General features: G+C 34.8%; 10 protein-coding genes across 12 annotated transcripts; 6 read left to right on the top strand and 4 right to left on the bottom strand.

Annotated features, from left to right (window-relative positions):
- Positions 1-22,048: 22,048 nt before the first annotated feature.
- Positions 22,049-27,705, top strand: LOC117927379 (ras-related protein RABB1c). Its single transcript, XM_034846883.1, has 6 exons — positions 22,049-22,252; positions 23,082-23,221; positions 24,403-24,485; positions 26,012-26,216; positions 26,337-26,405; positions 27,388-27,705. The coding sequence occupies exons 1-6, from the start codon at positions 22,207-22,209 to the stop codon at positions 27,478-27,480; spliced, it is 636 nt and encodes a 211-aa protein (XP_034702774.1). The 5' UTR covers positions 22,049-22,206; the 3' UTR covers positions 27,481-27,705.
- Positions 27,706-29,802: 2,097 nt separating this feature from the next.
- Positions 29,803-33,865, top strand: LOC117926543 (glucose-1-phosphate adenylyltransferase small subunit, chloroplastic). The gene is made up of 9 exons (XM_034845667.1): positions 29,803-30,309; positions 30,406-30,702; positions 31,172-31,441; positions 31,572-31,751; positions 32,248-32,351; positions 32,474-32,585; positions 32,718-32,816; positions 33,268-33,387; positions 33,506-33,865. Exons 1-9 carry the CDS (start codon positions 30,079-30,081, stop codon positions 33,620-33,622), a joined length of 1,530 nt encoding a protein of 509 aa, XP_034701558.1. The 5' UTR covers positions 29,803-30,078; the 3' UTR covers positions 33,623-33,865.
- On the bottom strand, positions 33,760-38,293 carry LOC117926542. Of its 2 annotated transcripts, XM_034845666.1 has the most exons (5): positions 38,162-38,293; positions 35,795-37,128; positions 35,610-35,682; positions 34,649-34,808; positions 33,760-34,262 (listed from the first exon to the last, which is right to left on the bottom strand). In XM_034845666.1, the coding sequence occupies exons 1-4, from the start codon at positions 38,246-38,248 to the stop codon at positions 34,662-34,664; spliced, it is 1,641 nt and encodes a 546-aa protein (XP_034701557.1). In that variant the 5' UTR covers positions 38,249-38,293; the 3' UTR covers positions 33,760-34,262; positions 34,649-34,661. The 2 variants fall into 2 exon arrangements, with proteins under 2 accessions (XP_034701557.1, XP_034701556.1); XM_034845665.1 differs by having other exon boundaries at positions 33,880-34,808; positions 38,162-38,292.
- A 9,688-nt stretch (positions 38,294-47,981) lies between these two features.
- Positions 47,982-55,267, top strand: LOC117926459 (vacuolar cation/proton exchanger 3-like). Its single transcript, XM_034845552.1, has 13 exons — positions 47,982-48,214; positions 48,291-48,475; positions 48,599-48,859; positions 48,954-49,021; positions 49,346-49,374; positions 49,885-50,081; positions 50,215-50,427; positions 51,187-51,315; positions 51,578-51,694; positions 51,785-51,838; positions 54,241-54,357; positions 54,649-54,745; positions 54,826-55,267. Exons 2-13 carry the CDS (start codon positions 48,428-48,430, stop codon positions 54,846-54,848), a joined length of 1,353 nt encoding a protein of 450 aa, XP_034701443.1. The 5' UTR covers positions 47,982-48,214; positions 48,291-48,427; the 3' UTR covers positions 54,849-55,267.
- Positions 55,268-55,943: 676 nt separating this feature from the next.
- Positions 55,944-70,856, top strand: LOC117925887 (flowering time control protein FPA). The gene is made up of 4 exons (XM_034844997.1): positions 55,944-56,074; positions 56,206-56,517; positions 67,710-68,956; positions 69,387-70,856. Exons 1-4 carry the CDS (start codon positions 56,072-56,074, stop codon positions 70,627-70,629), a joined length of 2,805 nt encoding a protein of 934 aa, XP_034700888.1. The 5' UTR covers positions 55,944-56,071; the 3' UTR covers positions 70,630-70,856.
- Positions 70,857-71,664: 808 nt separating this feature from the next.
- LOC117925886 lies at positions 71,665-86,256 on the bottom strand. 2 transcript variants are annotated; one of them, XM_034844995.1, is made up of 22 exons: positions 86,034-86,256; positions 85,184-85,729; positions 84,774-85,042; positions 84,595-84,675; positions 84,324-84,458; positions 84,078-84,196; positions 83,505-83,675; positions 83,067-83,172; positions 82,489-82,594; positions 82,274-82,384; positions 81,431-81,594; positions 81,221-81,338; positions 75,816-76,040; positions 75,521-75,711; positions 74,916-75,083; positions 74,679-74,784; positions 74,376-74,513; positions 73,984-74,142; positions 73,374-73,580; positions 72,595-72,789; positions 72,249-72,320; positions 71,665-72,000 (listed from the first exon to the last, which is right to left on the bottom strand). In XM_034844995.1, the coding sequence occupies exons 1-22, from the start codon at positions 86,079-86,081 to the stop codon at positions 71,842-71,844; spliced, it is 3,594 nt and encodes a 1,197-aa protein (XP_034700886.1). In that variant the 5' UTR covers positions 86,082-86,256; the 3' UTR covers positions 71,665-71,841. The 2 variants fall into 2 exon arrangements, with proteins under 2 accessions (XP_034700886.1, XP_034700887.1); XM_034844996.1 differs by having other exon boundaries at positions 84,774-85,036.
- A 28,565-nt stretch (positions 86,257-114,821) lies between these two features.
- On the top strand, positions 114,822-118,389 carry LOC117925981 (protein PHR1-LIKE 3-like). Its single transcript, XM_034845076.1, has 6 exons — positions 114,822-115,086; positions 116,289-116,365; positions 116,642-116,699; positions 117,264-117,318; positions 117,457-117,514; positions 117,618-118,389. The coding sequence occupies exons 1-6, from the start codon at positions 114,822-114,824 to the stop codon at positions 118,083-118,085; spliced, it is 981 nt and encodes a 326-aa protein (XP_034700967.1). The 3' UTR covers positions 118,086-118,389.
- Positions 118,390-119,290: 901 nt separating this feature from the next.
- On the bottom strand, positions 119,291-122,148 carry LOC117926733 (transmembrane 9 superfamily member 12). Its single transcript, XM_034845992.1, has 2 exons — positions 122,007-122,148; positions 119,291-121,747 (listed from the first exon to the last, which is right to left on the bottom strand). Exon 2 carries the CDS (start codon positions 121,686-121,688, stop codon positions 119,682-119,684), a length of 2,007 nt encoding a protein of 668 aa, XP_034701883.1. The 5' UTR covers positions 121,689-121,747; positions 122,007-122,148; the 3' UTR covers positions 119,291-119,681.
- Positions 122,149-123,605: 1,457 nt separating this feature from the next.
- Positions 123,606-133,936, top strand: LOC117927224 (ultraviolet-B receptor UVR8). Its single transcript, XM_034846674.1, has 4 exons — positions 123,606-124,014; positions 132,524-132,740; positions 132,908-133,211; positions 133,283-133,936. Exons 1-4 carry the CDS (start codon positions 123,722-123,724, stop codon positions 133,765-133,767), a joined length of 1,299 nt encoding a protein of 432 aa, XP_034702565.1. The 5' UTR covers positions 123,606-123,721; the 3' UTR covers positions 133,768-133,936.
- A 1,997-nt stretch (positions 133,937-135,933) lies between these two features.
- On the bottom strand, positions 135,934-136,796 carry LOC117927043. The gene is made up of 3 exons (XM_034846412.1): positions 136,477-136,796; positions 136,238-136,396; positions 135,934-136,148 (listed from the first exon to the last, which is right to left on the bottom strand). The coding sequence occupies exons 1-3, from the start codon at positions 136,738-136,740 to the stop codon at positions 136,086-136,088; spliced, it is 486 nt and encodes a 161-aa protein (XP_034702303.1). The 5' UTR covers positions 136,741-136,796; the 3' UTR covers positions 135,934-136,085.
- Positions 136,797-138,560: the final 1,764 nt, after the last annotated feature.

Below are 138,560 nucleotides of genomic sequence, written 5' to 3'. Positions count from 1 at the left end.
ATGGTAGATGGGGAGGTTGGGTTTGCTCCGAATCCAAACATGTGCACCCACCACTGGGGATGCTATCAACTTTTCATAATTTTGTTTCTTTTGTATTATTGACTTGGTCCGTGCCCTCATTAATTTATTTAGACTTTTAGCGTTTCAGTTCATGGGCAACAAAGATCATATAGATTCACGTGTGCTCTCTCCCTTCAACATTCTAGCTAGCTACTTTACTTTGGAGAATGGGCAAGGACTGAAAATAAAGTAAGAGTGTAAGACCAGTTACCTTTTGAGGATTTTTTTTATAAATGTACGGTTTTTTTATATATCATTTTTTAAAATACCATAAATTAGAAAATAATGTCAATTCTACTGTGCTTTTGTACATGGAATGCAAAGGTGATTTTTTTTTTTTTTTTTTATGCAAACTCATTTATCATGTCTTTTGAATTTGATTTTATATCCAAAATATTTTTAGACATTTTCTATAATTTCATAAAATCCAATATATATTAAAGGTATCTCTTTGAAGAAAAATATTTCATAATTTTATAAATTTTAATTTATATTATAAATGTCTTTTTAATTTGATTTTCTATAAAAAGTATTTATTGAAAAAACACTTTTTATAATTTTAAAAAAAATTGAATTTATACTAAAAGTGTTTTTTGAAAAATCATCTACAATTTCACAAAATTCAATATATACTAAAGGTATCTAATAAGATAAGGGTCTGTTTTTTATTACCGACACTACAAGTGTCTTTTCAATTTGACTTTATATTTAAGAGACACCTTTTACAATAAAAAAAAAAAAAAGGATTTATACACAATTCCACAAACTCCAATGTATATTAGAAGAGTTTCTTTAAAAGACATCTTTCATAATTTTACAAATTTTAATTTATACTATAAGTGTCTATTGAATTTGATTTCATATTGAAAGAGTTTTTCAAGAGTCATCTTTTATAATTTCAAAAAAAATTGATTTATATTAAAAGTGTCTTTTCAATACATCTTTCATAATTTCACAAAATCCAATATATACTTAAAGTGTCTCTAAAAATTATATTTCTTTTATATAAAATTAAATTCAACAAACATTTATAATATAAATTAAAATTTTTAAAATTGTGGAAGATAGAAATTAAAATTCAAGACACTTTTAGTATATATTGGATTTTTTAGAATTATAAAAAAAAAACTTTTTAAGAGATACTTTTAATTTAAATCTAATTTTCTAGAATTATAAAAGATGTTTTGAAGAGACCGTTTTAGTTTAAATTCATTTTTTTTAAATGTATATCATGAATTTGAAAATTATGAAAGATATATCTTCAATAGACACCTTCAATACGACAAAAAACATCATAAATCTATTAATATTTTTCCAAGTAACATTTTTTAAAAGTTTTTTTTAAAGTTAGTGTATAAGTTAAAAAGCCACCACCTTCTTCATTTTGAAACTGGGTGATTTAGAGTTGTTCAGAGATAATAAGGGTAGGATTTTGTTTGTGATGATGAGAGTAATGGTGGTGGGGGTGAGGAATTTTATGGGACTTGTTCATCACAGTAGCAGTCACATACTGATCCATGGAAAATTACTTCAATGGTGGTGAGGCCTACACATGTGATATTTTTCATTAGAGTTCCAAATTAACAGAGAAACCAAACATTTTATATTAAAAATGTAACTTGAATCAAATAACAAAGCTATAATGGTTGATGCCACTCAGCTGAGTAGGGAAAAGAGGAAGAGGTTCAAGGCAGCTTTCTTTGACCAAAATCGTTGCTGAGAAACTCCTTTTTGAATTAAAGGAGAGAGAGAGAGAGAGAGAGAGAGAGAGAGAGAGAGATGTACTCATTTATCTTGATGCTTCCCTGATTCATGATCCAGGGTTGTGATTTTATATATATAGGTACATATAGTATAGTCCAAGCTATAAAATAGCTGTCGTCTTCTCATGCGTACTCATGATCACATGGACAGGTCATTGAGATAGTAGTGTAAGTTGAAGCGATTGAGAGGGGTTTGATTTTGTTGGAGGGAAATGATTTAAAGGAGGATTATGTTGTGGGGTTGAAAGGCATGCAGTGAAGAGGGGGAAGCTGTCATCCATCAACAACCAAACCCGGCAGGCAAAGTGGGAAGGTTGGGTTCTACAGCTTGTTTGTGGCCACTGATTTGACATTGGCTTTTGTATGGGAGATGGGGGTGTGTGTCAAAAAGGAAACAAGAAAAAGAAAGGGGAAGAAGGACTTGAATGTCTTTGGCTTTGATTCCACCCTAGTCAAAGCACATTTCGCAATATATTCTTCTTGGGTTCCTCAAAATTATTAGTTCCAAGGGACCATTTCCCTCTGCCTTGTGCCTTCCAGTTACTCTTAGTCTCCTACTCTTACCATGTGACATATATATATATATATATATATATATATATATATATGTACGCATACATATATCTTAATTAATTAACAGAGTTGATGAAAATATTGACTGTGGTTGGAGGTGATCGGGAGGGTTGGGACAAGTCTGAGATTCTGCAAACCCATCTTGCACTCCTTACTCCTATACTTAATTTCCCTTGAGATGGGACATGCATTCTAAAGTCTGTCTCTTTCTCTCTCACATCTCGCACCCACACACACGACACATAGACGAAGACATGCAGCACATCGTTCGAGATAGCACGAGGAGGTGTCAGTTGGACCAAGCTCTTGTATTATCTTTAAATGTTTGACTCCATTCTTCTCCACCATTTCTGATCACGACAAGCAAAAGTTGAATCCCTCTGCGCGGCAAAAGGCAAAAGGTAGAAGGCATAAGACCCCATCCCATCCCATGCCCCCTTCAACTTATCACTCACTCATCACAGTACCACTTTGGTATCCAATTCAATTCAAAGCCAACTCTTCCCATACCCCTGTTATTAATTTTCTTTTGTTGTTTCCGGACAGACACGGAGAAAGAAAAAGCTGATCATCCCCATGTATATATAAATGAGAAAACCAAAAGAAAAAAAAAAAATGGAGGGGGAGACACCCACTCGTGCATCACACGCAATGGCCCTTTTCTACTTGGAATCTTGTGGGAGTGAGTATTTACTTTATAGAATATAAGCCTAGTTGCTAGCTTGGTCAAATCCATTTTGGTACAATTTTTACGTACCATATCACCAGTCAAGCTTCACTGATTTGAACTACTTCCATGTACATTTCACCCAAGATGCATGCCTGCATGCATGCCTACTTATATATATGTATATATTTCTCAATGTATCACCTAATTTCTGATGTACGTCCCTGCAACCAACAAAAAGTCGTCTATATTTCACATGTCTATTACGTACCATCACAGCTATTGTCGATTATATAGTTTCTCTTGGACATGAACATCACTATTTTTATTTTTGACATCGAAAATTGTTACCCTTACTTGTTGAATTAGTTTATACCAAACTTTAAATCTCAATCCTTGTAAGTGCTGGACTAAATTTCAATTATTGAAAAAGATAGAAAAAATAAGCTAGACTAATAACAAACAATGAAACAATTAAAATTTAAAAACTTTGTTTTAGGATAAAAAGCATGCATTTTGGATTGAAAAGAATGACTTTGTTTGAAAATTGTTCTTACAAATAGGTTTTTTTGTATGTTCTTTAAAATAGAAAATTTTAGTTAATTTAAAAAATAAATTAATTATTGCACCTTTGTTAAAAAAAAATTATACTATAAAACTCTTTGTTTTTAAAACAAATTTTAGATATTTTTAATTAGTTTTTATATAATATTTAAAATATTAGGTGAGAATACGAAGAATATTTCGAAAACTTAGAAAACTTTTACTTACGACAATACTTTAATCTAAAATAAGTCTAAAAACTTTATTTCATATTTGAGTTTTTAATAAAATTTTATTTTAAAAATAAATGAGAAATATTTTTAACAACTAATTTCAAAAAGGAACCGTGGAATTGGAGCCTACAATTTTAGCCTTGCTTATACAAGGTGCAAAAACTAAAAAACTACAGCTATGGTGAAAATTTTCTTCATTTCCTCTATAAGACACATTCAACTGCTGTAATATTTTATATCGGATAGGGGGGAAAGTTTTTGATGCTATATAAGTATGAACTCAGTTTAATCCTATAAATACGTTTTAAAACCATGAGGACCCTTTTTGATTTAAAACAAACAATATCTACACAGTTGAAATTGAGTTATTACAAATAGTATCAGAGTCGATCATCGACTTCGATGTGGGGGTTTGACTCCATAGAGGGTATTTATCTGTTTGACTGATCTACAATCTCGTGGAACACAATAAGCACATTGTATTTGTATGAGGGGTGGGTTTGTGATATCTTGTATCGAATAAAAAGAAAAAGTTCCTAACACTATATAAGTAAAAGCTCTTTTTAACCAAATAGACGTTTTTTTAAATTGTGAGAGTTTGTTTAGCTTTGTAGGAGATGTTTATTCCTTTAGTCTCGTAATCCCATGAGACACAATGATGACATTGTATTTGTAAGGGGGAAGAGAGAGAGATAGAGAGGAGGGAGGTTGTGATGTTCTACATTGGATATAGGAGAAAACTTCTAACACTATATATGTAGAGACCACTCTTAATATTATATATGCATTTTAAAGTCATGAAAACTCATTTGGATTCAAAGTAGACAATATCTATACAATTAGATGCAGATCATTACAATTATAAATTGTCATGTCATTCTCAGGATGAGATATTCTTAAGATATTCCTACATCGGATAGAAAGAAAAAGTTTCTAATACTATATAAGTAAAAGTCCCTTTTAACCAAATAGACATTTTTTATATATATATTTTAAAGGTTTGTTTGGTCTTGTAACGGGTGTTTGTTTATTTGGTCTTGTAATCCCATGAACACAATGATGACATTGTGTTTGTATGGAGAGAAGGGTTTGTGATATCCCACATCGGATATAGGAGAAAATTTTTAATACTATATATGGAGAAATTCATCTTAATCTTATAGATGCATTTTGAAATCGTGAAGACTCATTTTGATCCAAACTATACGATTAGATGCAAATCATTATAACTATAAACTATCATGTCATTCTCAGGATGAGATATTCCTTTGATTCCCCGCACTCAACTCTAGGTTCAAATGTATGGTATAAGGTGCAGATCATTTACAACTATAGCCTTTCATGCCATTCTCGAGATGAGATATTCTTGAGATATTCCTTTGTTTCTCGCACTCAACTCTAGGTTCAAATATATGGGATAAAACGAAAATAAAAAAAAATGAAAAAAAGGGAAAAAGTATTTTGAGCTCAAACCAAGCAACATTATCCAAATCTTTAAACCAACTACATTTCATGAAGATTTTGCCTTCTGCAAAGTTGTATACCAGCTTAGTAGAAAAAGATTAGTCTAGAGACTTGACCGGGCATTTCATGACATGGCATCATATCTTGGATGGAAATTAATTTTTACGTAGTAATCACTTCCAAAATTACTTTTGACAATAGCTTTTTAATTTTTGAAACAAGTAATACTTTATATATATATAACTTGAAAACGTGTTTGTTGAATTTTTTTATTAAAAAATGTTTTAAAGAGTTTGTTTTAAAAATGACATGATTTCGTAAAATGAATTTGAAGTATTTTTAACAATTAAACACAGGGAGCATAAATGAGGAACTTTTGTATTTTATATAATATACATGATTTTATAATAAAAAAGTAAATGAAGAAAGCTATTTTTCATATTTCAATCCTCAATCAGGATTTGGTCTTTAAAATGATTAAAAACTATTATAAAAATAATTTTTAAAAACATCATCCAAATCTTAAAGTAGGAATTAAGTCGGCGCCTCCTCCCCTAGGCCCTCCTGTTAATAGGACCACTAGGACTCAGCTCAATGCAAGGGCTATACCCACATGGGCGCATCCAGGTACATGCAGCTCTGCCCTATCTATTAAAGCCCAGAAGATCAAAATGAATGCTAATTACTACCCGGGTGCGCTCTTCTAGAAATTCAACATTATCTTTCATTGTTTGTGTGCTACTATATCAAATTATCCGCTCTCATATTTGTTTAATAACAGTCAACTTCAATTGACCAACTAAATATATATATTTGCTGCAAAGAATTACTCTTGCAGGGCCTGGGTCAAGGAGAGTTTGGGTTCCACATGCTTTTTTACGGTAGTCAACATCACTATTATTTGAGTTATCTATCATTAAGTTTAATGGCGATAATGTTATGTCCAATAATTCCTCCTTCAACATGATACTAATTTATTAATTATTAGATTGAACGTTGATTATCTCATATAAATATCAATTGTTATTTAGTAAAGACACAGGTCAAGTCTCCTATAATATTCAACATCATCATTATTTGAGTAATCCATCCTTGGGCTTATGAGTAGTATTAAGTATCCAACATCTTTCGACTATTCTAGTCATGATATGTGCCATGGTTCAAAGTCGCGGTATTAGTCATCGACTCAAAGGGTCTCGAGGCGTATCGGTCTCGGTCGATTGACGTGGTATCGGACGATACGTAAAATAAGCTAATTAGAAAATTCAAAAAATTATAAAAATATTACGTAAATCATTAGAAAAATATGTATAATTAAATAAGCTCAAAAAATTAATAAAATAAAATTGTCTCACATTTAACATTATTTAAATAGTTATAAAAGTATCCGCTCAAAGTTATTTTTACTAATAAATATACAATACAATAATCAATTCCATGTTGAATGACAAGGGGGTTCAAAATCATCATTAGTCCTACGACAAATATACAAATTGGGATGGTAATTCCTGTAGTGAGGATATGGTTGAAAGAGTTGTTCATAATTCGAATATGTTGGCTAAGATGATTGGCTTGATGATCCATAATCAGGAAAATATGGTTTCAAAGGCTGTTTGGGATCAACACCATATTAATAGTATACAAAACCTCGATAAGCAATGCTACTGCTACTAGAAGATTGATCATATCCATAGGAATCATTAGCTCGTGTTCTAGTATTTGAATATCCTTTTAGATGCATCATTGGAAATCAATCAAAATCATTTCTACTAAAAGTACTGGAAGAGCCATCACGGCCTCTAAAGTTGTGATATGATCTATCATCTACTCCTATGAAATATGACCTTGATCCTATAAACAAATTTTGTAAGTGCTCATCATGAATATGGTGATAATTTGATCTATGATAATCATGTCCACTAGAATAATCATCATTGTTGGGAAATGTAGTTAGTCTTTCCAAATGCTTTCATTGTTCTCATTTCCCTAGTCGATATCTATGATCTATATCTTGTGTGGCATAGTAATCTTCATCTCCTTGTGCCCATGACATGCCAGGATCTACTTGACTAACATAACCACCACCAATGCTACCATCTCCTCCAATACCCTCACTAGTGCCACCAACTCCTCTATTGCCCCCACTAGTGCCACCACCCCGCCTACTACCCCCATTATCACCATCATCACTACTAAAACTTGAAAAAATTGTTCTAGGAGCCTTACCTTTATGACGAGAATCAATATCTCTTTCTTGTGTAGCATTACTTGTACACCTACTAACTCTACGATTTGTGGCACCATCATCTTCATGAACTGTTTCTCTACCTTCTTTATTAGGAGGAAGACCTTTATCCAACCAATCCAAATTATCAGATGATAAAATAGGCTCCTCTCTTTTTTGTATCCGCTCATATAATATATCATCATCACTAAAGATATGATTCAGATCAATTGGATTGTATAAATCTTCATTGTTTCGCTCTTACATCAAATTCTTAACTCGATGTCACATATTGTAGTGCACATAAACTAACTTATGCAACTTTTTCATTGCCAAATGGTTGTGCAACTTTGTGTGAATCAATGACCATGTGCTCCAATTTCTTTCACAACTTGATGAAGAACAAGTTTGGCTTAAAATTTTAACAACAATATTTTGTAGATGTGGACTTTCGTCGCCATAGTTGTTCCACCATTTAGTTATAATAAAGAAAAAGCATACTTATTAATCACTATGATTTATTTAACAAAAAATGATGATAATTTCTTATTTGTAATAGACATAAATGTATTGAGTACCTGAAAAAATATTGATGTATTGCTTTCTTTGTAAGTGCACTTCTAAATTCTCCTTGTCCGTCAACAAATAATTTCATCTACATCATTAACATTTGTTTTTTTGTTAATGCACATTACATATACAAAATGTATTATATAAAGGTCACAAACTATTATTATACCTCTTTAATATCTTTTGCTTGTCTATCCAAATCCGGCTCTAATCTCTTGATAACCTCATTTAATCCAATTTTAATTTCCGAATGGTTGGAGAAATACTTTGAATATTGGAACATTGGATTTAAAAAATATGTTGCCATAAGTTAAATAATGATTAGTTTATAATAATTTGTACTTGAAAAAAATTAAAAATATATATATAAAGAACTTTTTCAAATGTCTGTGCAATTGACCTTCTCATATTCTATCAATGACTGCCCAATACTTTTCCCATTGCTTGACCGATGCCTTGATAGTCAATTTAACTTTATCCATTGCTTCATAAATGATTGATAGTGTGAGATTTTTATCTTGATAAACCAATTTCAATACTTTGACGAGAGGTTCCATGATGGTTTGAACTTCCGCTGCCTTTTTCCAAAATCGATCAATTAAGATAAGGTTGGATACTTTATCTCTTAGACTTTTTCTTCTCCTATCTTTATTGAATTCACGCCACTCATTTGTTGTGCACATTCTCTTCAAATTAGCCTCAACGTATAAGACTCTCAAGTGAAATGAATTCAGTGACAAAACGGGTTATTCCTAGCCTTAATAGATCTCTATCCTTGGTGAACACTTTCATCAAATTCACTACTTTCAAGCTATTATAAATAAATTTTGTGATCATCTTTGCTTGATCTAATGTTTCCTTAATCTACTTCATACTTGCAATATCTTCAAGCATTAAATCAATACTATGGGTTGCACAAGGAGACCAAAACAAATACTTCCGCTTCTTCATCAACAACATACTTGTTAGCCCAAGGGTTCTTCTAATCGGGTTTTGATGATAACAAACCATGGTTAAGTGACTAATTGGTTTAATGGTTAAGAATCTCAGGTATAAACTCGAAAATTCATCAAATGACCAAATGGATACAAGATCGAGACACTTGGAAGACTTGTGATCATAGGAAACTAATGTAAGATGAATGCATGAGTGCACTTAGGATTTTCACACGTTTCATGCATCTTTGAAAACTCGGTTTATTCTTTAAAACGTCGATTTCATTAAAACCCGAGTTTCTAACTAATGTACCTTAGGCAAAATGTTTTATAATTGGCTTAATAATTTACCTAAAGACCTTGCCTAAGTGTTAAAAAGAAAGGAATTAAAAAAAAAAGGTTTTCATGGCCAAAAAGGCTTAACCAGTCGAGGTTATGGCCAACTGGCTCAACCGGTTGAGGAATCGATCGACCGGTTGTGCTCGTTTGGTCGAAGACCGGTCAAGGATGCACCAAAACCTTCTCTCTCTCCCAGTGGCCTTCTCTTCCCAGTCGAGGTGATTCTCTTATCGGTCGAGGTTCGGTTAAGGCTATAGTAACCTGTCATGCATTAAATGCTCCAACGGCCAGTGAACCGGTCAACCCCTAGCTCGATCGGACGAGGCTACCTTTTGCTGTTTTTGATCCCTGAGCTTAAAAACCTATAAATTGAGAGCTCCACTTCATTCATTGACAAGAGAACACTTTCATTCAATAGCCTACCTACCTATTCTTGATCAAAAAGCTCTCATTTCTTTCATAGTGCATTAAATCACCACTTGCATATCCTTTAGTGCACTCTTGTGTGTCATCCTAGCTTTATCTTGTATTTGACCTATCCTTAAGCTAGGTTGAGGTATCTTGTAAAAATTTGAGTGTTAAAGCTTTCAAGAGGTTTCAATCTTGAAGAGGTTGTGTAAGAGCCCATTGGAGCCGGAATCCAAGTGTAAGAAGATTGGAAGTTTGGTTGAAGCTTCAAGTTAGTGGAACCCTCACTCGATTAGGAGGTTGAGGAGAGTGGACGTAGGTAAGGAAGTGTCGAACCACTATAAACCCGAGTTTGAATTCTCTAAACTCTATATCTTTACTTTGCTTATATTGTGTTTGAATTTATTGTGATTGAAAAGATTTTAAAAAACCCAATTCACCCCCCCCCCCCCCCCCCCCCCCACCTCTTTTGGGTGTTTTTCTTAACTAAGCATAACATTTGTTTTCTCAATATTGATTGTCTTAAAACTTGCCTCATTATCAATGACTACTTAAACAACATTTTCCTCCCCAAACTCCTCCACAACTATATCCATAAGGGAAAATATGTAGTCTGTTGTCTTAGGTATGTTGGTAGTGTCAAATGAAGAATGATATATCATACTTCTATCACAATAAATCATGAAATTGATGATAGGCTTTCTAATCCTAGAACTCCAACCATCACACATGATTGTGCACCCATATATATGTCATTTACCTTTCAATGTTGTTATACATACCTCAAGCTCTTGCACCTCATCTTCCAAATATGTATTTCCAATTTGGTATCCTATGGGACCTTTGATGCCTGGACTTGCTTCTGCTATGGTATCAATCATGAATTGATAGTAAGGCCCATCGTCAGCTGCATTAAAGGGTATTACATTAAAGAGAAATAATTTAGAAATAGTTTTACCCACTTTCTTTACGCATTCAATAGAAAATAAACTTTTTATTGATTTCTGCTTTAATGGGAACATGTAGGGATCAATTCCTTTTGGAGGTATGCTAACTCCTTCTCTTACATTGAAGTTACGCGTCGGTGTGCGCTTAATCCTAGAATTAGAAGGTTGTGAGGAACTAACACCCTTCTGATGTTCTTGTCTACCTTCTTAAAAAATTCAACGGCTTTCTTTCATTGCTTGTTTCATTTGTCTTCTTTCAAAATCACTCCTATCAACTTTCTCAATTTCATTATTAGAATCACCCTCATCAATTTCATATAAATTTTCTTTATTTAAGGAACTCAAAAGTCGTTCATTTTTTTCTTTAACTGTGTTTTTTCTTTTGAAGTATCAGACATATGTTGTATAACACTATGTGACACTTCTATCAGCACACATGGACATCATTCCACTTGTCCGGATATATGTGCGATATATTGTTTTAATCTTGTTATACCATCATATATAACTGTCCCATAATATTTAAACTTCATGGTTCTTCTACTACCACCAACAGGTTTTGCATGCTCCCAGCCAATATCATGTTTTGAAGTCATTTTGAAATTTTACTCTAACCATGTATAAAAGGAAAACAACTTGTTTTCAAATTAAATATATATAAACACATTTATATAAGAATTATAATATTCAACTTTCCACTCGCTTATATGTTTCATATTGTTACCATATAAAAATAAATTCTACTTAAAAGGCAATAAACACGATCTCGCCTAAGTTCACCATCTTTTATTTTTCCACTTATTTATATGTTTTTTTAATTAAAATAAATAATAGTTAAATAAATGAATATTTTTATATAAAAAATTCTTTTAAAAAAGTTTGTCTTGATAATTATTGATTTTCTATTGTAATTTAATTGTAGAATGTTATAAAATAAAAAATTTACATGATATAATAAAGTAAAATTGATTTAAATATAAATGTAATTTCTCTATACCATGTAAATGCATACGTTTCAATTTGTATTATTAAATCATTACTTTTTAGTTATGACTATTCGAGAAAAAAAAATGTTTTAAATAATTATTAATTTTCTAATGTAATTTAATTTTGCAATATTATAAGATAAAAACATAAATTAAAAATACAATATCTATACCATATAAAGTTTACCATATAAATGTATTTTATATTAAGAAATATAATTTTTATACCATACAAAAATAATTTAGTGAACCAATTTATTGTTTTGATAATTATTGATTTCCTATTGTAATTTAATTGTAGAATATTATAAAATAAAAAATCTATATGATATAATGAAGTAAAATTGATTCAAATATAAATGTAATTTCTCTATACCATGTAAATGCATATCCTTCAATCTGTATTATTAAATCATTACTTTTATAGTTATGATTATTTGAAAAAGAAAAATTGCTTTAAATAATAATTAATTTTCTAATGTAATTTAATTTTGCAATATTATAAGATAAAAACATAAATTAAAAATACAATATCTATACCGTATAAAGTTTACCATATAAATGTATTTTATATTAAGAAATATAATTTCAATACCATACAAAAATAATTTAGTGAACCAATTTAATATTATAAGATAAAAAAATTACATAATTTAATAAATTAAAAATATAATCTCTATATAAAATAAAAACATTACATATAAATATATTTAATATCATCATAATATTATCATTATGAATTTTCCAATTTCATATAAACATTACTTTTCAATTCTTCAATTTGATAACATTACATCTAAACATTACTTTACACTACATATATGAATTTTCTAATTTTACCAATTTAAATACATGTAAATCAATTTAATATTATAAAGTAAAAAAAAATTACATAATTTAATAAATTAAAAATATAATCTCAACATAATAAGGTAAATCAAATTTGAAATATGTTTTTAATTGATCCAAATTATGTAATTTTTTTAATCTAATCTCAAATTATGAATCAAATTAGCCAACAAAATATAATTTACCAATTTATATAATTTGATTTAATAAATTAAAAATATAATCTCAACGTGGTGTGACTATGTGTGGCAATGTGGGTGTGTTGGTTTAAATAAGGTAAATCAAATTTTACCTTTACCAATATAACTTAAATTTCCTTTTTGCTAGCTTGTCTTCCCCAAGGACCCAACACACCACGATTTGCTGGCTATCTTCCCCAACACATCACGTTATGCAGACTATCGGACCTTTCCCAACACACCTATACTACCACACACAGTCACATGTTTGTAGCAATCATGACACCACAATCGGAGGGAGGATTGCCTTGCCAGCATCCAGTCACCGTTGCAACACCGACGGCGCACTAAAGATCTATACTCCGACAATGGTAGATTTAGGGTCAAGTAAGTAAATCTTCAACTGTGTCTCATCATTTGTTGATTTTTCCCTTTTTAAAGGCTTTTGAAAGAGTCACTGGTTTGTTTCAAACTTGTTTTTTTCTTATTGTTGTTTGATGTTGTGGTTGAAAGATTGGGTTCGTGAATCACAGATTCACAGGTGTTTTCTTTTGTAGAGGAATCTTTGATTTCTATGAAAATCTTTGATTCTTATTATGATGGAAAATGAGAAGGAATCTCTTGATTAGGTTTTTTTTTTTTTTTAACTAAGTCAATCGAGTTAACTCAGAATATCAACCAAGTCATCCAAGTCCAACCAATTTAAGGCCAAGTTTGGGTATAAATTTGTATCTGGTATCTGACTTGTCACGACCAGCGTCGAGGCGGATATGACTCAGCTAAGTCGTACCAAACTCGACCGATTTTTTTAACCCTAATATGTGCAGGTATTAACAACCAGTAAATATGGGTTATTGGGAAAAACAAATCAAGGCCTCGAGCACTTGCACAATGGGTTAGTAATGAGTTGAACACTCTTTGAGATAGATAGGAGAGTAGTAACTAAACAAAACATGCGAGCAAGGGGCACCACATGCAATGAATCCCCTTACAAAGCATCCAAGGAGATAGTTCAACAAGGAACATTTAGTAGGTCCACCTAAGTTGACCTTAAGCATGTAAAGTGCGAGTACTAAGTATTGTCTTATCCATGGATGCATATGAGGAACAGATCCCAAAGCAAATTACTTGTCCCATAAATAGAAAACACCCTTGAGAATCTACCATGTATCGCCTAACATGTGTCAAATTAACCAATGATGAGCCTAATGAAGTTCTTGAGGTTTGACTCACAATTGACCACTTCCTAAAGAGGGTTTTGACCCATGCCCCTACTAATTTAGAGTTTAGTTAAGGAAAACTATGAAGGCAAACATTGGATTGTAAAGGAATGCATGAAAAAAAGGGACTCAAAGAGAATTTGAGCAAAATCCTCCACCCTTTGTCTTTGATTCTAGAGGGTACTAAGAGGCTTGTGATAGTCACCATTCCATAATGCTAAACCTTGGGATTATGCCTCTATAATTGTTAGGCAATAATAAAGGATTAGAAAATGAGCAGTTTGAATCCCTTGGAGGTCTAACACCAACAATATATTTTGTTTTAGGAAACTAATTAAAAAAAACAAAAAATAAATTTGTTTTGTTTATCATGAAAAATATGATAGAAATTAAATATAATTAAAATTAGTTAAAATATTTATTAATGTTGATGGAAAATACATTTTTAAATTATGTAATAGAACAAAATTAGTTAAATAAATTTTAAAAAAACATATAAAAATATTTATTAATATTAAAAAATTCCTTTTTTTTCTTTATTTTTATTTTTTTTCTCACATTTTTCACCAAATCTTCTAAAAACTAAACATGACATTAGGGTTTATACAAGTAAATTGACATGGATGATTCCGAAATCAAACCCAAAAAAACTAATAAACACTTAATTTCACTAATATTTGGATAATTTTATAGAATTACTTTCTACTTCTAAAAGTATAAAAATAAAGACAAAATTGTTCCTGGTAAAAGCTCTTATTAATTATTTATGTTGATAAAACCATAAACAAAAATATCGAGATATATCGTGTATCTGAGGGTTTCAACATGATATTTCTTGTGGATTTATCGAGGAGGCAAAAAATCGGGAACTATCATCAAAATATTGACGATATATATTCTCATAGTGATAAATCGACAATTTTCTCAATTAATCGTTGTTCACATGGAAAAATTGTCGAAATATTGGTGATAAATCGTCAATTTTTGAAGAAAATTGCCTTCCTTTTGAGCGTGATCTGGGCCAGTCCAACAGTCATGGTGGCAGTCCATCCAACACCTTAGATTGAATTTGGGTTTGATCCAATGACTAGGATGATCTTCCAATGGTTATTTCACAATCCAATGGTCAAATTTCATCCAAATTTTGATCTAACAACCAAAACTGTTTTTCAACGGTAAAATCATCTTTCAACAGTAATTATGGCTCAAAATTTTCCTATAAATAGCTCATTTTGCATTCATTTAATCCACATTTGATTTATTCTTCACTTGATATCTCATTGCTCGTAATTTTTCTAAGGTTGCTCAATTATTCAATTATTTTAAGGTAAGTTTGTTTTAAATTGTAATTAATTTTGTTTTCAATTGTAATTAATTAATGTATGTTCAATTAATTAGTATATTTGCAATATGGATGATTTAATGTTATTTTAAAATTCAATTTTAATTACTTTTTTATATTTTCATTGAATTGACTTAATTAATTTGATTATTTAATTATAGATGGATATATTTATTTTAGATAATTATTTAATTTTATTTTCACATTAAATCTAATTAAAATTAGATTCAACTAGTTTATTTTCACATTTAATTATATGATTATTGTAATTTATTTTCACATTCAATTATAGTTAATTTGTATGTTTAGTAAATTTTTCATAGATTTAGATTTAGATTCAAAAAATTAACTTAGCTAAATTATTTAGTTAATTTGATTAATATGAACTAGTATATTTGGAATATCAAATATGTTCATTTTTTATGATTATTGTAATTGCTTTTCACATTCAATTATAATTAATTTGTATATTTAGTAATTTTTTCATAGATTTAGATTTAGATTCAATAAATTAACATAGCTAAATTATTTAATTAACATGAACTAGTATATTTTGAATATCAAATATGTTCATTTTTTTTTTATGATTATTGTAATTTATTTTACCATTCAATTATAGTTAATTTGTATATTTAGAAAATTTTTCATAGATTTAGATTTGGATTCAATAAATTAACTGAGTTAAATTATTTAATTAATTTAATTAACATGAACTAGTATATTTGGAATATCAAATATGAACATTTTTTTATGATTATTGTAATTTATTTTACCATTCAATTATAGTTAATGTGTATATTTGGTAAATTTTTCACAGATTTAGATTTATATTCAATAAATTAACTTAGCTAAATTATTTAATTAATTTAACTAACATGAACCAGTATATTTGGAATATCAAATATGAAATTTTTTATGTTTATTGTAATTTATTTTCACATTCAATTATAGTTAATTGGTATATTTAGTAAAATTTTCATATATTTGATAAAGTTTCCATATTAAATGATTATTTAATTTTATTTTCACATTCAATTATAATTAATTAGTATATTTGTAGATTTATCATAGATTTAGATTTAGTAAACTAACTTAACTAAATTATTTAATTAATTTAGCTATTAGCATAAATTAGTATATTTGGAATATATTCATTTTACATGATTATTTAATTTTATTTTCACATTCAATTACAACATGTTAAATTTAAATGTTTTCTTAATTTTTGTTTATATTGAAATCACATTCAAGTGTTTTTTTTTTTTTTTTTTTTTTTTTTTTTTTTTTTTTTTGCAATAGATTAGCATGACTAGTGGAAGTAGAGGTGGTCCTCTCATGCTAAGGCGAGATCCAACTTGGAAGTATTGTTCACCAATATAGGAGAATATAAATGGGATAATTTGTAATTTATGTGGTTTGTTGTAGAAAAGTGGAGGCATTATGCGATTCAAGTTCCATTTAACGCATAACAACCTGCATAAAAACACCAAAAAGTGTCCTAGAGTGCCTCCCGAAGTGAAAGAAGATATACAATTGATGGTCCATGACAAAATTAAAGCAAAAACAGAGAAAGCTGCAGATATTCAAGAAATTCGTGCTCAATTACGTGGCACAATGGGGGCTAGTGATACACATCTGAGAGACGAAGATGATAATGATGATGATGAAGATGTTGAGGATCAAGATGTGTATATGTATCCAACAGATATTCACCCGAATGAGCATGATGCATATAGATTTGCAGTTCGTGCTTCGAAAGCGACAAAATGAGAGCATCAACAATATGAGAACATCGTATGAAGCAAATGTAAAACAAGGGAGTCTTTATAGCCTACAAGTACATCGATGATGATGTGAAAATCACAAAGTATGCGACATTCGAACCAATCACCCCTTATTGTCCCTTCGCTCTACAAGTCTTCTATAACAAAACAAAAAAATATCAAAGATATATTTAAGGGTGGTTCAATTAAAGAAATGATGAGACGCTTAATAAGCAAATTCTTCATTTATGAGAGTGTCGCACCCAAAAAACAAACTCTCATCACTTTAAGAATATGATTATTGGTGCACAACAAGCAAATAATTACTAATTTTTGAATTGTTATATTGTTTCAGACTTTTAGTAAGAATAGTCTTTTGTGACATGTTTTAAATATTTGTAATATATGAATTGTAGGAATGGGAATCGAACTTCCATCTCCATATGAAATAAAGAACAAGTACTTGGAAATGGAGTACTAAGAAATGGAAGCTTATGTGAACCAGTAAAGAGAAAAATGGAAGACACATGGTGCACAATAATGTCAGATGGATGGACAAGGCCCACGAAATTAAGTATTATTAATTTCATTGTTTATTCAAAAGGGACCACAATGTTCCTTAAGTTAGTTGATGCATCAAACAATATCAAAGACCACAAGTATATATACGAGCTATTGAAGACTGATATCAAAGAAGTCGGTCAAGAAAATGTGGTCTAAATTGTCACAGATAACGGGTCGGCGTTCATGAAAGTAGGGAAACTATTGATGAAGAAATTTAACTTATATTGGACTCCGTGTGCGGCGCACTACATCAACTTAATCTTTGAAGACATTGGCAAAAGACCTAGTGTTACATATGTGATAAACAATGTTCGCAAGATAACCAACTTCATCTACAACCATGATTGGTTACTTGCACAAATGAGAAAGTATTGTGGTGGAGACATTGTTCAACCAGGAGTTACAAGGTTTGCTACCAATTATATTGTTCTTGACAATCTTCTTAAAAAAAGAACCGATTTGAAAAGGTTGTTTATGAGTGATGAATGGGCACAACACAAGCTCAGTCAGACAAAAATTGGACGAGATTTAGAGCAATTAATGTTTGACCATACGTATTAGGACAAAGTGACAGATATAATTTCATTATATGAGTCATTATACGTGGTGCTTCGACTTATGGATTTTGAAGTTGTTCCCACAATGTCGTTTGTGTACGTGCTTATGCACATGATGAAAGAGAACCTTATTCATCAAGGAATTGGAGATTGGATCTTCAAAATAATAAAAGATCGTTGGGAGAAAAACACTAAAACATCCACTTCACGTAGTAAGTACTTAAGTACCATCTATTTTTATAAGTTTTTACTCTTAATTTATTTAATTTTTTTCTAGATTCAAAATACTAAATCTACTTAATTTAATTGTACCATACGTCTTGAATCCAAGATTTCAATATAACCATGGAGTTGGTAGTGATCCGGAACTACCTCAAGTGGTCCATGACGTTTTTGCAAAATTAGAGCCAACTACTGAATCACTTAATCAATTTGGAAATGAGGTAAATAAAAAACTATTATTTTTTTCAATTTAATAAAACAATAATTTCATTCATCAATTTATTTAAACGTTTACTAACAAATATGATATTAACAAATTAAATGTTGAATACATAGCTTATGCTTTTTCGAGATGCAAAAAGAGGATTCAATGATCGAGTGACGGTTGCAACAAGGTCAACCATGGTGCCCTGCAAGTATTCATAGGAAAAAATTGATTATCATTATTATAAATTCACCACATAAGTATGTATATAATTATGAAATTGGTTGTAGTTGAATGGTGGTTCATGTATGGGAATCAAACACCTACATTAAGGAAGTTAGTCATCAAAGTTCTCTCATAAATTGCATTATCTTCTGTCTATGAGAGAAATTGGAGCATGTTCGCTCTCATCCACACAAAGCAACGAAATCGTTTGGCTTACCCTCGATTGGAGCAATTAGTTTTTTGTTATTATAACATGAGGCTAAAGTTACGTAATATTGAAACAAAAAATGATCAAGTTGTTGAAAAAAATTACCTTGATATTCTTAACATTTCAACCGAGGTGGGTAAAGAAGAAGATAATTAGTTGTTCCAATGGGTTAGGCCTATACACTTGAATGATGAAGTTGGAAATCCTGATCCACGAATTTTCGTTCATGCTCAAGAATTTGGAGTTAATGTTGAACGTGTGTCATTCGAAGAAGTTCACTTTGAAAGCTTTAGCAAAGATATTGAAGATTCATTTCAGATGGCATTGAATCCCACTAAGAGGTTGACTCCACAAGTGTTAGCCACATTAGTAGACCTAGTGTTATAGGTACTTCTACTGTTGGTTACGATGGTTCAAGAGGTGGAATTGATGATGGAGGTGATAATGCGGGAAAATATATTTGGGAATGTCAATAAAGTCAATATCCAATGAGCCAATTTACCTGTGAAAATGATTTCACACATTGCACACAGGATGAAGACCATGACACTAGAAGAGTTGGTCCAGGCATAGGAGCTATTGGGAAGCCCTATAGAGGAAGAGAACGAATGATGGAACCATATAACGAGGAGTTACTTTCAAGGAATTTGAATCTATGAGTATAAGGACTCAATTTAGTGACTCCTCGAATGAGGCTAATGTCTACCCTCCTCATGTGATAAGTTATGGTCAATCTTCAACTTCAACCAATGAAGAGTGTGGTATGTCGAGTTACACCCCTTCCGCACAAATATCATACCAAGTTCCATATCAAATGGAATAAGGATTTGACATTAACACATGGGTGAACCTTAAGTATCCTATTCATGTAAAGGTAGTGGCCAAGACTCAAGAGATATATGTATGACATGTTAGATTTTTTTAACCAATATTATCAAGGCTCATTGAGTTGGTACCAATATTGTTTCCAACAGTAAGACAGGGTTCCTTTATCTACTAATTCCATTGAACCACATTAATCCTCATTTTGGTATTAAAGAGACATTGCAATGTAATGTGTACAAATTATTGATATTTAATTAAATGAAGTATTTTATGTAACTTCATTATGAATATACAATTACAAAACAAACATTTTTTATTGATCAACATAATATAATTACATCTAACATCGCAAATTATAACATATATATATATATATATATATATCAAATTCTTCAATAAAATAACTTTAAAATGTCTATTATATTTCTAATTAAATTGTTATGAAGTTTTTCTTATATTTTCATGAGTTTTTAACAATTTTAGGCTTATCGAATTTTTTTTCAAAATATCCACTGATATATCCATAAAATCGATCGATATATCGATATATCCATGATTACCAATATTTTTATCATTGGATAAAACATTTTTAATCAGAAAATACACTAATAGACTAATACCAAATATGTGTGTATTTAACTTCAAATTTAGATCATTGAGATGTATGGCTAAATTTGGTCAGGTGAAGGAAGAGATAAAAAGAAAAGACTTAGGTGAATGAAGATATGTAAAATAAAAAAAAAAAACAAGATTTAAATAAAAAATTAAATTCATGAAAAATTAGGGGTTGTTTGAAAACGTTATTTCAAATCATTTTTAATCATTTTTGGAAATAAAATTTTATTTGTAAACTAAAATAGAAAAGTTTATAAACAAAAAAGATATTGTACTGTGTACAACATAAATTTTTTTATTTTTATTAAAAATTCTCAAAAAAATAATTGTTATCCGAACTTTATCAAACATATTTTCTAAATAAACAGTAAAAAAGAAAACATGTTTTGAACAGCAGTTTCAAACGCACCCTTGATCTTTGCATTTTGAATAGAGATGAAGATTGGTGATAAAAAGTGGGAGAATGGCAAGGCGAGGGTCTTTGAATGAGTGCAGTCAAATGAGGGGTTAGAGAGAGAGAGAGAGAGAGAGAGAGAGATGGGTGCACGTGGAGGCATGTGGTCCAGAGTCCAGAGCACAGAATCATTATGGTGGGGGGAGGGAGGAGAAGGTGTAGCAGAAGAAGGGTATGTACCGCGGTCAGCAGTCAGCACCGTGGCCTAGTGGGCGTGCGTGCGGTAAAGGCATTGCCAATTTGCAGGCCAGCTGGATGTGGGGTTGGGGTTGGGGTCGGGAATCAATCAAAGGAGAGTAGAAAGTAGAAAGTAGAAACCCCTCTCCCCCACTCTCCTCCTCTCAATGCTTATGATTTTTGGCTCTCTCGGGGGCTCCACCCCCATCGTCAAACCCCACCCTCCCTCTTCAAATTTGCTTGCCCCCACCACAAATGGTATACATTTTAATGAAAGCTAAGCTATTGAACAAGTTTTGGTTGAATGGATGGATGGAGCTGAAATGGGAATGAATCATGTGATACTTTCCCTTTATAAATTAAAGTTGTGAGATGTGGGTTGCTGAATTAGGTGTCACACAGCTGCCAAACCTTGTCAATCCACTTGGTTTTGTCTTGTATTAATCATTTCGTTCACAACAAGGCCATGCACAGCCTTACTTTTCTTCTTCAATACCTCATTATTAAAAGTTATCAAACCCGTATCTCCCCAATTTTCAATGTGTGTAGTTACCACATCATTTACATTTATGCTATTCAATAATAATGCATACAAATAAAATATATATGGTATGATTATCAAAGTATAAATAAATGAGATGTAAATCAAAATATGAGTTTTTTTAACATTTATTATTATATATTATTTAAGTGATTCATTGTACAATACAAAAGGGGCTTGACAGCAGTGAAGAATGATAATGGGAACAGGCCCATATGAGTTGTTAGTTAACTGTGGAGGCAGAGCCCAAGCGTTAGAAAAGGGGCTTGGTTGTGGTGGTGGGCTTGGGCTTGGGCCTAGAGGAGGGGTCACGGGTGGGGGTGGGATAGTGACAGCTGGAGCGGTGGGAGAGGGGGCGAAAGGAAGAAATTCTTAAGGAAGAAGGAACAAGAGGAATGTTAAATGTTGGGCTTCTCTGTATTTACTATTTATCAGGGAAGGAAAGAGGGGACTTGAACAATTAGGACAACGCAAGTCTCCCTTTTTCTTTTCCTTTTCGTTTCTTCAATTCCGAATTTGATCGAATAATATCTCAGGATTGAGCCGCCATGTCGTACGCCTACCTCTTCAAGTACATAATTATCGGAGATACTGGTAGGTTCCCCATTGCCTTTTGATTTAAATTCTTTGCTTTGTTTTGTTTTTCCTGATCTGGGTTTTGCTCCTTGGCTATATTTGAATACAAAATGTATGAATCTCATTGGGGGTCTTGATTGATTTTCTGATGTCCTTGATCACTTTTTTCATCGAATGTAATACTGCCATAGCATGATGTGATCTTGATTTGGGTCTAAGATAAATTACCCATGATCATCATATTATGTCTCGCCCTGTTTGTGGATCCATGCTCGTCATTTGTTTATTTGCAGCAGATACAATTGAATTAACCGAATTATGAATGAACACAAGCACCACCCCCAGAAAAATTGAAGGGAAAAAAGGGAAACAATGGAAAGGAAGAAGCTTGTAGCCTAACATTATAGGTGGGTGTTAATTAGTTGTATGATTCTTCCCAATAAATTCAGAAGATATATTCATAATACTGAAAATATTAGGAAAATATTTATGGAAGAAAATATTAGTATAATATCAGTCAATTCATTTGTGAAGACATTGGCTGGGAAGACATAGGTTGAAGGTGTCTCTTTCATAACCTTGGACAATGTGAAATCAACTTTGGTACTCGTCATTGAGATCTTTCACATTCCTTGTTTTGTATTCCCTGTTCATAACTAAAATAGCAACCTATTAAATTATGGTTTTTCTTCTATTTGTCATTGATGATGGAGCTTATTAGCATTATTCATGTTACAGCTTCTTTTCAAATCCTTTGTTATAACTTATAGGATCAATCTATGTGTCCGGGTGATTGTAATTGAATGGTTAATGCAAGTAATGCAATTTTGATCCTTTGTGTATGCAGGTGTTGGAAAATCATGTCTTCTTCTGCAGTTTACTGACAAGCGGTTTCAGCCAGTGCATGACTTAACTATTGGTGTGGAATTTGGAGCCAGAATGATCACAATTGACAACAAACCAATAAAGCTACAGATATGGGACACGGTTTGTTTTTCTTGTTTCTTATCTGTCTTTTTTTTTTTTTTTTTAACGGGAAAAGGAGGATAATATTCACTGTAAAGTTGTTTCTTGATGAGATGGATTGGGTGTTTTTCATTATTTAAGTAATATCCATGTAATTAATATGCAAAGGGCAGAAGTAATATATTAGGTCTATCTAATAGTTTTAATCTAACAATAAAGGGACCTAAATCTGTAGCCAGTTAGTTGTCAATAATGTGGTGTACAGGCAAATAGGAATAGATATATAAATAGAGCACTATATAGATGGCAGACCTTTCATTCAGGATGTATGAACAGAAACACTCCAAAAATATGAAGAACAAGAATAAAATCTTAGACCAATAATAAGCTGTTTAAAAATTCAAAGAAATAATGATCCCCTTTCCTGTTAGAAAACCTAGACCATGGAAATAAAGTATTTGGACAGAGCTTTAACATGGACTACCCACACCTTCCTTAAAGACCTATTCTGCTCCTATAAGATGCACCAAAACAGGCTTAACCACACCAACCTCCAAGTCTTTCTGCCTTTTTCAGACAAAACCATCATTCCAGCTAAATCTAGCTTCCTTCATAGAAAGAGGCCACACCAATCACAAAGTTCCTGCCACCTTCCAATGTAGGAACTGTGGGTCTATCCATACAAACAACATCAATTAATTAAGCTTGCCCCATTGAATTAGTTGATCTATGATGAGGACCTTCTCACAAATAATTTTGTGGGAATAGAAAACTAAATAAAAAAGGAAAAAAAAAAAAAAAAAAACACATTGAGTAGGGCCTAGAAAACCAAAGTGCTGATGACTAGAAGGATAACCGGCTACTCAAGGGAGGAACACCTTTGAAAAAGATTTAATTGAGAAGCAGCCCTCTCTGGTCATCTTCCATCAAAATCCTCTCTAAGACTCTTAACAATCATGCCAGAAGTCAAAGGCACCATCTCAGGTTGATACTGTGTTGGCTGTTGGTGAAACTTAATTTTGTATGGAACTTCAACATATTATAGCTGAATATGTTCATTGCTTGCTCTTGTATCAATATTCTATATCAATTAAATTCATCATTCACCAATGGCATGGATCACTGATATCATATTGTGAAGTATATTGTTACTTTTCAAGTGGTTTAGAATTCAAATTACTGAGGTTTTCTTACTATGTCAGGCGGGTCAAGAATCATTCAGATCTATTACAAGATCCTACTACCGAGGGGCTGCTGGTGCCCTGCTAGTTTATGATATCACTAGGTACATTTCAAACTTGAATTCTTTAGTTATATAAAAACACCATCTAAAGAATATCCTACTTTATTTTTCTCGCACATACTTTCATTCATCTCCTACATACAATAAACATGATCTTGTGTACATATATGTTTCTGTGTTTTTAGTTCTTTGTCCTGGTACTATCTAGAAGGAGAGGAATTGGCATCTAGTGATCCACCTAACTTCTGATGATCCATGTAAAGTTCCCATTTTGATGGGCATCTGTTTTGTGTACATGCTTGATTTTATGTGACTGCCATCTGTATCCACTACTTAGTGAGCAATGTGTATTCAGTTTGTGCTTAGAGTTTTATTTATTGAGTCTTTTAATTAATAATAACAATCAATGTATTTCCTGCAAGAAGACATTTCCAAAATCAATAATATGAGTTAATAAATTTTGGAGAATATTAGTCAATGTATTTCCACTGATGTGACTTTTCCAGAAGAATAATTAAGTTTGGGATTAGGAGGAGTTGTCCTAACCTGCTTGGCTGATGTTTCTTTCCCTATCTCAAATACAGCTGAAATAGAACAATAGGATTAACCACAGAACCTTCTTTTATAGGCAAATAATAGATTAAAGAGCGCCCAACAAAAAGGAGGTGATCCAAGCACACCAGATGTTTATGGAGCACCAAAGGTACAGGAAAGGGAAAGCTGCAACCCGCCAGCCCCTACTTAAACCATCCACAAGATTCAAACAATCAAGATTATCAAAAAACCAAAGGTACCCTTGGCCAAACAAAGAGAGTTTTGAGGAAAAGCTGTTTTAGTGACTAATAAGATGCTCCTGCTCTTTGATATATGTGTCACTGCACCTCTCTTCATGCACCAATACAAAGAAAAAGGGACTATTATCAACACCTTCTCATGCCACTTTCCCACTCCTTTGCCATTTCAACCAAATAATGACTCTTTACTCAACTCCAGGAACATCCAGTGAGTCCTAAATAAAGAAAGCTAAAGATCCCAAGGTTTTCAAGGTTCCCTATAATGAATGAGGATATGGTTCATAGACTCTTTCCAAACTTTTCACAAATAGCATCTTTTAAGCAAGGGCTGCCTGATCCTGACGAGTTTGTAAACTGTCCCAGGCAAAAAAAGGCACACTCTGAGAGGAACCCAGGAGCCCCACACCCTATTAGCAAGAAATTGAGAAGAGTTTTCTGTTCAAGTGACTAATGACCAAGTGCTGCATTATTTTGATAAATTTTGAAATAACAACATATGATATTATTTACAGAGAGAAACTAGGAAGTATTACAACATGTCATTTTTTGAACCCATTTGTGTTATGTGTTCTGTTTTTAGTATGTTGATCTTTTCATAACCTTTTTTTTCTTTATATATTCCAATTGAAGATACGGAAAACAATAAGATTGGATTGGATAAAAAAGTTTAGAATTTCCTATCACACAGTTAGGATTGGCCTTGCTGGCCTATGACCTTGAGTAGTTGGAATATGTCTCTGCTGCTGAAGGCTTATTTACTTGTTCTGTTACTAGGAGGGAAACTTTTAATCACCTTGCCAGCTGGTTGGAGGATGCAAGGCAGCATGCAAATGCAAACATGACTATTATGCTAATTGGCAACAAGTGTGATCTTGCCCATAGAAGGGCTGTGAGCACAGAGGAAGGTGAGCTGTTTGCCAAGGAACATGGATTGATATTCATGGAAGCCTCTGCAAAAACTGCGCAGAATGTGGAGGAGGTATGACAGCATTACTGTCTTGGTGAAAAATGTGTGTTATGTAGTATCAGATCATTTCTTCAATCATAAGTTGAAGTTTTGTTTCCAGTCATGTTCATTCTGATAAAGAAGCTTTTGCAGGCATTCATAAGCACAGCTTCTACAATCTACAAGAAGATTCAGGAAGGAGTCTTTGATGTATCAAATGAGGTTAGCTTTGCTTGCTTATCTCTGAATTTAGTCTTCTTGTATGTTCATCAATGGCCGCATTAGTTCTCCAAGCATCTCCAGAAATGGTAATTTTGGCTGAGATCAATTTTGTCTATCAGACCCATAAGTACAAGTTTTTCAATGCATTCTCTTGTACCTTATAGGCATCTCAGACGATAGATGTACCTCATCTAAAACCTATTAAGCAGCATGCATTGTAGAGGCCCGAGGAAGAAACTGGCCCTGCTTTATTTTTGGGTTTTCAGAAGCTGGTTGGGCCAAGATGCTTGGGGCATAAAACAATGAATCATAGGATTACTGGTTCTGGGTATTTTTGTGATTAAATTTTTCATTCAAAATTCAGTGATTTAACTACTTGACATCGATAAAGATGTGCAATGGATCACTCCAATGTCAGAACCCAGCGTGAAATCGGAATAGAATTGTTGAGCACAAGATAGGAATTGCTGGTAACTTGTGTGATAATTTGGGATATATTACAAAAATTACCCTTACACTTGCATCCACATTTCAATTTTGTCTCTAAACTTCATTTTCAAGTAATGTAATCTCCATACTATGTCCAAATTTCATATGGGTTTTTTATTAAGATTTCATTAAAAGTGAATAGAGAAACCCATGTGACAAACACGTAGACAAATTGAATGCACCCAAACATATGATATAAATCTCATGCAAATGTACATGTGATTACCATGAGTTTTTCCATCAAATTCTGATGAAAAATATTAAGAGGATGACCTATTTGACATTTGGGCGTGGTATGGGGTGAAATTGCTTTGGGAAAAAAAAAGGTTTAGGGACTAAATTAAGACATGGGGGAAGGTATAAGGGTGGGTGATTGTAGTAATACACCCTATAATTTAAAACTTCATATTGTTAAACCACATAGAAGCTTATCTAATGGATGGATGGCTTGAGTCCTAAATGCTGAAATTTGTGCTCTGGTCTGTGATTGCAGTCCTATGGGATTAAAGTTGGATATGGAGGTATCCCAGGTCCATCAGGAGGCAGAGATGGCTCTTCTTCTCAGGCAGGGGGCTGTTGCAGTTGAAACTTGGAACCCATTCTCAGAATCACTCAAATCACATGATTGTTTTCTTTGTGCTTTAATAGGATCAATTGTTCATTTGTTGGTTGAATCTTGTTACATAATTACAACAATAGTCCAAACCAGTGAAAAGTTGAAAATAGTATTAATAATAATGATACATTTAAAATATGTGATATTTGTGTTGCCTGAATTTAAGAAAAAGATGATTTATTCATATTCCTTCCATTTGGGTTCCTTTTTGATTCCGTAAATTTTAATTCTATGATTTTTGTAAATTGAAGGTATGGGTTGTTTATGATCTTAGTCCATCTGTCAACATCTTTTTGCACTTTGCTGTTACCTCATATCTCCTGTCTCCTATCTCCTGTCAAAATATTTATTTTATAAGGACTATATTTTGCTTTAAGTTGTTAATTCGGTCTCTATTACTTAAATTCGGTACAATCACGTAATGTAAATCATTCCTTAAGGCACCCACTTGTTGAATTCAATTCCATTCCTCAATCATTCCTTAAGGAAGCCAATCAGCAGTCAGGTTGAGATGAACAGGGACGAAACGAAAGCAATTCCTCAATCATTCCTGTCCGTAAGGAAGCCAATCAGTTTTCGAGATGAACAGGGCCGAAACGAAACGAAAGCAATTCCTCAATCATTCCTGTCCGTAAGTAAGCCACTCAGTAGCCGAGATGAACAGGGACGAAACGAAAACAAAGAAGAAATCATTTATATAAGGGATGAAAGTCAGTCCGTACTAAATTAATCAATTTAAAATTAAAGAAACTTTTTTTCATTTGAACTTATACGACCTTTTTTTTTATTATTTTGATTTTATTGTATTAAAGAATTTAATAGTAAAATAATTTAATGTAAAAAAAAGTTAAATTTCATTATAAAAAATGTTTATTATAAGTGGTTAATTAAATAATAAAAAATTTAACATCAACGAGTTGATAGCAAAAAATTTAATTTTATAATTAAAAGATCGGTTATAAAAATATTTATTTAATAAAATCTATACTTTACTATAAGTATTTAATTACTTCTCTATTACTCGATATGACAATATGTATAAAATTATCAGTCAATTCTTTTAAAATAAAAAATTAATCGCTCTAGAAGGAAAGAGATTTTTTTCATTTTTTTTAAATCTTGATTTTATTATATTAAGGTATTAATAATAATAATAAAAATTACCATTGAGATTGTTTCATATTTAGAAAATAAAGGACTAATCTAAATAGATAAAAACACTAAGGGGAATTGGAGTTAAAAAATTTATTTTTAAAGACAATAAAATTAAATACAAGAAGTACAAATATAAAAAAATAAGGTTATAGAAAACAAAGTTAGATTTATACTAGTTCGATATTTCTTTCTTACATCCACTCTCTTCAAGCACTTAATCGGGTGATGAAAATGTAACTTTAAATCATAAATCAAGTTTTCAAAGATGCATGAAATAATATGAAAATTCTAAGTATATCCATGCATTCATCCTATATATGTTTTTTACTATTAAAAAGTCTTTCAAAAGTCTTGATTTTGAATCCATTAGATCTTTTGATAAATTTCTAAATTAACACCCGAAAATCTTTATAATTCAAATCAATTAGTAACTTAATCATGATTTGTTATCATCAAAACATGATTAGGAGAACCATCGGGCTAACATTATCATATTTTATAGTTTTGATTTTATTGTATCAATCAATTTATAATAAAAAGTTGTAATTCAAAACAAGTTAAATTTTATTTTTATCATAAAATAAAAATAATTTATTTTTCCATAAGTGGTTCATTATGAAAAAGAGGTTAAATTTTACAATAAAATATTCAATTATAAAAATACTTCATTTTAATTAGCTTGTGTTTTAACTAGTGTATAATTAAAGAGATTTTTTTATATATATATAATTTCAATTTTATGAATTAATAATAAAAAGTTTTAATTTGAAGTTGCTCAAGATGGTTCCATTTTATAATTTCTATTTTATTATATCAGAAAACTAGTATTTTCTGATAAAAATATTTAATAATATAAATATTTGCTAAAGTGGCTAATTTAGTAGAATAATACTTTTACGAAGAAGGATTTAATAATAAAAAAATTATTTTATGAAATGGAGATGATATTTTCCCATAGGGGCATAAGTGATTGGTGATTGGTGCGGTATTTATTATTAAATAAATTCAGTTTTTTTTTAATTAAATTAAGAAGATCGAAATTAAAAAGAAAAAAAAAAAGAAAATATGAAATTAGAAAAATATGTAATAGGTGGAGAATAGGCCCAGCTGGGGGAGGAGATTGGGTTGCGTGATTTCATGATTGTATAGTAAATCAAGTGGTTGATGGTTTCCGACGAGGAGAAGGTATCCACCGTATCCTCTCTTGTTCTTCTTCGTTCCTGTTATCGAACTCCACTGTGTTCTTTTCATTTGTTCTCCTCCTTCCGTTTCTTCCAAAGTAATCTACTGCACTGTGGTTCGATTCACTGTGATCCACTCAAATCACTGCTTCCGTCTTATTCTTCGTCTTCCCTTTCACTTCAGATCGACTCCATTCCTTTGTGGTTGCAGTGATTTGGGTGGGTTGTACCGATGGCGAGCTTGTCTGCGCTCGGAGTAACTGGGGTGGTTCCGACCTCCTCCAAGTCCAGGGATCTACCTTCCTCACATCGCACCCTCTCCTTTTCCTCTAGAATTTCCGGCAACAAGATCACCTGGAAAGCGTCGTTGGGTTCCCACCGCAGGGCTCCCGTGATCGTATCTCCCAAGGCTGTTTCCGACTCCAGGAATTCGCAGACATGTCTGGACCCCGACGCCAGCCGGGTCAGTCTCACCTTCCAAACCCTCTTGTGTTTTATTGGGGTTTTGTGATGTTTCTAATGGTCTGGGGTGTTTTGGTTTGCAATCTTCTCTGTGCAGAGTGTTCTTGGGATTATTCTGGGAGGTGGAGCAGGCACGCGGCTCTACCCTCTTACCAAGAAGAGGGCGAAGCCTGCGGTTCCCCTGGGGGCGAATTATAGGCTCATTGATATTCCCGTCAGCAATTGCTTGAACAGTAACATATCCAAGATATATGTTCTCACCCAATTTAATTCCGCTTCTCTCAATCGCCATCTTTCCCGGGCTTATGCCAGTAACATGGGTGGGTACAAGAATGAAGGGTTTGTTGAAGTTCTTGCTGCTCAGCAGAGTCCTGAGAACCCCAACTGGTTTCAGGTAAGAACATCGTGCTTCAGTGGTGTGCTTGGAAACTCATTTTTTTGGAATTCCTGCAATCTTTTCAATTCTATTGTTTCTGTTTGATTTCAAAAATTCCATTCCCCCTTTCTTTCAATTGCTTAATGCTGTTTTTGGGTACTTAGCTATCCCAGTACTGATAGAAGACTAGTTGAAAATTGACTCTTTTTTTGGATTTTGTCATGTGACAATGCAACAAAATGTCATATTTCGCCTCCGTATGATGTCGGTTTTTTGCATATGCCTGATGTGGATAATTATATCTCTTTGCTTCCAAAGCCTTAGTATTTTTTCATGACATCGGTCGCATATTCTTGTTTATATGTGATGTTCTATACTTCATGGAAACAGACATTGTCTAGAAAATTATTTCGGTTGATCCTCTATTTGTAAAGTTTTCCCTTGTTTGCTGGGTGTTTCACATGAAATTTGGTTTATGGATTTACAGGGAACAGCTGATGCTGTCAGGCAGTATTTATGGCTGTTTGAGGAACACAATGTTCTTGAATTCCTTGTTCTTGCTGGGGACCATTTGTATCGAATGGATTATGAGAGATTTATTCAAGCACACAGAGAAACTGATGCTGATATCACTGTGGCCGCACTGCCAATGGATGAAAAACGAGCCACTGCATTTGGTCTAATGAAGATTGATGAGGAAGGCCGTATAATTGAATTTGCAGAGAAACCAAAAGGAGAGCAATTGAAAGCTATGAAGGTAGATGATATTTGAAATAAACATTTGTATTAATTTATGCTTTTGTGTTCCTCTATTCTACCATTTTTGTAGTTTTAAAGTTGGTTAAGAAGGCTGATACGTTTTCCTTTCTGAATCTGTTCCTTTTAAGGTCGATACTACCATCCTGGGTCTTGATGATGAGAGAGCTAAAGAAATGCCTTACATTGCTAGTATGGGTATATATGTCGTCAGCAAAGATGTGATGTTAGATCTGCTTCGGGACCAGTTTCCTGGGGCCAATGATTTTGGAAGTGAAGTTATACCAGGGGCAACTTCCCTCGGATTGAGAGTATGTGTTCCTTTACTTTTAATAATTTCCTCTTAAATACCCATCATCGTTCTTGTTTTATGTAACTATAGCCACCCAGTCAACCATGTGCATTGTATTGGGCTTTATGTCGAGAGGTATTTCGGTCACTTAGTAGCCCTACTCGTATTGCATTGGTATGCATCCCAACAGTGATGATGGTATGTCATAGGCAGCCGAGTCCTATTCCTTCTCAACTGCTAATCTTATTTTTAATAACTATTTTCTAACTAATATCACAGAATATTTTCTATATGAAATGACAACTTTAGCTGAATATTGTTTTATTGCTTCTTGACTGAAAGCCTGAAAGCCTTTACTGACATAACTGATTGAATCCACTGGAAAGAAACTTCAGTTGACAAGTCAGTAGTTTATGATCACTGGAAATTCCGATAATCAAAATGTTATTTTATCTCTGCATTTGCCTTCTTAAGAGAACTGTTCATAGAGTCAAATTGCTGCATAATATCTGTAGGTGCAAGCTTACTTGTATGATGGCTACTGGGAAGACATTGGTACAATTGAGGCTTTTTATAACGCTAATTTGGGGATCACAAAGAAGCCGGTGCCAGACTTCAGGTAGTTTTTACAGCCCATCAGACTGTATACTGTGAATTTTGATCTCTGTTCAACAGTTTCTTTCATTACCACATTTCTGATGCAGTTTATGATATTAATATGGTTTTGAACTTAAATTGCAGCTTCTACGACCGTTCCTCTCCAATCTACACCCAACCTCGATATTTGCCCCCTTCTAAGATGCTTGATGCTGATGTGACCGATAGTGTTATTGGTGAGGGCTGTGTGATTAAGGTAAGTTACACATGGGCAAGAAAGGTCTCTTACTGTGTTTCATAGTTGGTGTCACATGCTTATGAAGGCTTTATATAATCGTTGATTATGCAGTTAAGTAAGCTCCTTGTTCACCCTTTTCTGTGCATGCAGAATTGTAAAATCCATCATTCTGTGGTAGGGCTCCGATCTTGCATATCAGAGGGTGCAATTATAGAAGATACACTATTGATGGGAGCAGATTATTATGAGGTAGTACTAAGAGAAAACCGGCAAGTTTTACTTTTTGACCTTTTGAATGTTTCTATTGCTCAGAATTTCATACCTTGTAGTTATGTTTGGTTCGTTATTAGTGCCGAGGAAAGGAAAATAATTCTCATATTTGGTTGTACCATGAAAAATATATAAAAAAAATAACATAAAAATAAAATTAGTTAAAAACTTACTCATTTTCAAAGATGAGTTAAAATAAGTTAAATGAATTTGAAATGACATATAAAAATAATTTTTTGACTTTAAATCTATTTTTCATTTTCATTCACTTTTTGTTTCCTTTTATTTTTTCCCTTACATCAGATTTTTTGGGAACCAAACATAGCCCATATGTTGAAGTGTTGGGGATTTGAATTGTTTCAATTAATGATTATACTCTAATACTCTTTGCCATTGTGGTAATTGGCTTTTTATAATCTTCTTGTTCCAGACGGATGCTGACAGGCGGTTTCTAATGGCAAAAGGTAGCGTTCCAATTGGTATCGGCAAGAACTCTCACATCAAAAGAGCGATCATCGACAAGAATGCTCGCATCGGGGACAATGTGAAGGTTGTGATTTTAATTAACTTAGCGTGGATTATTTTTCATCAATTTCATTTTCTACTGGTAATGTTGCTATGATGATAAGGTTGTGATTTTAATTCAGCGTAGAAATTTGTTATTTCAGATCATCAATGGTGATAATGTGCAAGAAGCGGCAAGGGAAACGGATGGATATTTCATTAAGAGCGGAATAGTCACGGTAATCAAGGATGCCTTGCTTCCTAGTGGAACCATCATCTAGAACGCTTTCTCGGTGCAAAATAAGCATGCTCCCCTTGCTTTCCGGCTTGAGTGATGAAAGAGCAGATTTACTTGAAGCTAGTTTGATCTTTTGATTTTGCTGTATATTTCCACGTTTGTTGAACCTGAATGGTTAGGTTTTTTTTTTTTTCTTTCTTTCTTTTTCTCATCTCGTCTCGTATTAGTTTGGTCTTTCCCCTCCCCCCATCCTCATTTTAATAAAATCGGTCCCATAACTGAGAAATGAGAAGATAAAACTGTTGGAAGATACACCATTTCTGCGTTTCAGATGACTAGCATTTATCAAAACAATCTCAGACGAACTGTTATTCACACCAATCATTAGGGTTCAATACAACAGAAAGTGAAACTCTTGCAGAGGCCCTGCTCCAACATGTACCGGGGCTTCAACTGCAAAATGAATCCTCAAGGCTGCTCATGCAAGGAAGGCATAGCAAAAACTATACTGACCGAGTCTTGACAGTTCACTTCTGTGTACATTATGCAGAATGCAAGATGAATCCACACTTTGCTTTCAGCTAGAAAAGGACTACAAATTCAATGATCATCCTTGAATGCCAAACACCCAAAACCAGTTCAACCGCAGGCTAGTCAAAAAGCTACCAAAACATGCTGTCAACCTGCATGGGATCCAAATTCATTAGTCATAAGTCCCTTTCAAAAATCAACAACTATGAATGACCATGGACCATGGTGACCAGACTGTTCAGTAACTAGGGCGAAGTATCTTCATTAAAACTTCTATGCCAACAGAGTAAAACTTTTCACCAATTAGAAATAATTCTACCATATTCTTCATGTATGCCTCTCATTCAGACTCATTGCAGCACACACATACTTTAAAGAAAACCAGAATATTTAACTTGTTCAGGGCAACAAAAATTAATGTTGATGGATGTTCCATATCCTCCAAGATCATGCTTGTATGTCAGAGGCAGCCTCAGAGTTACTTCCTTGTAGCTGAAATTAATCAGGGTGCTTAAGACACTATGTAATCAAAGTAGACCTCTGTTAACTCTTCAGGATTCTTTGGCCAGCATTTTCCTCCATTTATCCTTAAGGTCCACTGGGGTTCGAGTCCCATCAAATACATGTCGTCCAAATTCCAAAATTTTCCTCCAAGGAAGATTTTTGTCTCCAGTAGCTGAGAATTTCTGCACTCCTTCCTGCAGCAGGGAAGTACTTAATTTTTTTCTTTTTTCTTTTTCAATAAGCAAATAATGCAGATATATTAAAAAGTGCCAAAAGACAGCCCATCAAAGTACATGGGGCATATATAAAGAGCGCCAAAAAACGTAATTAACAAGAGAGAACACAAAAAACAACTCCCTCTCTTAGCAAGAACCCAACCAATCGACAAAATCGAATAAATACATAGAACCTGTATCTATGTGTATCTTCACCCATGAAAACAAATTTCTAAGAAAAGCGTTCTTCAAATCTTGAACCAAATGCTTCTTGTTATCAAACTACCTTTGATTTTCCTTTCATTAGCAATGAAGTACTTAATGAAGTTATGCCAAAAGCTCAGAGAATTTCCCCATTTATCGATACAAGCCATGCACAGACAATCAAAACAGAAATAAAGACAAGATGCAAAAACATTGCCCAGCAAGCCCCAAAGGCAACCCAACCCTTGAAAAGCTAGAGCATTGTACAAACCCAAGGAAATCTGTGAACAAGGTTGGGCATGGTTGTCTTTTTGCTTGGCTTGTAGGTATTTCGTTAGTGTACATCTTGTACATTTCTTTTTTATTGCAATGCAATATATTTTATTGTTAATTATTTACCTATCAAATGTGTACATTTCAAAATAACCTAGAAACTCAATTAAACTGCTTTGTTTTTTAATATACTAATCAGCCACTATAGGGGATAGAAAAACTAACTTAAAATGGAAAGAAGGATAGTTTTAAACTCTTCCCTGTAACAAAAACAAGGCAGGAACCCTTGTGCAGAACTCATACCTTTAACATTTCTTCCTCATCAGTTTTCCATAGTAGTTTCTTTCGCCTCTCATTTGGAAATATTTGGTTTGTTCTGCAAATTTGAACAAGAAGTTTTCATTGTCAAAATTTAGCACCTACCACTAACTATAACAAAACAATGTGTGTGTGTGTGTGTGTGTGTGTGTGATAAATCAGTAACTCACAACTGCTTAGAAGGCCCTCGAGGTTGTATTGACTTGCTAGAGACAATAACTTCCTTAGTCCAGTCTCCAGCATTCTTCTCTGCAATATTATGTAGATCAGGAGATGATTTCTTTTGTGAATCAACATTTTGAGACTCCATTTTGTTTTTAGCTCTTTGTCCAACATGCCTCTGATGTGTTAACAAAGTCCTAGCATCTCTGCATGAATCTATCATTCGAAACCCAATATTAGCTTTTTCATGCACCAGTGATGCGGGATCTCCTCCGGGTACGGCAGCAGAAGTTTCTTGTGCTTGTGGCTGCATCTGTTCTTCTTCCTCTCTTCTGCCAAGATTCTCTTCAGTCATCTTTGCATCAACTTGCTTTCCTTTGGTTAAGACACTAAAATCACCATCTAAAGTTGTTTCTTCTTCCAAGTGACAATCATTCAAAGGTTCTGCTTCCTGTTGATCTTCAGCAACTCCCTCATCTTGGCAGTCACCAACTTCTCTAGAATGCTCTTCTTGTATCATCTCTCTTACTTTTACAGCTGCCAATTGCTTCACCCCATCAAATTTTTGGTTTGCTACAAACCCCTGAAATGACCGGTCAGCTGATGTTGTCCCTTCTTCTCTACTATATAAATTGCCATCACCCTCATCAACAGAGGACTTCATGTGCCATTGATGTTGAGCCACTATCTGATGCTGCTCAAAATCAAGAGCAAACCCATCTTGTTGATCTTTCTCTGCTTGTACAGACTGATTGTAAACTTCATCATAATCCAACCTATACTCATTCTCATTGCAACTTCTTTCACTTGTAGATGGAGGTTTTTTCCCATTGCTACTCTTAGTTTTTTCCTTCTGTTGGTTGCCACATAATGCTTTTGTGTCTAAGAAAGTTGATAGAGCTTTCTTTGAGGACATGGCTCTTTTCCTCGCTTCATTAGACTTTGCTATTGCACACCTATACCAGCAATAGGGGCAATAGAAATCTCCCATATCATCAAATGCAGTAGAACAGTTCATACACTTCTCATGGACAGCTAACTGGCAGACTCGATCACTACAAACCAAAACCTCTCCACCTTCACCACACTTTATACACTTGCTTTGCTGTGTCCATTCTATTTCCATACAAGCTTGAGTAGACATGTCCCAAGAGCCTGAAGCACCTGACTGTTTTGTGCCCACAATAGTCTCACCACTTGAATTAGGAGCTAACTGGTGAGCTTGTTCACCATTGTAGTCACTTGATGTTTCAGGCAGACTGCTATGCAGACTATTGTCATTGGCACACTCAGGCCGAGCATTGCCTTGGGAGCATCCGGGACTAATTTCAGAGGAGCAGGGCTGTGTAGACACGTAGCATGATCTCTCAGAATGAGTGATCTCAGGTGAATTAGCAGATAGGATACTTTCATGAGCAACTTTTTTTCCTTTACCTTTTCAATGAAGAACAATATAGCAATTCACAGCAACATATAGAACCCATGTGGGAGTGATTTTGAGAGGGTGTTGGAATTGCTTTCTAATGCTTAGAAGCAATTCTTTGTAGAAATTGGGTGTTCTTGGGAGAGATTTTGAGAAGGGCTATATAAGTGTTTTCTAATCGATAGAAATTAGGTATTAGTATTTGGCAAATTTTTTAAAATCTAAATAATCATTTGAAATCACTTCCCAGGTAATTTTTTCAAAAATCACTTTTTTTTTTGTTATATAACACATTATTAAAAATAATATCAAAACACTTTTTGGCTTATATCCAAACACAAACCTTATGTTTGGTTTTTGAAAAATTTAAGAGAAAATGCAGAGCAAAGAAAATAAGGAAGAAAAATAGGGAGGTGAAGGAAAATACAAAATGGATTTAAAGTTAATAAATTATTTTGATGAAATATTTGAAAATAGAAAATGCATAAGTTTTTAAATAATTTTAATCATATTTGATTTTGTTTAAATTTTCTTTCGTACATTTCATGTAAACCAAACATGAAAAAGAAAAATGGTATTAATAAGTAAAATGCTACTAATGAAAGTGCTACTAATGAAAGTGCTACTAATAATTTTCCTTAGCAAATTTTTTCCTTTTCTCCTGGAACTAGGTGATTTTCCTTCAAAACGACCAATAAGAGTAGCTTGAGACTAAAAGTGGTTCAATCGTTATCACTCCCAATCCTACTCTTACCCATAATCGTAACAGCCCGGGATGTAAGTCATCAAAGCAACCAGAAAAACAAAACAATATAAGACATCACTCATTTTGAATCCCTGTTTGGTTGGTGAGAAATGTAGGACAAAGAAAAGAAAACAATTAAGAACAAGGGCACAGACACAAACTTAAGTGAATTGAAGTGGAATTACAAGTGACTGTGAATAGAAATACCAGATTGTGGAGAGGAATCGCGAGTGTGGAGGGTTTCGGAGGAATTGTAGAAGTCCAAACCCTGGCAGCCCTGGCTTTCCTTTTCATCCTTGTTTCATTTTTCTTTCAGAAACCTACGGAATCAGTGATAGGGTTTAATCGGCAGATGCCAGGAGCCGTTGAAACCCGTGTCATCGACTCATCATTTCAATGTAAAGTGGAAATAGTAAGGGCTTGTTTGGTAATTTTCCTTTTCTCAAAAACAACTTCCTAATTTCAAAAATATATTTGGATAAAAGTAGATTTTGAAAGTTTGTTTTGAAAATCAATTATGTATTGCAGTATTGATATAAATTCAGGTGTTTTCAGGTGACTTAAAAAAATATTTTCAAGAAAAATCACAAATATAATTACGAGAGAATTGTTGGTGGAGTGTCAACAAGGTATGAGTTTGTCTAGCTTTTCTGAAGTTAGATGGGCTTTTTCCCTACACAAAAAGATGTTCAGACAGGTGATCTAGGCACGCTCATCTGAAACTTAAGTAAGAAGAAAATAAAGACGGGTATAATAATTCTTTCGAATGGCTCTGTACACGTATACCTATTTCATGCTTCTCATGGGGGTTTTTATATAGCGGATGGTACCATCATCATAGCGTTGATGGTGCCTTCATGCCTTTTTTGTGATGATGATTGTCATCAAGGCGGAAATCAAACCTTAGCAAGAGAGTCAACATCATCATTTTTGTGCGGATTGGGCAATCGTACCAAACAAAATCCATTGATTAGTGTCGTTAGTTGGTTGTCGAGCAAGAGTCTTGGACCATGTAGTTGACTATGCATTTACGTTTGTCAATGTCGCAAATTGCTCGTAGTAATTATCAAACGTTGACTTTTAGGTGTAAATATCGTATAGGCTATTGCTCAAGCATTAGTTGTAATTATCCATCTGCTCGGTGCCTGAAGTCTCCGACTGTGTTGGTTAATCCATTTGGAAATCTCAATTGACTTGATCTATCCATTCCGTCTGACATCCAAAAAGAAGAAAATCTTTTTTGTCATACGTCAGACGAAGTTTGTTTTGGTTCAGACGGATGGATCTAGACGGACCATCTACAAACCTTGGACGGACCAAGGGTTTTTTTATTTGGGGGAGGACACGTGGAGGGAAACCTCCCACAATGCCCCCTTAATCCGTCTGCTTCTATCCAATCGAGTAGACGACGGGTTGAGGCAGAACAAATTATCTGTCTCTTCAGGTTACTTGGGGGCTTAGGAACACGTGTCATTTGGGGTCGCAATGATGGGTCATATCAATCAAGGCTGGTTATCAGGCGGCACACCTTTTCAATTGGCTTTGGGAAACATTTCCAGGCAGCTTGTCCGGAACCCGCTTCAACTCCTCCGCCCATACCAGTATCTCCGGCTACTGTTGCGGCTATCACTATTGAGCCAGATGAGAAACCTCCCTCCGCTGATGATATTTCTTATCACGAGACGAGGAGACCTTCTGTCGTCCTGGAGAACCTCAACAAAGAATCGTTCGAGTGCATGACTTCTTCTCCTCCTCGTCCAAATTTAGCATATGTCCATAGCCGAGAGGAAATATCTGAGTTTCTGAAGCAAATCCCTTCCTTCATCAAAAGAGAGCCTCCAATACAAAATATGGGGGTGCTCTTTCCAGTTAGGCAGTAAATCCCATTCGAGATAGACGATAATCCCAGTCGATCCTTCACAGTACGACTTTCGTATGGTACTCTAGACATCGCTATTGCTTGCGTTCTCCATATGCAAGGCTACACGGCTTTTGAAACGGCAGAAGTGGTAAGTCATCTCCCTCTTTTTCACTTATTTTGCTTTAGTCTCTCGTTTTACAATGATTTCTTTATTCCCCCCAGGTGATAGCCAGAGTCTGAAACCTTATACGACAACGCACTCACCTTTTCCATTGGTTGGAAGCAGCCGAGACCATAAGGGCATATGTTGCCCATAACATGGACAGGAATAAGGATCTCCTCGCCAGCTTGGAAACAACGAAGAACAAGGTCGCTACTGCCTGGAAGCTTGATGAAGGAGTCAGTCTACTGAAGAAGGTAGAGGAAGAGAATGAGGCAGTTTAGGCTAAAGCTCGTCGGTTGGCTGAAGAGAAAGAAGTTATGGAGGCCAATAAGAAGCAGGCTGAAAAGGAAGCTGCCTGGCTAAGGTAGGAGCTACAGGATCTTCAGGTGAAATTTGTCGCTCAGAAGGAAGACTTGAGGGTAGACTACCAAAAGTCAGTGGATGATATGTTCTTCTACGACTACCAATGTTGTATGAAGAAGCATGACATCGCCTAGGATACTTCCAGCTTCCCCTTCGATGATGAGGACGAGTTTTTAGGCGGCTCTACCTAGGAAGGAGGACATGCTTCAGGAGGCAGTCCTTTTGGCGAGCCAGCTTGATTTTCTTTGTATTTGTTCATTTTAGCTAGTTGTGGCCTAGACTTCTAAATTTGTAAATACAATGGATATTTTTATTAATTTGAATACACTTGCTTTAGTCGTTTGTCTTTGATATATTATTTTCATAAGCAAACTTTATTGATAGTACTTCTTTAAGTTAGTTACATTCCATGGATGGAATAAGGGTACACCGTCTAACGTTTGAAGATGGTATGTCCCTAAGTTTCCAACCTTAGTTATAACATATGATCCTTCCCATTGTAGCTTTTTGACCCCTATTTCAGTTGTGTTCTTGAAGATTCTTTTGAGGACTAAAGTTCATGGTCGTGTCTTTTTGTTGTATTGAGTGATCGTCCTCTTATGGTAAGAAGCCATCCGAATAGCTGCGTTTCCTCGCATTTTGTCTGCCCAATCTAGTTGTCTTATGAGTTCATCATTGTCCCTTTGATCTTGCACGATTGTTTTTGCAATAGGCATGCCAATTTCAATTGGAATAATAACCTTCATCCCATGAGCAAGGGCGAAAGGAGTAGCTCTTGTTAGCTATTTGGATGTTGTTCGGTAAGCCCATAAGACTTCGGGCAGCTCGTCCACCCATTTTCCTTTTTCTTTTTCCAACATTTTTCTTCAGTGCATTCAATAGGGTTTTGTTTGTTACCTTCGCTTATTTGTTGCTTTGTGGATAACAAGGCATTGAATATAGATTCTTGATGTTTAACTCCAAGTAAAATGTTCGAAAGACAATATTGTCAAACTATGACCCATTATCCGTGGCAATCACTCTTGGAACTCTGAATCGACATACGATGTTTTTCCAAACGAACTTGGAGACATTCTTATCTTTGATGATGGCATAGGCTTATGATTCCACCCACTTGCTGAAATAGTCGGTTGCAAAGAGCAAAAACTTCTTTTACGCTGCTGCAATGGGCAAGGGGTCGACTATGTCCATCCCCCATTGTGCAAATGGTCAAGGACTTGTGACCGGGTTGAGAGCTTCAAAAGGCACACGGGGGATGCGAGCATGTCTTTGACACCGATCACATCTCTTAACATAACCTTCAACATCTCACTTCATGGTGGGCTAGTAGTACCTTTGCATGTAGGTGCGGTGTGCCAAAGTTCATCCGCCTAGATGATTGCCGCATGCGCCTTCATAAAGTTTGACCATGACATATTTTGCTTTTGGCTCGCTCAAACACTTTAGGTACGACCCTCCAAATGATCACTTATAGAACTAGTCATTAATCAAAGTGAAGTGTGCTGCTTGTATGTAGAGTTCGTGTGCTTGCTTCCCGTCTTCTGGTAATTCCCCAATCTGGAGGCATTTCACGATGTCATGCATCCAACTTGATTTCGCTTCATTGGTACTGCACACTAATTTGGGTGTAATTGAAGGAGGGAGGGGAGGGGAGGGGGGGGGGGGGGGGGGGGGGGGGGGTGCTTTGAGGTAGACAGACAACATCACTATCTTTTTTATAGGGATAGTGACAATTATTTCGGCCAGTGCGTATGCCTTCACGTTCTCCTTTCGTGGTACCCGTCTAACAACCCATCCGTCCAACTTTTTCAAGTGATCTTCCACGATGGCGAGGTAGTGAGCCATGCGTTTATCCTTTGCTTCATACTCTCGCTGATCTGTTTGACAATTAGCTGAGAGTCGCTCTTGATTTCCAACTTGGTTGCAACTAACATTAGGGTAAGATTTAGCCCGATTAGGACAACTTCATATTCTGCTTCATTGTTGGAGGCAGAAAAGCTGAAACAGATAGATTGCTTCATCAGTTCCCTAGTTGGTGATTGTACTATTAGACCTACTCCGAATCCGAACACTTTGGATGTTCCGTCTACATAAAGCGTCCACCATTGCTTTCTAGGGCAATCATTCAGATGTCCTTGTTTTTTTAGGAAGTTTAGCTATAAAGTTAGTCATAACTTGCCCCTTCAATGATAACCTTGGCTAATACTTGATTTCGTACTCACTCAACTCGATGACTCATTTCAACATTCGTCCTAACAGGTCTGGTTTATGCAGGGTAACTCAGAGTGGCTAGTTTTTTAGTATGGTCACTTGGTGAGCTTAGAAATATGGGCGGAGCTTTCGAGCTACATCCTTTAGTGCTAGAGCAATCTGTTTTACCTAAGAATACCGAGTTTCAGCGCCTACCATTGCCTTGCTCACATAGTAAATGAGCCTTTGATCTTTGTCCCGTATCTGATGAAATAGGACAACACTGACAACATAGTCTGATACAACTAAATACATATAAAGTTCTTTGCCGGACTTGGGCTGCTTAGGATGGGTGGTTCAACAAGGTAGCACTTGACTACTCCAAATGTCTGCTCATATTGGTATGTCTAGCCTGAATGTGCTTGTTTCCTTGAGTGTGAGGAAGAAAGGCTTCAGTTTGTCTATGAAACGGGCTATGAAACGTCCTAAAGCTGTGAGACGACCCATGAGGCATTATAACTTTTTCTTGTTGTTTGGAGCGGGTGTTTTGAGGACGGCTTTCACTTGAGTTGGGCTAACTTCAATTCCTCTTTGGGTTACCATAAACCCTAGAAACTTCCTCACGCTAACGCCAAAGGCACACTTAGTTGGATTGAGCTTCATGTTGTATGCTCACATCATAAAGAATGCTTCTTCCATGTGTTGGGCGTGCTCAACTTGAATTTCGTTCTTTATAACAATGTAGTCAATGTAGACTTCCATAGTTAGGCCAATCAGAGGCTTGAAAATTTTCGTCATTAGCCTCTGTTAGGTAGCACTAGCGTTCTTGAGTCCGAATGACATGACTTTATAACAGTACAACCCTTGAGGTGTAACAAAGGTTGTCTTCTCCTCATTTGACTAGAACATGGGGATTTGGTGGTATCCAAAGAAGACGTCCAGAAAGGAAAGCATCTCATGTCCGACGATGGCGTCGACTATCTAGTCTATCTAAGGTAAGAGAAAGTTATCATTTGGACATGCATCATTTAGGTTGGTGTAATCAATGCAAACTCGCCACTTTCCATCATTCTTTAGGACTATCACCCCGTTTACCAACCAGTCCGGATATTTGACCTCTCTGATAAATCCGATTGCCAATAATTTGTCAATTTTTGCTTAAATGATTTTTTGTCTGTCCGAATGGAAACTTCAGACCTTTTGCTAGACAGGCCACGAGATGGATGAGATGTTAAGTTTGTGAGAGGCCATAGACAGATGAATCCTCGGCATGTCCGAGTGAGTCCAGACGAAGATGTCCTTGTTGCACTTGAGCATGCTCTCTAGTAGTTCTAGTTCCTCTTGCGTAAGCAAGGAGTTGGTATAGGTGATTTGATTTGTGTCGTGTGAGAGGCGTAGTGGTTGAAGTGGATCAGCTGTAGACGGATCTTTCTCCTCTGGGCTTAGTGATTGTTATTGCTCTCTTGCGCTTGATGATTTAAGGCGCATTTTGTCACCAGCCGGGTGTCCAACCTCTAGTGTCACCTGATAGCATTGGCGTGCGGCTAACTGACTACCTAGTAAATCGACTTGTCCTTCTTTTTTGAGGTAGCTCACCATCTTATGGTACGTATAAGGAATGACTTTTATTCTGTGAAGTCATGCACGTCCCATGATGGCATTGTATGAGGACAAGTCATCGACCACCAAGAACTGCACTTTCAGGGTAACTAGGCTAGCTTGGACGGGTAACATAATGTCTCCTAATGAAGTTGTTGTAGCTCCATTGAAACCAGACAACAAACGCCCTAGGTTCTCTAGGACAAATGGTGAGTAGCTCATCTGCTTGTAGGCTGACATTTGCAAGAGGTCAATTGAGCTACCTAGATAAACTAGAATCCTTTTCACATCAAATTCGCCTACCCCTAGTGTTAGAACTAGGGCATTTTCATGTGGTTGCAACACTCAGTTAGCATCTACTGGAGGAAAGGTAACTGTGCCGTCAATGGGGCGCACACTTCCTTCAAAAAAGTTGCGTTGAATGGAGTTAACCCACTCTCTTACAAAGGTCGTGCATAGCAATCTTCACTTTTTCCGCTTAGAATTGTGTCTATCGTCTACGGGGCCTCCATGTATGTAGTTGATGACAACTCTAGGGGCTTTCGGAGATGCAGGGCTTGGACGACTGCCTTTTGTGACATCTTTCTTTGCATGCTAGTTGTGTGGACATACTGTTTTTAGGTGTTTGACTTTGATTAGTTTCTCCACCAAGTAATGGAGACTCTTGCATTGCTTGATGGTATGGTCGTGATCCTTATGATAGGAGCACCTTATGTTTCGATCTCGTCTAGCTGGATCTGTCTTGATGGGTTCCAACCATTTGAAGCCTTACAGATCATGAATGATCGGAAGGAGTCTTTCATAGGAGATATCGAGGGGGTAAGTCTCACTTGCTGCCATTACTGACCAGTCCGCCTCTAGCTAGCTTGCCTTGATAGGTTCGAGGGCTTAGAACTCTCAACCTCATTGTTCTTGGTCAGGCAATTGGTGACCAAGACCTATTGAGACACTACTCGGACGTCGTCTTCGAGTATAAAATATTTGTTCACCCATCTAAATAGGTCATCCATTATTACAGGTAGCTTCTTTGCAAGACTCAAATAATGGTGTGCCTGAGTTGATGTTTTGCTTGAAAATCGGCAGGATGGGATCTATACTGTAGGATTCCACTTGGAGTACTGCTTACCCGAACCGCTTCCATGAAGTCTTTGAGCGACTTGTTCTCCTGCAACTTGATATTCTACAAGGTTCTTATGTTCTGCTTTTGGCGAGCAAAACATAGGTAGTGGCCCACAAAGGCTTCCGAGATATCCTGGAACGTCTTCACGGAATTCGGCAAAAGTTGGTAAAACCATGAGAAAGTCGGGTTGTGTAAGCTAGCTGGGAAGACCTTGCACATTAGTGCATCATTCCCTATGTCAAGGGTTATGAGCTGTCTGAAGTGTGTACTATGATCGAACAGATTGCTCGTTCCATCGTACATTGTGAATTTTGGCACTATGAATCCCCTAGGCGGTTCGTAGTTGATTATATGGGGGCCGAACGACGTGGAGAGCATGTCATCTAACATTCGGCTAATAGAATCGGGTGGAGCCCCATCGACTGCACTTTAGCCTGTTGCCTTGGTAGATGAGAAGGCTGTTTGGACATAGGTGCAGCGACTGGGGGACCTAAACAGGCCCTTAGAGTCTTTGGAATGTGTGATTGCCCCTTCATGCTTGGTGCTTGAGGTCCTAGTCGGGCTCGCATTGCATCTGATAAATGCGACCTTCTATCGTGCCTCGTTTTCCTAGATACCCAGGTACAACTTGTTCCTTCTTCTAGTTGCATTTGGCGATCCAACGAAGACTTCTCCCTGGACTGTCTTGAATAACTGCCATTGGAGAACTCTGTGCCCCCGAGGTAAGATGTCTCAACAGCTCGCCTCGAGGTTGTGTGTCGGCTCTAAGTGTGCTAACTTTGAGAGGGGCCGACCATCGACATTTGAGCTTGCAACTCCTCATTCTCCTCTCTGAGTCATTTCGTTTGGTGGAGTAGAGTCCACATCTGCCTATCATTTTCTTATTGATGTCTCTCCATCCTTTCACGCCATACGAAATAATCTTCGCCACCCATAGCTGACGATTGACTTCTGGAGGGTGTTGACATCCTTAGTTATTTCAATTCCCACATATGGCGCAAATGTTGGTGGATTGCCAATTAGGTATGAGTCTGTCTAGCTTCTCTGGAATCACACGGGCTTCTTCCCAATGTTGGTGGAGTGCCAACTAGGTATGAGTCTGTCTAGCTTCTCTAAAGTCAAACGGGCTTCTTCCCTACACAAAAGGATGTCCAGACAAGTGTCTAGGCACACCCCTCTGAAGCTTAAGTCAGAAGATAATAAGGATGGGTATAATTCTTTTGAATGACTTTGTACATGCATACCTATTTCATGCTTCTTGTGGGGGTTTTTATATAGCAGATGGTACCGTCACCATAGTGCTGATGGTGCTTTCATGCCTTTTTTATGATGATGATTGCCATTAGGGTGGAAATCAAGCCTTAGCAAGAGAGTCAAGGTCATCATCTCTACGCGGATTGGGCAATCATACCAAACAAAATCTGTTGACTGGTGCCATTAGCTGGCTATCGAGCAAGAGTCTTAGATCATGTAGTTGACTATGTATTTATGTTTGTCAATGACACAGATTGCACTTAGCAATTAGTAGACATTGACTTTTAGGTGTAAATGTCATCTAGGCTGTTACTCAAGCACTAGCTGTGATTATCCATCTGCTCAATGCCTGGAGTTTCCGATTGTGTTAGTTAATCCATTTGGAAATCTCAATTAACTTGGTTTGTCTATTTCGTTTGGCATCCAGAATGAAGGAAATCTCTTTCGTCTTGCGTCAGATGAAGTTTGTTTTAGATGGATTGATCTAGACGAATCATTTGCAACCCTTGGATGGACCAAGGGTTTTTTATTTAGGGGAGGACACGTGGAGGGAAACCCCCTATAAGAATATTTTGAAAGTTTATAGTTATTATTATTTTTTTCTCATAGAAAAATTATTTTTGTATATTTGAATATTTAAATAAAATATTATTTTTGAAGACTATTAAGAGAGAGGATAGTTTTGAGGAAAAAAAATGGGAGGAGAGAGCAATAATAATTTAAAAGAAAAAAAAACCTTTTATTTTAATTCTTTTTATTCTTCTAAATTCCACCTTAGAAAAGTTTTAAAAACATCACAAAAACACGCCATTACCTTAATTTCTTTATTTCCATGAATTAGCTTTATTCTAATTTCTAAAAACAAAATAATAACCAAAGTTTTTAGGTCATCTTCATGATATTTTGCAAAATAATTATCAAAGAACCCATTTTTAAAATATATATTTTAAAAAAAATATTAAAAATTTAAATATAAAAAAGGTATTTTTGACTCTTTTTTTTTTATTTTATAAAAGTATTATTAATATAATATTCTAAAAAAATTGTCTAGAATCAAAATGCCGTAAAATGTATTTTTTAAATTATAAAATTGTTTCGCATAGTGAAAAAAAAAACTTTAATTTAATTATTTAATTATGCCACCCATTCCATTAATAACTATATCTGAAAATGTTATTATATTTTATGCAACTCCAATCAAAGCTTAAAAAAAGTTACAATGTACAAGAAGTTATGTATGAGATGTAATCGAATAAAATTATTTTTAACATTAAGTCAACTTATTTATTTGTAGGGAGAAGAAGAGCAGGGAACTAAACGCCATCCTGTTGGTGGTTTACAGTTGAGCGGGAGAGAAATGCGGAAATGGGGGAGATGGGATAGGAACAATAGCCGAGAATGATGGAACCCATTGGTTGCGGTTCTTCTTCTGCCTCTTCCATTCCACGTGTTTCTTCCTTCTTTCTTTCTTTTATTGCTTTCATTCATGGGTGTAGTTTTTCTTTTTCAACGTCTGGTCTTCTTCCTTCGTTCCATGTTCCCCTTATCATCCGTTAATCCCAATAACCACCCACCACCTACACTTCTATCCACCATTTTTCATTTCCCACCACGAAAACTACGGAACCCATCCCATACCATGCTCAGAAGCGAGAAATTGTCATCATCTATGTGATTTCAATCATATTAACACTTGATTGTTATCAGCAGGTCAGTTTCTTTTTCCTCTGTGTATTTTTCATGGGGTTCATTTGTATTGAATATTGAAGTTGAAATGGGTGAATAGGTAAATAAATTCAAGATAATGCTCCTGGGCACCACCCTTTTCCATTCATTGGAAAAGTTGAATGAGCAGTGATGCCCATGCTTGGAGATGGATGGTTCCTTGTTGCTTGCAGGGCATAGTCGCAGTAGCTGGGGCGTATGGACAACCACAAGTCACAAATGGTTGGAATTCACTCCCATCTCGAAGTCAGTTTCTTTCCCCCTCCTTTGCAAATATCAAAATTTAGAGCTTTGCTGAACATTTGTTACAAGGCATATTGCATTTGGCATTTGGTACTAAAATCTGATGGACAAGTGTGTGTTCCCCAGATGGGATCATTAGAGGAAAGAGCAGTGCTTGAGTTTGAGGACGAGAGTCTTTTTAGCCCAGACTCAGCTTCTAGAAAGACACATTCCCGGGAGGGTTCCCTGGTATTGGCGTCGTCTCCTGCTTCAGAAACTTCTGGTACTAAATGCATGAGTAATAGCATCTTCAATAGCATAAAGGTTGTGGTCTTCTCCACCAAAATCAACCTACTTGTGCCCTTTGGCCCCGCGGCAATTTTGGTGGATAAGTTTACTAACAATCACGTGAGTTGCATTCTATCTTGACATGCCCATGCACTTTGGATCATCACATAAAAATATCCACTTGTTCTCATTTGTTCTTTGGAGTGTATTTCAGGGTTGGGTCTTCTTTCTTAGTTTACTGGGCATAATACCTCTGGCTGAGCGATTGGGTTATGCTACAGAGTAAGGATTCATTCATTTTCTCTTTATATACATGGGTAATTTGGTTTGTGTAGAGTACGCTTTGTCAGATAGCATTACTTGGGTATGAGTTCTGGATATTTAATTTGGAAATGTAACCAACAAGTGTGTCCATAAGAGGAAGTGGGGACTGGTTATGACATGGATATTTCACATGGCCCTTTATTTCACCTTGGGGTGGGGTACATGGAAGAAAAACTTCATTTACCAGTACATATAACCAAAATTGATTATAATTTGTTTACTAACTTCTGTAACTTGGGTTTATGAGTGCTTAATATAAATCCATCTTTTCTTTTAATGCAGGCAGTTAGCTTTGTTCACTGGTCCTACAGGTAAATGTCTTGCTAATTTTGAAAGTTGGTCTTTTTTTCCTCACTCCATGTAGAACTTTAGGTTTTATAGAAGATCAGGGTCTTAATTAATATTTTGAAATTTTGATGGACAATCTATGAGGACTGACTTTTCTACTTGTTCTTCTAATCCATATTCATCCTTTACTTTTGTATGTTTTTGTCCTTTCGTCTTGAATATATATGGTTTGTTCATTGGCCTCTGTCACAGTATTGGTTGGCCCTGTACAACTCCACAGTGATGATATGGCCTGAGTTGGGTGTGGTTGCTTTTGTTTGTTGCATTGATAAAGTTGGGAATGGGGTTGCCTTGGCCCCTTTCCTAATTTTGTCCTAAAAGAACTCTTCATTTACAAAATGGTAAATGACACATGTATCTGACAAGTTTGCCTGGAATACTGGGGTCAATTTGCTCATATCATGTTTGCCTGGAACTTCAATCATCATTTTCTTTGTGGCTAACTTACAATGGTGTTGATCTGAGCTTTACAGTTGGGGGTTTGTTAAATGCCACCTTTGGAAATGCCACAGAGTTGATAATATCAGTTTATGCACTGAAGAATGGCATGATACGTGTTGTTCAACAGTCATTATTGGGCTCAATTCTGTCGAACATGTTGCTGGTGCTTGGATGTGCATTTTTCAGTGGAGGAATGGTTTTTTCTAAGAAGGAACAGGTGTTTAGCAAGGTCTGTTTCCCATTTTAAGTACAGTTATCTCTTCAAACCAAATTAGAAATATATAGTTAGTTTTGCTCTCTGTCTCTCTCCCATCCTTCAATATTGGTTTGAAAAATAGGAGTGTTTCTAATCTTATTGGCAGGCAGCTGCTGGAGTGAACTCAGGGTTGCTGTTGATGGCAGTCATGGGGCTTCTGTTTCCAGCTGTCCTCCACTTCACTCACACTGAATTGCATTTTGGGAGTTCTGAGTTGGCCCTTTCAAGATTTAGTAGCTGCATTATGCTTGTGGCATATGCTGCCTATCTTGTTTTTCAGCTGAAGAGTCAGAAAAACCTTTATGTTCCAGTCGATGAGGTTGGCCCTTTGATGTTTTTCAGAAGCCCACTACATTTTTTCTTCCTTGATAAGTCATGTTTTGTTTATCTTTTGTCTCTGGTTAGTTATAGATACTATGATCCACTGATCGTATACACAGTATTTTTGGGTTGAAGATGGAATTTAGTCATACTTCAATAACCATTTAATCCTTGCATAGTCAAAATTTTCATACCATACATAACTGTAATACTTATGTTGTAGAGACAGGACAGTCTTCTAGTTCTCATTTCTGTCGGAAACAATACTTATGTTGTAGAGATAGGACAGTCTTCTAGTGCTCATTTCTGTCAGAAACAAACACTTAAAAAAAAAAAAAACAGAAATCTCAACTTCATGCTTTAACATGATGTTCTATGCTATCTATCATAGTTATCTAATGCATCCTAGCTGCTTTGCTTCCTGAAGTCCCCACTTCCCACTTCCTCGTTTCATTTTCAATTCTCAAGCTATACTTCCTGCTTCTGCTTCTAATTTTTCTTCTCACATTAGGAACCTGCTCTAGCACCCCTGTTTTGCAGGATAATTAGGAGAACCTGAGACATCACTTTATTAAACATTAATATCCCCTAGATTCTGCATATGATTTATTAGTTAATATAATTTCTGTTTTCATCTTTTTCTCCAGTGCTGTAGTCCATCTCAATCTTCCATCATAATAATATCGAGAAAAATCCTCATTCTCTCCTTTTCTGCTTTATTGTGAATCGTTTTATCTGATAAATGGTATACAATCAGGGTGGGGACCAAACTGAAGGGGATGAAGATGAAGCTCCTGAAATTTCCAAGTGGGAATCCATAATATGGCTAACTATTTTGACTTTGTGGATTTCAGTCCTCTCAGAGTACCTAGTTAATGCCATAGAGGTAATTCTAAAACGTTTCATTTGTAATCTCTTATATACCCTGTTGGCTAATCAATTCCTCGGCATGCCTGTTTTATTACTGGGACAAGGACCGACGCATCCTCCGAATAAGAAAGTACATTGTTTTTGTTTTCTTTGTGTTCTCTTGTATATTGAAAGATGTATATCATTCAATTTCTTTGTTAAATTTACCATAATGGGGGGAATTCAGTCTCTTATTTTCGTTTTTGTTATCAGTTTTATAGTAAACTTCCTCTGTGCAGGGGGCATCTGTTGCATGGAAAATGCCAATTGCATTTATTAGTGTTATCCTGCTCCCAATTGTTGGGAATGCAGCAGAGCATGCAAGTGCAATTATATTTGCCATGAAAGACAAACTTGTAAGTTATTGTACTGCTAGCATCTATTAATAACTGCATTTGACATTGTTAACTAATTCTTCTGTTTCGATGGATTCAATTTTTTGCTAGGACATTTCCTTGGGAGTGGCAATAGGCTCATCAACACAAATATCGATGTTTGGGGTAGGTGCTATGTATTATCCAAATTCACACTGACTTGTAGCTCCAATATACATTATTTGAAGAGCTCAACTTCTCTTTCCTTGGTGTGCATCTCCATCTTAGATATGGAATAGCACAAATAACCTCTTTTCTTACTGCCATGGAAAACCATTAAAATAATAACGGTACACTATAGTACACCCCTCAAATAACAGCCGATTTCCTCTTCAAGTTCTCCCACAAATAACCTTAACTGTCTCACTTAACATCTCCTTTCATACCCCATGTCACACCTCCACCTTGCCTTAATGAATCATCCACTCATTAAATCCACTCCCTTGTTAGATCAGTTCAGTTAAATATGTCCATGAGCATAGTGTATGTTCCTATCTAGCCTACCTGTGAAAATATGTTTGCTTGTGGCGGTGTGTAGGCACACTTTTTGAGTGTGATTTTATCAGCTTCAAGTTTGTAGGTATATAGATGCTGTAACTGCTTTCTTTATATTTTATCCTTGAGAAGAGAAAGTTTTATTTAATCAAATTTATAATATTTAGATAACACCTGGAGAAGAGATGGTGGGGCACTGCATAAAAATTACTGATCTTCTTTCTTGGCTTCCAATATGAATCTTTATGATGAAATAGTTAGCCTTATTAAATAAGCATCATAGCTTCAGGTGAATGCTATCTGTTGGTTTAAAGAGTAACTTTAAACTTTTTCCATCCTTGAAAGGAATGTCCCTGATTCAGCGATGCCTCAGTATCATAGATAGATCAACCTTTTCTGTTTCTAGTATTGTACATTAGTTACCGAGAGAATAGACTTTGCACATCTCTAAAGCATACTTCCATGTGGTAGGAAGTTGCATTGGTAATGAACTTGTAAGTGATGGTTGATTGGCAGACTTGTATGGAAGTTCATTTTTGGAGGTCCTCCCAGCAATTCCTGGCCTTTGTGTTGTTTAATAAATTAGTTTTTTGCTTTTCTTTTTTTTGTTTTTGTGCTAGCAGTCGTTTGTTATTACCCAACAAATGAACAGCCATCTTTGATGCATGAGTGCCTTAAAAAAAAATTATTTCTTAAGTTGTAAATGGAAGGTAGATAATGTTAATGTTAGTATGCTACTAGTAACTGAGAGGAAAATAATCTAAATAGTATGTTATGTGGTTGCATTGGAAACTCAGAGCAGTGGATGAGGAAAAATATTTTATTATCTGTTTTGAAAAATTTCTAGTGTTGGTTGCATTTATGCATCCAATACTTTGTGGAGCTGAAGATTTTAAAAGCTTGTTTGAATGGGAAAAAAGTCCAAGACAGTGGGTTTCAGCAACATGCCTGTGATTGCTTTCCTTAAGAAAGATAATTACCAGTTATAAATCACTTAATATGGTCAATTTCGAATCCAGGAAATTGATTGGCAGTCAAACTAGGAATGGTCACATTTTTTTAAGGCTTACAGAACATTGTTGGCTCCTGTCTCTCTCTATTTCTGTGCATGTTCTGACTGTTTCATACCCAACCTTTTCATAATGTTCCATATAAATGATTGATGTCACCAAGAAAAAAAAAAATTCTGTTTTCCATTTCTTGTACTTCATACAACTGAGAGCTAGTTTTAAGGTCTGAGAGGGCTGACTCCTTTCTATAGAAGTTTTTTGCCTGTTTGTTGGCCATCTGCCTTCCTTTATATAGAAGTCTTTGCATGTTGGTTAGCCATCTTAGCAACAAACAAGCATAGTTCCTTGTTCAAGGTTTATCTCTGTCACGTCTCTTGAGTACTGCTTGACTGTATGACTAGAGCTTCTTTTTATTTCCGTCTTTCCCATGGCTTGGATTGCATTCTTATTCGCAATGTATGACTATTTTATTTTTATTTTTACTTTGAGGAGACAACTACCAAAAAAAGATTATCCTCAATATACATAGCATGAAGGAAAATAAAATAAAAGAAAGAGTATTAATTTTGTGGAATAGAATGTGTTTTTTGTGACCAGCTGCTAAAGGAGGGGCATTTTTTTTTTTTTTTTTTTTACTGTTTTCCTTGTTCTATGGATTGTTGAAGATGTACCAAACTGATTTGATATATCAGTATTCGGGGAGGAACGTTGAAAAGTTATTCTGCTTTCTCACCAAGTTACATAATACTCAGCCTGACTTTTATCCCGTAAGTTGGGTTTGTAGTTCATAGTGGTGCTGTTGAGAGCTTATTGAGCTTGTACTCTTCTTGCATCATCAGCATCATCATTGTCATCAGAGCCTCACTAGTACCATGTTATCAATTCTGTATTTGATGCATAAAGAAACTTGTATGTCTCTTACTATATTTCTTTGGCATATTCTGTCAAGGGCTTTATGTTGCTTGTGCCTTCCCCTTTGGGTTATTTACCTTGTGAAGACTCTCATTGTTGCTATGGCTGCAGATTCCCTTCTGTGTGGTTGTTGGGTGGATCATGGGACGTCCTATGGACTTGAATTTTCAGCTTTTCGAGACAGCCACCCTTTTCATGACTGTCATAGTTGTGGCCTTCATGTTGCAGGTTTGCCCACGGAGAAAATTTTCCTTGTCCAACTCCATAAGTTCCATCATATTGAAAGAAAATTTATTCAACATGAATGCCTGAATATTGGTCCTATGAATGACTTGAAAACTCGGAAGCCAAAATTTCCTGTTTGCACATCCTTCTTAGTAGTAGCATGAGTTCAAATTGCTGATGGATGAAACAGTTATCTATTCATTTGTTTATTTTTGGGTCTGTTTTTCCTCCTTGGCATAGCATCTCTGGTTTATCATGAACCCTTTTTATATAAGCTTCATGTTGAGCTTGCAGGAGGGAACTTCCAACTATTTTAAAGGAATAATGCTCATCTTTTGCTATCTGATAGTTGCTGCAAGTTTCTTTGTACATATTGATCCAACTTCTATAGGTGAGTTATTGTTCACCAGTGAACAAACAAAAGCTTAAATGATTTTGTTGGATTCACTGGAAATGCGGTTGGTTTTGCAGTGGATAAGCCCTCTAAGCATTAGAAAATAACCAGCAATGGATCATGGACAACGGATCTCCTAAAGCTCAAGCTCCATTTTCTGCACTGGGAATGAGGGTTTTTGCAGAGGACAATCCCCAGAGTTGAGTGAACTGATGGGTTCAAAAGGTGGAATTGCCAAAGCAAGTGAAGCATTTCCCAACTTTCAGGATGGTGTTGTTTGATGAGCAGCCAGTGGATCCTCCCTTGCTTCCCCCAGATGGCTGGATACAAAGTGTACTGTAGATTCCATATTGAATTTAAGATAGTAGGAAAAGCAGTATCTCCAATGTAATTTTACAAGTTGTACACCAATTTTCTCTTGCTAACTCATCTCAAATAGCTAATTTATTCGGACTAGTTCTTGTTCACCATTTGATCTCCACGTGTATAGGATAAGGGCTTCCACCCTATTTGATTTTACTCCCGTCAAGTCTTTATAACCATGGTTGCGCTTGGGTGGCATGATAATAAAGGGGCCAGCTTGATTAAATGTTAAAAAAAAAATTATTAATTTATTAACCCATTTACTTCTTCCTTCTTCCTTCCTGTTCCTGTTTTTAACATTAATAGTAATAAATTTTATATAAATTATTAAAAAAATTAGATAGAAGATAAAGAATAAGTAAAATGAATTTATATACATATATTTTTGTATTTTCATATTTATAACTTTTATTTTTGAGGAAGTTTAGTTGTACACTCTGTAAGGTGATTTATTATTATTATTTTTTATTTTAAAATGCGGGCAATAATTTTTTTAATTAAAAAATTTAATTTATCATAATTATTTTTATTTTTAAAATTATTTCTATTTTTTTTTAAATTTCCCCATTTCTTTAGTTTTTTCTTAGGCGACTTTATAAGCAAAATTGGAATAAACCCTACACATGGAGGGGATTTTAATATTTTATTCGGGGAATTATTCTTTTAAGATATGCAGTTTTTATTCTTTTAAAGAGGAAATGAAATGAAAAAAAAAAAAAAGTAGCATTGGGTGAGCGTGTTGGCGACACATGCAAAACCGAGGTGCCACGTGGCTGAAAAGAAAATATAACCAGATTAGGAATACTTGTGTGTATAAGAATGAGAATAAGGGCCATCCTCACAAACCCTAGAGCCAAATCGTGAACCTCTCTGGACTGAACTCCCAACTGCCGAATGCTTTGCGATATCGAAATCCGAATCAACGGCGCCATTTGAGACGATAAAAAGAAGAAGAATAAAATGGTGAGTTCGTATCCAACTTCGGATTTTGACATTTTTTTTTCCTGGTTTGTTTGGTTGCGGTGAATTCGATTTTGTTCGATAGATTGATTGTTGATTGATTGATGGATGGATGGATGGATTGATTGGTGTAGACTGGGAGAGGTGCAAGAGAGAGGTTTCGAAGGGATTACCCTCCGAGATTTGAAGAGAAGAGCCACTCTGGGCGGAGCAGTCACCCCCCATCGAGACACTTATGGGTTGGAAACCTATCGCACAGCATTTCTGAGAACACTCTCACTGATCCTTTTCTACAGTTCGGAGAGCTCGACACTGTCGCTTTTCAGCCGGGTCGTAGCTATGCTTTCATTAATTTCAAGCAGGAAGAAGATGCCATCCATGCCATGAGATCACTTCAAGGTTTTTCTGTGGCTGGCATGCCTCTTAAAATTGAGTTTGCAAAGGCGGTTAGTTTTGTCCCATCCTTTCGTTTCATGTGTACGTTTATATGTGTGTATATCAGTTGTTCAATTCATTATTTATATAAAGGGCATAGCAGCTTTCACTGGCAAACATTGAGCCAACACAATTGCATATTTTGCCTGAAACATTTTGGCCCAAGTTTGATTTAAAAATATAAAGAAAGGGAAAAGAAAAACAGGTCATGGCATAAATTTGAACTCATGCAGCAACAGGGGCACATGGGAATATCCACATGATCTGTGTGTTTAAGTTCACAATCTCATCAATAGTGCAAATTTTTTAATCTCGCATGTTCTTTGGGTATTTGGATTGAGTTGGTCTTTTACATTATGAACAGAAGGGTTATTCAGTCATCTTGCTTTGCACTCGGTTTCTCAAGTGCATATTTTGAAGATCTACATATCTGATCCAATGAAGAGTAATGCTTGAAAAGCATGCAATTTGTGCTTTTTAATGGTGAAATATATGGTGAACTGCTGATTATTATTATGAGTAGGACAAGTCTTGTCTAAAGAGTATCGATGATACAAGGAAAATGTAATTCTTTTTCTGGTTAGGCCAACAAAAATTTATATAGAAGGTGCCTAACAAAAATGGTTCGCCCCTATGTACATAAGGGGTGTACGAGAAGCTCCAAAGAACAAACCCCTCCAAAAACACAGTAAACCTGGGACTTATTATACACAATTTAGACTATTTATAAGGTCCTAGAATGGACAAGTAGCCAACCACTCCTAAAGGGATTTGAAAAAGTCTCCTTCAGCTTTTGATCTGATTTCTCTTCTTCATTAACAAGTTCAGTCATTATGCACCAAAATAAGCAAAGTGGAGTCATTCGCCAAACCTTACTCCACTACTTATGTAAGCCTCTCATCTTTCGGCACAATGAGGAAAATATAATTGCTTTGAAGCTTTACTTAAAATTTACCGGGACAAACTAAAAAAAACCATGAAATGGATGTATAACTGCAATATTTAGAGAGACAAAAAGGAAAATTTATCTCAATGAAGTGGAACTGTGGAGTGTAACCCCTTTAATTATTTTGACCCATGTTGCTCACATTTTTTATTTTTTGGTGGCACTTCTTGTCGTCTGGAATGGGCACTTTGTGTATGTTGGTATTGCATACATAGGGGTTAACTATTGCTTCTAGAATGGCAGAAGATAAGATAGCTAGCAGCTGATAGTGAATTTTTAGGAGGTTTTTGAGTCCTCACCAACAGGTTATTAGATTGTCACATGAAATCTCATTGGTGTTATTTCCTGGAAAAGGGATTGTTACTTAGATATTTTGACTTGGTCTATCCATGTATGATAAGATAGATAATAGCATGACCATAATGAAGAAGATACAAGTAAATTTGCAATATAGGATCTGATGGATAAGTAGATTAGCATACTCCAGAAGAGGTCCAAGGATGTTTGTTGTTTGCTGAAGAGGCTGATCAGGTTACAGTTAAAAGTGAGAGCTCGAGATTTAAAGCTTTAGAATTGAAAGATTTTAAGATAAACATAAAAAAGGACCATGTATAGATTGTAGTGGCATTAGAAGTATAGACCATGTGAGGGCTGGGAGATAACTTTATGATGATCATTTCTCTGATGTTGGGTTGAAACTAGTAGGGTTGACTGGAAAAGATGTTAAATCAAAATGTGATGATTTTACTTGCTAAATGCTCTTGCTGAGTTGTGTGATTTATCATTGATGAATACCTATCAACCTAGAGAACCTTTTTTTATAAAGGGACACATGTCCGTACGGCTCTCTTATTCAAAGTATATCTAATATGAAACATTTCTTTTTTTGATAAATAAAGAGATTGTATTAAAAAGCCACCAAAGCAGTGGCTAAAATTACAAGAGAGAAAAAAAACTCCCCTCGCACCCTAGCTGAAACCAAGGCCCGAGGAGCATCCCAAACCACATGAAACATGATTAGCTTTCTCAAAACAACTTGTAAATTATTTCACTTTATTTTTTTGGAAATATAAATGGTTGTCTTATTTGTGAAACTTCAAGACCCATCTGCAACATGTGCATAACAAAAGAAATCATAAGATGCTCAAGGAAACCTTTCCCCTATGAAAATTGGTCATAGAAGTGCTTTAAATTGATTCATTCAGAAGCAACAAAAAGCAATCATATTATTGTATTCAGAATTACGTCGTCCCTCATTTCTCTCCCCCTTTCTTTCTTCCCACAGTATTCTCATGTGAAATTTTGCTCCAATGATGGGAATATAAATATTTCTATATAGTAAAAGTAGAAAGCTAATAAGAGGTGTCTTCTATATTTCAAATTTCATTTCTTATGATATTGTTATTGTTTTTATCATTATTGTTATTATCATTGCTTTTTATAAAAGAATATTTTTATTATTCTGTAAAGTATGCTATTCTATCTATCTTGAAGAAACTCTTCTCTCTCTCTCTCTCTCTCTCTCTCTGCATGTTACAGTAGTGTTATTACAACTAAAACAATATTCTTGTCTTGAGTTCTGTTGAGTTGATGATCATGAAATGTGTAAAAATATGCAAAAAGAGAATATAACAAGAACAGTGAAAAAGAATGCCCTTCTTTGATTGAAATAACGAACTAAGAATAAGAAGAAAAGGTGAAAGGGGAGAGCAAAAGGAAGTACTTCTTGTTGAAGGGCCACAAGGTTCACAACGAATTTTCAACAGTGGTAGAGTCCTTCCTGATGAAATTACCTGCCATTGATATTTTGAACCTGAGAATCCAATTGATAGTATGGGCTACTACAAAAGCATGATGAACAACCCTACTATAACTATGAAGAGACCACATTGGAATTTGTTTAATTAGAAAAGCAAGTAATTCCAACAACACTATCACCTTCCACCATAACATAAATTATTGCATGGTTAGCACTTTGTGGAAACTGTTGAAGGCCAAGCAACTTACCATGTATATTCTAATATGCCTTTGCTGAAGTTGAGAAGACAAACAGAATATTGCCAACATGATCTTTGCAAATACATCCCAAATTTCTGATAAAAAATACCTCGATTATTCATATAACTTGGGTTTCCAAATGAACAACACTTGACATTCTATTTCAAGTAGACAGATTAGAGAGAGCCCCAGAGGAAATATGATTCAAGGTTCTAGAAAGTTTAGAAGATGTTACATGTTTCCAGTCTGTTAATGGTATTAAAGTGATATCTCAAAATGAGGAAGACTTCAACCTTCCCTGAATGGCACACCAAGGGAAGAACATACCTCATAAGTTGCATTTTTCCTATCCTCCGAAATAACCTACAAATGGCTAAGCAGGCATTATAGCATAACACCCTTGTGGCCCACCAAAATTGGAAAATAAGAGAATGAAAGTAAGTCTCTTTGTGTAGAAGCTCAAATATCTCTAGGGAAATGAAGTCGTTTGGAGCTAACAATAATTCCTTCTTGCATAATGAGTCTCCTTGTAATGTGATTTCACAGCCACTGAATTGCCTCAATTATTTACTTCAAAGAATTTATGCATGGGAACACTCTTCAGTGTATAGTGTTTGTATTAGGTTTCCCCCTATGTTTCATGATTGGCCCTGACTCTTTGGATGATGTAGCTTGTTTTCCTTTATGCATGCGTCATGTATTTTTCTGGTATTGTTACATTTTTCTTTATATGTGCACCAAAAAGAGAAAAAAGAAAGGAATGCATTGTACGATGCAAGGTAATGAAAACTGCAACAAACTAAGGTGCTACTGGATTAAGTGTCTCCCAATCATCTCCCTCCATTAAATTTTTAAAATTGAGTAAATGCAAGTCCCATACTTGTTCTGAAACCATTCATTATGTGGCATCCTTTGGAAGTCCAACTAAATTGACCTTCGACATGGTGAAAATGAAAGGATGCATCTCATTAAGCACAGGATGATAACTGGAGCTGGTTCCTCTATTTGAACCTCTTTCAGCACTCTTAAAAAAACACATCGTAGGCAGTCTTTGAGGACCATTCCAGAAAGAAATTTGTGCACCAAGACTCACAGGTTTAGCCATGCAAAACCCTTGTACTGGAAGCCTTATTGACTTCTCCATTGACTATTTCAAAACCCCTGTACTGGAAGTCTTATTGCTTACTAATCAAAAAAATTTCTCCATTGAATATTTCACCATTGAATGCAAAGCAAGAATTGCCAGAAACAAGCAAGTCCTGTCACAATACTGATGCCTTTCACAATGCAGGAATTTGTTTGGGAACTTCCACTCGGATAATTTGGGGACATCTAGTCCAAGACCATCAAAATCCATCTGGCATATGATCTAAAATCTCAAATAGTCTTGGTCAGTGTTTAGGAACTCTATTATGGTATGTTACATCCGGAAAATGATCTAAAATCTCAAACGGTCTTGGTCAGTGTTCAGGACTCAATTATGGTATGTTACAGCATTTTGGAACATTTGTATTCACTTGTTACAGGATTCCAAATTTGAATCACATCTTCATGGATGTTCATCAAGTGAATGATCTATTTGTTAATCCACTCTTATTTCAAATTAATCCTTCCTTTCTTTCTCTTTCTTGATTTCCTCCAGTTTTTCCAAGTGTGGGGTGGTTGTGAAGGAATGCCATCTAAATAAATATACAAGTAATTTTTATTGCATTCAAAAATGTAGATGCTGGTTCAGCAACTCTAATTATCTCCACATCCACTGCCTACTGATTGTTATCACTCCATTTACTCTTAAGTATGTGGAAGAAGGATGAAAACATAGATATGCTTTCAGTTGTTTCTTCTGGGTTGGCACTTGACAATCAACCACCAAGTCAAGTTTAGTAAGACCTGTCACAACTAGTGAGCACAATATTTTTCTACGGTTTCTTAAGCTTTGGAAAACCAAGTGTGCAATTTTTGTTTATTTATTTGATAGATAAATGAGTAAATATATTAAAAGCGCTTAAAAGGAGGTGCACCAACATAAGCAGAACCAAGTATGCAATTTTCAACTTAAACAGGATATATTCGTACTTAACAGGATATATCCAGAGTCTCTTTTGATTCAGGAAAGATGTTCAGAAATTTCATATTAGTCAATAGAACTGTGGTGCTCTATGCAAAACTGATGCCCATGCAATTGAACTTTTAACAATTTGTAAGAGACTACACTATTATATAGATTTTCTGGTTTTATTAAGTTAGACAATAGGCCAATTTGATATAATGATAGGTTGATCATCTCCTGTTCAATTAAATTTTAGTGGTACAACAATTTTTAGAAATACAGGATGGGGCAATACTACTCTTATCTGTATTTTCCTGGTTATGCTGCAGTTGCAACTTGAGGATACATACTTATACAGTGATCCATTTGTGGGGCCTGTGCTAGATAATATCAAGTTTGTGAACAATGATTGGGAAGCAAAGTACTTAGATACAAGCTAGTTGATGTGTAATTCACAAACTTGTCAATTTGTAGCTTGAGTGATGATTAGTCTGTAATGGGTTTCTTTGATGTGTATAACTCTTTAAGACACAAAATTGCAACAACCTTACTCTAGTGTTGAAGATAATTGCTATCAATGATATTCTAGGTTGCAAAATTAGGTCTAATACTAAGCAACATCCCCATTATTTTTTTTAATATGCAGAATAGACATAAATATAAAAATATTAATAAAAGCACGTACTAACATGCAATCCATGTACATACAATGTATACAGTTTGCACAAAGGCAAAAGGAAAAAGAATTGAAACAACCAACTTCCATCACTAAGCTAACCAACTCCCAAGTGATCTAAAAAATCAGGAGTGATTAGCATTTTCCATCTCTCCATTTGAATGCAAGAACAAAGTATTAGAAACAAGTTCTTCACAATCAAAATTGATCGGTGCACTCATCAGAGGTTCTATTATTGTGTTCTTCTAAATAGACTGTGAAAACCATGATTTGACCTCCAAACCATCTTCTTCTCTTGGTGCCTGTGAATGCTCCAAGCCAGCAAGTAATACAGCTCTAACTGATTGGGGGAGAATCCAAAACACTCGAAAGAAAGAGACCACCAAAGACCATGTACATTTACACATGTGACACCAATTTGGGATGAACTTGCATAATTTTACCAACTTAGCAATGTGCTAGACCACTGAGATTATGTCTACCACACAGCCACTTCCTGGTCCTGGAAATTTTGTCTCAACCCAAGGTCCTGTTCCTAACCTCCTCTATCAATGTAAAATAATCTGTCACCCTGGTTTTCTTATTCTCAGTTATGCCATACAGCTCATGGAACCCAAGCTTCAAAATCTGCTCCATGCACCACATGCTGCCAGAATGGCTCTTTGCCCATTCTCTGCATCCAAATGAAGTATCCTCCTGAAATCCTCCCACCTGCTCCTAGTACCTTTGTAAAAGCTGGACCCATGACCTTGCTTCTCTTAACTTTTGCACCCTGCATTGCAAATATAAACCCCAAACATTATTGGGCATTGCATCATTTTATGTGCATCATGCAAGTGTATGGTATAAAGAGATGATATTTACTTTGCTCATCCAGCAAGAACCATGGCAAACAATTGCTGTTAGATATCAATTAATGATGCATCTTATGATAATATGATTCTTCTATTTGAAATTTTACTTGATTACATAGTTTACGTTGTTGGGAGGAAAAAATTACGCATACTACTGAAAATGGCTTATCATGGATGGAAATATCAGCTTCAGTCCAACTGAATACCTTCTTGTGTCCCAATTTTCTGCACTTCTAATGAATGTTTGAAGGTATCATGTTCCACTTGTTTTGATCCCACGTAGCCAATCCAGGCTTGATCATGAAAGGACTCCATAAGGAAAGGCCTTTAATTTTTTAACTTGGTGCTGTATTGAGAAATCAATTAAATCTGTCTGGAAGGTTTCTCTTGTCAGTGGTTCTGAGGTTTGGCTCTTCTGTGGACTACAACAGTTCAAATTTTATTCCTGTTGGAGACTACTTTTATTAGTTATGAACTCTTTTTGGAATTTTTGTGAAATGTGCTAAAAGCTTTCATCTGAAAGAAGCTTCTGGTTGAATAATAAATTTTTTAATATCATATTCCAGTTATTCATCCTTGCTTTATAATTCCATGGTAGATTTTAAATGAAAAATTGTTCACCTTTTTTTTTGCCTTCTATTCTAAAGTTTGATAGGTACTTCTCATTCTCATTGAAATTCCATGGCAGCGAAAAAAGCTGTATACAAAGACTACATGATGTTGAGACTTAAAAATGTAAAGCTTTCACTTGTATGTGTTGGTTTGACCAAGGAGGCTATGCCCTTGTTATGAAATTTCAGAACTTGGTTAATGAAGTTTTTTTATCTTTATCCTGCTGCAGTAGCATGGTATTATGAATTGATTGGGTCAGATTTAGTTTGTTGTGAAGAGTAAAGACTTGCAGATTTTTTGCAAAAATTTATTGAGATGACTCTTGTTATATCTTGTTTTTGCTTTTCCTCTGTTCTCTCCTTCCTCTCTTCTCACATTTGAGTTGGTTGAGATGCATGCCTTAAATACTTCTTTTGATGCTTAGGCAAATCTTTAGGGTTTTGTATTTCTGTACTTCTTTCAAACTTTGATTTGGAATGACAAAGGTAAGAAAAAGAGTGATACAAATTTTGAGTGTTCTGAGATGATTATCTTCAGTTTTAATCTCCAATTATCTTCTGATGATCCAAATGGATCTACTATTTAAGATGAGGGTTAAAGTTCTAGTTCAATTACCAGCTAACCATTAGTTAAATGTTTATCTTGGAAGAGGAAGACCTCTAATTAAAAAAGGAATCAAAAGATAAGGTTACTGCTGTTACTTTGGGTTCCTTACATCAGTTTGATGTGACAGGAGACCCACATCAGCATCTGATCTACTCCATTGCCTTGTGTGTGGATCTCTACTCCTTGGAAAGTGGAAGTCTGGAAAGATAGAATAATTCAACTGCAATCAGGACCCTACTTCCTCCTCCTGATCTTGTGCTCTTTAACAAAAGTTTGCCATATAATCAGTAAGATTTTTTTGTTATGTGCACAATTTGCCCAAGCTTTGATGGAACTTTTTTACTTTAAAAGTTGATGGAATTTGTTTGTCATTTTTTTTCCAATGTCAATTGAAGCGCATTGATCAACTTAGTCACGTCCTTTTGAATTCAGTCATCCATCTTTCCTCTACCGTGATGTCAAAAGAAATATTTCTATTTCCATGTCTAGTCAATTTTGTATGGAAATTTCTGCTTCAAAGGGCATTTTCAAGTAAACTGAATACCATGTCATATTCACATTGTTTTTAAGTAAACTGAAAGAATGTATTTTTAATTTGATTGTTAATCTTCTCATATTTTGAGAGGCATACATGCTGTTTCTTAATCATAGGAGACCTATATTATGTTAGCCCTGGTCAAGGTAGCAAGCCAATATCTTGAGGATGGTTCCTTCATGAAATGAGGAGGTAGTAACCTTTGTCATGATGACATAGTGAGACTATTGTTCCTGTCTGTCTCTCTCTGCCTTTCAGCTAGCAGCATGATTGCGCTAAATTGTGAAGTTGGGAGTTGTCTGTTAACTGTTGAACAATTCTTTCATGATGAGTAGAACTCTTGGATTTGTGTCTGATGGATCTCAAATTCGTCCTTTAAAACTCTTTCCTCATACATATTGATTTGTGCTGAAAATTTTATGCATTGATGAATGGATGGACAAGCCAAATGGTTGCCCCTGCTTTTGCAAGTAGAGTTTTCCATGCAAGATGTATTATTTGGCAGATTGAAGTTCTTTTTGGGGTTTGTTCTGATATTTCCTTTTAATTGGTGTTTTAAGCTAAGCAGTAGTTTATTCTTATATTTCCTTTTAATTGGCGTTTAAGTTAAGTAGTGATCAACAGTGAACTTCAACAGACAAGCTCCTCTCTTTTGCATTTCTGCTGCCTTGCTATTTATTCCTTTCCATTCTGTCCATTTCTATCATCACAAAGCTCCAATGATTGGTTCAATCCCACCTGACCCCCATCCCCAAAAGATGACTTTTTGAAAGTAAAGCTGAGGTTATGAGAAAGCTCATGATGGTATTTAAACTCATTAGTTTTGCAAATGTGGATCATCCAGTCCATTTAGAGTGGTTGCTTCTATTATTTTTTTAATAGGCAATAGAATTTATAGATACGATAAAAACAACCCTCTCCCTCAACACCAAGCAATCTACAAATTAATCGAAGGCATTGAGTCTTCTTTTTTGTACAATCTAACCCATACTAAAAGGTTACTTAGGAATAAACATTTCAGCTTTTGATCAGATTGCTCCTGCTCTTTAAATGTTCTTTAATCTTTTCCCTCCGAATCGTCCACAAATTGTATAGCCCAGTGGGTCATTACATTCTTATGTAAAGGAACCATGCCAACTTAAAAGAGTCTCTCTGACCATGGAAGGAATGATCCAAACCATGCCAACTAAGGAGAATAACAATTGCCATAAATGATTTGGTTGAGTAAAGGAGAATGTGATTACGCTTCATTTCTATGAGAGAACATCTATATGATAGTGGTCATCCTCTCCTTTGAAGTTGATCTAGCGTCAACACCTTTCTGCAACTAGCTTCCCAAGTAAAAACTCATTTTAGATGGGATCCATGAATTTCAAATTAGGTCTGTTGAGAAGGGAATTGAACTCCTTGGCTCCAAAACAGAATAGAGAGATTTGACAGAGAAAACTCCACTCTTTTAATCCATCCAAACCACCTTATCATTTTCTTCCCTTTACCAAATTGTCTTGCAATTTTGAGAAAAAGTCTGCCGAAGAGTAAGCTTATTCAAGTAAGGGAGGTGGCTGATATTGAGGGGTGGGCTGCTGCTTTGGGTAGTAGGGTGGGGATCCCCACATTCTATCTAGGCCTTCCGTTGGGAGCCTCTTTAAATCTCAGGCTGTTTGGAATGTGGTGGGATCGCTTTAACAAGAGATTGACCTCTTGGAAAAAAACAATATTTGTTGAAAGGGTGAGCCTTTGGGGAAAAAAATCCTCAGGCAATAAGCTTCATCTTGTGAAGTGGGACATAGTTTTTGAGGCTAAGAATTTGGGTGGGCTTGATTTAAGAGGGCTTGAAATTCTCAATGATTCATTCTTGGCAAATGGTTGTGAAGGTTTTCTGCGGAGGACAGACAATTGTATATGGAAGAGTGTTGAAGGTGGCACATTTGGAGTGAGTGGTGATAGATGGTGCTCCAAAGGCATTGGAAAGCCTTGTGGAGTAGAACTTTAGAAAGGCTATATAGGGAGAGGATTGAGAGAGTTTTGGCTTAGGACTACCATCTTTGTTGGTAGTGGTTTAAAACGGAGTTCTAACTAGATTGGTAGTGAAATGAGTCCTTGCTTAAGGATTGTTTCCCCTCGTTTAGAATTCCTCTAATATCAATGCTAGAGTAGGGGATCTTTGGTTGGAGGAGAATGGACATGGTCTCTGAAACCATTGTTCTAATAGGAGTTTTCATGATTGGGAGTTGAAAGTTCACAAATTCTTTGATTTCATTCTTTGGTGTGAAGTGGAACAAAGATCAGGAGCCTGTCTGTTCTTATTGTTCTTTTGTGACAAGCTAAAGGGATTTGGAAGTCCAGTTTTTTTGCTTCTCTTTTTTTTGATCTCCTTAAACACTGCCGGTGTACTAGGAATGTGCCCCCTTTATGCTTGTGACATTTAATTATTTTATCTTATTTACCATATATATTTCCTTCTTTTAATCCTCAACCCCTTCCCACCCAAAACAAAATAGAGATGACTTTTTGACGGTCAGACTGAGGCTTAGAAGGAAGGTCTCTGTGGCATTCAAGCTAATGGGGCTATTGTTTTGTTTTTGTTTTCCTTTGTATTTTTTTGTATCCTTAAAGCTGTCATCTGTTATGTGAAAGATGTCTCGAAGATTATCTCACCAATGGACCAAAATAAATATGATGGTGCATGAAGTCATTCATGGCCTTCTGCTTATACAAGCATTATGTTGTTTGTTCTTTATTTCTCTCTTTCTCCATCCTGCATACTCATACCTAGTTCGTTTTCCTTGTGGGTTCATAATGAAGCTTAGCTTCTTTAGTTTTGTTCATTCATTTTGTTTCTTGATTTAATTGATGAGTCAAATCCATAAGAATTGTCCTTTTGTAAAATGGTGTCGACTTATCTTGGTGAGATTTTAAATTACAGGAGAAGTCATCAACAGCATCACGTGATGAAGACTACCTGCAACGACGGGATGAACAACGGTCCACAATAAGAGGATCTCCATTCTCTCAAAGGGACTCAAGAACACGTCATGGTAGTCCTGACTCATTTTATCCTGACAAGTCTAGTATCAGTGATAGAAAGGGAGAGCCTTGTGAGGTTTTATGGATAGGATTTCCCTCATTACTGAAGGTGGATGAAACGATTTTAAGGAAGGCCTTTTCACCATTTGGTGAGATTGAGAAGATCACTTCATTCCCAGGTCGTAGTTATGCCTTTGTCCAATTCAGGAGTGTGACGGCAGCTTGCAGGGCAAAAGAAACTCTTCAGGGGAAGTTATTTGGCAATCCCCGTGTGCATATTTGTTTTGCAAAGAGTGAACCTGGTCCATCAAACGGTGGAAGGAATGCAATGAATGCACCTCCATCCCCACATTTTCAGTCCAATAGTCGCCCTGGATCTTCTGAAAATTTCCGGCAAGAGAGGAATTTTGGGAACTTCCCTGGAGATCCCAGTGTCAGATCTCCTCGTTTCATCTCAAATTTGGAGACAGAAGATTCTGATGTCATTGATTTTGGTAGGAAGAGTACTTTATGGACAGATGGAAATGGTACATTTGAACATAGGAGGTTCCGAGACATGGGATCTGAACTAGGAGCATCAGCAGACGTATATGAGCATCACAGTAGTCCTACAAGAGACAGGGTTGCTCACTTTCGTGATTTTTCTCCCCAGAAATTTCCTCGGAGAAGTCCCTTCTATGAAGATCCATGGGACTTACCAGAAGATGCCTACCTATTTCATGGAGCAAAGAAACTAAAAACTGGCTCCTTCCCTCCTGAGAAAGAGCTTCCAGAGTATCCTTTCTCTGTTGCAGAACAAGAGAAGCATTTACTGCCAAGAATATTTTCTGACTATCCCCAACCTGAGGCCATTGATAAAAACTTTGAGTCTGGATCGTTTGGGTATAAACAGATGTCTGATCACCCAATGAATCTGACCCGTCCTCATGGGGAAATGAGTGAACAGTGGAAAGCATCCTATGATGGTTTTCAGGTAGGTTCTGGTTCTTTGTCTTCAAACCCTGTTGATTGGAAAAGATTAACTCCTGAATCACATCCATCTTCTTTGAGTGGGGAGTGGAAATGGGAAGGGACCATAGCAAAGGGAGGATCTTCCATCTGTCGTGCTCGCTGCTTTCCTGTGGGAAAGGTCATGGACATCATGTTGTAAGTAGCCTGTGCTTTACTTTGAGATTCTTCTGGAGTAATTTCCCTGCAATTCCCACGGCCTCTCTTTCAGCTTGGACATCTGCTAATTAATAATTTCCAGTCATGACTCCTTTCTTTTTGTCATTATTTTAGGTTTCTAGATGTGAGTGATCACAGTCTCCTTCAAGGGTGCATTTTGGCATCCTATTTTGGAAATGCAATGCTTCATATTGTTAGCCCTCAAGGGTTCACATTTTGTCTAATGGAATAAATCAATTAAAGCAACTCACTTCACCAGAACTTAACATGTGATTGAGAGACCTTTAGAGAGCACTTTCATGCTTATTAAAACTACCTTATCCAAATTATAAGGTCCCCTATCTTTTTCCTTCACCTCCCTTCTGGACTTGCATTTTGAAAAATTACTAACACTCTTCATATGCTGCAGGCCTGAGTTTTTAGATTGCACTGCAAGGACTGGTCTGGACATGCTTGCAAAGCATTACTATCAAGCAGCTAGTGCTTGGGTGGTATTCTTTGTCCCTGAAAGTGATGCTGATATTGGATACTATAATGAGTTCATGAATTATCTAGGGGAGAAGCAGCGAGCTGCTGTGGCTAAATTGGATGAAAGAACCACGTTGTTTCTTGTACCCCCATCAGAATTCTCAGAGAAGGTTCTGAAAGTGCCAGGGAAATTGAGCATTTCTGGTGTTGTTTTAAGGTTAGAGAATCCTGGTTCTAATTTTGGTTCTCTTGATCAGCCGCAGGCACCAAGTTTCATGTCTTTTCATGGGGATACACAATACCCAAAGCCAACATCACCGTCGGGCCTGTTTCCTCCAATGGCATCTTTCCCAAATTTTGGTAAATCGGGAGTTAGCAATGTGTCTTATACAGGGAATGTTCCCACTTCAGCTCCACCTACCTCATTTTCAGGCTCTGCCCATGCTGTTGGTGGTGCATCCAATTCCATTAATGAGAACAGTCCTGAATATCTGCTTCATCAGAGGAACCCTTCATTGGGACCAAACTGGTCACCTCACCATCTGCAGAATTCAATTTCGGGTACTAGAAATGTACCTTTGCAAGCATCCAATAGTGCTGTTGATACCATGGTTCAGGACTACCAGTCAATTATGCAAAAGGCTGTACAAGGAACAGGCTCAAGTCATTATCAAACTGGAAATTCTGGCGTCCCATTATCTGGAAGCAGCAAATTGCCTCTTCAAGAAATCAAACCTTCAGTTTCATTGCCTATGCCTGTTTCCCTGCAACCAGAACAACTTGCACAGTTGGCATCATCTCTACTTGGGCAGCAGAGGCAATCGGGAAGCAGTATGTTGTCTGGGGGGGAAGATTTTAGGCAGCCGAACACAATGAATCCACCTGAAAACCCATTTCGGACATCTCAGAAATATGCTCCACAGAATCATCAAGTGTCTACTGAGCTTTCAACATCTCAGTTTGGTCAAGTGCAACAGCAGCAGCAGCAGCAGCAGACACCAAATGTGCCTGTAATGCCTCACACAAGTCATAGGGAAGTTCAAACAGGGGTTCAGGGGAATCAACCACTGCAAAGCACTGAGACACAAGAGGAACTGGAGGCAGATCCACAGAAACGCTTGCAAGCCACATTGCAGCTTGCAGCAGCTCTTCTTCAGCAAATCCAACAGGGGAAAGGGACTTGACCAGAAGCATAAAACTAAAATTTAGAGGTTTGCCATCCAGGGGAGTTTTAGTCTACAAACAAGATAGCGGACTTCGTCTGCACTAGATAGCGAAAGGGAGAAATGGCAGATAAAACTTTTTGGTTTTCTTGATTAGCTTTTGACTGGCTGTATTTTGCTTTGTTCTGTTTAATGAACACCCTGCTTATCTTTAATCTTAATCAGCTCCAATATTGCTTCTATTTTCATTTTTGTCCATACCAGTGGACTGTGAACCAACCAGCCCTGATGGGCGCTTTAATTTCACCATGACTGGAAACTTCCTTGGAACTGCATCGCTTTGCTTCAGCCAGGGTGTCAAATATCTTTAGTCCTGTAGGGATGATAGCCCTCTCTGCATGGTTTTTCGATCAATTATGGAGGTAATTGGGCATTAATTGTCAAGTTTACTGATTGAAAGGAGATGGGATTGCTGCTGCCGTATTATATGAATTATCATCTTAAAGGCAGCGAGTATATTCATATCTTGCCTTCTCAGCCCATCAGGGTGTGCCCAATTGGTTAGTGCAAAATGCCATGATGTATGGTTGAGGCACAAGGTTCTAGGATCAATTCTTGCCTCTGATTGAATACCCTGGGGATTACCTACTACTGGTTGTGGCTGGCGCGGCTGGTTGTGGTGGAAGGGCACAGAGGATGTTAGCTGTTGACATTTTTATGGAGTCTGAGAAAATGAATATCAGAACTGGTAATTACTAGGTTTTGTGCAGGGGGTGTAGGTTTTGCTCATTAGAATTCCCTAGCCTTGCCATGAAGTTCAGGAGTGGTGTGTGATTTTAAGGACTCTTTGTTATCTTATTCTATCTTCTTTCTTCCTCGTACCTAAAAATATGCTGACCAGTGACCACTGGTCTTGGACGTGTGTTCCAATGGTTAGTCCATTTTTTTCTTTATAGGTAGAAAAAGGAATGGGAAAAGGTTTGGAAGTAAAATGCAGAAATGAAAATATCTGGAATTTTTATTTTTTTTGCTTTTATGGTTATTAGGCAGAGAACATTACAAAAAAGAAGGATGTTACATACATGTAAATATAGCACAGAAACATGTACAAAAAGAACAGAAACTGAAACTTATTTGGCACCAATTGCCCTGAGCTAAAAGAATATGATGAACATTATGAAACAGACTAGGCAGATGAGGTTTATTATTGACCCGGGAACATTCGAACTACGACTAGACATAGAAATAGTTTGATGGATCCGTTGCATTTGTTGTGTCCCTGCAAAGAATGGAACGAGCCTCAATTACGGAACGAGGGGGCTCAATGTCTTTCTCTTGCAGTGCATTTCCTTGCAATCTCTGCATCTGGGAAGCGAAAGTGTCGTCCAAAATCTACAAAGCAAGATGGAACATTCCTCTGATGAGTTGGTTATCTCTCATGACGATGTTTCTACATTATAGCTAAAAAAAAATCTGATAAACAACACTAGAGGAAAATGGAAGGTGTTTCTTTTTTTTTTTTTAAGTCTTTTTTTTGGTTGGGTATTTGGGGATTGATGATCTTTGTTGATAAAATAAGCATTCGCCGGTGCAAACAGAATGTAAGATGAGATGCAGACATGAGTAATCAAGAGACTTACCCCAAGAGCATAGTAAGATCCATTATACCAGACTCTGTTCTCTTTTCTCCCCTCCAAAAAGTTCAATACAATCTGGTAACACAGACAGCTTAAATGCATTAGAATTTAGGAAGCTGAGGGAGAGAATAAAGTAAAATTATGTCTATGCTGTTTTGGTTCAAGGGTAAAAGATTGGTCCATAATAAACTGAGGCAAATATTTGATCTTTGGTAATTGTTCTCTTTTGTTAAAAAATGAAGAAACACATGAAGATCCAAAATTTTTCATCTCCTTTTCGTCCCTGACATCTCCCAGCAAACAAATAAAGCACACCAAAAATTTAGTTGAAAATTATATTTCTCTGTACCTGTCCCATCCTGTCCCAGAACCCACGGCATATGGCAACAAATATTCGGCTTGTAAACACCTCATGCAAGTTGGATATGGAATCAATCAGTTGTGAACTAAGCATTTGCATTCTTTCACGGACCTCAGCCTCTCCATCTGCTTCATTTGTTTCCTCCAGAATCCTTTTAAGCCGTGTGCTTCGATTTGCTTGCATCTGAAATAATAGTCTATCCCAATTAGATTTGTTTGCATCTGGAAATTATACCTGCAATATCCTTGAGGCCATGTGTATCTCTATGCCTAAATTTAGTTTGTACTAGCAAAATTGAGCATTCATCTTTTCTATTCTACATTTGCACTTTGTTTGGATATATGCTTTCCTAGCAAAATCTCAGGGGACTGTTCTCTGGATTGATTCTTATTGCTTTCACCAGTATTCTATGATTCATTTATTTTTTCCAACCTGCATTTCATACTACTTCATTGTGATAGAGTCTTTTATCAACTATTCATGCGAGTCTCAGTGTGCAATTCTTTTGACTAGGAAATTATGAACATCTAAGGTATGGCCTCCTCACAGCTTCTTTACCAAGTTTAACCAAGCAGTCAAATTTTTAGCCTGCTGTACTACAGAATAAACTCCTCTTCAGCTAATCTTGTACACTAGTGATCTAGAACCATTAATCTATTAGTAAGTGGGAAAAATAATGGATGATGGACTACTGGAACCATCTTCTTTTGCTTCTATTTTAAAATAGGGACTAATACAAAGACAATTGGAGTTTGGGCAGTGCTTACATTGTTAACGAGCTTCCCCACTGTTGCTTGAATGTAGTTTTTGTATTTTGTTCTCAATAGAACTGTAATTGCATTCATTTGTTCCCCAAAGAGTGATTTCCTGTCACCAATGACAGGCAGATAAGATGCCCAAGACTTTAGGATGTCCTCAATCCTACAGTGTAGAACATCAAGAATTCTCTTGATCGTGTTCAGAAAAGTTCCCAACTGTCAAATGGAAGAAAGCAAAGGAGAAATAGTCAGACAAACACACATGCATACACATATTCAAACTGTGCAGTACCATATGGACCAAATTGTCTCTAAAATGTGGTTTCCAGGATTTGTATTTTTTTTTATTTTTATAAATTCAAATTTATGAATTTATCACTCACAAGTTCTTAAAATTGATTTGCTATGCTTTTTCCTAAATTAATAAAAAGGAAATACTTAAACAGCTGATTTTTCCCATTCTATTTTGCCAGAAATTTCTTTTTCTTGATTGAAGTTCCTCCAACCAGATTCCACAGCTACCATTAAGATGCTACTTGGTTCTACTCCTATTTCAGTTGGTTAGTCACACAGTTCTTTAAAACCATGCTTTGAAATAGTTCATATGTGGAGCACTCACTTGGTTAGGAACAGAATAAAGTGCTGTAGATTGTCTTCTTGTCAGCTTCTGTACGTGCATATTAAGCCTTTTCGGAATGCTATCTTTCAGAGGAGTTAAGATGTCATTGTACTGCTTCTCCAGTGCTTTTATGATCGCTCTTTCCACATTTGCAACAGCCTGCCAAAAGATGAACAAGGCATTTTTGAAAGTGTTAGTAAATGAGGCACAGTTCTACAATACTCATGTGGGATTTATATATTTGTGGATCTGCATATAGATGTAGGTATAGATGCATGCATGTCTGTGATTATAAGTATGTACATATTTACACAACAGTGGTACATGTAGATGTGTGCATACGAAGAGAGAATCAGCAATCGTGACTCTGTTTTTAACAGTTTAGACCTTACATTTTCCCAAACCAATGAGTAGTGAGGCCATCGATTGATCACCACCTCATACTCAACAAGGGTGTCTTTGATTTTCTCGTACATTTCCTCAGCAAACGGCGAGGTGGAATGATTTGTAGTCACTCCAGACCATGGCACCTGCAAGAGGTAATATGTGATAAAAATAAAGAAGTTTATGACAGATTAACTATAGTGCATGTTTGAGCCTTGAATGGGAGCCTTGAATGAGGGGTTGGTGAAGAGAGGGGAGAGGAAGGAAGGGAGAGGGAGGAAGGGAGAGAGGGAGGGGAGAGTGAGAAGTACTTTTTCTGCTTTGCAGAGCTCAAGCAAGTTTAGCTGCATATCCTGTATCCACACCATTATGTAATTATGGAACAAATTCTTTGAGTCAACACCACCCTGCACTGGCCTGAAGCAAAAAAACATATAATGTCACAAAGAAGGCTTTTAGTTTTTATATATTATGAAATTAGCTGCCTTTACATTCTCAGTTGGCAACATTTCTTTTTCTCCCAATAGATTGAAGCTTCATCCACAAACCTGATATTCCAGGACTCAAGATTCCTTTCAAAATCTGCAGTAGCTATCAAAAGTTCATTTACATGAGGCAAGGGACTAGATGGAGGCCATGCAGCAAGGAAACCCGTAAGTCTGTTTGATAAATCAGTGCTGTACACAGCAGCTGTGATGTTTGACAGATCAATTGAACTGAAATAGGAAAACATGTGTCAGAATGTATGGATATAAACATGATAAGCCAAAGAACATAGCATTCCTCATCCAATGATTCAATTTTTAGTATGAAACATAGATACAAAGGTTTTTGTTATGAAACTTGAATTATTAAAAAGAAAAGGAAAAAGGAAAAAGAAAAAGAAAAAGTCAAACCGATAGTTATTTTCATTGTTAAAATTTTGTTCGGGAACTACAGACAATTATTAGATCGAGGGACTGAACTTAGAAACTTATAGATCATTGTGTGAGTCAAATGTGAGTGTGAATCTGCATTGTTGATAAATAAAGTTTTCTGATGAATGAAAGTTGTGAACATTGAGGATGCATCTGCATTTTTATTGGGAACTTCAAAACTTATAGATCATTGTGTGAGTCAAATGTGAGTCTGAATCTGCATTGTTGATAAATACCTAGGGAGTATGTGCTGGTTGTGGATCTTGATGTCTGCCTGGATTTCATTGCCTATGTTAACACATAGATTCTTCATCTTTGAATATGCAGTGGAGATGGTAATGGGGTCCATAAGAAAACCATCAGAATTGCTTGACAAAAACTCATCAGTGTCCAACATGTGTTTCCGGCACCTCTTTTTTGCCGCTGTCTGTAAGGAAATGCTATTTGGTTTAGAATTTTATTTTTCATTGTATAATATGCACATCTATTTATGCAATAATACATAATCTAATAATGTTAAATATATATTACCTGGAAATAGTTTCTCAGCATTGTCTGTGCTTCTTGTGCGAGTATATCATGCAAAAGAATGAATATTTGCACAGCAGGAGCTAGGGCTGGGGCAGCAGACTCTGGTGTTGGATCAAACAATTCTGCTAGACCAGCTGGAGAGTTTTCATCTAATGATTTGTAGTTCTCAAAAACATTTGCCAATAGACTTTCAACTTGTGTTTCACAGTCCAATAATATACTTCTCTGCAAGAGAACAATTTTTATTTTTATTTACAGGCAAAGAGAGGTATGTATAAGGTAAGAACACAAAAGTACACTAGTACACATGAGCAGTCAAATTGTTGAAGAAAGACCTCAAAAGAGAAGCCACAAAAAATCATCCTCACTTTCAAGGAGACCCCACCCAGTCCACAAAATTAAACAATGGCATTGAGTTTTCTTTTATGTACATCCTAATCCAAGTAAAAGATTGTAAAGGAATAAAAGTCTTTAACTTTTGGTCAATCTTTTCTTTGATTTCAATCCTGCCAAATTGTTCAAAAAATGCAAAGAGGATCATTCAAAGGAGCCAACTTAACAGAGTTTCTTTCACCTAAGTGGGGATCACATAAACTACACCGAATAAGGAGAACAATAGATGCCATAGAGCCCTTAAAACTATGATATGATGTAACAATAAATAGATTTTATTAATATTTATATTATGACTCCGGTTTCACTTTTATTATTCCCTTTATGCATTATATTGAGCATTTAAGCTTGTATCACTTGCATGGTACATGATTTGGATGCATTAAGAGTTGCATGAAAGATTCAAGTCATAGGTTCCTCGTAAGTTGATGACTTGTTCATATCTAGTTCATGGACTTAGACAATCCATCTAAGGCTATGGTGTAATACCCCCTAATTGGATGGATGACTTGTTTTGGTCATTCAGATAGAGTTTCCATGGTTACTACACTAGTGTGTATTGTTAAACATTGTACAGAACTTACGATAAGTCATGACATTGGCTATTGGCTAGTCATTAATTCACCAAACTACTATATTGTATGAGCTTCTAAGTCATCAGTTTCTTGCAAGTTGATGACTTGTTCATATCTGGTTCATGGACTTAGGCAATCTATCTGAAGGTATAGTGCAATACCTCCTAATTTGAGGAATGATTTGTCTTGATTATCTGGATAGAGTTTCCATGGTTAGTGCACTAGTGTATATATTGGCTATTGGATAGTCATGACTTCACCAAGCTACTATGTTGCATGAAAGCTCAACCTTGAGAGAACGTTGAGCTAATATTGAGGACTTCAGTGGCTTTGACCTACAAGTGAGACCTTAAGGTGGCCATAGAATCCTTGTGTTATACAATGAAGTAGAATATAATCGATAGACTTTTCCTTATACAAAGAAAATATTTGTTTGCTAATGTGGTTGTGGTCATTCCCTTTTTTAGAGTTGATCTGATGCCAAAATTCTTCCCTAACTAGCTTCCCAAGTAAAAAAAAAACTCATTTTGGATGGGGATCCATGGATTCCAAAATGATATCCATTGGAGAGGGGATTGGCCTCTTAGGTTCTTAAATTGAATAGAGACTCCTTCCAAGTCACCTTTTCTTTCTCTTCCCTCCTAATAGACTTCCCTAGCAATCTAGAGAAAAAAATCTCAAGAATGTTCAATTCTCAATAGTTAAAGTGCCAAGAGAAGCATAAATTCTAATGAACCCCCATGCTCCTAAATTCTTCTGTAAATCTGCCATCTAATCCTTTTTAGATAAAGCCATCACAAAACAAGGAGGGGAAGGAAATATACAAGGGTTCCTTGCCATATCATCTATCCTTAAAAAACTTAACCCTCTTACCATTACTTACTTCAAAGGAGGCTCAAGTAAAGAGAATATCCTACCCTTTCAATATAGCTTTTCATACTTCAACACCGTAACCATCTCTCACTTTGAAAATAGTGTCAACCCGTTTCTTCCTTTTCATACTTCTGCTCTATAATCTACTTCCAAAAAAATCCTCTTCATATACAAATCTCTAATTCCACTTACCAAGGAAAGCCCAATTTACATGAGAGAGACTTCTAATGCCCAATTCCTCATTCTTTTTATCCAAACAAACAATTGACCATCTTACTAAATGAGACTTTTTCTTGCAAGTCCCACATCCCTTAAGAAAATCTCTTTGAATCTTCTCTAATCTCAGTATGACCTTTGTAGAGATTACAGATAAGGACATGTAATAGATTGGTAGGCTTGACAACATATTTATGAGTCTCCCACTTTAGAAATATAGTCTTTTCCGTATTAATAGTTTTTTACAAAACCTTTTTTCCACAACATCTCACACCGCAATTGATCTAAAAAGGGCAAACCTAAGAAAGTAGATGGAATCTCTCTTACCTTACACAACTACATTGCCAAATCTTCTACGTTTGAAACCCCTTAACCCCTACAATTGAGAACACTTTATTTTTTTTTCTAGGTTTATTTTAATCTCTTAAATTGCTTTAAACCACATGAGCAACCAACTTAAGTGAATCATTTGATCTTGAGATACCTCATAGAAAACCAAAGTATCGTGAGCCATTTTTACAAGATAACAAATTGAAAACATCTAAAACTATTTCCACAAAGCATTTACAAAAAAGATGAAAATTTTTTCCAAGGCATTCAGTACACCAATTCCTTAATGGAAAAAAAGAATGTTTTCATAAGTTGAACATGATTTACCATAGGTGCTGGTGTTGAAAGGGGGGTAAGAATGGGGATGGGGTGGTGAAGAGTTTTGGAGTTGACAAAAATTAGAACATGAAATAACATAGGCTAAAAAGAATGTTTTCATAAGTTGAACATGATTTATCATAGGTACTAGTGTTGAAAGGGGGGGGGGGGGGGGGGGGGGTAAGGATGGGGATGGGGTGGTGGAGAGTTTTGGAGTTGACAAAAATTGGAGCAACTCGACAAAAATTATGAAATAACATAGGCTAAAACCTAGTTAGAACTTGGGAAAACCCCCAAAAAAATTACAAAATTACAAAAGAAAACTTATTTATTGACATCCACCTAGTGTATTATTTGCTTTATAAAAATCCATACAACAACAAATGGAAAATGGAAATGTGTAAGGAGTAAAGGAAATAACAAATTCCAAGATTTGCATGATAACCCTTAAAGAAGAACCATAGTGCACCATTTAGAGAATCACTAATCAACAAATGACTGGTAATAAATCAATTTTCTCAAGCCTATTATAGTATATTAGATTCTCAAAACTAAGTAATTAAGTTACTGCACTCTTTTATTTGCCCAAACAACTTCCTTAGTGGATTTAAATCATAAAAAATGCAAACAATATTATCATTCAAACCAATTTGGAAAAAACCATACTTTAGGCATTGTATCACAAATGTGTATATAAATTGAGGTAATTACAAACTGAAAAGATGATATGTTGAGAAATTTTTTTTTTCCAATAAGGAACAAGAATAACATAATACATAACAAAAAGAATAGATGAGATATCATTAGAGTTAGAAGAAAATAAAAAGCCAAAGTTATGGAAAAAAGAGCATCATTTTCTACGTCCCTAAAATATATTTTATGTCTCATATATGCCTAAAGGCATCCCACCATCTTTTATAATCTTTAGGGGGAGTAATGGTGAGCTCAACCATCTTTAGTTCATCATTGACATTAAATGAGCTTACTTAGAGTCAAAGTTCTTTGATGTTTGGAACCAATTTAGAGGCACTAATCTAGAAATACTCATAGTTGTTACCAAAGGTTACAAATGTGTGGTAGTGTCGTCTAGCATGCTAAGTTTCCATTTCTATGAACAATGTAAAGTTTGGTTGTCAAAGAGTTATCTAGCATACATGTTCTTAGTTTAGATGCCTAAGCTTGCAATTCAACCAAATCTTACAAATCATGTACTCATGTTTGGCACAAGAAAGGGGCAACACCATGACCTATGGTCTTTGGTGTGTGAATCTTGTTGTATGGATTTAGTGGGTCTTGGAATTTAACCACAAATACTCTAAATGTGCTAATGACCAAATGATTGGGGATTAAAAAAGGAAGCTTTTATGCTATTTATTAGAGCGACTTGCTTGGTGTTATTGCAGTTGGTAAGCGCAAGGAAGTAATTGATAGCTAAATTCCATTCTAAAGTTCAACTAGGCATAAGGAACTTGATATATTAACACTCAGTTTGAAAAGCTAGTTTTTGATCCCTTAATGGTGTAAGGTTGGACTCACCTTTGGTATAATTAGGATGCAATGTAAGTTCTATTCCCAAACAATCACCATAGAAGGAAAACAATTTTGTTATATGATCTTTTACCTCTCTTGCTCATGTTAAGACAAGGATAACACTAATAGAAAATATGTTCATGGTAAAAAAATATCTCATTTTATCTCCTTGTTTGATTAACTTTTAGCTTTTATACCATTTGTGCTTTCTTGATAATTTGCACAGAGTGGCAAATTTTGTGTCTTGCTAGAGCACGGTATATATTGTGGGTCAAATCCTACCAACTTAAGCATTTAGAAAAATTAGTTGTCCTACATAGCATCAAAACTCAAGTTAATTGGAGGTCTTAGATTCAGATCCTCCCTCCATCCATTTATCTACACCATGTGATAATTTTAGGAAAATTGGTTAGTCCTTATCTTCTTGGGAACACCAAAGCAATGTTGCAGGAAAAATTTCATTAACTGGAAAATTCCAAAAAATACTAAGAAATCCACTAAATGACCACAGCTGGTTAGCCCTTATATCACTTCTTGAGAACCAAAGGAAAGTTGGAGAAAAAACTTTCTATAAAGAAAAATTCTAAACAATCAATAAGAAATCCACCAAATGACCTCAAGTAGCATGATTGCTTCTCTTAATCCTATTTGAGCATAGCTTAAAGTTATTTCAGAAAAGATATTCAATTCTCCAGAAGCAAAACCTCCTGAACTAGAGAGAAATCATGTAAAAATATTGGCCTTGTGCTTCATCTAGACACTGTCAAGGCCTAGTTTGGCACCCAAAAGCACTTGAGTAAACAAATACCTGAGATGTCTTTGGTCTCCTATGCATAACAAAATACAAAACTGACAACTATGTTTAGGAAGGCTTGGTGAAGGCCCATTACCAATAGTCCCAACTACCCTAGTCTGGTCTTTCAAGGAATTTGATTTCAGAGTTGTCTATATCCATTTGATTGCAAGGACTTAATATTCATAGAAAATCATAGGCCCCCCATTCCAATGATTATGAAGATAAAGGATGTAAAGTGGCATGTTTTGGAGTGGTTTTAGCACCTTGTTAGTATAATTGTTTTCACTCCAATACTGTTTTCTGGTAATGATGAGGAGGACCGTTTAAGAGAATTGTAAAGATAAGGGATGTGAAATGGGTACTGATAGGCTTACCTCTTGTCTAGTTAAACTTTTCTCACTCCTTGCCTTTATAACGGGCACCAGCAATTCATGTACAAGTTCTAAGCAATCTTTTGTAGGAGTGGCCACATTCATGACATATGAAAGATATCTACACAAAACACAAAGTGGTTGAAATAATGTAAGGGGAACATAAAGGAATATTACAATATCATAATGGCTTGAGGTATACATGTTAACTACCTCAGCTTAGTATATGAATCTGAAACCCCATAATAGTCTGCAAATTCAGTCAACAACCACTTCCAAGGTCCATGTAACCACAAGTTTCGAGAATGAAAATGTTGTGCGCGCATAGCGGCCTCCAGCAGCAAATCATAAGCAAGAGTTTCCACAACAGCTCCACTCTATAAAATGATAAAATAGAGAAAGATTAAGATCTCTTGATGAACATGCACAAATGCACAAGATATACACAGATAAAAACCTGAGCAGGAATTATTTCACATTGGATGCATTAATGAAGAGTTGGAGATTAAAAATGGAAACGTTTGTGTGTATTGCACATTGCCATGCACACCTTGCAAAATCCAATCAAATTCTGGATTGCTAATGTTCCTGAAATTTCTATGAGAATTCAATATCTACCATACCGGATGCATATATTAATCTGATCCTTTCAAAGATACACTTACCAGAACAACTTTAGACATCTATATACAATAAAATGGTACAGTAATGTTCCTGGAATTTGCTGCTGTATGAGAAGTTGATATACAGATTTTCTAATCCATATATTAATGCAGTTCTATCTCAAATACTCTCAGCTGAACTACCCCTCATATATTCATAGATAATCATAAAATACTACAAGAAAACAAATGCGAGTATATATAAAACACCAGAGCATATTTTCAAACAATTTTAATAAATATGTGACTTGTAACTCCACAAATCGAGTTGAAGACCTAGCTGCGCTGACTTATCTGGTTGGGATATGTTTTCAGCAAAAACAGAAGAAAACAAACTTCAAATAGTTGAGATATGAGGCTTTATTGAGATAAACTGAGTTCAAAGAAATCAAACCTTTATATGGTTAGTCTCATCAAATGTAATTGTACTACCAATTGAAAGCTGCACTTTCCCAACACATTCGTGATCATCATGAAAAATGGACCACCACCGAATTCTCTCACTCTGCATAGTTTTAACAATCACATCAAACAACAGATAAGGTGGAATGAAGGTCACATTAAACTTACAGAAGATTTGTTATTAAAAGAGATAGGAAGGATACATACAGGATTATCTGACAAGGATGAAATTGGAATTGTACATCGACCTTGGACAGATTTTTTTGCATCCTGGACTTCTAATAGAAGAGCATCTCCTTGACTCTCTGGGAAACTGAAATAACATACACATTTAAGATGTAGCTCACAGTCTGCTGCACAACATCATCTCTTGAAGTTGAAGAATTTTACTCAAGTTGAAGGGGCTGATCTGTGGTCTACTCTTGTAGACCACATGGCAGAGTAAAGGATATCATTGAACAGAGATGGAGTACATATATGTTAGATGAATCACCATTTTCTAGGCACAATTAAGTCATCCCTTCAATCAAATAATGACATAATTACATGATCTGATGGTCCTATCTATAATTCTTCTCTTAAAAAGATCACCATGGTTAAGATTTTACAATTAATTAATTCCTTTTAATTCCTTTTTGTTACAATTTGGACCCTGCACCCACTGCAGCAAGCCCACCACATATATAGTTATTTTTACAAATTTTTAATCCTCCCATTGTATAAAAGCTTGGGGCAACCTAATCACACTCTACCCAGCCAAATTGAAAAGTGAATTAACAACTTACAAGACATGGTAATCGCCAGTTCCAGGGTGCAAGCAAATAGCAGAACCTGGCTCCATTTCAGCATCTTCCGCAGAACTCTTAAGGTGGAAAAAACATGAGAATTGCTCTGCAAACATGACAAGACTTTTTGTCATACACTGAAGTGATTTAGAGCATTGAAAGTCTCTAATCTGTGCTGGCCTAATATTTTTTATAAGTATAGATACAAATGATGCACATGAAGTGGGAACAACAGCATCAAAAGAATCCTCAACACCAAGAAATTTAAGAAAATAGCTACTTGTTAAATTGTTACAAACTTCTAGGGAGGATGATCTTTAACTTGGATATCCTCCCATATAGTTGTGACAAAATTGCACCAGAAAATTCTCTGCACCACAAAATTGCACCATATGTATCTGAAACTAAACAGATCCCAAAAATTTTCTGAAGACGAACCTGAACCTTCTGATGTCACTGAGGATGAGGTTAGTAGAAGAGAATTGATGCCGGTTTTCATAAGTGATGAAACATGTCGGACATACTCTGCCCCCGCTTGCACATAAAATGCACCTCGCTGTGAATATGTACTCTTAAGTTTCCGCCTTGGTATAATTCGAAGTTTCCTCACTGCCATAATCCAACAATTATATCACCAAAGTCAAATCACAACTATAATTGGTGCCTTTCAAATGATAAACACAAATAGGTCGGTGGCACTTCTGAGCATGTGAAGAGAAGTAAGAACAAGCTCCACATTATGATCAAGATTGCTAACTATTATATTTTATAAAATTTCAATGCAAGCAACCGAAAAATAAATTACTATTTTCATAATTATCACATGATTGTGAAGGAAACTGATAACTGGATTTAAGGAAACAAATTGAGATTCAAAATCATAGTTGCTATATACTTATTGGACTAAGACTAGCTCCAAGCCCTTCCTTCCAAATAGCTGATAGTATCTTCGAATGCACTAGTTATAAGCTAATCTCTAAATGCAGTTTACTTACAACATCAAGACCTTACCTTCCACTCTTATCTTTCCAACTACCTTCTTTGCCTTCAAAGAACATGTTTGTTCCACATTCTTAGCCCCCCCTTCTATTGGTTGTGTACCTCTGGGTTGCAATAGGAATTTCTGTAGTCTGTAAAATCAGAAAAATGAGGATCCCCATTCAGACTCGAGAATTTCTATTAAAATTGAATAAGAAGCTCACGAGTTTCTAATAGCATGACTAAGATTTTTAACTGTATGAGCAGAAGGTAGCATACCCGAAGGCCTTCCAAAGAACCAGGCACTCATCACGTAGAAACTCTGGTGCCTCTGTGCAGCCCCTTGCCCATGCATGCAGGCATAGGCGAATACATGCATCATAAGCTATTAGAGTTTGCCAGGCATTTTGTCCACTGCAATAATAAATTTGTGAATCCAAAAGTGGAGGCAATATTCATATCTCAGGTAGTGGCACAAAACTCAGCCAAAGTAAACGATAAGCCAACAACCATCTGACCATTCTCAAATGGAGTTTGACAGATATCACACCTGGTGTTATAATAGGGCGAATGATCTAACGTGGCTTGAGGAATCTGTGATTCTGTCTCCCAATGCATGCTTTTATTTGCCCTACATGAAAGAATGTTGAGAAATCCCAGACTCTGTAAGGAAACAAAGAAAAGACATTTTTTTTACACGATGACAAATGAGGCTACGAGTTATAATACCTTTCACCAAGTTCACTGGTTTTAGGAAATTGTGTTCTTCCATCTGATAAACCTTCTTTTCTCCTGCAAAAAACATCTGATTCTTTGGCTCTGCACGCCCCATTGCCACTTTGCTCAATCTCTAAAGAAAATCTGGAAGCTCTCTCCTCTTTACTTTCAACGCTAAACACCTTTCCTTCACTTGCTATATCCATAATTGGAGGTGCACTGGGAGTTCCCAAATCGCCTAGATCCTTGACCATACTGCCATTAGCAGGAGTTCCCTGCAACTATCATCACAATGAAAGAAAAGACTATTAGGGAGAAAAAAAAAAAAGACTTGGGATCAACTACTCTGATATCTAGAAACTCTACAGGACAGTCCCATGTCTCTCAATTATTTTACAACTAATAGCAACAACAATTCCTACATGAGCACTGCACAGCTGAACTTGTTCGGCTTGACTGCAGCAATGCGGGGCTGAATTTGGCCGAACACCTTCCCTGGTACCCAATTCCCCATCAGTAAATCTTTTGCAATTTTCTGGTACTTCAATTTTGAGATTCTCCTTTGACACTCCTCTATTTATAGAAGAAACATTACGGTGATCTGATCTGTTGAGTGCACTGGGGTTCAAGTTTCTCCTGGATAGCGAATGAAATATTTCTTCATCATAGAAAGGCGCAAATGGCTTTTCCAATTCCAATTCTTCTTCTTCAGATACCTCAGAGTAATTCCCATCTGTATCATCTGGAGCTGAAGCCACACTCTCCTCCTCCTCCTCCGTGTGGTCATCAAGACCGAGAGTCACCGTACTATGAGGTCCCAGAAAACCCGAACGGAATTTCAGTGGAGGCAAAACATGGGGAGACGCATAACCGTTGGTATTATAGGAAAGAGGAGATTTTGGAAATGCATCACAAGCAAGCTTTTCCGTCAAAGGAGATCGAACATGCTTTTCTTCCAGATCCGAACCCTGCAGGTTTTTGTTGGGATGATTCGAGTTATTGGGTTCAAACAAATATAATAAACTGCTTTCAATGAAATGAAACGGACCCCAAGAAAACTGGAAACTGATATAAACAGGGGAAAAAAAAAATGAAGAAAAGGGCGTCTTCTACAGGAGGAAAGAAACAAAACAGAGAAGCCCATCAGAAGAAAATCGGTGAACAAGCCAAAACTAGAAAATATAGCAAGATGGATATTCAAATGAACCAAAAAGGAAAATGGGAAACAGATCAAAGAATTAAAAAACCCTGAAAGTTTAAGGGCTTTAGTACCTGCTTGATCCAGTCTATTGCGGTTTGATCCAAACCTTCGGTGAACATTTTTACAAATCTTGAAGAAAGAACAAAGGTCACCGAAATGAATTCGTTCAAAGAGGATCACCTTTCGTCGTTCTTTTCAGATTCTTGCGAGCTGATAGTAGGAGAGAGCGTTGCGGGGTACAGGGTATACTTTTTTAATCATAACGGCTAGTTTGAAAATCATTTTCAAAAGGGCCTCTTTTTCAATGTACTTCTCCAGCTTTCACATATAACCGGTTACACATATATATATATATATATATATATATATAACCGTAATTTATTTTTTTGAAAGAGGAAAGTTCAAAAAGAAAATTTTTGGAGCATATTTGACATACAAGAATTCCTTTTTAGGTTATTTGATTAAAAAATGAAATCATTCCCAATTCGTAAAACTAAGATTCTACTATTAATATTTTTATTTTTATTTATTGTAAAATAATATTTTCTTTTAAAAGATATTTGTAAATAATCGAAATATTGAAGAGTATTTCCGTAAAAAAAAGGTTACTCTTCAAGTTTCAAAAATATAACGGTTAGTTTCACACATTTTGAATTTTTTTTTATTTCATTTAATTAATTAATCTTTATTTTTATATAAATATTTTTATAAACTTTGATTGATTGCCATTATATGATTGAAGGGACATTGCGCTGAAAGCGTAAATAATGTCATTGATACAAATGTGTAAATAAAGAAAGGTGATAAAATATAACATGATAAGGATTGTTGAAAGATATCAAAGTTGGACAATTAAGACTCTATTTGTTATTTGTTTTCAAAAATAGTGAAAAATAAATTCTAAGAATAATTTTTGAAAATTGTTTTTTAATATTTTATAGAACAAAATTTTGTTAAGGAATCTGAAATATTTTTAACAAATTTTTAATATTTTTAAATATGTTTTAAAAATAATTTTTATATTCAATGTTTTATTTTTAATTATGCTACATATTTATATAATTATTTTTTTAAACAATTTTAAGAAAATAAATGAAAACAAATAAAATAATTAAAAGATATTATCTTAAAACAGATTATTTTTGTTTTTAAAAATAAAAAATAAAAAAGAGCTTTTTAGATGTCGAATATAATTTTCTATTTTTTTTTTCCAAATAACAAAAAACTATTTTAAAAAAATGGTTTTCAAACATTGTCTAAATGTTCCCATTGGGCTTGAGGACAAAAATATTTTCATTTTATAACAACATTATATATACTTCCAGACGAAAACCAACTCAAAATGCAAAATTATAAACATCAATTGCATACTCGATTTTACCCTGCATCATTCCTCGGATTCTAGACCACATTCATCCCATTCTTATAATTCCATCATCAATTCTTGATTTCTAAAGGTACGCGGTCGGACAATACTAAATCAATTTCTAATCATAACACACCATTTAAAAAAACTGAAAATTTTCAATTTTTCGAATTGAAAAACTAGAAGTCCGTTTGGTGGTATGATTAAACTAGGGTTTTATATTTTAAAAATTCATGACATCGCTTGGTTGGTATTGTCTGTTTTCAATTTTTAAAATGAAGTAAAATAGAACACGATTTTTAGAAAATAAGTATAAGTTACTTTCACTCACTTTTAAAAATAAAAGAAAAACATAAAAAAATTTAAAAATCATAAAAAATAAATGAAATTGAACATGATGTTATTCTTCTTCTCTCCACGGATATGATCTTTCTTTAAATTAGATATATTTTTTTAAATTTCTTTTAATTTTTCTAAAATAATTTATTAAGCAAATAAATTACAAATCAAATTATACTTGATAATTAAAATTTATTAATTTTAAAAATAATTTAAAACTTAAAAACCAATTTAATTAATATTGTATAGACCCCAATATTTATCATAAATTTATTTTTAACTTTAATTTTGAGTTAAATTTTATTCTTAGATTTCAAACCCGATTACACTGATTACTTTACTTTTGTTTATTTCTTTTTCTTTTCCCTTAATTTCTTTTTCTTTTTTTTATTCATTTTTTCCTTTCTCTTCTTTCTCTCCATCCTACCCACTCCACCTACCCCTTACCCACTTCCTTCTCCTACACGGCTAGCCCACCCTCCTGTCTCCCCCCCCCAACTTCTTTTCTTCATTTTTTTTTTCAGAGCTCCCTGCTTCTTTATCTTCTAAGCTATCATGTGACCCCCAAAAAAACAAAACCCATGGGAGACGCCCACTGAAGGGTCAGCCATCTTTCCTCATCCCTTTCTCTTCTTCCTTCCTCTACACTGCCATTTCCAAAGACTCTCACTGCCACACACCCTCCCAATCTTCCTTCATTTTATTATTATTATTATTATTTTATGTTTTCTTTCCTTTTTCTCTCTTTCTTTTCTTTTCCACACCACTTCCCATATTTAGTAGTCTCCGTTGCCACTGTCAGTGGCATGACCTCGGCACCGTTTTCGGCGCCCCTTCCATCCCATTTCTCCTGATTTTTTCCTCCAATTTTTATTATTATCTTCCTTTCTTTTTATTTTATTTTATTTTTGTTTTTTAAAAAGCCATCAACCCTCATCGCCGCCGGCGAGATCATTGACTAGTTGCCGCCGACAAGCCCCTACTGGTCGGCGACCCCTTCCTCTGTTCTCTCATTCCCTCATTTTCCCATCACACACATTTTTCATTATTATTATTATTAGTACTATTTTTCTTTATTTTTCTTGATTTGATTTTAATAATGATTATTATTTATGAGATTTGAATTATTGAATTAATATGAAATTTAAGTTTTGTTAATTAATATGAAATTTAGGCTACTTTATTGTGGGTAAATTAATTTGAAATTTGTTAATTTGAGCTAAATTAGTTGATAATTTATATGATTGTGCTCATTTGAATTATTTAATTTGGGTATGATATAATATTGTAATATATTTTGGATGTAAGTTTGCATATTAAATTGGGTTGATTTTGGTTGGAGATTCAGATTTGTATATTAAATTGGGCTTGGATTATGAGATATTAAATTTAGGCATAATGAGATTTATTTTAATTTATCATGTTTTGGGTTTGATTAATTGAACTTATATTTTGACTGTTAATTTGAAAATTTTATATTAGGACTTATGACATGTGAGATATTTTTGTTGGATTATATTTGCTAATTTGAGCCTATTTTTAATTGGTGAAATTTATCGAACTAATTTGAAGTTTGGATTTGGGCTCGAATATTTGTTTTGGACTTTGTACATTTTTGAATATTTATATTTAGACTATTTTTGTTTTTACATGGATTCATTTTGTAATTTTGTTAGCTAAGTACAAATTTATGACACGTGGAGCATGAAATTTCATGGAAGAAAGTGAGAATAAAAAAGCTGTAAGAAGACATTGAGCTTGTTGTAAGTTTATTTAGGTACACTTTTTATTTCTCACTACTATTTGATTTGATTTTTATTGGTTTTTGTAATTATTTGTTTGTATATATTTATTGAGTGTATACAAAATTGGATATCGAACAAACCAGAAATTTTGTTTAAATAAGAGGAATAATTCGGTAAATATGTGTGGACCCCGCATTTTGGCACGATGCGTTCTCACTCGATGACGAAACTCACTTTTTTATTTATTTGTTGAAAATTTTGATTTTAAAAAAAAGACCTGGAGTCGCCACTTATTTTTGTTTTATTTTTAAAGGGTAAACAAAATAATAAAGAAAAACTCGTAAGTGTGACTCCTTATTTGGAAAAGATGGTCTGTGAAAAAACAAGTTTGGGTTCAAGGGTCAAGTTACTCATTGGGAAGGTACGGTAAAAACCGTAACACCTCTCTAAGCCCCTAAAAATGGGTCTCTACTAAATAAAATCAAACAAGTATGACAATTGATAAGGAAATCAATGGATACCAATGAAATGATTAAGTAATAAAACGAATCACATGTCAAAGTAAGCAAAGTGGGAGTGGAAGCGTACCTTGACAGCAAGTAATAATGCGCTATCATGAAAATAGGGTTAGCTCAAGTATAAAATCATCACATGCGTATCAAAGAGCAAGACAAAGATCACACAATACTCATCAAACATAACAATTGACAATCAAAAGAGAAAACTCATATGTGGGGCCCCCACCAAAGCCCAATCTATCTTGCACGAATTAGTCTCACAAATTCCATTATTATGGAATTATGAAAATTGTATTCATGCTTATGTAAAATCAAGAAAAACAGAAGATTATTTGAGAACCGGAGTGAAATTAAAACTATTCGAGAGAAAACTGGATTTTTTGAAATTTATTTGAAAATTAGAGTCTTGGGAATTAAATTTAAGAATCGGAATTTTGGAAATTAAATTTGAAAGAAATTAGAAAATTTAAAATTATTTGAGAATTAGAGTTTTGAAAATTAAATTAAGGAATGAGAACTTTGGAAATTAAATTTGAAAGAGATTAGCAAATTATTTGAGAATTGGAGTTTTGAAAAGTGAATTTAAGAATTGGAATTTTGGAAATTAAATTTGAAAAAAATTGAAAATTTTAAAATTATTTGAGAATTAGAACTATGGAAATTAAATTATGAAAATTGGAATATGGGAAATTATTTGAAGATGGGGCTTTTTAAAAAATAAATAAATAATAATAATAATAATAAAATAAATAAATAAATAAATAAATGTGAAAATTGGAATTTCGGGAATTGGAAATTGAATTCGAAAATTGGAAAATTGGAATTTTGGAAATTAAGAATTAAATTTGGAAATAGGAATTTTGAAGAATTATTTAAAGATGAAAATTTAAAAATAAATAAAATAATAATAACTAAAATAATAATGATTAAAAAATAAATGTGAAAATTGGAATTTCAGAAATTGGAATTTAAATTTAGAAATCGGAATTTTGAGGAATTATTTAAAGATGAAAATTTTAAAAATAAATATATAAATAAATAAATAGAATAATAATAATAATGAAAATAATAATGATTAAATAAATAAATGTGAAAATTGGAATTTTGGAAATTGTGAATCAAATTTGGAAATTAGAGAATTGGAATTTCAGAAATTGAGAATTAAATTTGGAAATCGGAGTTTTAAAGAATAATTTAAAGATGAAATTTTAAAAATAAATAAATAAATAAATGAAATAATAATAATAACGAAAATGATAATTAAATAAATGAACGGGAATATAGGAATTTTTTAAATTGGAAATTAAAATTGAAATTGTGGAATTTTGAAAATTTGTTTAAAGATGGAATTTAAAAATAAATAAATAAATAAATAGAATAATAATAATAATAATGAAAATAATAATGACTAAATAAGAAATTAAAATTTTGATGAATTATTTAAAGATGAAATTTAAAAAAAAAAAAATAATAACAATAATAATAATAACGAAAATAATAATGATTAAATAAATAAATATGAAAATTGAAATTTTGGAAATTGGGAATTAGAATTTGGAAATCGGGAATTTGAAAAATTATTTAAAGATTGAAATTTTAAAAATTAAATTTAAGGATCGGAATTTCGAAAAAATATTTGAAAATGGGAATTTGAAAATAAAATAAAAAAGGAATTTTGAAGAATTATTTGAAAAATGAACTTTTCGAAAAATTAGATTGGAAAGAAATTGGACTTTCTAAAATTCATTTGAAGTTAAATTTGGAATGTTGGGATTTTTGGAAAATTAAATTTAAAATTTTGAATCTTGGAAAATTAAATTTAAAATTATAACCTTAGAAAATTATTTCGATGATTAAATTAAAAAAAAATGAAGTTTTCAGAAAATTGAATTTCAAGAATTAAAGTTGTGTGGACTAAATTTAGAATCAAATTTTAGAGGATTTTTTTGGAAAATGGTATATTTTTTTTAATAAATAAATGAATAGATAAATAAATTTATAACTTTGGAATCTTAGGGGATTTTTAAGGGTTATTTGAGAATATAAGGATGAAGAGAATAAATAAAATAAATAGGGAAGTAAAACCTTTTAATATCAAGAGTTTTTTTTTTTTTTAAAGGAAAAGATGGCCATGTGGTTACTACAAGTGCATTGGACTTTGAAAATCTTATGTAATGGTTTAAACTGGGACGAGGGCTCAAGCTTCATCAATGTCTCATAATTGTCGGTAGGTGGAGCAGATGGGGGTGGATTCAGGAGCAGAAAAATCTGTAGGTTGTGAAGGGGGCTACTATGTAGAGGATTTATTCTGAGAGCGAAGTTCAAACAGGCGGTGTTGGAGGTATGCGTGGTAGGGATCTCTGGGTCAAACCAACTTGGAATAACATCTCTTCTTTGGATAAGAGAGTTTCTGAGAGTAATTAATAACTTAATGTCACCAGAATGGGTTGCACTAGAGAATGATGGACGAAAGAAGCATAATATGAAAATGATAATGGCATAAGAATCTTTCAGAGTTGGAGTTGACGTCGACATTTTGCATCACTTTCTATAAGAAGTGGAAGCTTTTCAATTCAAGAGACATTTCCCTCTAGGACTCCAGGAATTTTTTTGAAATTAGAGACCCAATAAAAGCTTCACTCCAAACAGCAACAATTCTCTTGTGCTTTCTCGACAGCAAATGACGTCTTAGTGGAGAAAATACCCGAGAAAGTCGAGAAACCAAAACACTAAAAAATGACCAGGAAATAAAGCAGTTGATACGAAGATTTTCCAAGCAAACAAACAAGAAAAGAAAACCAGAAACAGTCTTACTGAGCTTTACAAAAAAGAGGTGGTGGGTTTATGTGACTGGACTTGACTGGTTATGGATGGAGAGACCCATTTTCAGGCAACATCCATGGCTAGGGCGTGTGGAATTAACAGAAATAAAAAGCATGATTGTCGGGCATCAAAGTCAAATGAAACAGAAACAAAATAATTCTAACAACACCAAAGCAAAGAAAACGAAATGAACCATAGCACAGTCAATGCAACTCATAAATCAGTTAAATATGCTCTCTGATTAGCACCTGGGTGTCCCGAAAATCCCTCTGCTGAAAATCCTTTTTCAACCCCTCTTTCCTAGCTCCTCTCTCTCTCTTCCCTTTCCTCTGTTCTGCTTCTTGCCTTTGCTACTCCAACAAAATCTCTCTTCCGTAACCCTAAAATCCCTATGTCACTTCCTCTATCATTTTTCTTTTTCTTTCTGTCCCCTCTGGCCGCTAAAACTGCCCACCCGAGCTCTATTTTTTCTTGCCTCTAATCCCATCTCGCCGCCCCAAAACAACTCATTCTCAGGGTGGCAAAACAATAAAATTAAAAAAATAATAATAAAAATAAAAGAAAAGAAGAAGAAAAAAGAAAAAAAGAAAAATAAAATTCCTACCATCCGAGGGAGTCTACAATATGTTTTAATAAAATAGTAATTTTAAAATATTCTTCTTAATATAAGAATTTTTTTTATTAATAAAAATTCATAAAAAATGCTTTTAGAAAAATCCAAAAATAATAAAAATTGTTTTTAATAGAATTTGAAAATTTTTTTTTAATAATAATTGTCTAAAAATTTCTTTGTTTAATAAAATTGTCCAAAAATTGTTTTGTAAATAAAGCTGTCCCAAAAATTAATTTTTAATTTAAGAATTCTTTTGCAAATAAAGTTATATTTTTTTTAATAATTTGTATAAATCACTTTTTTGAAATGAAAACAAATGGAAATACATTTTTTTATAAATAAAATTGTAAAAATTCATTCATTTTTAGTAAAAGCAAGTAAAAATAATTTTTGTGACCAAATTGAAATTTTGTAATAAATTCTTTTAATACAATAAGTGTAAATAATTTTTTTTGAAAATTGAATCAAATCACTTGAATTTTTTTTTTTTTTTGTAAAAAAATAAATTGAAATCACTCATTCAAAATTGTTTTTAATAAAATCCTTTGAATTTTTCGGAAAACAAAAATTTTCAAATATTTTTTAATTAGTTTAATAAATCAATTTGCATAATTCTATTGTCATTTTTTTGTGTACATTCTTGTAATTTTATTTTGTTATTATCACTTTTGTGTATATTGATTTATGTTATTAATTTTGGTGTTCATGATTAATTAGTTAATTGCCACAATTCCCTTAATTTGTTTAGTAGAGACCGTACGTACACGGGCTTAGAGGGGTGCTACGACTCACTACCGTAACTTCCAAATAGGTAACTTGCCCCTCGAACCCGACTTTGGTTTTCCACATACTGTTTTTTCCAAATAAGGAGTCACACTTACGATTTTCTTTCTTATATTGTTTTCCCTTAAAAAAAATAAAAACAAAAATAAGTGGCGACTCCAAGTCTTTTTCAAAACAATCAAATTTTCAAAAAATAAATGAAAAGTGAGTCTCGCCGTCAAGTGGGGACGCAAGTGAAAAATGTGGGTCCACAAAATGGCTACTCCATTAGGGATGTTTAGAGGGTCAAACTTGAACTTGAGTTGAGGGAAATGTGGTATTTGATTAATGGATCAGTGGATACCCACTCATTGTTCCTTTATTGTATATTTGCATGTTTTAAGGCATATAAGTGTTGACATGATGATTGTTTTGTATTTGTATTGCATGTGCCTTATTATACATTGAATCTTGTTATCATGTGTGTTTGTATATATTTTCTTATGTTTGTATGTATCTATTTTATATGATTGTGTGTTGCATGATTACCTTTTTTCTTTATAATTCATGTTTGGTTGTTATGTTCATTTGTAATATTGACATATTGATTACATCGATTGATTCTTTTGCCTACTTTAATATAGTGACTCTTCTTGTTGTATGATTATATTGCTTACCTTGGCATGTATATTCTCATTTTTGTATGTCTAATTCATATTGGTGTGATTGATTCTCTTTATTGTGTATCATTTTGTTTATCTCAACATATTGTTTATTTTTGTTATATACCTATTTTGTTTATCTTGTTTCTTGCTTAGCTTGTGTGTATAAACTACCAACCAAAACAAAAACAATGAAAAGATCAATGACATCTCTATGTTTACCTTGCCTTTGCACAACCCTCTGTTTAGCCCTGCCTATACAAAGGCTTTTCCTTTTCTCACGTACGACAAATATAATTATTTGGATGATTAAGAAAAATAAAATAAAATTTCTGATGCATAGAAATTCATTGTACAAAACATAGTTTTCACAAAATTCACAAAACACCTAAAAATACCCTAAATAAATCATCTTAAAAAGATATATTGAGACAAAAAGGGACTTACAGATTAATAGAGGATTTTTCCAGTGATAAAAACCCATGAATGTCAATTAGGGCTACTCAAATAGGTTAGGGCATTTTGGTGTTGGAGTTGCAGGTGAGGAATGTAGGAAATGATTAAGGTGACTTTGTAATAACAATTAAGAAATTATTATAGAAGACAAAAAGGATTAGATTGCCAACAACTTGCCAAAATCTTCTCTTACGATGGTTGATGTGGGTTTTTTAGGGTTGGAAATATGGGGTAAAGAGACTATTGGAAGCCAAGGATCAAATCTTGCCAATGACTGAATCCTATCAGGAAGCCTTTGTCGGTACAGTGGAGCACTCGCCATTCACTAACATTTGGGCTTGTCGGGGTTTCACCAGTTTGTGGGGTTTTCAAGAAGGGAGGGAATGTGTGGCGCACTATTAGGTCGTAGGAATTTTGGGTAGTTCTAATATATCTTATTTTTTTTAATGATATCTATACATATTCTTCCATAAAAAAAATGCCATGGTTTAGAACATCCCTTTCACGCGCCATCATTCACCATTTTTTCCACAGTGTCCCTTGCAAAAGCTAAATAATGGATCTTTTTTATAAGCTTTAAGGAATAAAGCATCCTAATTTTTATTTTTTGTAGTAGTGACATATGATCAAAGATCCTTTAAAGTTTGCAAATCTCATCTTAAATAAAAGTGGTTTTATGACATTTGGAAGTACTACAAGAGGAAGGAATATTGGGCATGAAAATATTAGTTATGGTACTTCTTCCTTGATTGAAAATGTTTTGCTAGTTGATGGTTTGAAGTATTAGACAACCTTGTGATAAAAGATTTAAAGTGATTTTTGAACCTTCTCATTGCCTTATCTAAGATATTGATCATAATAATAAAACAATTTTCATGGAACATAAAAATGAAAATGTTTGTACAATTAATATTGAAAAATACAATGGTCATGATAAATGTCTTTCTTCCATGCTTGATCAAAGTTGGTTATGGTATAGGAGGTTGGGTTATGCTAACATAAACTTCATTACACAACTCAACAAATATAAACTTATTAAAGGTCTTCCCAAAATCATTTTTGAAAAATATAAGATTTGTGATGCATGTCAAATGGGAAAGCAAATTAAAAACTCTTTTAAAAAATAAAAACATTATCACAACTTAGCCCTTTGGAATTTCTTTCTATGGATTTTTTTTATCCATTCTAGGATCTCTAATCTTGGAGTAGAACATTATGCTTATGTAATTGTGGATGACTTCTTTAGATTTACTTGGGTTTTATTTTTAAGTCATAAAAATGAAACATTCATTGAATTTTCCAAATTTTGTAAAAAAAACTCAAAAAAAAAAAAAAAAAAAGACTTTACCATTACTTGTATTAGAAGTAACTATGGGGTGAATTTGAAAATTATGATTTTCAAACCTTTTGTAAACATAAAATTGAAAAAAGTTTTTTATCACCTAAAACTCCTCAACAAAATGGCTTTGTTTAAAGAAAGAATAAAATTTTGCAAGAAATGGAAAGAATCATGCTTAATGAAAACAATCTACCGAAATATTTTTAGGCCAAGACAATTAATATTGCATATTATGTTCTAAATATAACTTTAATGTGGCCTATTTTAAAGAAAACCCCTTATGAGCTTCAGAAAAACAAAAAATCCAACATTTATTACTTTAAAGTCTTTGGTTGTAAATTCTTTATACTTAATATTAAAGACAATTTGACAAAAACTTAACTCAAAATCAAATGTTAAGATCTTTCTTCAAGGTAGGCTTATAAAATCTTTAATATAAAAAGACCCGTATAGTAGAAGAATCAATACATGTAGTGTTTTTATAAATCTAATCATGGTCTTCAAGGAAGAGCAATGTTTGATGATGACATAGGTTTTGAAGAGAATTTAATCAAATGGAAAATTGGAGACACAAGAAATGGAAAAGATTGAAGCAAAAAAAGAAAAATCTTCACTAGCTCTTCCTCCACCTCATCAAGAGCAAAGTCAAAAGCTATCAAGGGATTAGAAGTTTGTCTGTCATGAGTCACCCATAAGACCAAATCATGGGTAATCCATCTAATGTAGTAGGAACTAGATTCTCTATAAGAAACATTTGCAATAATCTTAATTTATTGTCTCAAATTGAACCTAAAAATATTCATGGAGCAAAAAATGATGAATATTGGATAATTGCTATGGAAGAAAAGTAAATCAACTTAAAAGAAATCAAGTTTGGGGATTAGTTTCTAGACCATCAAATCACTTGATAATTCATACTAAATGAGTGTTTAGAAACAAAATGGATGAAAATAGTACAATAGTTAGAAATAAAGTAAGATTGGTAATCTAAGTGTTTAATCAAGAAGAAATAATTGATTATGAAGAAACCTTTGTACCTATAGCTAGACTTGAGGCAATTAGAATGTTGCTTGTATTTGCATGTTTCAAAGATTTTACTTTATAACAAGTGGATATCAAAAGTTTTTTTTTTCTTAATGTGTATATTAATGAAGAAGTATAGGTTGAACAACCTCCTAATTTTGCCAACAATAAATTTCCAAATCATGTTTTTAGTTGAAAACAAGCTCAAGGGCTTGATATAGAAGACTAAGCAAATTTCTTTTGGATAATAAATTTAAAATGGGAAAGATAGATACAACCTTGTTTATGATATTCTTATTATACAAATATATGTGGATGATATTATTTATGAATCTATGAATCTCTTTGTCAAGAGTTTTCTAAATATATGCATAGTGAATTTGAGATGAATATAATAAGAGAACTCAATTTCTCTCTTTTACTACAAATTAAGTAAACAGAGAAAGACATCTTCATCAATCAAAGTATATAAGATATCTTCTCAAGTAATTCAAAATAGAAAATGTTAAAACCATGAGAACTCTAATGAGCTATTTCACCAAACTTGACAAAGATAATTAAGGTAAACCTATTGATCTTACCTTATTTAGAGACATGATTGGTTCTTTGCTTTATTTAACCGTTAGTAAACCGAATATAATGTTTGGTGTGTGCTTATGTGTTAAAATTCAGTCTTGTCCTAAAGAATCTCATTTAAGTGTAGTTAAAATAATTTCTAGATAAATTAAAGGCTTAACTAATCTAGGTTTATAGTATCACAAAAGCTTAAATTTAGATCGAATAAGCTATTCAAACGTTGATTTTGTGGGTTGCAAATTGGATAGAAAAACCACTAGTGGAACATGCCATTACCTAGGACACTCATTGGTCTCTTGGTATCATAATAAATGAAGTTTGATTGCACCTTCTATGGTGGAACTTGTATACATAGACATCGACCTTTGTTGTGCACAAATTTTATGGAATAAACAAACTTTGAGTGATTTTGACTTGTACAATATTTTGCCTATTAAATGTGATAATACAAGTGTTATTTATATATTTAAAAACTCAATTCAACACTCAAGAACTAAACACATAGAAATTAGACATCACTTTCTGAGAGTCCATACACAAAAAAATGATATAACCATTTAGTTTGTAAGTACAATTGATCAATTGAATGATTTATTCACAAAACTCTCAAGTAAAGATCAATTTAATTTAATTAAAAGAGAGTATGGTTTAGTGTATTTGTGAATTGCATGAAGGACATTTAGATTCTTGTGATCTCATGATTTTACAATTGTTTGATGTCTTTAGTGTTCAGTTGGTCAAGTGCATGATGTTTTCAGTGTTAAATTGCTAAATTGCATGACATGTAAATCATTGTTTTTTAAAATAAAGAGTAATAGCCAAATTCCTTTATTACTTATAAGGTCTTCCAAGTAGACATCTAGATCTGGGCTATATATATATATATATATTCAGACAACTAACCAATTGTCTACTTGATTGATCATTTTTTTAAAAGCTTATTTTTTGCTACTATCTTATCTTTTTCTCTTTCCCCACTCTTTCTTCTCTCTTTACCAATTGCCTTTTTCTTCTTTTCTCCCTCAAATTCATTTTCTTTCTTCATTTCTTTACCCATTTTCACCTTCCAACCTTCTATCTTTTAATATCACCTTCTCATTTATGCCCTTATTTTCTTTTTCTTTTTTTTTCTATATTTTCTCCCTTTCTCAGACCCTTATTTTTTCTCTTTAAAACTTTATCTCATCATCTCCACCACTTCTTCTCCTTTTTTTCTTTTATTTTCTACGCCTTCATCTTTTTGTTTGTTTCTAATCCTATTTTCAACCCTCATTTTCACAAAATGCCCCTAAAACCAAAAGACACGGGAAATAGGAAAAGGATTATGAAGATGCACACAAGGAGCAAAGAAGGAAGACACGGTTTGATGATAATCTTTTTGAAAATGACGGTCACAAACTCAAATTTGTCAATTACTTTGCTAATTGGAGCATTTTTCTAAGTCAAAATGTGAAGTTTGCTGATTTTATAGAATTTGGTATTCTCGAGTTCCTCTGAGGTATGGGCTAGAAATTCTTCTTCCTTTTACACAAAAAAATTATCCAAGGCTTATTAAAGTATTTTATGCAAATTTAGCCTACTCTAGTGGAGATAATAGTATGAGCTTTGTTAGAAGTGTTGCCATTGAATTTGATGGAGATTATTTAAACAATTTGCTATTATTAACCTTAGATGGAAAATGTTAGGATAAAACCCTTAAAAGTATGACATGATGTAATAGACTAGGATTTATTATTTATAATAAGATTCTAGTTTCTTATTCATATCTATCATATTTCATGCATAACATTTTATGAGTATTTTGTCTTGACATATTTTGCATTGTCCATGACTTAAGGTGTATTAAGAGTTGTATGAAAAATCCAAGTTATGAGTTCTTTGCAAGTAGATGATTTTTTCACAGTTGGGTTCGAGGACTTAGGTAATCTATTTAAGGTTGTAATATACTACTTCCTAATTAGAGGGATGACTGGTCTTGGTTATCAAGATGGGTTTCCCATGGTGAGTGTATGATTATATATTAGATAAAACCTATAGTGAATTATAACGTAAGGCTATCAGGTAGTCATGAGTTTATCAAGCTGCTATACCGTATGATCTCTCAATCTTGAAAGAATATTGAGTTTTTCAGTAGCTTTAACCTATATGTAAGACCCTAAGGTGGTCATATATTCCCTCTAGATAGGATCATTACTAATTAAGACGGGTGACAATAGGTATTCTCAATATAGGCACAATGATATCTCATAAGTTTAAAATAGTGTGTCCCATTGGATAATCCTAATGACATATGATCATGAAATCTATCGCTGCAACAATTTTTTAATTGGAAATTAACATATGTTCTTAAAAAGTTAGAGTATTTCAGTTAATCACTAAATAAAAGGATTTGAGATTCAAGAATTATAGAAGTAATCTTGAGAAGTTGATAGTAGTCAATGATTACTACTCAAAAAGAGCATATTTTATATAATAATTCTCATGAGTTTTACATCTTTTGAGTAGTAATTATGCCTAAAACACTCAATTAACATATTGTTGTCCTTGCAAGAGTTACTAACAAGTTTGATGAAGTTTTGGAGTCATTTCAAGGTATGATTTTGATAAATTGGTGACAAAAGAGATGAATCAAAATTGAAGAGAACAAATAAAGTTGATGATGATCCAAATGCATAATGAAAGAAGCAATGCAATCGGTTTGGACTGAGATTTGGAGTTGATTTGAAGGTAGTTGAAGTGGAATCAAGAGAAAGAAATTGGAGAAATTGCAAAGAGGAGTCGAAAAAGCATGTTTTTCAATTTCGCATGACCATGCGAAAATTTCGCACGGTCATGCGAAATGAAACAGAATGGGTTTTGGCTGCAGCATACTAAGGGAAAAGTGAAAAGCAATTTCGCATGACTATGTGAAATTTTCGCACAGTCATGCGAAACGCTCCAGGAAGACGAAAATAATGCTGATGGATCCTCCACTTCGCACCATCATGCGAAATTGCTGGGGCTCGTGCGAAAATGTATTTTCTCCAGATTCCTTGATGAAGAAGCCTCCGGAAGACCTCTTAGATGATGCCAAGTGTCCACTTGACCTTGGCCTATAAATAGAAATGGGATTGACTCATTGGAAAACTTTTGATACATTTTCTAATTGTAGAACTTTTCAGATTTCTTCTCTCTATATAATTCTCTATTTTTCTTCATTTTCTCTCATTTTCTCTGTAGCCAAATATGTCTTGTGATATCAAATCTCCAAGCATGAGTGACTAAATCTCGTTTTTCTCGGAGGATGGAGGATCTAGAGGCAAGATCTATGGTGAATTAGAGAATTGAGCTTGAATTGCAAAGGTAATTTGATCCAATTGATTGATTAATTGAAATTTGGGGATTTTTCTCTTCAAATTGTCTTGGATGATTACTACAATGCAAGCTAGGTAGATTAATCAAATTCTTAATGCTAGATTTGATGAGATTGAATATTTGCATTGTGTGAATCATTGGAAGATAATTTAAGATGAATTGAATATATGATTTGAATTGATCTCTTGGATTAGATTACCTAATTTGAAGAGAAATTAGATTTAGACCTAAAGCTAAATCAAAAATCAGTTCAGATGAAAATTTAGGTTTTCGATCTAACTTGATGAAAATTAGATCTCAACATCTATTCACCATGGAAATTGCTTTCTAGAAAATCCTAACTCCGAGAATTTCACCTCCTATTAATTTTCTTCTCTTTTACACTTCATTTTCCTCTCAATTTGAATACATTGTTATTTTGGAATTTTATCATGCAGTTTCAAGTCAATTTCTTTTGATCACAATAATTTCTTATCATCTTATTCAAGCCTTAATTACCAAGAATAATCCATCCTTGTGGACGATGCCTAAAAACCACTATACTACAGTAGTTTGTACCAAAACCACTTTTTGATCAGGTACAAATTGCTATAGAATAGTGAATTAGGTTATAAATTTTATTTTGATCCAATAAACGACAAAAACTGAGCGATCAGTCACTCCATTAGATTACGAACTTCGGTTCATAGAGAGCTTGCATGCAATTGTTAGTAGGTCATGAACCAAAGTTTTCTATCTTAATCTAATATCATAAGATATTGTAGTGCAATTGACCTTTTTTAGTAAGATGTTGAGTATACTTCAGAATTGAATTCTTAGGGGGTCAATATTTTCCTATGAGTCTCATTGGTTCCCGCTCGAGCTCATATTCTTTGGTGGAACATTATTTTAGGGATCTTTGGGTTCTTTATTCATATGTATAGATATAGGTGTTTTGGAAAATATGCAAAGTCACACGAGTTTATGAATGGTCTTTTTATATTTGGCTAATTAATTAATTAGAGTTTGATCAAGTTAATTAATTAATTAAAACCCATTAGACTACATTAAGTAACCCAAGCCTAAGATAGGCTCAAGTCATTTAAGTCCATATGTAAGTTTATATAAACCTTCTTAAGGGTTTAAGGTTTAAAATTTTCGTCATTAAGTCTTCCAAAGAAAGGAACCCTAGCCTTCATCTCCACATAGAGGATTCTACCGTTGTCATGTGCCAAAATGTAGAAAAGAATCATCGAGTGGAAAATCATAAGATTTTCAAAATCAGCACTACTTTTTTCATCAACTAGAATTAATCTAGGAACATCCATATAACATATAATATTTTTTTGAGCACCTAAATCTAAGATTCATATTTTGAATGTTTCTATTGTGTAGATCTAAAGATGCTTAGAAAAGTTTTTCATGCACCCCAATAATCAAGGGCTTGGAATGGAGCGATCTAGATATTCCAATATGGTTGACTAAAGGTGAAGCATTGAAAAACACTAACTATGCTCCAACATTCAATTTCTTTTACTAGTATGTGATTATTAGGTTGGCTTGGTGCTTTAATGGCAATTTTTGTAATAACATCATAAACATAGATGTTGATGGTGGTGTTGCTTATTGTCGTGATAACATCATCAACATTAATGAGAAATAAAATTATGTCATTGTATTACTGATAATAAATAAGAATTGACTTTGCTATAACAAAAACTAAAGATGAACAAACATTGAGATCAACATTCAAACCAAGCATAATATGCTTGTTTTAAACCATAAAAAGATTCATTTAACAAGAAAACATGATTGGAAAGAGATGGATTGACAAAACTTGAGAGTTGTTCCATATACATAGTTTCCTCAAGGAAACCATGTGAAAATGCATTCTTGACGTCAAGTTATGTAATAGTCTAATGAGAGATAGTGGCTATAAAGAGAGAATAGTGCAAATAGTTATGGGTTTGATTATGGGGCTAAAAGTTTTATCATAGTCCAACTCAGGAATTTGATTAAACTTGTAACAACTTGTGCCCTGTATTGATCTATCAAGTCATCTTCCATGTATTTGATGTTATAGACCCATTTGGAACCTATAATATTAATGTTGATAAGGCATGGAATGAGACATCAAGCGTTGTTTAAGTAAAAGGTTGGAGCTCTTCTTCCATGGCAACATATAATGAGGCTATTTTAAGGAAATTTTGTGAGACTTGGGCTCTTGTTTAAGTATGGTAATGAGAGCCATATCTTGGTAGGTGGAAGAGTTGGTGGTTTAACATATATAATCCTTGAAATAGGAGTGGTCGATAGGCACAAGTTGAACAAGAAATTGGAGCATGTGAAGTGTCTTAGATTTGCAACTAGTTGATCTAAAAAGGGGAGGTTGACAAATGAGTCACCTTATAGTCCTTGGGAATCAATGACTTTGTAAAAAACATTCATGTGTGGTCTTTTTTGGGAGGTTTGAGATGTGTGTTGCTAATAGGTCATTGTCTTAATCGATTGTGGAGTTGTCATCTCACTCAATGCAATAGTCATTGATGGAATTTGTGAGTTAACCACTTGTGTGTTTTCTTTGGCTAAGTTATGAGGATAAGGGTGATGTTTGGATTAATAAACTACTTGTCTTTATCTATAAAGTTGTGACTACAAGCTGTGAAATATCATTATTGGTTAAAACTTTGTTAGAATAGGAAAAAGTTTATTCAAGATAAAAATCCACATGCTTGTATTTATAAAATTGATTTGTTCAAGGATCAATGCATCGATCTCCTTATGTTAGGTGGCCACCAATAGCAAATTCTCAAGGAAGTTCCATCTTCTACACTTTTAACATACATAAATATATTTATCTCATAGAGAAAATGCATGAAGAAGAGGGTGCCTCTAATATATTAATGTGGGTGATGAGAATGTTGCTTTATCATTGTCACAACCTTTTACTTGCTAACATTTTTTAACATATTAGGGGGATGCTTTTTAAAGATTGTCTCTATATATGTCTTTACAAAAAATAAGAGAGGGATTATGTAAACATATTCTTATCAGTATACAATATATTTTTTTTTGCATTTTTTCTTTTTTTTTTAAGTTTTTTAATAATATAATGCTAAGATGTTCTTTGCTTTCTTGAGTTGTGAATTATGTGTCTCTCCAAAAAAGAAGAGGGGGATTTCGTAAACTTATTTTCATTGTTATACAAGATATTTTTGCACTTTTTTTTTTTTTTTTTTTGTTGAAGTTTTCTAATGGTGTAATGCTAAGATATTTCATGGCATATTGAGTTGGGAATAAAGCTCATGGAGCCCAATATTGGCTTGGTACACCTCAATAGATCGCCTTATTTCAATATTGATTATATGAGATAAAGATCTTAGGTGGTTTGGGAGCTAGACAAACTGTAAGCCTTTTTGAGATAGAAATAACCACAACACTTAGAGCCTGTTTGGCGAAGTTTTTAAAAACAATTTTCTGTTTTTAAAAATAGAAACAATTTTTAAAAATTCATAACATTGTTTGTTTTTATTGTTCTCTATTTCTAGTTTTTAAAAGCAAAGTAAAATAGAGAGCAACTTTTAGAGAACAAGTAAAAATTATTTTCACCAGTTTTTAAAAATGACAAAAAAATACACACACTCTATTATTTATCTTCTATATTGAATTACTATTTTTCAATTTTTTTTTCACTTGGCAAATTAACTCCAAATTAAACAAGACTTAATGCATTGAATTTGTTAACAAGTCCATTATTTAAAAAAAAAAATTAAAACTTAAATAATAAACTTATTAATACCATAAATTTATGAATATAATAAAATATCATTTTTCTAACATATAATAAAATAGTATATTTTCTATTAAAAATATAATTTATGATTTTATTATAATATTAGTATTTATATTTTACTAAAAACTATATAAATTTTAATTTATTTGTAATTAAAAAATTATTTTCATTTTCAAGAACACTTCAATTAAATTTAATTAATTAATGTTATATAAATTGAATTTAAAATGTTTTTACAAAATCAAAATAAATTTTTTTTTTACAAAAAACAATGAATTCAAACAAGTCTTTTTGTTTTTTATTTTAAAAATCCTTTTATAAAAACAACTTGCCAAATATCCTTATTTTTATAAAACATTAAAAGAAATTAGTTTTTTTAACTTAAAAACAATTTCTCAAAAAAAAAAAAAAAAAAACATAAGAAATCATGATCAAGCAAGAAATTTAAAAAAATTAATTAATTAAAATACTTATTTGACTTGTATTAAAAATGAATATTAAAATTATTTTTATTTTATAGTAATTTTTGTTTCACTATAATAAAAAAATTATTTCATAATTAAAAAATTATTTATTTTTAATTCATACATAATTGTAGATTTAATTTTTTATCATTTTAATAATACTTAACTTGAATTTAATCTTATATTATTTAAATTATATTTATAAATTGTTTATAAAATAAAAGTAAGACATTGCTTTTAAAAACAATACAAATTCTTTCATCCAAACAAGTTTTTTGTTTTAATTTTTTAAAACATCTTGCTAAACACTTTTATTAAGAAAATTTTTTTTAAAAATATTTTTGTTTCTCTATTTTGAACACAATTTTTAGAAACAAATTTTATAAAACATCCCCAAACCTGTCCGAAGCTTCTTGTTTCCATAAAATTGATATTAAAATCTATTTTATAAAATATATGTTGATAGAATACATACATACATACATACATACATATATATATATATATATATACACCGTATAAATTATTATAATATAAGGACTACACATTCAATATACGGATTTTATTAATTGTGCAACTGTCACAAAAATTAAGATTTTTTTTTTCTTTTTGTTTCGGTGTTACGTGGACTATCCACATGGCATGACACAAATAGGCAATATCAAAAAGAAGGAAAGGTGAGAAGAAGAAATATATCAACTACAACTTGAGGAGTAATACCTGAACTAAACCTTAAGTGTAAAACTACAATTTAAAAATAATGAAATAAATTAATAAATTTAATAAAGGTAGAAATTTCATTTAGTTTTTAAAAGCTTTAAGTATAAAATAAATTTTTACCTTTTTTGTTTTTTTTTTTTAATTAAAACTTTTGTTACATAAGGATCAAAGAATATACGGGTTAAAGAGTTGAAAGCTTAGGGTTTAAAGATCAGTTTTTTAGATAAGATTTTAATCTTTATATTAATATTTTAAATTCGTTAACAAATTTTAAATAATAAAAAAATTATTTGAAAATTTTCAACCTATATTAAGCTTTATTTATCTAATTTTTATATCAAAAGATTAAAATTTTATGAATGTAAATTAATTTATTGATAGATAGGGAAATTTTGAATATTTATTTGAGTAGATTTAAATAAATAAATAAATAGGAGAAAAATAAATTTGAGGTTTGGATGAAAAAAAAAAAAAGGTTTGCACGAGCTTTAGATCAAAAAAGAAAAGGAAAACAAGGACAAAAAATCGGGTTTGTAGTTGTGTGTGTGGGCGCCATTTTAGAAAAAAAAAAATGGTTGTGCTTGTGAGATAGTAGAATGGAAAAAAAAAATAATAGTTTAGTTGCAAACTTGCAGGAGGGTCTTAAGTAGTGTAGAGTTTTGGATTTTTCTCAAAAAAAAAAAAAAAAAAAAAAAAAAAAAAAAAAAACATGCTTTTGGATACCCTAGAAAGGGTCTTTGAAACGGATGTTGTATAAATTGGAGGTTAAAAGCAGGCAAAGAATTTTTATAATTATAAAATAGTACTTTGGTTACTTGGAAGGGTGTCAGTAGAGAATGAAAAAGTGAGAAAATGAAATAATAATAATAATAATAATAATAATTTAATGTAAGAAATAAAAATAATATATTTTTAAAAATATATATTTGGAAACTCACTTATTAAAATGTTATTAATTAGGATGTTAAAAATAATATAAGTGATAATAATATTAACAAGAAAAATTGAAATGCATGACATGCAGGTTGAGCTCTTTGATTCTTGTCCAATGGAGTCGTTGCACGGGTCATGCTATTGTGTTGGAATTCTAAGCCCGTGAAAAAAGATAAAAGCAGAAGTGAATTCAAATGGTTGTGGTGTCTCCCAATGGAAAGTGTTGGTTTGGAGTGGATTCAAAGACCTTCGAGATTTCAATCAATGAGGCCAAGGGGAAAGTGTTCGGAACAGTCTGTGAAAAGGGCCCCAACTTTTCTTCTTGGGTTTGTTTCAGTGGTAAAAGCTTGTCCTTCCTTTTGAAAGGGGCTGAGACTTGTTGTTGCCTCAAAGTAGGGGAGCATTTCAAAAAATCTTGGGCGGAGGGGGGAAGAAGGTATTAGTTGGAATTGCGCACTAACAAAGCAGGATAATAATTTTTGTTTTGTACACCTGGGATGTGGAAGGTAAGAAATTCTCCTTGGTTTTCCTTAAAGGTAGGAGTGTGGTTGGGGGTTGACAATTTTTGGTTGGGAAGTTAAGAAGTCTGGGTTTCTCTCTGTCCCAAAGGGGGGAGGATTCCTCTGCCTCTTCTTCAAGAGGAAGGGGTCTCAAAAGGGTCAGTGTCGGAAAGAAGGACCCAATAGTAGAGATAGAGTTTTCTGGTTCTGTTGAACTTCGGAATATTGTGTGGTTAAAATTGAAAAAGGGGTAATCAATAGAAACAAGGAAGTCTTGAGCAGGAGCATGGCAAGGAGATGTGGGTTGGGGGGGGGGGGGGGGGGGGGGGGGGGGACTTTTAGATCAACCCACAAACCTCGATTCCCTTAATTCTTGGGCTCAGTCTAGTTGGATGTTGAAAGGAAATATTCGCTTGGCTCTTTTAGGAAGTCCTTTTATCCTTTTTGAGTTTGAAGATGTCATTGAAGCTGAGAGGGTGTTGCACTCAGGGGTCAAGTGGTTTAAAGGTAAATGTCTCATATTGGATTGGTGGAACCCTTCTATTGGTTGTCTCATAGAGGACAGGAAGAGCCTAGAGGTGTGGGTAAGAATTCTAGGTCTTCCATTGCATATTTAGGGGATGAGTTTTTTCAAGAACTTAGGGGAAGCTTGTGGTCGCTTTGTGGGTGTTGACAAGGACATGGTGGAATGCCAGAACTTGTAGTGGACCAGGGTCCTTGTTAGGGTAAGATGGTGGAATTTCCCTAGCTCTCTACATGTAGTGGCTGGTTCTACCTGTTTCGCTGTCTAGTTGTGGTGGGAGAATACTCCATGGATTAGTGATGTGCAACCTTCATGGTGTTACAGAGGAAAAGAGGAAAATAATGAGAGTGAGGTCAAGTCATGCTCCCCCTTGAGAATAACTGAAGTTTGCTCTAGGAAAAAAGATGGCCAATGTCGTTGGTTGACCTACTACTCTTTACAAAAAAAAAAAGATGACATTGTTCCTAATACAGGAATGGCTATAGGTACAGAAAGGAAAAGAGAGCTTTGTGGAGTGGGGGCTTTGGGGGCTTTGTTGGGCTAAGAGAAAGAGGCCCTTGCTGATGTACCTCAGGCCTTGTCGAGCTCTATCTATGGAGGAAACCTTAAAAGGCTTTCCTTAAGCAACGCCTAAATAGAAGTGGGTCGGGCCTATCTTTTAAAAAGAGGGGAGAATTTCCACTCTTCTCCCAGATAAGTTCTTCACGATCGGTGCCCTAGATTTTCGTCCATGGCGTTGGGTTCTCCCAAAGGCCTTAACCCTTGTGCATCATTTATGACGGATTTGGAGGCGAACACGAAACCTCTAGCAGACATCGCTCTCTTAGAAGTTCTCAGATTCCAAGGTACACTTTCTTCATCCCTTTCTTCTTGGGGGAAAGAGCCTTCTTCTTCTACTACTCCTTTTTGGGTGTCAGATTCTTCTGCTTTGGGCAAGGATCGCAAAGGGACAACACTTTTTTTGAAGCGTTGGGGAGGATCCCCTAAGTGGGAAGAGGGTGCGCTGGAGGTAAGGGTTGATGCTGTGAAGAGGACTCTATATATGGTTTTGCAAGATAGGTCAAAGGTGGTTTTCCTTGAGAATGCTTCTTCTGAAAAGGATCCACCCTCCGACAAGGAGCTTTCCAATTTCAAAGATTTCAATAGATTTTTGGGAATGTCAGTTGAGGGGTGGGAAGAAAAAATAGTTATGCAACTAAAGAAGTTGAAGAAGATGACTGGTGGGAGAACCCTTTGTAAAAAGAGAAAGAAGAAAGTGGTGTCTGCATCACGCTTTGAAATGGAACTTAAGAGATTGGATTGTACGATTAGCTATGGAGAGTCTATGATTGCGAATAAAAGGAGCGGCAAGAACAAAAGGGAAATGATCCCTGTGGATTGATGAAGATCAAAATCCTTTCTTGGAATGTTAGAGGGCTCAACAATAAGGAGAAAATGAGGATGATTAATTTGGTAGTTAGAGCCCAGAAGGCATATCTAGTTTGTTTTCTAGAAACAAAGGTGCGGGAGATGTCATTAAAGGTGGTGAAAAGCTTGGGCGCTGGAAGGTTTATGGATTGGGGTGCAGTTAATGCTGGGGGTGTCTCAGGAGGCATTATGATTTTTTGGGACAACAGGGTTCTGGAACTCTTGGAGCTAGAGCGCGGTGGTTTCACCATCTTAGGTCGCTTCAGGAATGTGGAAGATGGCTTTGTTTGGGTGTTCATTGGTGTCTATGGCCCAATCTTATCAAGGAAAAAAACATGAGTTTTGGGAAGAATTGGGTGCTATTAAAGACCTGTGGGATGATCCCTGGTGCGTGGGGGAAGGGATTTCAATTCCATTAGATTTTCAAGGGAAAGGAGGAATGGGCTTAGTCTGATAACAGATATGAGAAGGTTCTTTGAGGTCATCGAGGAGTTGAGTTTAAAGGATCTGCCATCCTCCGGTGGTTAGTTCACATGGTATGGTGGTCTTAATTCTCAAGCAGTTTCAAGGTTGGATAGTTTTCTAATCTCTAACGAGTGGGAGGATCATTTTTCAGGTGTCTTTCAATGTGCTCTCCCTAGAATAGTCTCTGATCATTGTCCCATTTCCTTGGAGGGCAGGGAGGTTAAAAAAGGCAAGACTTCCTTGCGTTTTAAGAATATGTGACTTCTATAGGATGGGTTCAACGAGCTAATAAGAGCGTGGTGAACAGGGTACTCGGTTGTAGGGTCCAACAACCATTGCCTTGCTAAAAAGTTGAAAGCTCTCAAAAGAGATCTAAGAAGATGGAATAAAGAAGTTTTTGGTAATGTCTTTGCTAGAAAATCTGAAGCCTTCTCTTGAATTCAGTTCTGGGATTCAAAAAAGAGTGTTAATCCCCTGGCTTTTGAGAAAGCAGAGGCTCGAATGAGGGATTTGGAGAAGTACAAGAATTGCGTTTTAATGGAAGAAACTTTGTGGAGGCAAAAATCTAGGAAACTCTGGTTAAAAGAGGGTGACAAAAATACCAAAATTTTTCATAAGATGGCAAATGCCAGTGCGAGAAAAAACTTTTTATCCAAGGTGTATTAATTGGGACACTCTTACTAGTGAGGAAGATATCAAGTCTGGGGTGTGTAGGGCTTATAGGACTTTGTTATTAGAAATCGAGGATTGCAGACCGATAATTGGGGATTTATAGTTTCATGTTTTAGGGACAGAAAGGTCCAGAAGTTTAGAGGAGCCTTTCTCAAAAAAAGAAGTGTTCGAAGCCCTATGCAGCCTCTCCATAAACAAAGCGTTTGGTATGGATGGCTTCGCCATGGCATTTTGGCAATTCTCCTAGGATTTTACCAAAGTTGAGATTATGACATTTTTTGATGATTTTTTCCGCCTTAACACTTCCAGAGGAGTTTAAACTCCACTTTTCTCGTTCTAATCCCAAAAAATAGGGGTACAGAAGAGTTGAAAGATTCCAGACTGATAAGTTTGGTTGGGAGCCTTTACAAATTACTCGCCAAAGTCTTGGCAAATAGGCTGAAACTAGTTGTTGTGGAGGTGGTTTCAGAGTACTAGTATGCCTTCATTCAGAATAAGCAAATTTTGGATGCCGGCTCATTGCAAATGAGGTTGTAGACTCCAGGTTGAAGGATAATCTCCCTAGTCTCCTTCTAAAAATGGACATTGAGAGGGCATTTGATCATGTCAACTAGGACTGCCTTCTGTCAATTATGTCTAAGATGGGGCTTGGGCAAAGGTGGATTAATTGGATCAGATGGTGCAACTCCACAACTAATTTCTCAATTTTAATTAATGGAACCTCTTCAGACTTTTTTCATAGCACTAGGGGTTTGAGACAAGGTGATCCATTATCCCCTTATCTCTTCTTATTAGTCGTGGAGATTCTCAACCAACTACTTTTCAGAGCAAAAAACGGGGGTTTCATTGAGGGGTTTAAGGTGAGAAGCAGTAGTGGAGTAGGAAGGGATTTGCTCCATCTTTTGTTTGCTGACGATACTCTTTTATTCTGCAAGGCCAATAGTGAGCAGTTGCGATACTTGAGTTGGGTGTTCTTATGGTTTGAGGCGATTTCTGGGTTAAAAGTGAACAGGGATAAAAGTGAGGCTATCCCTGTAGGAAGGATTGATTCTTTGGAGAATATCGTTTCGGTATTAAGGTGTAGGATTGGGAAGCTCCCTTCTTTGGGTCTACCATTGGGTGCTTCTTTCAAATCCTCAAGGATGTGGGGCATAGTGGAAGAGAGATTCAGAAAGTGTTTGTCCTTATGGAAGAGACAATATCTCTTTAAAGGGGGGAGGCTTACCTTGATAAAGAGCACTCTTTCAAGTCTCCCAATTTACTTTATGTCTCTCTTTGTCATTCCGCAGAAGATGTGTACAAGACTTGAAAAAATCCAAAGAGACTTCTTGTGGGGCGGTAGCGCCTTAGAGAAAAAGACTCACTTGGTGAATTGGAGTGCGGTTTGTGCTGATATGAGACAGAGAGACTTAGGTATTCGCAATCATGTGGCCCTAGAGGGATTCTTTGTGAAAACAAGTCATCATAGACAAATTTGGGATAGAGGAAGGAGATTGGTGTTCAAGAGAAGTGAGGGGAGCCTATGGTGTGGGAGTATGAAAAGCTATTAGAAAAGATTGGGAAAACATTTGCTCTAGAAAAGATTGGAAGGATTTGTGGTGTGAGGACCAAGCTTTGAAAGATGTTTTCCCTAACTTGTTCTGATTAGCAGTCAACAAGGATTAGTGGGTGTTTGATGCTTGGGAAGAGGGTGGAGAAGTGGGAAGTTAGAATCCTTTGTTTTCAAGACACTTTAACGATTGGGAAATGGAAGAGGTAGAGGGCTTGCTCCAGAAACTCCATCCTTTGGTTTTGAATAGAGATGTGGAGGATGTCTTGAGTTAGAAGAATAGCAAGAACTACTCATTTTCTGTTAGATCTCTTTACTGCTCCCTCACAAAAGCCTCTAGTGACCCTTTTCCTTGGAATATTATTTGGAGATCTTGGGCTCCCATAAGGGTAAACTTTTTTGCTTGGGAAGCATCTTGGAACAAAATCTTGACCATTGATCAGCTCAAAAGAAGGGGTTGGAATATGCCAAATAGGTGCTACTTGTGTAAAGTGGAAGAGGAAACCGGTGACCACTTGATCCCTTTTTGTAAGAATGCTACAATGCTATGAAGCTTACTTTTCTCTCTTTTTGATGTGTAGTGGTTCCTGCATTTCTTAATCGAAAGGAATTTGATAGGTTGGCATGGTGCTTTTGTGAGTAAAAGAAAGGAAAAGGCTTGGAGGGTTGCCCCCCTTTGTTTAATGTGGACCTTATGGAAGGAAAGAAATGAAAGAGTGTTCAATGACATTGAATGATTTGACCAAGCTTTAAAACTTTCTTTTTTGTACGCTTTTGTGAATTGAGGTAGAATGTATTTAGAGGATCATTCTTTGTCCTTGATTGATTTTATAGAGTGACTTTTGACTAAATAGGAGAAAGGTTTCCTTCTTTCTTTTTGCCTAGCTTCTTGGGCGTTGCTTGTATACTTCATGTGTACTATTTTCACCTCTTTTAGGCTTTTCTAATACAATCTCTTCTTTACCTATTAAAAAAAATATTAACAGGAAATTAGTAGGATTGTTGAGAAGTAAAAAATAGCCAATAATAAAGTCAAATCTATTATAGGATTGTCAAAGTCAAACCTAAAATATAGACTTTATAAATAAGGTAAATTATAGACAATCATGAAACTTATGCATAAAAACCATTAATATGATACAATTTGAATTTGGTATGAAAAAGGATGAAAAGGAAAAAAGAAAGGTAAATAAGGAAGTGATTAAGAAATAGGGAGGTTTAGAATACGTCAAGCACATAAGTTATGAAGGGAAAACTATCACACTAGAACCGTAAAAGATAATGAAATGTCAATTGAGGAATTGTCTCATGTTCCAACATTTTAAAGCAAAGTTATCTTCGTATAATTAGTATTTTAGAATAGATATTGACGACATTGTCCTTAAATAGTAGATCAATGTTCTATTCTATGTTCTATAATAGAATAGTATTTTGTGCTTGTATTCAAAAGTAAGGTAAATATGAATTTCTTCCACAAGAAAAAAGGAAGAACCTAAACATGCAAATATCTTAATTGCACTCAAGAACGTTATTAATAATATTTGATGATGATGACCGATTCGTCTAATAATATCAGATCAATAACTTTGAGGATAAAGATCCTTTGACACGCACATTCTGAATATCATCAAATTGTATGTCTCTCCCCCTTAAAAGAAGATGGGAGAATTTTATTGCAACACTTTTTAATTAATTCCGCATAGATGGGAAGAAAAGGAAAAGGAGAAAAGAGCACGGGGTTTTTTAGACGTCTAGAGTATTGGGTTGCCTTTCCTTAGTGCTATATAGGTTTCTTATAAGCAGCGTTGGCTTTGTTGACGTCGAAACAGGTGAGTGCAGCGGAGATGAAGGAAGATGATGACACATGGCATCTGGGTTCAACATAAACTGGACAGTACTTGAACCGGTGCTCAAGGAAGGAGAGTGGAAGGCCTCAAGTACAAACAAAATTAAGGGGGAGCAAGCTGGATAGAGGAGGAGGTCTCCACGTTTTCCTACATGCACATGCAGTGCAACAGACTTCACTTGATGAGAAGAGAGCAAATCATGGAATGACAGGGAACCATCCATACGGACTGATGTGTCGGCACTGGCAAGCGAGCGTCGCTCTTGCTTGGTCCTCGACTTTATCACCCCCCTTTTCGCGCTGTCACTGCAGGCATTGCCATTTGTTTGGCAGTGGTAGCAGTTGCGGCAGTGTGTGGGAGTGCCTATTTTGTTTTAAGGGAATCTTTCATGTCTTGCTCATCATCACTGCTCATCCAAAAAGATCTAAATCATGTTTGGAGGAGAAAGAGGAGGAGGACAGCGAGAACCGGGTGTTCCTTCTATCCATCCTTATCAGCACTTGTATCAACCGATGCTTCTCCCTAATCACCCTCAGCAAGGGATCTTCGAGGGCCGAACTGCTTTTCCTGTCCAGGTCCAAGAGGACCGTCACCCTTCCATTGTCTTGTCTTCTGATCTGAAACCACGCCTAAAATGGACACCAGAACTTCACGCTCTTTTCGTTGATGCGGTTAATCAGCTTGGTGGCCATGAAAGTAGGACTTTCAGTACACTTATTCTCTTAGGTTATCAATTAACAATTCTTCTTCTGTCCAGTGCCTCCTTTGGTTTCTGAAGTATTAGAATGGGGTTCTGTTGTATCTTTCTTTTGTATGCTGTTTGGTTCAATTTTCTTTAGTTTGTTTACGGTTTAGGCCTATTTGGGAGGAGTGATTTTGGGGTTTTAATTTCTGGTTCAACTGTATGACATGGGATTTGCTCAATTTCAGGCCCACATCTGCGTCCATCTGGTTGGACTCCTTTTTGTGTAATATATGCCTTCTACTTTGTATGCACTGTGTCATTGGGCAAATTACCTCTATTTCTGGCATCAGAAGGAAGGGGGATTCTGGTTGCATTTGCCACAGTGGTTATTTTCTTAGCATATCGATTCACTCTCCCAGGATCTTGTCAATTATAGGTAGCCAGGCCCCATCAATCATGGTTGAATTTTTTATCTACAAGTCTCTTTCCTGTGTTCCTGTTTCCTTTTTTCCAAGCATGCATAGTTTTCATTTGCATCAGCATAGTCATTTTACCTTCATTTTTCACACTTTTGTTCTTTTCAGCACAAGCTGAGGTGTTTCTCACTCTTCCTTTCATGCTGAATTTGTTTATATATTTATTGATCTCATGAGGTCTGCACTACACTGAACTGCTTCTCACATCTCACTTTTCTTATTCTCCTTGCAGATTCATGGGATATTTTTAGTTGATTCCTTAGTGTTCTCAAATGTAGGTGTCTCTTTGATGGAGTACTGATCGTATCCTGTTTGTTGGTTTAGTTTTTGTTCAACTTCTTTCCTTTTCAAGTATATATGATCTGCTACCTTGTGGCATTCAATGAACTAAGTTCATGGTTTATTGATGCATGACCGGTCATGGCAACCTTGTGGGTTGGATAACTGGATATGACTTAATACTTTCCTTTTATATTCTTATAGTTCTGGTATGATCTATTCTGGAGAGGGGCATCTGATAAGGTAGAGCAAATAGTATGAAACCAGAAAAATATGAATAGTGACATGAACAATTAAGAAACTTGGAAAGGAAACCTTTTTATGTACTTATTGTGCATCATCTGAGCCGTTGATTTATTTGCAAAGTTTTTATAATTGATCTATTTTACTCTTCTTTTTCAGCTGTTCTGAGCAAGGCTTCTTGTTAATGCATCTCATATTTTGCACTCTTCTTGCAGAGGCCACCCCAAAGGCTATCATGAAGATAATGCGTGTAAGGGGATTGACTCTCTACCACTTGAAAAGCCATTTACAGGTTCCTCCATTATTAAACTTGAATGTCATTTAAATGCTTAACTCCAACAGTGTCTATAATGTTAAACTACCGAGGCACTGACCATAGGAGGACTGACGAATAAGAGGAAGGTTCAAGCTCTCGTATTAAACAGAGCTCTAATCCCATGTTAGTTTACCAATTTTCCTAAAAATTTAAGTTATTAGGATTTGAAAAAATAATGTATACCATGCTCTAATATAGAATAATAGTGAAACTACCATTTGTAATTACCCAAGGATTTTTGGTGTTCTACAGAAGTACAGGATGAACATAATTTCAGGAAGGGAGGCTGCAAGAAGGGAAGCCGAAGAAGGTAGGCCCTTTGTTTAATCAATCTTCCTTTCATGGTTGTTGCAATTATGCAATTTGACCTCATAACATTGTGTGCTTGTTGAAAACCTTGCTAGAACTAGAAGTATATGTTCCCTTGCTATCTCAACAGTAATTAAAGGAAAATTATTATGATGAAGAAGATCCAAAAGGATGCCCCCAGAGCAAAACCATACTCTAAGATGAACAGCATTAGATCAGGAATCACAAGGAGGATGGCTATCATACTAGAATCAGTATTTAAGGGTCTTTTCGTAAATTATTCTTGAAAATAGAAAAGTGTTCTAATTTGAAAAACATATTTGAAATTTTTTTATTAAAAATAGTTTTTTAAGAATTTGTCTCTATAACACATTTTTTAAAAGAATATATATATATATTTCTGAAGTTTTTGCAAAAATAATTCTAGAAACCATTTTTCTAAATAGAATTTTGTTCATGAAGATAATTGAAACAAATTTTTAAGAGTTGTTTTTAAAAACCTTACAGAACTATTTTACAAAATATTATCAAACAGATTTGTAGCTTCTCTTCTGTATGATCACAGAGGGGGAACAGCAAAAGGAAGCTGCAAGTTCATCATCGTCACAAGAGGAAGATGAGTAAGAACCTCCACCATCTCCACCACCTCTTATTACGCTTGAATTCAACAGATTTCATTTTCTAAGCAAGCTAAAAGCTAACTTGGCACAAGTTTTTTCCATCTTTGTTTTTCCTTTTCCCCTTTTTTATCTATACAGGGTTGACAAAGCTGAAGATGAGACAAAAGATCAATCGAATGCTCATCTGAAAATTGATGTAATAGGGGAGAAAACCTTGTTACTTTCATGTAAATTACTAAGTTATTGATGTTAATGGATCATTGTTGCAGAAGATTGAGAAACACATTCGCATTTGTCAGGGTGCACAAGAGAGATACCTGAAAGCAGCACTGGACGGTGCACACCGAGCTGCTGCAAGGGGAACATTGGGATGTGCTGGCGCGGATGTCGACCTGACAGGACTTATAGCAAGTAGGAGGGCACTGCCATTTCCATCCGTCATCAAACAGTTCAACTTATGGCCTGCCCATTCAAGTGACATGGTGAGAACCGGTGGTGGTAGATTTCAGCCCCAGGGCCTAGGTCATTCGTCATCAACACAAGGCTGGTTGGCTTCAGAGATGCATTTGGAAAGTTTCAAGAATGATTTGGGTTTGCCTGTTGATGGCTGCCCTGCGATTGCTGGTGAGGAGACTAAAACCAATGCTGGTGGTGAAGAGAACAAAACTGCCCAGGATACTGAGGTTGACCCTGCAAGCATATACCTGAATTTGGATGATACAGGGATCATTGACATGGCACCCCACAACCCCCCTGGCTCTCCCTAGGACGAGGAAATGTCACTGCTGCTTAGTTATGATTGCAGCAGAAATAATACCATGGCACCATACTTTAGCTTTGATGTCTCAGCTATTTAACAGAATATAATTAAATATGAACATGAACCTCTTGTCCTTCTGTATGAGGACACTTATCACAAGCAAAAATGTCTGAGATACCCAACAATTAAAAGAGCCCAACCAAAACTTTAAACAGTATTTAGAAGGCTTGGTATAGGTGAATCCCTTTCTCATGACTTTTTTTGCTAGTTTCCTGTTTATCAATATCAACTTAAATCCAAGGCTTTGAAGCCCTGCCCCTGCCTGTCCAATTAGAGCTAATTGGATAGAGTGGTTCTTCTTGACATTCTAGTCAAACTACTGTAAAAGATTGTACAAAGCATCATCAACTCCCATTTATCAAAAGTGTTACCATGTATGTTTACATATTCAATCATTTCCCCATAACAGTTCAAGGTAGGAGACTGAACATGGAAAAATATCAAGTAAAAAACCCAGCTTCATGAGATAACATGATGCTCTGCCAGTGCTTTTACATTACCTGTCCCAAGCTAGGTAGGTTGGCAACAAACATAAAATGTTTAACCAAATCCACCAGAATAGGACCTTTACCAGACCCCAAATAGAATGAATAGTCATGGGAAATGGAGTACTGAAGAAATACTTAATAATATCAATAATATTTCTGACTATTTTTGTACTTAAGAGCACAATTAATGATTCCTAGAATAAACCTGCATAACATGCTGTAAGTACAGCCCAACAGAAGATTGGATAATACGTTCAGTCTGCTCACTAACAATAGTCGCTAGGTCATTCACATATCCCAATCTCAGAAGTTCCCAACCCCCAACAAATCCATTCATTAAAGGAAAAATAAACAAGAACACGGAAAGCTCAAATGCCACGCAATAATTTAAAAGGAAGAATGTGTACCAGCATATTTAACTCTAAAAGGAAGACTTGCAATCAAGAAATAATCTACATGATTGAAGCTCCAGATGCATGCCATAACAAGTTTGTATGACTGAAACCCGGTAGCACCAATGAAGTTATACTGTCCAGCTTCTAAATGGTGCTATATTGAATGCCAAACCATCTTTTCCACTAATTCTGGGGTGAACAGTCAATATATAGAGCATTTATCATGACAATGGCTAACAGTGAGCTGGGTTAAGAGGACAAAGAAGACAGCCATTTAATCTACTTTTCTTTTCAATGATAAAGTGAAAGACGATACAAGGATAGAAAGTTCAACCAATTACAAATTTCCAGAACAAGTTGAATAATACGTGAGACATGATCTGTTTGTAGCTCAAAACTAGACCAAAAAACTCCAGAACACAAAGAAATTAACATAGTAAAATCACAACTTTAGAACTATTGAGTCCTCTAACCTCAAGAAGCATGGAAAATATAACAGGCCTGCAATGCAGTCAGCAAACAATCTGAGAGTTGTCTGACCTATTGCAGTATGATCAGCTACAGAAGGGAATTTAGTAAAAGCAAAACATTGACTAAGAGAACCTTCTCTTACAGGCTGGAAGTCTTCAACTGGCCAATGAAAAGGACCAGAGGTAACTTTTAGTCAATCTTTACTGATGAGAAAAGGTAATGGACGAAGTAGAAAGAGATAAGGAAACCAATGGTGCCAGTAGACAACATGATCGCAATTGCCATAATCAAAGAATATCCAAGATAAAGTATAGCAGAAACTGGTCCACTTAAACTCTGTAGGTCAAAAACCAAGTAATTAATGGAGTATAGGAACACATAGAGGGCAACAGACCCGGAAGCAAAGAAAGCCTTCCACCACCACCGCCAGTCCTCCACGCAGAGATGCATGTAGGTGAGGACCACAGACACTTCAGCACAAACAACAACCAGCAACAGAAGGACAACAAGTAGGAAACCGAACACATAATAAAACCTTCCAAGCCAGATGCTGGACAGAATGAAAAAAAGTTCAATGAAGAGGGTTCCAAAAGGAAGGGTCCCTGCACCAAGAACAAGCAGCCACGATGGATATTTGCGTGCAGGGATTTCTCTAGGGATCTGGTTAGTTCTCACAGGGTATTGAATAGGCTCAGATTGCGTTCCCAAGAATCCCCCCAAGAGTGTCAGTGGCACAGAAATGCAGAACCAGAGGGACAAGAGTATAAAATACAAGGAAATGGGAATAGCACCCGTACTCTTGCTGCCCCAGAGAATGAAATTCAATGCAGTAAGAATAACAAAAACGGTCCCCGGAAAGAAGCATGCAACCGACCAGGAAACCGACCTCCATCCTTCCGAAGTTCCTTTGATAGTTCTCCATAGACGTACGCCAACATACCCAGCAAAAATCCCCAGGAAAAGATAAAGAATTATCATCCCTGTGAGTAGCATTCCTCGGGAGGCTGGTGACATGAATCCCAGGGCAGCAAAAACAATAGTGACAACCGCCATGCCTGTAATCTGAACCCCATCACCAATCATTACGCAGAGTAGCTTCGAGCAATCTGGTTCTCTAAACACATCTCCCACAACAAGCTTCCATCCAGAAAGCTCCTCATTCATCTGTGCTTGTGCTTCTTTGTCCAATTCTTCATACCTCGTTAAATCCCTTCGCACTGTCCTTAAAAATATAACAAACACAATACCAGCTAGAAAAAAAATCACCATTAGAGAGTTTAGGATTGAGAACCAGTGGACACGGGCACCTTCCATCTTCAGATAAGCATCCCATCTAGATGGCCATTTAATATTGCTTTTCACAAATTCAACCTCATAAGTGAATGATACCCTCTCTAGCTCCCTAATTATTTGAGACTTTTCGATTTCTGTTGGGCAGCTAACAGATGTGAGATTGTCATACATGTTGTGTTTGGACATCACCTCAGGGTTAAATTTCACACTGCAAGGATAAACTTCAAAACCAACTATTTCAAATCCAGATGCCTTTTTCTTATCAGAATCAGAAATTACGTTCATACCTTCTTCCCCAGTGCCAATTATCTCCACACCACTCCCCTCGTACTCGTGAACCAAAACTCTGAACTTGAGGTGATTGATGATGTAATCATCATTACTTTGTGGGGGCGTATACCCAACTGGAAATCCAGTCCATTGGATGTTAACCCCATTTTGCTTGGCAAACCTCATTGCAGGCAAGTTATCTAGAATCATGTTCACTTGATACAGATCCCGAGTTCTCTGTTTTAAAAGCTTTACGTCATGCTCATTCAAAGGACTTGTAGTGCAGAGGTAGATAGTCTCATTGACATTCATCCGGAACCGATAAGGCGAGTTGTCAATTTGATCACCCATAAGGAGCTCTCCAAGATTCTCAGCACTTTTCTTTATTCCCTCAGCGGGTTTGCAGTAGGGGAGACTATAATAGCTGAAAGGAAGTTCAGTCTCAATAGATGTCAAGGAATTCACTTTAGCTAATATAGGTTCGCCTGTTGAGTATGTATGCATATAGCTGCCCGGAAGATAAAACCCTCTGCCTTCATGGGCAAAGAGAAATACCAAGAACAAAACCCAATGCACTGAAGATGTCTTTCTTCCTGATATAGCCCAGGAAGCCATTTCACACAGAGTATACATAAAACTTTTGAAAGTTTGTTTGATCTAAGCTAGTCTCCCAGGCGTAAACAAAACCAAATCTACACAAAGACAAACCTCTAACGTCAGAATCCTGGAATCAGTCGTTAATGTTTTCAAATAAAAGTATCAAGGAGAAGCACAATATTCCTAAGCAGTTCGTATTTCAAACTACAGATCTATGCAAACGAGAGGTCAAAGGAGACAAAGACACAAGCACTAAAGCAAAAAAGCAAAAAAGCAAAAGCAAAACAGAAAAAAATTGGTCAAGCGTTGAGAGGATAGCACATGGATCTCATAACGAGAGATTGAAGAAGCTACCGTAGCAGATCTTGTGATTCAGGCAGAGGCAGCGGTGGGATCGGATCGATTGAGAGGAGATTGGTCCAGAAGCGAGAAGGAGGGCAACGACTGCAACTGAGGAATTCTGTTCTTTTCGTCCTCTAAAAACAAACAGTCCCCCTGGGTAATGCCAACACCTGTAAAATCGCGTTTTTAACTCTGGTTAGATTTAGATCTCTTGTGCTGTGGACCGTGGTTGAGCTCATTCTGGTTTTCTTTCTTCTAATGGGCTGGGTTTTTGAGATGGGCTTCTCTTTATGCCCTAAGAGCAGCGGTTTCCAAAAAAATATTTCAAATTCAGTGTTTTTTTTTTTTTTTTTTTTTTTTTTTTTTTTTGTATGTTATTTTTTTTCAAACAAGAGTTTGCCTAAAAATTTATTTTTGATACAAATTTTTGTCCAACTATTTATCCCTATTTTTTTTTATTAATTTTCAAGTACTTAATAAAAAACATAGACAATCATGTCAAATTTATTTTAAAAAATCATCATATTTTTTAAATAAATTATTAAAAACTACATTCAGCTTTCTAAATTGAAAAACTATTTTTAAAATTAATTCCCAAAAAACCCCCTTTGTATTTTAGTCATCATTTTTTTTTCCTTTGAGAATATATATACATTCTTAATGATTTGAAGTATTTTTTTATTCAAAGCATCACTTGATATAGTTTTTGAATATTTTCTTCAAAAAAATCAATTTTTTAATTATATAACTCAATACCAAAATTAGTATTAAAAATATATTTGATATTATACACCTTATTTGAACAATTTCCTACTTTTATTTTAGATGAAAATTAACGCGAAAACAAAACTAATAATTTTTAGAAAGCAATGTTGCAATTATAATAATTTTATTAAATATTAAATAACTTTTTATAAAAGTCAAAATGGAAATTACAAACAACATTTTCTTTGTTTTTTAAGTCATTAGTTCTTTCACAATAATAATAACAACAACAACAACAACAACATCGACAACACAGAAACTCAAGTGGTGTTTGTTTTTTTTTTGCTTTTTACTGAAAACAATTTGTTTTCAAAATTTAGGTTGCTTATTTTTCTATTTTTTTCATGACTTATTATAAATTTTTTACTAAATTGAAAAAGTCAAAATATGTAACTTTTTCTAAATAGAAAAAATAATATATTGATTTTTCTTTACTTTTTAATATTTAATATAAATAAAATACTATAAAAATAAACAACCTAATATTTAACACTATTAAATGTTAAGATTCTATTTAGAATTAAGTAAAAAAATAAACACATGAAGTTTAATTTTTTTTTTTTTTTTTTTTCTTTTCAAAAGTTGATTAAAACAAAACTTAAAGTCATCCTTTTAGAAGAGTTTCTTTAATAAAAGCATTATTAACAAAAAATTTATCTAAATATGTTTTAACTTAAATTACTCTTCAATAGAATTTTAAAAAATATAATTAGAGGTGGAAGTATAATAATCATAAGCATCCGAAGTCTTTTAAGTTCAAATATTGATGTGTATCCTTTTTTTATTTTTTATTTTTTATTTTATTCAATAACAAGTTTGGCGAATATTTTGGGTAGGAGAAAGGGGAACTTGCCCCAAGTCCATTAGATTGACGCCAAAGTGGCCAAACCCACTGAAAACTGAACCCGGTCATCGGTGGAGGAGGGAGAGGGTTCTGATTGGACAGTGGTTAACCGCTTGTGATGCGGCGATTCATTATGATGGGGCAGAAACAGAGTCTGAGACGTTTCAGCAGCAGCGCCAGATCAGTTATGAGTTTTGGGGATGGCAGCCATGGGGCTCTGGGCTTGCCCTCCTCCCTAATTGGCCTAGGGGGCGACGCTTACGAACCCACGCCCGTTCCAGGGCTTCCATCTGATGTTTGCAGCGTTAGTGCCGGCCACTACCACTCCCTCGCCGTGACCGCACAAGGAGAGGTCTGGGCTTGGGGCAGAAACCATGAAGGTCAGCTCGGCAGAGGTCTTCTTGCTCCAAGGTCCTCTCTACCATTCTCATCATCCCCCAATTTCCTTTTTCTATTTCCCCCGTCTTTTAGCATATACTTTAACTTTTGGATTCAATGCTAAGTGGTTTGAAGTTGAGAGCTATAGTACTGGTTGGGAACTGTTAGAACTTAGAACAGAAACACTTTTTTTATCCTCAAAAACACGTGGTATATATATATTTTCTTTTTTGTTGTGGTTGAAAACAGCTTTTTCAAATTTTGTTTTAACAATAAAATTTAAGGTATTTTACTTGTACAATCAAACGAAAATATCGGTAATCACAGACATATTGGGACTTAGATTTTACGGATATATTGGGGATACATCGGATATATCGGTGATATATGGACGGATATTTTGACATAAAATATCGATAGACCAAAAATTCATCAAAACTTATGAAAATGTAAGAAAAAACTCTTAAAAATGAAATTATAAGTATAATAGACATTTTAAAGTTGTTTTGTTGAAGAAATTAATATGTGTATGATATGATTTGCGATATTAAATTTAATTATATAGCGTCGGCTGATAAGAAATGTGAATTTTATAAGTGTAGACTCATTATGAAGTTAAATTATTACAAATATACTAATTATGTGATTTAAATATATTACTATGTTAAGTTAATTTACTTACCTCTATTAAAAACTAGATTTTGTTTTTGAAAACTAGATAGAAGCGATTTTAAGAATTGTTTTAAAAAAGTGAAGGAAGAAGTTTGTGACACATACTCTAATTTCATCGTGTCTGAATGTGGTGATTGTAATATCTTACATCATATAGGGGGAGAAGTTAGGGGAAAAAAATTTCTAATGCTATATATTTTTTTATGTATAAGTAAAAGACAAAAGTATATTATATATAAAGAGATTTGGCCAGTTTGGAAGGAAAGAAATTTGTTGGCTTTTGGGAATGAGGTACTTTCACTCCAAAGGCTGAAACATTATTTTGTGTGTAATCTATGCTCTTAGGTTAGGGTGTTTATAGTTTTGAGCCCTTCTTCTCTTATTAGCTTTTTTGAGTGGCTAGGCTCTAAGTAAGGGTAAGGGTTGTTCTTTCCCCTTCCTTGGTTTCGAGTCTGTGGGTTGCTTTTGTATACTCCCTGTATACCTAGAGGGTACTAGTTTGGTGTCTCCTCTTTCTGTTTAATATATTTCTCTTTACCTATCAAAAAACAAATATTATAAATAAAGAGAAAAAGGCACCCAAAGGGTAGCCCAAAGCATACCTGGAGTATACAAGAGGTGCCTCAAGGTTAAAGCCAAGAAGAAGAGGGGTTACAAAAACTTACCCACCCTCATTTAGAACCCAACCAATAAAAAAAGTCAATCAATGATAATGGACTTACATCTATGAACAACTTACCCCAAGACCAATGATTACAAATAAAAGAATTTTTCAATCTTTGAAATCGAAACTCTGCATTTTTGAAAGCAATCATGTTTCTTTCATTTCAAACTGTCTAAAAGCATAAATGAGCTGCCTTCCACACCTTTTGACGCTTTTTTCCCACAAAGGAACCATTCCAATCAAAAATAGTCTCTTTAACCAATGAAGGAAGAACCCACTGTCACCCTAAAGAGAGCAAAAATTAACTCCCACAAAACCTTATCCTTGAAGCAATGAATTAGGATGTGGTCTATACACTCTTCTTCAACAAGGCAAATAAAATATCTATTAGCTAGAGTCCACCCCCTCCTCTTTAACTGATCCAATGTTAAGACCTTGCCATATAATGTTCTAATGCTATATATTATTCCACATAGAAGGGGGTGATTGTAGAGTGGATTTTTACAAAAATATTACCGAGCACCCCATTGATTTCTCCACATTTTCTACTTTTTTTCTGCCTTTGTTTGTGCTTATTGTTTATCTAATTTTTGATATGTCGAAAACACCGAAACTATGCTTAGTTTTATGAAAATTTGAGGGAAAGAAAATAGAAAGGAAATGTAGAAGAAAATAAAATTGAAAGGAAAATAAAAATAGATTTAACATCTATTTTTTTTTCCTAGTAAAAACCAAATATGAGCACATTATTTTCCTTGGACCGTTTGCAAAAGAGGGGTTGGGCTTTGGCAAATAGGTGTTTTCGTTGCCAACAGTGTGAGGAGTCGATTGACCACCTCCTCCTTCATTGTGAAAGAATGAGGGAGATGTGGACGTTGCTCCTCTCTTTTTTTGGAGTTTCTTAGGTTTTTCCGCTTTTGGTTAAGGAAACTCTCATAGGTTGGAGAGGCTCTTTTGTGGGCAAAAAGAGGAAGGTGCTTGTTTTGGGTTATTTGGAAGGCTAGGGATTCTATTGCTTTTGAGGACAGTGTGCTGTCCATCCAAAACCTAAAAATTTCTTTTGTGTATTTACTTTGGTCGGAAATCAAATTGTGGATAAAAGATGGTCCTTCGACCTTAATAGATTTTATAGAATGGGTGTGTATGCGTTAAGGGAGAGGGCTTTTTGTGCTTTCCTAGTGTCTTGGGTCCTTTTGTAAGGGGGTGAGTTGATCTATACTGTAACTCTTTGAGTCACTTCTTTAGCGCCTCTTTGCTATACATATTATACTTAATGATCAAAAAAAAAAATTTCCTTAACATTTTCTTTCTTTTGTTGGTACATTCCAGGAACCAAACATAGCCGAAGCAAATTAGAATAAGCTTTACTGAAATTATGAAATCAAACTTAGAAATGATTTCTATTTTGCTTATCTTGGCTCCACAAGCTGTGGAACAGTCATAAGAACATTTTCTCAAATCAATCATGCCAGGAGTTTGTAGAAATATGCTCAAGCCTTAGACAACAACCGGATAAAATGTGTTGTTCTGGTTTTCTAAGATATCTTATTATCTTCCATTTCACGTGGAGTTAGTGATATATATCCAGGTGATGAATGAAAAATGTGCTTAGGCAGCATCACTGGTAGTGCCTTTCAAATTTAAGTTAAAAGGACAAAGTGCCAATTCTAGTTTGATTGATGGCATGGATTCTGTGGATTGAGCAAAGAGAGTAGAAGGGTTGAATCAAGTAAAAGTTTCAATGGCATTTGCATCTCATATCATTTCTACAGCCAACAAAGATGATGGATCTTTATGGTTTTGGAAAAGTCATTAGTTCTATACGCTGAATCCCTAGAAACAAATAACAGAAAAATGCTTTGTTCTGTTTCTATATAAACAAAGAACTTCCATTTCATCTGGAGTTAATGATATATATCCAGATAATGAATGAAATGTGCTTAAGGAGTATTCCTTCTGATAGTGTTCATCAATTTAAAGATGAAAAGGCTGTTTAGTGGCATCATTAATCTTAGTTACAATAGTGTAAGCACTTTAATTTGACCTTGTAACCATTTCTAATCATTTCAGTTACTGTAGCAATTCTAGAGTCTTCCTCAATGTACAGATATGTATTTTAAGAGAACCAGAAATACAAGAAACATGGCAACTCTCTTCTTCCAAAATATGTCTATGTGACATTCTCTCAAACACATTTGAGTTTTCTACATTTTGTTTGGGTATCAGAGCTTGTGATCCTTGAAGCTCTCCTTCCATGGCATCTGAAGATACCTCGTCCACTCTTGATTGTTCTCACCACAATGGTACTAGTTCAAGCCCAAATACAATTTTGATAATGCCATCTCCGAACCAAGCATTCATCATCAGATTTGATCGCTCAAATTATCTTCAATGGTGTACTTAGATGCTGAATATTGTAATTGCTAATGGAGTTGAGGAGATGATTGATGAGTCATGATCTTGTCCACTGAAATTTCTTAAGAACTCTGAAACTACAAATCCAGATTTTAATATCTGGCAATGACATAATCGTCTAGTCATGTGGTGGATTTAGTCATCCCTCCTTGAAAATGTGATGTCTCAAATCATCGGTCTCACTTCCACTTTTGAGATCTGAAATGCTCTTGAGACATTCTTCTTTGCCACATCAAAGGCTAGAATTATGCAACTTCGCCTTCAACTTCAGACTATAAAGAAAGGTGGCTTGAATATGATTGAATATCTTCTCAAGGTGAAATTTGTTGCAAATAATCTTACTGGGATTGGAGAACCGATTTTTGAACAAGATCATGTTCTTTACTTGCTCGAGGATTAGGAGTTAATCACAACTCTTTTGTGGTCTTTGTAACGTCTAGGCATGAACCCTTGCATCTAGAAGAGATTCACAATATGTTGCTCACTTACGAGAACACCGCTTAGAGCAACAAAATGCCACCGACGAGGCAAATCTTCTTCAGGCAAGCGTAGCTTCTCTGCAACCACAAGGAAACAACTATAAAAAAAAATAAATCAAAGGTCTGGATAATTCAAGTTTCAAGGAGGAAACCATAATCAGGGCCAACTGCAATTAAACTAACAATAGTTTGATTGTCACTGACATAGCAATCCAAATAGAGGTAACAACTAAGGTAATTTTGGAAACAATTTTTCTAACTTCCAAGACTTAATTTTTTCGGAAATGGTGGTGGTAAGCCACAATGCTGAATAAATGTTATATGTACAAAGTAAAAGAGGAAACGGGTGGTCATATCCTCCTACATTGTCCAAAAACACACATTTTGCGGCAGTTGATTTTTTCTTTATTTGATGTACAATGGATGATGCACTCCTCAGTGAGAGAGATGCTCTTAAGTTAGCACTCCTTTGATGGGAAAAAAAAATGCTTGGAAAGTTGCTCTGTTATGCTTATTTTGGAATATTTGGAGCAAAAAGAATAGGAGAGCCTTTGAAAATTATGAAAGCTTGGACCAAGTAATCAAAAATTCTTTTTTGTTTCTTTTTTAGGATTGGGTTAGATTGTACATTGGAGATGGTTCTTTGTCGATGTTAGACTTCATAGACTGGTGTTAGAAAATTAGGTTAATCCAATCTAAGGTAATCACCTTAGAGGGGGGTGAATAGGATAATGGTCTCTTTTTGCAAATTTAAATTGTATGATAGACAGGTGTTAGAAAAATTAGGCTAATCCAATCTAAGGTAATTACCCTAAAGGGGGGAGGGGATGAATAGGGTAATGATCTCTTTTTAAAAATTTAAATTGTATAAGTGCAAGAGACAATTATATGCAAATATATAATAAAACAATATAAAAACAATTGCATATAAAGTAAAAGAGTAGAGAAGAGAGAATGCAAACACAAGATTTTATAATGGTTCGGCGCAACCCGGCCTATATCCACTCTCCTCTAGCTTTAATCCCAAGCTTGAAGTTCCACTAATTCAAGGTTTCCAAATCAAGCCTTCAAGTAATACAATTGGATTATGGTTCTTAGGCTAATCCAATCTAAGGTAATCACCCTAAAAGGGGGGGGTAATGGTCTCTTTTTGCAAATTTAAATTGTACGAGTGCAAGAGACAATTATATACAAATATATAATAAAACAATATAAAACAATTGCATATAAAGTAGAAGAGTAGGGAAGAGAGAATTTAAACACAAGATTTTAAAGTGGTTTGACGTAACCCGGCCTACATCCACTCTCCTCTAACTTCAATCCCAAGTTTGAGGTTCCACTAATTCAAGGCTTCCAAACCATGCCTTTAAGCAATACAATTGGATTATGGTTCCAATCCACCCTCTTGGACTTTTGGCTCCAAGCACCCTTTACACTTCTCAAGAGATACCCCACTCTTGAACAACCCTTCAAGTGATATTTCACACTTGAGAATCCCTAAGTGATACCTCACACTTAGACTTTTCTTCTCAAAGATTTACAAATGAATAAAGGATCTTACAAAATCTTAATACAAAACTTTAAGGCTCAAATGATACAAGAAAACTAAAATTGAATGATGCACTAAAGATATGCAAGTTTTAAAACAATGGTGCACTCAAAAACACTCTCTCAAGGCTCAAATATATTTAAGAAAGATTTAGGAAGGTTAGCATTTAATACTTGATAGCTGACCGTTGGACCTTGTCCGTCCCTTGATCGGACCTCGATCGGTTGAGGTGGGGGTCGACCAGTTGCGGTTCAACCTTGACCAGTTGAACAACCGTTTTGGAAGAGAGAGAAAGTTTTTTTGCACCCCTTGACCAGTTGAGCTGGGGATCAATTGGTCCCTCATCCGGTTCAACCGATTGTGCCGTTTTTGGCTCAACAACCAACTTTTTCAACTTAAAACCTTTTAAACAAGTTTGGAAAACATTTGACACAAGGTTTTAATTGAAAACATGAAATCATCCAATTTTAAAATATTTGAAACAAAATAACTTTTGGATGATTTTGGTGCATAAGTAAAGAATGTAATGCATTTTGGTTTGATACTGCTTCACACCCAAAAAGAAAACGGATTTGATTGGGCGTAAAGCATCTGTAACTAGCACTTCCGCGTAATAACTCCACGAGATAGATCTTCTCAGAGTTTGCCTCAATTTGGTTGAAAATCCTAGTGCACCAACAACCTTACGAAGAGATCTTATGAAACTTGGGTCTTGAAAAACACTTCTCTTTGAGTTCGTCTTCTTCTTAATGATTTCTCTTTGGCTTGATTTGTCTTTATGATTGCCACTTTGGAAATCGTCTTGCCTAATCACACGTGAAATATAATCATTAGTTCTAAACCTTGTTTTGTTATCATCAAAACCGAGATTAACCAAACCTTGGTTTCACAACTGGTCAGGCTCTTCTTGGGGCGAGGTTGCTAGTTTTTGTGTTTTCGCGCTTCTAGTTATTTTGTATATGTCATGTATACTTTTTTCTATTAGTATAATCTTCTTTTACCTATTAAAACAAAAGAAAAAGTATGAAGCCCTTATGAAGAATAATACTGGATTTTGGTTCCTTTATCTCCTACTCAACATGCCATTAGTTGTAAGTGAATATACAAGTTAAAATATAAGCCCAATGGTAGTATTGATCAGTATAAAGCTTGTTTGGTAGCCAAGGGGATTGATCAAACCCTTGGTTTTTACTATTTTGAAACATTTAGTCCTATTGTCAAGCCAACTACCATTCGAGTTGTTCTTAATTTGGCCTTAAGCAAGGCATGGAGTATTTGATAACTCAATGTGCATAATGCTATTCTCAATGGTGACTTAGCCAAGCAAGTCTTTATAACTCAGCCCGAAGGGGTTTGTGGACACTTCCAAACCCAATTATGTGTGTAAATTGACCAAAGCTCTTTATGGCTTAAAACAGGCTATAGTCATGTGGTTCACCAAGCTCAGTACTGCTCATATCCAATGGGGTTTTTGTGACTCCAAAGCTGATACCTCTATGTTTATCTGTCAGAAGCATTCTCACATGTTGGCTGTCTTGGTCTATGTGTATGACATTATTGTAACTGAGAGTAGTGACTCACTTATTTAGCACCTCATTTCTACTCTTAACACCCAGTTTGTTTTAAAGGACTTAAGACCTCTCGGTTTTTTTCTTCGTATTGAACTTGTACGGTCTGGCTCTACATCTTTGTCAAGCCAAATATATTCAGGATCTTCTTAATCGTGTTGGTTTATCTGATGCCAAGCCTATAGCCAATCTCATATCTCCTGGTACTGTTTTCTCCATTTCTGATCCCTTGGAATATCCTACATTGTACCGCAACTTGGTTGGTGCTTTGCAATATTGCACTATCACACGACCTGATATTACTTGTACAGTTAATAAACTTTGTCAGTTTATGCATGCTCGTACATCCACTCATTTTTAAGTAGTCAAATGTGTTCTTCATTATCTTAAGGGCTCTACCATCTTTGGTCTTTCACTCCAACTATTTTCATCTCTTGATTTAACTTACAATGATGCAGATTGGGCAAGTTGTCTTGATGATAGGCATAGCACTAGTGGGTATTGTACTTCTTTTTATGCCAATCTTATCTCCTGGTCCACTTGTGAATCGAAGGTGGTCTCTCATTCCAACATTGAATGTGAATACCAGGTTCTTGCTAATGCTGCAGCTGAGCTTGCTTGGATCCAATCTTTGCTTCTTAAACTTCATAGTCCCCTTTTTTGCATTCCTGTTGTTCTCTGTGACAACCTTAGTACAATTTATTTGGCCATTAATCCTGTACTGCATTTTTGTGCCAAACATGTAGAGATTGATTATCATTTTGTGCAAGAGCATGTTTTGCAGAAGACACTAGTTGTTCGGTTTATCACCTCTGTTGAGCAGCTTGCAGCTGTTATAACTAAGGCCTTACCCACGCAACAGTTCTTGGGATTTCACAGCAAGCTCACAGTTCTTTCCTGACCTGTGTGCTTGAAGGGAAGGTTAAGTGACATTGTTAATCTTAGTTACATCAGTGTAACCACTTTAGTTTAACCATGTAACCATCTCTAACCATTTCAGTTACAGTAATAGTTCCGGAGTCTTCCTTAATGTGTGTGTGTGTATATATATATATTATTTTAATAGAACCAAATATACAAGAAACAGAGCAACTCTATTTTTCCAAAAATATCTCTGTGAAGTGTTCTCAAACACATTTGAGTTTTCTGCGTTTTGTCTAAGGCAAATCACTGATTATTGTTTGATTGATACCAGAGATTCATGGAATGTGCCAACGAGAGTAGAAGGGTTGAATCAAGTAAAAGTTCGAGCTGCATTTGCATCTGGTGTCATTTCTACAGCCATTGGAGATGACGGCTCTTTGTGGGTCTGGGGAAAGTCTAAGCATGGGCAGCTTGGCCTTGGAAAAGGAATCAGTGAGACTGTAGTACCTTCCAGAGTTGAAGCACTTGCAGGAGAAAAGATAGTTAAGGTGGTCTCTTCATTGTAATTAAGGTAGAAATATATAACACGTGCTAATTGATGTTGGAATTAACATTTCACAGTTGGACAAGGAATTAATTCACAGCCCTAGTATGGTATGATTGATCTCTTGCCTTTTTTGGAGGGAAAATTTCTTGAGCTGTCTTTCTCTGACAGGTTTCACTTGGTTGGGGACATGCTTTGGCACAAACTGAGGATGGAAAATTGTTTGGGTGGGGTTATTCAGCAGACGGTAGATTAGGGCAGGTTGGGAAAGCTTTGGAGGTGTTTCCACTGAATTCAGTTGCAGATAGGGAACTCTCAAGTTTGGAGCTGGAAGTTGCTGAAAAGATGGTCTTGAAAGGAATTGAGAAGGAGAAAAACATGCCTATCATCTGGGAGCCTAGTCTGATCGAAGAAGAAAATGGTGTTGGCATCGTAGATGTGGCATGTGGGCTTGATCATTCCTTAGTTCTTTGCGGTAAGTGATTTTTCCACAGCCTCTATGGATTTAAATATGCATTCATGTGAATCCTAATTGTCTTACTTCAGGTAATGGCAACCTATTAAGCGGTGGGAGCAATACTTATGGTCAGTTGGGCAGAGTGGCACAAGACTATGGAATGGTACCAGTTACTACAAGTTTCATTCCGATATCTATATCATCAGGCCTTGGCCATTCTTTGGCAATTTGTCAGGTTGAATCGTCAGAGGCCATAGGAGGTGCCACAAGCATCATTTCATGGGGATGGAACCAGTTTTTTCAGCTTGGGAGGGCAGGGCCCGGGAGCTGTCCAATGGCAGTGAAGGGGTTGGCAGGGGAAACACCAGTTGCGGTAGGAGGAGGACGTGCACACTCCATTGCCCTCACATCTAAGGGAGAGGTGTGGGTTTGGGGTTGTGGCAAAAGTGGTAGGCTTGGATTAGGAAGCTCTACTGATGAGGTTGAGCCAAGCTTGCTTGAATATTTGGAAGGCTCTGAGGTTCTACAAGTCGCAGCAGGCTTCGATCATAATCTAGTCCTGGTTGCTAATTGATCATTCTATCCTGGTTGCTGAATGATGCAGTTTGAAAGCAGAGAGACTGTTATTGAATCATAGCATGGGTTTTGCTGTTTCAATATTTCTGTATTAACTTATTTATTCTTTTTAGTAGAATCTATGCTTACATGGGGCTTCATCATTCAATGCTTACTTACCTTTTTAATAGAACCCATGGTATGCTCTCATATGGCTAAGATGAGGACTTCCAAATGGATGAGCGGCAAGGGAAGATGAGAAATGGTGATCAGAAACGATTACACCTTGAGAAGGGATTTTTTTTTTAAATGTTATTTAAAAAAATATTATTAAAATACAATTGTTTAAAAAATAAATATTTTAATATGATGTTCTTCCATCACTTCTTTAATTTTTGTATTAAAGGGTGAATTCACTTTTTATCAATATTTGTATAATTGAATCCGTCATTGAATTAGAAAAGTTATCGATTTGTGACGTTATAAATATATAATTTATATATTATTATAATTAAAAAATAAAAATAATAATTTATATGTTATTTAAAAATTAAATTTTTATTTGAAAATCATAAAAAAAATTTAAATAAAAAAATTAGTTTCAAATTATAAATTTAAATTAAAATCAGAATTTTAATTTAAAATTAGAATTTTTAAATTTTATTTTTAAATGCAAAACTTATTTTAAAATAAAAAAATTATTTAAAATTATAATGTTTTCATTAATTTAAATTAAAATCACAAGTTTTAAAAATCATAAGTTAAAATAATAAATATAAAATAAAATAAATAATAACGGATGTGAACTAATAAGGTAAATAAAAATATAAAAACATTTTAAAAAAATCATATGAAATGGGAAGAGTCGGAGGTGGGAAGGGGAAGAAAAGGAAAGAGAGGGAACTAGAAAAGGAAAAGGAATAGATAACCCTACTCAAACTATTGAACCGGATTGGATTGGTAATCAGTTTGCAGTTGGACGATCAAGGCGATCCGATTTTTAAAACACTGCTATTTATAAAGAGACATTCATTTTTTCTTTGAATTTCTTTTTTTAAAAGACAAGTTCTCTTATTATCTTAAAATTTTTTTATATTGAATTCATTTTTCAAAAGACATCCTTTCCCTTCTTTGTCAAGAGTGACAAATTTAGTTTAGGTTGAGCTTAGTCTTCCCTACTTGCAAGAAAAGTAGTGATTGTGTAAGAGAGTGCCTCGATGTGCTGCCAATTGATAGTAGATCTCCATAAAACTAATTCGAAGTCAATCCCGTAAAACAATAGCTTTTAAGATGAGAATCCTTGAGTTAAGAAATTCACTTTAAAACACATAACCTCAAAAATGAAATCCAAAAGTAAAAACTATGAATAATTTTGAAACTATTTTTTATGCTACGAGTTTTTAAAAAATACACTACTACAACAAAAAAAACTCCTTGAAAAATTAGTTATGATGATTACATATGAAAAATTGATGGTATCATAGAGGTAGACAAAAGTCACAAGACTAGGCATGTAATTAACCAAGTTAGTCATAATTGCATATGTGGAATTGATCGAATCGGTTGAGGTAGACAATAGTCACAAGACCAGGCACATAATTAACTATTAATAAAGAAAATGCTATTATACATATTTGGTATCATATCAAACTCAAAAATCTTCAAAAGTTATAGAGATCAATTTGTAAGATATAAAATAAATAATAAAGGAATGTGACTTTCAAAAAATATATATATAAAAAAGGAGACCTTTCAGATAAAGGAATGCAAATATATCAAAAAGTAATGATTAGTTACCATAATATATATAATATAAATTATTTGCATTTCCATTAATAGCACTTTCATTAAAAATATTTTTAAAAATAATCACTTGAGATTTGGACATAAAAAACAAAAAAGTGCTATGGTAATATTTTTTTTTGTAATATATTATATAACAAAAAATAATTTTTGAAGTAATGGCATATCAAGTAATTGTTCAAATCATTTAAGTGATTTTGTAGGGTTCTAAAAAATTGTTAAAAACATAATTTATGTATTTATATTAATTATGAATTTATGACCATGAGAGGATCAAAGATAGAGTTGGACAGTGGAATGGGGAGAAACATGATTTGTGGGACTGATCACAAATACTTGGACTGATAAATTTTGAGGATTGGATGGTTGTGGCTGTCAACAATGCAACAAAATTTCAATGAAACTTTAATTTTCAGTAATTAATCAACCATAATCAAACCCCAAAACTTGTTCTCCCAAATACAGGTTTTGAATAAGTATCTCCAATGTTAATCACCAAAAGGAAAAGAAAAACAGCATGGATAAGTAGCTCAATCAAAAATTCTCAGGGCTGTCATCTAGTTGTTTCTCGTCCTCTATATCCACCTCCAAGATTTCCTGAGGGTTGGAAAGAAGCTATGCTTTTACCAACCGATCAATTTATTTGAAATGGGTGGAATAGAAATAAATATGAGAGAGTGACTCACCGGAATTCTCTGCTTCAAGTAATTAGCAACTCTGGCCAACACTGTGGAACGTTTGTGCCAAAAGCGACCTCTGAGGCTGATCTTCACAAATGGTCCATCCAATTCAGCTAGCTCGGCTTCTCCTGTTATTCCAACTGAATTGTCGAAGATCTGCGCAAGCTGCGAACCAAAAACGCACAAATGTAAATTTCAAATCATGCTGCTTTGGAAGAAACAAATCGAAATGGCGGTCGACTTGCCTCCACTCGAGCATCGGCTAAAACCTGCCGGACGTTATCTTCTGTTAAATCGAGCGGTGAAAGCGAAGCTGTCACGGCTGCGAAGCGCGGTGTGGTGACGGCCGTCGATGGTCTCCGGCGACTCCATCTAAGCGGCACCATTGGCCCCTTCGCGCTTGTCATTCCTGTCGTCAGTTGGCTTCTGGTATTCGAGATCAGATGAGATGCAGGCAGGAGTGACGGTGTGGATATGCGAGGGTGATGATGGACAAATTCCCGAGACATCTCCTTTGCTAACTGTTAAGACAACCACAGCCTGTCTTTGGCTAATGGATTGAATTTCATAAAGGAGGCCCACGTTTTCCTGAAATTTCAGAAAATTCAGAACCTTCTCTCTTTTTCTTTTTTCGTTCATCGACTTTGATAGGATGGTGTACAATTAAAATGTTTTTATGATTTTTTTCAACTACAAAAATAATTAAGATACTTTTAAATTTTGAATTAAAAAAAAAAGAGAAAAAAAATCTGTTTTAAGGCTCATTGCATCTCTCCGACGTAAATTACATTGAAAAATCTTTTTGAGAAAATAAAGGCTAAACTTAAATGAGAAAATCACCTAAGAGGAGAGTGAATTGGGTTTTTCAAAAACTTTTTCAATACAACAAATTCAAGCACAATAAAAACAAATATAAAGGAATAGAGTTCGAGAATTCAAACTCAAATTTTATAGTGATTCGACACTTCCTTGCCTACGTCCACTCTCCTCAATTTCCTAACTTAGTAAGAGTTTCACTATCTTGAAGTTTCAACCAAGTTTTTAATCTCCTTTACACTTGAATTCCAGCTCCAATGGGTTCTTACAAAATCTCTTCAAGATTCAACTTAGTTGAAGACTCTAACACTCAATTTACAAGAATGATCTTCTTTCAACCTAGCTCAATAATGGCTCAAATACAAATAAAAGCTAGGATGACTCACAAAGGTGTACTAAAAGATATGTAAGTGAAGATTTAATACACTAATAAAGAAATGAGAGCTTTTAAGGTAAGAACAAGTAGGTAGACAATTGAATGCAAGTGTTCTCTATGTCATAAATGAAGTGGAGCTCTCAATTTATAGGTTTCTAACATCGGAAGCCAAGAAAAACAAAAAGCAGCCTCAACCAGTTGAGCTGGGGGTCGACCGGTTCACTAGCCGTTAAAGCATTTAATACTTTGACAGGTTACCGTTACTTCGACCAGAGGTCGACTGGGAAGGTGGATACCTCAATCGAGAAGGGAAGGAGGATACCTCAACCGAGAAGGGAAGGCTATTGGATGAGAGAGAGTGTTTTCAACACTCCTCGACTGGACCTCGATCAGACAAGGGTAACCGGTCGACCGGTTCCCTGGCCGATTGAGCCGGTTGGCTAGTACCTTGACCGGTTCAACCTTTTGGCCCCAAAAACCTATTTTTTCTGTTATTTTTCTTTCTAACACTTAGGCAAGGTCTTTACGTAAAATAATATGTCAATTTTGAAATGTTTTGCTTAAGGTACATTTGATAAAACTTGGGTTTTAATGAAATTGTAACTTTAAAGAATAAACCTAGTTTTCAGTGATGTATGAAATGATATGTAAAACCTAAGTGCACCCATACATTCATCTTATATTTGTTTTCTATGATTAAAAGTCTTTCAAATGTTTTGATCTTGTATCCATTAGGTCTTTTGATGAATTTCCAAATTAATGCCTAAGATTCTTTACAATTCAAACCAATTAGTAACTTAACCATGATTTGTTATCATCAGAACCTGATTAGGAGAACCCTTGGGCTAACAATCTCCCCTTTTTTTATGATGACAAACCTTGGTTATCTAAGAGAAGAAAAATCTCTCCCTCAAACCAATCATGGATCAATCAATCAAAATTTATGAAGTTAAAACAAAGATAATCAAGACATGCGAATTTTCAATAGGAAACTGTGTAAGTCATGAAACAGATAACATATCATATATAAGTTAGAAGTACATGAAAACATATAAGCCTATCATATATATGATCTAAACAAAAGATATGACAATGATATGCATGTAAGTCTCCTAGATCCTAAATATCTCTCTCCCT

The sequence above is a fragment of the Vitis riparia genome, chromosome 12 (genome assembly GCF_004353265.1).
Source record: "Vitis riparia cultivar Riparia Gloire de Montpellier isolate 1030 chromosome 12, EGFV_Vit.rip_1.0, whole genome shotgun sequence".
In the NCBI taxonomy this organism is placed as follows: Eukaryota; Viridiplantae; Streptophyta; class Magnoliopsida; order Vitales; family Vitaceae; genus Vitis; species Vitis riparia.
Note: the sequence above shows the minus strand (reverse complement) of the source record. Positions and strands in the feature narration are given on the sequence as shown.

Coding starts and splice junctions, on each gene's coding strand:
- LOC117927043 (XM_034846412.1), bottom strand. CDS start 136,740: ATGTCTCGGGAATTTGTCCATCATCACCCTCGCATATCCACACCGTCA. Junction 136,397..136,476: donor TAGCCGATGCTCGAGTGGAG/GCAAGTCGACCG, acceptor TTTGGTTCGCAG/CTTGCGCAGATCTTCGACAA. Junction 136,149..136,237: donor ACTTGAAGCAGAGAATTCCG/GTGAGTCACTCT, acceptor TCCAACCCTCAG/GAAATCTTGGAGGTGGATAT.
- LOC117927224 (XM_034846674.1), top strand. CDS start 123,722: ATGCGGCGATTCATTATGATGGGGCAGAAACAGAGTCTGAGACGTTTC. Junction 124,015..132,523: donor AGAGGTCTTCTTGCTCCAAG/GTCCTCTCTACC, acceptor GATTGATACCAG/AGATTCATGGAATGTGCCAA. Junction 133,212..133,282: donor TCATTCCTTAGTTCTTTGCG/GTAAGTGATTTT, acceptor GTCTTACTTCAG/GTAATGGCAACCTATTAAGC.
- LOC117925886 (XM_034844995.1), bottom strand. CDS start 86,081: ATGTTCACCGAAGGTTTGGATCAAACCGCAATAGACTGGATCAAGCAG. Junction 83,173..83,504: donor AGTGACATCAGAAGGTTCAG/GTTCGTCTTCAG, acceptor TCATGTTTGCAG/AGCAATTCTCATGTTTTTTC. Junction 75,712..75,815: donor TGCTGAGAAACTATTTCCAG/GTAATATATATT, acceptor ATTTCCTTACAG/ACAGCGGCAAAAAAGAGGTG.
- LOC117926459 (XM_034845552.1), top strand. CDS start 48,428: ATGGACAACCACAAGTCACAAATGGTTGGAATTCACTCCCATCTCGAA. Junction 48,476..48,598: donor GAATTCACTCCCATCTCGAA/GTCAGTTTCTTT, acceptor TGTGTTCCCCAG/ATGGGATCATTAGAGGAAAG. Junction 51,316..51,577: donor ACCTAGTTAATGCCATAGAG/GTAATTCTAAAA, acceptor TCCTCTGTGCAG/GGGGCATCTGTTGCATGGAA.
- LOC117926543 (XM_034845667.1), top strand. CDS start 30,079: ATGGCGAGCTTGTCTGCGCTCGGAGTAACTGGGGTGGTTCCGACCTCC. Junction 31,752..32,247: donor CAACTTCCCTCGGATTGAGA/GTATGTGTTCCT, acceptor TAATATCTGTAG/GTGCAAGCTTACTTGTATGA. Junction 32,586..32,717: donor GTGAGGGCTGTGTGATTAAG/GTAAGTTACACA, acceptor CTGTGCATGCAG/AATTGTAAAATCCATCATTC.
- LOC117927379 (XM_034846883.1), top strand. CDS start 22,207: ATGTCGTACGCCTACCTCTTCAAGTACATAATTATCGGAGATACTG. Junction 22,253..23,081: donor CATAATTATCGGAGATACTG/GTAGGTTCCCCA, acceptor TTGTGTATGCAG/GTGTTGGAAAATCATGTCTT. Junction 23,222..24,402: donor AGCTACAGATATGGGACACG/GTTTGTTTTTCT, acceptor TTACTATGTCAG/GCGGGTCAAGAATCATTCAG.
- LOC117925887 (XM_034844997.1), top strand. Junction 56,518..67,709: donor AAATTGAGTTTGCAAAGGCG/GTTAGTTTTGTC, acceptor TTTAAATTACAG/GAGAAGTCATCAACAGCATC. Junction 68,957..69,386: donor AAGGTCATGGACATCATGTT/GTAAGTAGCCTG, acceptor CATATGCTGCAG/GCCTGAGTTTTTAGATTGCA.
- LOC117925981 (XM_034845076.1), top strand. CDS start 114,822: ATGTTTGGAGGAGAAAGAGGAGGAGGACAGCGAGAACCGGGTGTTCCT. Junction 116,366..116,641: donor ACTTGAAAAGCCATTTACAG/GTTCCTCCATTA, acceptor GGTGTTCTACAG/AAGTACAGGATGAACATAAT. Junction 116,700..117,263: donor AAGAAGGGAAGCCGAAGAAG/GTAGGCCCTTTG, acceptor GTATGATCACAG/AGGGGGAACAGCAAAAGGAA.
- LOC117926542 (XM_034845666.1), bottom strand. CDS start 38,248: ATGAAAAGGAAAGCCAGGGCTGCCAGGGTTTGGACTTCTACAATTCCT. Junction 37,129..38,161: donor CGATTCCTCTCCACAATCTG/GTATTTCTATTC, acceptor GTGTCTACACAG/CCCTGCTCCTCTGAAATTAG. Junction 34,809..35,609: donor ATGAGGAAGAAATGTTAAAG/GTATGAGTTCTG, acceptor TCCCTGCTGCAG/GAAGGAGTGCAGAAATTCTC.
- LOC117926733 (XM_034845992.1), bottom strand. CDS start 121,688: ATGTATACTCTGTGTGAAATGGCTTCCTGGGCTATATCAGGAAGAAAG.